Source organism: Leucopleurus acutus, assembly GCF_964270905.1.
Source record: "Leucopleurus acutus genome assembly, chromosome: 1".
Lineage (NCBI taxonomy): Eukaryota > Metazoa > Chordata > Mammalia > Artiodactyla > Delphinidae > Leucopleurus > Leucopleurus acutus.
This window is the reverse complement of record NC_139142.1, coordinates 170,686,870-170,822,916: the sequence shown is the minus strand read 5'-3', so window position 1 is coordinate 170,822,916 and position 136,047 is coordinate 170,686,870. Positions and strand designations below refer to the sequence as shown.

The 136,047-nt window shown below is 40.1% G+C and overlaps 1 protein-coding gene across 2 annotated transcripts; it reads left to right on the top strand.

The window, feature by feature from the left end:
* The first annotated feature begins 53,211 nt into the window (after nt 1-53,211).
* On the top strand, nt 53,212-129,112 carry ZFAND6 (zinc finger AN1-type containing 6). 2 transcript variants are annotated; one of them, XM_082851896.1, is made up of 7 exons: nt 53,212-53,342; nt 104,361-104,484; nt 112,084-112,254; nt 113,502-113,610; nt 114,493-114,593; nt 124,886-124,999; nt 127,846-129,111. In XM_082851896.1, the coding sequence occupies exons 3-7, from the start codon at nt 112,101-112,103 to the stop codon at nt 127,992-127,994; spliced, it is 627 nt and encodes a 208-aa protein (XP_082708022.1). In that variant the 5' UTR covers nt 53,212-53,342; nt 104,361-104,484; nt 112,084-112,100; the 3' UTR covers nt 127,995-129,111. The 2 variants fall into 2 exon arrangements, with proteins under 2 accessions (XP_082708022.1, XP_082708021.1); XM_082851895.1 differs by lacking the exon at nt 104,361-104,484 and having other exon boundaries at nt 53,232-53,342; nt 127,846-129,112.
* Nucleotides 129,113-136,047: the final 6,935 nt, after the last annotated feature.

Genomic DNA, 136,047 nt, shown 5'->3' with positions numbered 1-136,047 from the left:
TGTGTTCCCACAGGACCCTGCGCCCGAGCAGTAACACATCCGGCGTGTCTTATACGGCAGCTGTGGTGCTGTCTGGTGCCCTTGGCTGGCAGCTCTCCTAGGAAGAGAGCTGCCTATTCATCTTTGATTTCTTCAGCAGGCCCAGCACAGGGACTGACACGTGCAAGACACATGTTGACTGGATCCTATTATTATCATGGCCAGTAATGTCGAATATTTGACAAATGGCCTACTTCACAATTAGACTGATACTGTGGCTGAAGCTATATTAGTATTTCGGTTAAGTTTTACTTGGCAAAGCGAAAGTAAAATTATCTCTTCTTTCCCCAAATGTCATCTTGGGGGAAGTACAAGAGAAAACCCTATTTGAATAGGACCTTCAAGTGACTTGGGCAGAGGGCCTCGGACTTTCCACTGCCCTAAATGGAATGGCAATAAGACACAAGGCAAATGAAGGAAGCAGAAGTGTGCTCGGTAAGAGCAAGTGAAACTGGGCCCCTTAAGGGCAATTCTCTGTTGGAGACGCAAGAATTCAGATTTCCCCAAAGAGCAAAGTGCAGACGGCCAACAGCTGCTCACTCGGCCAACTGCTCAACAAACTTTACTGAGTGCCCACCACATGCCTGGCCCCGCGCTGGGTCCAGGGATGCGTATGCAGGGGTTTTGTTGCATTAACACAGGTGTAAGGGGATATGACACAAACCACCAGAAAATGCAAATGCAGAATAAGTGCCACAAGACTAAATGACATCAAAGTTCAGTCTGGAGAAGAAAGGACGGACTTCCCAGAGGAGGCTGGGAAGTGGCCATGCTTCTCTCTTTGGAAAGGCAGTTGGTAAAAGTGAATGAAGTCCCTGTGCAGAAAGGAGGGGAGCTGACAAGTGGGGAGAGGGTCCTAGTGCCTTCCAGTCCCTGGTTGCAATCGTTTCATCCCACGTTTAGGTATCTGAGCCTCTCAGAATGCTTCCAGTAAATTCTTCTTTTTGTCAAAGTTAGAGTTGTTTCGTGGAAGGGCTTCAAAACAAATGTATTTCCCCAACACAGTGCCATCAGGAGAAGAACAGGCTTTGGCTCGACTGAGAACATTCTTGAAAAACGGTCAGGATTAAAGTTTCCTGAGAAACTCTGTTCATAGTAGAGTGGGGTGAACAGTGGCTGCCACGAGGTGGATGCATAGTGAGTGTCAGGGGTTTCTCCCTTCCCAGCATGGGACGGCGGTCTCGTGACCTCCATTCTTGAAGTTCATGGGACTGCACTTTGCTGGAGGTACGATTCCATGTGGTCTGGGTAGGACTGTCCTTGGCCTCCTCCTCCTGTTTCCTCTGCCCCCTGACAGAAAGGCACTAGATCCTGCCCCTTCTTGCCTAGGATTTGCTCCCTCAGTTACCTCCACAGTCTCCTGAACCGGCAAATCTGTTCCTCCCTACTGGATCATTCTCATCAGCAAGATCAACATTTAGGAATTCCTCTCATCTTAAAGGAAAAAGAAAAAAGCCCCCCTTGACTCCCGTCTACCTACAATTACTACCATATTTTTCTCCTCCTCAAAAGAACTTTCTATACTTTCTGTCTCCATTTCCTCCCATCCTATTCTCCCTTGAACCCACTCCAACTAGCCCTTTATCCTCACAGTTCCATCCCAACTGTCCTTGTTGAGGCATGACCATCTTCCCTTAGCCCTTTATCCTCACAGTTCCATCCCAACTGTCCTTGTTGAGGCATGACCGTCTTCCCTCCGGCCAGTGCGGAAGTGGAGGGCACCAAAGAGCCTTCCAGACGCTCTCTTTCACACCTCTCAGTGCAGGTGTGGCAGGGGTGGAGTGGTGTGGTCTGACCCAGAAAGTAGAATTCTGGGACTTCTTCTTCCCACCCAGTCTATCTCTCCAGCATGCCTTTCCTCTGAACTGCAGACTCATACACCCAACTGCCTACCTAACATCTGCCCTTGAATATCTAACAGGCATTTCACATCATCATGTTGGAATCAAGTTTTGAGTTTCCCACATGCCCCCTAACCTACCCCTCCTGCTGTAGTCCTCATCTCAGCAAACGGCCTCACCATCCACTCAGTCCAGAACACTTGGGACCAAGCTTGTCTTCTCTTTCGACCACACACTCCACGTCCAATGTATCAGCACAGCCTCAGAACTCTACCTTCAAAATATCTCCCCAATCTGACCATGTCTTACCACGTCCACTGCCACCAAACCTAGTGCAAACCTCCATCATTTCTTGCCTAAAAAACACAGCAGTCCCCCAACTGATGTCTCTGCTTCCACTCTTGCCCTGCAGTCTATACTTCTCAGCACCACCAGTTCCCTTCACTCACTTTGCACTTACCCCCGCCCCACCATCTCTCGAGTCATCACTCTCTCTGTCCACACCAGGCTTGCCACTATCACCTAACCACCAGCTATAGCAGGTCACCTTTCTCCCTTGAAGAGGCTCAGCCTGGCAGATAAGAAGTGAGAACAAGACGAAGATCTTCCAGGAGTTTTTTGAGTTCACTGAAACAAAAGTACCTGCCACCTGTGTGGAAGATGAACTTCTTCTGAGAGAGAATCACAGCTGTGCACCATCTTTCCCATCGAATAGCACGGTACCTGGCAGGGGTACCAGAAGGCCGAGGCATCCTCTTAGACACCTCCTTGAGGAGGTAGCTCTCTACAAGGACATTTAGCACCAGAAACCTTGAAGCCTGTGGAGAGAGATTTTTGTATCAGAGTTTCCAGCTTTCATTGCAGCAAGTGATGGAGCTGGATATAAAAATGTGGTGTGCTGATTTAGACCAAAAGTATGAATTACAGAAGTGTGGTGTTTCTATGGCTTTTAAAGTGACATGGACAGCTTGCATTCTGACACGTAGATTTTCCTAATTGACACTTGCATTAAAGATTGGAAAGAGGAGGCCTTGCTCTTCAAGGCTACTGAAATGATGCCCTGTGTAAAAAGGCCGTCTGGGCCTGGCTGGGGACAGAGAAGCTGCCATGGAGAATGGGTTGTACCTTTGTGACTGTGGAGGAGCTTCTGCACTAACATTGCGCCTCAAGAAATGAGGATCCATGCCTGCGATCACATCTTCCAGTGAATTTCCTAGCAGCAATGAGGTTTACACAAGTGACTTTGCTTACCTAATATTTAAACACTTGTTTATACAAAGAAATAATTGTCAGCGCTATTAAGATGGAATGAGAGGGGCATCCCTGGTGGCGCAGTGGTTGAGAGTCCACCTGCCGATGCAGGGGACGCGGGTTCGTGCCCCGGTCCGGGAAGATCCCACATGCCACGGAGCGGCTGGGCCCGCGAGCCATGGCCACTGAGCCTGCGCGTCCGGAGCCTGTGCTCCGCAGTGGGAGAGGCCACAACAGTGAGAGGCCCGTGTACCGCAAAAAAAAAAAAAAAAAAAAAAAAAGATGGAATGAGAGCTCCTGAGGCCTTGTCTTGAGGTTTATTGGAATGAACTGCACTTTAATGAGGCAGTAGCTGGCGTCTGTAGCAGACAGACTTATGCTAGACCTGGGTTTTAGAAAGATTTTGGAGCAGAAGATCCGTTTGACTTTCGTGTGTATGTGGTAAAACATGCATAACATAAAATTTATCATCTTAACTATATTTAAGAATACAGTTCAGTGGTATTAACAACATTCACATTATTGTGCAATTGTTACCAGAATGTTTCCATCATCCCAAACTAAAACTCCACACCCGTCTTCCCTCCCCGCCCAGACCCTGGCAACCACAACTCTACTTCCTGTTTCTATGAATTTGAATTGCCTCATCTAAGTGAAATCATGCAATATTTGTCCTTTTGTGACTGGCTTATTTCACTTACTGTAATGTCCTCAAGTTTCATCCATGTTGTTGTATGTGTCAGAATGTCTTTTCTTTTTAGGGCTCAATATGCCACTGCGTGTACATACCACATTTTGTTTATTCACTTGTCAATGGAGAGTTAGGTTGCTTCCACTTTCTGGCTATTGTCAATAATGCTACTATGAATATTGGTGTATAAATATCTGTTTGAATCCTTGCTTTCAAATCTTTTGGATATAGTATATCCATAAGTGGAATTACTGGATCATATTCATTTGACTTTACGAAGAATATGTTCATTGGAAAAGAAGACTAACTTTTTGGAGTGTAGGAAAGTAAGAGCAGATGAAAATGATGTCAAGTTCAACAGATAATTCTTTTACCTTATAAAATAACAGAAGACATGCTTTTATTTCACTGATTCTCTTTTTCCTTCCCCACTCCCTCTCACATGCATGCACACACACACGTACACAGAGCTACTTTAAATGTATTAAGAAGCTAGACCATGAATTGGCCATAATGGGGAAAATGTGCATTATTGGCATCTCTGAAACCACCTCGAAACCAGCCTGTGGTGTTACTAGTGGTGTCACTTAGGACATGAAGTGTCTAAGGCAAAAGCTAGATTGTTAGGAAACTTTGGGAAAGTGTTGGCAGTGTTTGGCTTTTGCAAGCAGGCTGGCTTTTGATGACTTTTCTGTAACTGTACCATCAGCAATCCTGGCTATGAGAGGGGAGACCCATAACCTAGTTTGATTAACCCTCAAACTAAAGATTAAATACTTGATTACCATTAGGCAAATGAAACCATATTGAATTTTAAGATATCAACCTCATTACTTCAAAGCAGACTTTAAAGTCTATTTACTAAACAGTTTGTATTGAAAAAAAAAAAAACAACTGGCACTTTAACAGGTTTTATGTAGGGTCAAGCTTTAAAATACACATGTATTATAATTTATGACACTCTCCTGTTTGAAACCCTGTTATGGCTTCCTTTAACACCGGAACAAGATTCCGAACTCTGTACCATACCTCCAATAGTCCAGGCCATCTGGCCACTCCCCTTCCTGCCTAGTTCCTGTCTCCCTTCCGACTGCTCAGCTCACTCCGACCACACCTGGTACACACTGTGCACATCCTGCCCCTCAGGGCCCTTGCACTCATGGTCCCGTGCTACTTGGAATCCTCCCCTCCAGGTATTTGCATGGTTTTCTTCCTCACCTTATTTACTTTATAGCTCTTATCACTACCTGGCACTAGATTACTTATTTGTTTGCTTCCGTTTTTATTGTCTGTCTCTCCCACTAAAACATAAGCATCCCAAGGGCAGAGGCCTCTCTTTTCACCACTGTAACCTCAGCATCTGGAACATAGTGGGCACTCCATCAGTATTTGTTGACTGAATCCACGAATGAGTGGAGAAAGCCTGTTTGAGATCTGGAGAGTGACAGAGCCTCAATGACACCATTTCAGCCCCTGCATCCAGCCAGACCTGTGCCAGATACCCTGCTGGACTTTTCAGTTACGTCAACCAACAGAATTCTCTTTTTTGGCCATTAAGATGTGGGAATTGTTTGTTACACAGCATTATTACAGCAATGGCTGACTAAACACTGACTTAAACAAAACAGAGAATTTTATTGATATATCTAGTGCAGGTATAGCTGGATTCGGGGGCTCAAATGGTGTCATCAAGGTGTTGAGGGGTGGAGTCCACATGCCCGTTAGCTCCACATGCCCCTTATTCTGGGACCAGCAGCTACATACTATCGTAAATAGTGCTGTAGCGAGTAGAGGTTTTAAACGTGCTTCGGAGTTTGGTGTGGCCTCTTGGGCTTCTGCTATCTGTCATGAGAAAAGTGTGTCCTATATAGCTGTGGCCAGGACATGGAAGCAACCTAAATGTCCACTGACAGATGAATGGATGAAGATGTGGTACATATATACAATGGAATATTACTCAGGCATAAAAAGGAATGAAACGGTCTCATTTGCAGAGACATGGACGGACCTAGAGATTGTCACACAGAGTGAAGTAAGTCAGAAAGAGAAAAACAAATATTGTATATTAACACATATATGTGGAATCTAGAAAAATGGTACAGATGAACTTATTAGCAAAGCAGAAATAGAGTCACAGATATAGAGAAGAAATGTATGGATACCAAGGGGGTAAGGGGGAGTGCAATGAATTGGGAGAATGGGATTGACATATATACACTACTATGTATAAAATAACTAATGAGAACCTGCTGTATAGCACAGGAAACTCTACTAAGTGCTCTGTGGTGACCTAAATGGGAAGGAAATCTTAAAAAAAAGGGGATATATATATATGTATGACATTCACTTTTGCTGTACAGCAGAAACCAACACAACATTGTAAAGCAACTAAACTCCAATAAAAATTTAAAAATAAAATAAAATAAAACCTCTACTCACGTCACATCTGCTAACATTCTATTAGCTTAGCCAAATCCCAACGAGGCAGGGAAATATACTCTGCCTACTCTAGTGGGAAGTTTTGTAAAGCCTTCTGGAAAAAAGGTGTGGATTTATGACTTCATTACAGGGAAGGAGTGAACAATTGGCAACGATAATCCAATTTATCACGTTCAGTGAGCATCTGTCGCTTGGTAATTTAAAAGTCTTGGCAAATATACGTGAAACTTTGGGCTAAAGTAACAGAGAAGAGGCGAGGGGCTTCTCTCTGAGAATCACAGAATGGCAGAGAGGGAAGGGAACTGGAAAAGGTGTTCTTAGGTCCAAACATCTCATTTTACAGATGATAGAGGGACCTGAGGCCTAAAGAATCTCAGTGGTTTAATCAGAGTCACGTGGTTCATAAAGAAAGCTTTTGCAAAAAAAAATAAATAACTAACTAAATAAACAGAGAAGAAGCTGTCCTAAGAGAAGTGGTGATGGAGGTCAGAGGTAGAGACAGGTGGGCCAAGAGGGCCGTGTGAGTGCTGGCGGGGCCCCGGGAGACAGCATCAGGAGGAGACAGACAAGGACGGCAGCCCTGGGCACATGTTCAAGCAGCAGTGGTGGCACAGCCTTGTTCCCCGGGAGCTGAGGCAGACAGGGAGGGGGATCTACGTTCTGCCTTTGGGGGCCAGGTGGCAAGGGTGGGAAGAGCCAGAGAGAACAGAGCTCTGATCCCAGCTCGGCCACTCTCCAACTCCGTGATCTCGGAGACATCTCCTAACTGAATACTAGCAATAACAGGTGTGTTCTGAGGATGATTCGCCTTCCCCGTCTGCAAAGAGCAGCATGAAGGGACTTTGCGCAGGACTTGGCCCTCAGGAAGCCCTCAGTCAGCACAGGGCTCCTCCACCCCCTAAGGGTCCTCCTCTGCTGGCTCTGCTTGTGCCCCAAGACTTTGAAAGGTAGGCATTTGGGGCTTAGAGCACATGTGAATGTATTATAGTATTTGCTTGGCCTAAAAGTTTGTTCGGGTTTTCCTTAAGAGGTTACGGAAACACCTGAACGAATTTTTGGCCAGCCCGATATTTTTGCAGGACAGTATAGACAGGGCTGGCTTGACTTTTTCAGCCCCCAGCAAGGGTCCTCCCTTTACCTGAAGGGCTATGGTGCTACCCCTCCCCTGCCCCTCAAGATGCTGCCCAACTGGCAGTGAGGGAGAAGACTCACTCCAGATCAAACCTGTAGTCTCGCATGCCCAAAGCCTTCTGGAATGCTCTTCCCCTTGCTCTGCTTATATCACCTTGAGCCAAACCAGGAAGCAGGAAGATGCTCCTGCTTGACGGGGAACTCCCTGCACCCTGGTCTGAGTCAGAAGCCACAGTGGCACCAGCCATGAGCGGATCTTATAAAGGAGAACAGATCCCTCCCTTCAAAAGCCACCATCTCTGTGGTTTTTCTTCTTCAGGGTGAGGCTGTAATTAGCGCTTGGAGGCCCAAGGCCATCGGGGTCCAGAGAGCAGGGGGCCCAGCAGTAAAGCACACCCCCTTCCAGCGGGGACAGAGCCCAGCTGAGAGAAAGGCCCTGGGCAGGAAAAGACGTTCTGAAACCTGGGTGCTAGTCCTGGCTCTGCCACTAACTTAAATCCCTTTACCTTCCAGAATTTCCTATGGGTTTACAATGATAATACCTACCGTCATAGATGTTGGGGGGATCAAAGGCACTAATCAGAATGAAGGTGTTTCACAAACTCAGAAGCGCCGTATCAGTGTGAGCCGCTTCACTGCGCTTCTAAGGAGCGTGGGGTCTTTCGGAGTTCTCCTGACATTTTCCCTCCTACACAAGAGATTTTGCTGCAATGTTCTGTGGCCTTTCATTGCTTGGAGCTGGAAGAGTCTATGATGCTGGGAGTTCTGAGGCCTGGTTTCTTGTCCCATTTTCTTCATTCGGCTTCAGTTTTTCCACCTGTAACCTAAGAAAGTTGGACCAAAACTTTTTTTTTTTTTTTGGCCATGCCATGCGGCATGCGGGTTGCGGGCTCTTAGTTCTGTGACCAGGGATAGAACCCGTGCCCCCTGCACTGGAAGCACGGAGTCTTAACCACTGGACCACCAGGGAAGTCCCCAAAACATTTCCAGATTCCCTCCCAGCTCCATAAGTCCTTCGATCCTTATCTTAGATCCTTATAAGGGCTTATTAGCCTTCTAAAATAGGTTGAGTAGCTTCTACTCTAACAAAAAGGAAAAAAAAGTTGGGAAAGGATGAAACAAGCTGGGCAAAATGTTGGAAATTTGTGAAGCTGGGTGAGGGGCACGTCGGGGCTCTCTATTCTCTTTATCTTGTGTATGTTAAAGTTTTTCCATGCTGGAACTTCCTTGGCGATCCAGTGGTTAAGACTGTGCTTCCAATGCAGGGGATACGGGTTCAATCCCTGGATGAGGAACTAAGATCCCGCATCCCACATGGTGTGGCCTAAAAAACAAAAAAAAACCATTTTTTTTCCATGCTGAAAAAAGGGGTTTTTTGTTTTTTAATAGAAGCTCCATTGCATTTGAGGGTCTTTCTGACCTTTACTTTCTGGCACCCTCAAGAAGTAACCATTCCTAACAAAAGGTACCTTCCAAAGGAAACTCCCTCCCATTGTCATCTTTGTTGTCCCCATCTCCATCCCTGCAACAGAGAGCTTCAACAGCCATACTGCTCCAGCATTAGAAAAGCTTGGGGAATTTCCAGAATCTTCTATTCCCACTTCCCATTTCTTAAGAGATGAACTATCACATACATAAAGAAAAAAGTCACAAACAGGGGAAAATTCAAATCCTTGGCCAAGTTAGGGATTTTAAGGAAGGCTCCCAGTGGAGCTCCTCCCTGCTGAACTGTTTGTAGTTTAGGGTCACCTGCTCAGTTCTTCCCTCAGCCAGAAGGAACTTGGGGTCTCTCTCCTTTGCCAACCTGGCTGGGCTGGCAAGCCCCAAGGAATGTACTGCTCCTCCCAGGCCTAGGAAACGACTCCCAGGGAGATGCCTGACCTATTCCCCCAGGAATAGAAGGGCTGGCAGGATTACTGGGACTCAAACAGAACCCCAAACAGAAGGAGAGGAACCCCAGCCCACCCACCGTCTCTGGCTCTGTGTCCTCTCTGCCTGCCAAGCCAGGGTGGCAAGTGCCGCCTGCTGGCTCTGCCCACAACAGGTGATCCTGTGTCTACCTTGAGGAGCTGCACGCCTCTTCAACAGCCCAGAAGGGCTGCTTTTCTAACAGGATTGCAGGCAGGCTTTCCAGACTCTCCAGATGGCGCGTGCAGGCAGACAAGCCTCTGGGATCACTGGCAGCAAAAGTACCAGCTCAGATTTTACCAGATTTTCTCAATTGTGTGTTTTATGCAAAAACAGCCACCACCCTAGACCTAAATAACTTAGGTTTTTATCTGGCCCAGGAAGAGGACCCTGGGGTGGGGGCATGAGGAGAGGACTGCTGTATTTAGTCATCGTCCTTTCATGGAATATTTACTGAATACCCGCTAGGTACCTAGCTCTGAGCTGGGTGCTGAAGTTAAAGAAAAATCAGACAAGCCCTGCCCTCAGGGAGTTCCCAGACCAGAATAAGTAGCAACAAGACAGGTATAGAAGCTATAAAAAAAAAAAAAAATAGAAAGCAATCAGTGTCAAGGAGGCATAGAAGGTGATACAAAAACGTTTAAAAGGGAAAATGAATATTCCTCAACCATCTAGCATGTGCCAGGAATGATGCCAGGAACCTTGCAAACGTCATTTCGTTTAAGCTCACAGAGTATTATCTCTATTCCACAGGGGAGGAATCTGACACCCAGAACTTGACAGTTCACCCAGCTAGAAGCAGCAGAGCCAGGAGTAAAACCCAGCACTGATTCCAACATACGTAGATAAAATGCTACTTATAAGTTTTTCTTAAATTCATATATGCACACAGATGAATATATGCAAACATCTGTTAGCTCTATTCATCATAACAGGTGAAGTGTCAGTCTTGCCACTGATTCTGGATAATCGGGGCTCCCCTGTTGCTGGGCTGGGCAGGCTGATCACCCAGAACCTACCTCCGTAGGCCTCCGCAGAGCGCCACCTCGTGTTTCCAGGTAGAACTGCAGCAGAGGAACAGAAGCCTTTGCCTCTCTGTTTAATATCGGAGTGGAAAGCGCTGCTGTCCCCGTTACCAAAGGTTTGGCCTAGACTGAGAAAACTCAGAGGCCCCTGGCAAGCGGCAATAGCAACTCCTCATGGCGAAGCACCTGCAAGTCAGTGTGGCTACGTCTGTTTTGTTTGCAATACACGTCCCTTGTATTTTAAGAAATCCCTTGTCTGTGACAGCCCTTTGGTAGGCACCAGAGATTTGGCAGGGAAGATGTTGGCCCTTGAGCTGTTCCCAGTCTAGTGAAGGAGACAGCCAAGTGCACGATGATCGTAATCCCCTGGGCCAAGTGCTCTGATACAGGGGAACACAGGGTGAGAAGGAAAGCCTCCCGACGAGATGACAACGGAGCTGACGCTTTAGCATGTGTAGGAGTTTGCCAGGCTGAGAAGGAGGCATGGAGAGATGGGGCGGGAAAGGGAACAGAAGTTCGGGGTAACTGCAACTTCAATATAAACCAGAGCCCAACAACCAGGGGAAGAAAGGTGAGCCGTGGTCAGGGGCTAACAGGAGTAGTACTTATCCTGTGGATAGTGGGGCTTAAAGCAAGGCACTGACTCAGTCAGATTTGCATTTGAGAAAGAACATTTCAGGAACAGAGGAGAGTTTGGCTGGGAGAGGATTGGAAATGATAGAGGCTGGGGAGGATGCTTTTGTAATTCTGCAATGCTTGTGTAACTAGGAGAGACATGCTTGGGACCCAAATTAAGGTAGAGATCATGAGGATGGAGAGGAAAAGATGAATGAGAGGCATTCAAGAAGCAGAGCCACAGTGACTAGCAACAAGGCAGTGAGGAAGCTGGAGGCGTTAAGGAGGTCAAGGACACACTTGCTGAGGTAAGAAACCCAAGAAGGAGGGCATGTTCGGTGGAGAGGATGAGACCCGCCCAGGACATGCTGGAGGCACCGACGGAATATTCAAGGGAGGTGGTCCAGCACGTCTACAGCTCAGGAGAGATGTGCCTGGAGGACTCCTGGCGGGGAGAGGGGGAGTTACAGGATCCGGGCTCTGGGACTACCCTGGCTGTCCAGTAGTTAAGACTCCATGCTTCCAATGCGAGGAGGGGGGGTGGGGGCGGGTTCAATCCCCCTGGTCGGGGAACTAAGAGCCCGTATGCTGCACAGCCAAAATATAAAATTTTAAAAATAAATAAATAAAAGGATCCGAGCTCTATGCTTTCCCCCAACGCCCCCCACCTCCATCAGAGCACCTCCATTTGTATGTCTTAGTGGTGGGCTCTGCATAGGAGTTCAATTGGAAAAAGGGTTCTGTTGCTTTAAAAAAAAAAGCTCACTGCAAGACCTAGTGACCTCTAGGGCTTTTTCTGTTCTGCTTTATGTTTCTCTTGAAAGATTTATTCACCCATTCCCTAGACATGCATGGAACACATACTATATAATGACAGGAACTAGAAACCTGAAGATAACCACGATGTGCCCCTCCCTTCAAAGGGCTTAGAATCTGGTAAAGGAGACAGTAGGGGAAGGGGCGATCACACAGAACATGAAATAGGGAAGGATTTTAAAGAGGAGATGGTGTTACCCAGTCCAAGCTCGCTCTGATCGCCGCATGACAGCCCAATTAATCGGAGACGAGCTGTTGAGGCAAAGGAGTACGACTTTATTCGGGGTTTGGATGCCAGTTTCTTTCACAGCAAAGAGAGTGGGAGGAGATGAGGAAGTAAAGTAAAAAGGCCATGAGTTTTTGAAATATACCCTGGAATGGCCAGCCTCCCGGAGAGGATGTGTTAATTTCTTCTTTCTTGCAGCCATCCACAGGTGGACAGGGTCAGGATGCTTCCCTGAACAAAGGCACTTTGGTTTAACATTCAGGCAGAGGGGCAGGGTTCCCCGAGGCAGGCCATTATGTATCCTTTTAGTGAACAAAAGCAGCAGAAAGCAAAGGTTAAAGTAGAAGAAACAGATCCAACATGTAGTCGGATTTGGCTCTTCCCTGTTACCATGGCATTTGCATAGACTTCGAAGAATATATAGGAATAGGATCTCCACGTCCAGTGATGGTGCACTAAGTGATTTAGACCAGCTCTCCTGAGGCCGACCTGAACACCTGCTCACCAGGAGCGAGGCAGGAGTGAGATAGGAAGACAGCATTTGGGGCCATTTCTCCCAGAGGGCCAGTTACTGGTTCTCAGTGGTACTGCTTAGATGCTACAAGCTCTTCTGACGTATGTACATCATGACAAAGTTGGGCTGACTCCAGAATTCAAAAGTTGTTTAGTATTTTTAAAGTTATTCAGTATAATTTTCCAAATTGACATAAAAAGGGAAATGGTAGGATCAAGTCAGGAAGTGTAGAAAAACTTTTGATAAAACACAATATGTCTTTTGAATTTTAAAAAGGTAACACACTAGTAATAGAATTTCCTTGATCTAATAAAGAATATCTACAAAAAAATACCTGCAGCTGACACAGAATTATTACACGACCAAGCGATTCCACTTCTAGGTACATACTTGAAAGAACTGAAAACAGATGTGCAAACAAAAATGTGGACATAGCAGCACTATTCACAATAGCCAAAGGGTGGAAACAATCCAAACATCCATCAGCTGATGAATGGATAAACAACGTGTGGTATATCCATATAATGGAATATTATTCAGTCACACAAAGGAACGAAGCATTGATACGGGCTACAACATGATGAACCTTGAAGACATTATGCTGAGTGAAAGAAGTCAGGCACAGAAGGGCCACGTATTGTATGTCCATTTTAGCGACTGCCAGGGACTGGAGGGAGGGGAGAACGGAAAGTGACTGCTTCGTGGGTACAGGATTTCCTTTTGGGGTAACGAAAATGTTCTCGAACTTAATAGTAGTGATGGTTGCACAGCACTGTGAATATATTAAATATAACTAATAATAAATTTTATGTTATGTATATTTTACCACACACACACAACATAGCATTTACCAAATGTTGGTGAGGAGGTGAAGCAACCGGAATTCTCATGACTTGCTGGTAGAAATGTAAAATGGTACAACCACTTCGGAGAACAGTTTGGCATTTTCTTTTAGGGTTAAAAGTACACTTGCCATATGACATCCAATTCTACTCAGGAATTTACTCAAGAAAAATGAAAATACATGCTCTATACAAAGTTTTATAAAGAATATTCTTAGCAGATTTTTACATAATAGCCCCAATCTGCAAACAGATCAGTTGCCCATCAACAGAATGCTGAAAAAACGAACTGTAGTACATACATAAATGGAATACTACTCAGTAATAATAATAAAAAAAAAGAATGAACTACTGATACGGGCAACAAGAGGGATGGATCTCAGAAACGTTATGCTAAGTGAAAAAAAACCTTACAAAAAAGTAAATACTGTATCATCCCATTTATATGAAATTCTAGAACAGTCAAAACTAAGCTACAGTGGAAAAAAAAGTGGTTGTCTCTAAGGGACAAAAGTGGGGACTGAATGCAAAGGTTGTAAGAGAACATTCTGGGGTGATGGCAATATTCTATATCTCGATAGGGGTTCGGGTGACATATGCATTATCAAAATTGAGCAGGTGCACATGCATCATGAAGAATCTCGTGTGCCCTTAACTGACTGTAAACTTTACATCCAAATGAAAGACTATAAGCAAATACTAAATTCCAGTTAATAATGTGGATGCTGAACTATCCGGAAGGACTGCACTGATGTCTGCAGTTAACTTGAAAACTGACTAAAATAAAATGGGTTAATCAATGGATAGAGTGATGAAAAGATGGATTGTTATGTGATAAAGCCGGTAGAGTACAAAGTTAATGGTAGAATAGGTATATAAGTTTCGATGGGTACACAAGTTTTCACTGACTATAAAAGACTTCTGATTTTTGCATATGCTTGAAACTTTTCATAATAAAATGTTAGGAGGGGAAACGCTTTGACCCAGGAATTCCACCTCCAGGTACTGACACAAGAAAAATGAAAGCATATGTCCACGTAACAGGCTGGTGCAAGAATGTTCATAGCAGCTTTATCCATTCTAACCAAACAAGGGAAACAAGCCAAATGTCCATCAAGAGAAGAATGTATAAACAGAGTGTTTATCCATACATACAATGTAAAACTAATCAGCAATAAGAAGTAATGAACTACTGGTACATGCAACAAAGTGGAGGAATTTAACAGATCTTTGCTGAGAGAAGGAACCTGGACACAAAAGAGTTTGTAGTGTATAATTTCATTTATATGGGATTCTAACATGGGCAGATCTACTCTAAAGTGAAAAAGATATCACAAGAGTGGTTGCTCTGGAGTCTGGGGAAGATTGACTGGGAGAGGGTATGAGGGAATTTTCTGAGGTAGAAATGTTCTACATTTAGACGTGGCTCTGTTTTACACAAGAATATCCATTTGTAAAATTTGTCCTGCTGAGACATGTGCATTTCAATGTATATACATTTTACATCAGGAATAAAAAACTATAATAAAATGATAATTGAGTGGAGGTGGGTGGTGAGCAGAGGTATACTTGAAACAAGAAAGGCAGGATGTTGAGTCGCATTAAAGCTGTATGATGGGAGTTCATTAAACTGTGCTGTTTATTTTGCATATGTTGAAATTATTTCCATAATAAGAGACTTTTAAAAAGACATGATCTGCATTAGCATTCAAAAATATCAATATAGCAATAATTTAAGGAAAGATGTACAAAACCTCTGCAGAAAACTATTAAACATTATTAGGAGAAACTGAAGAAAACTTAAATAAATGGAGAGATGCAATGTGTTTATGGATTGGAAGACTATCTGTTAAAGAAGTCTATTCAATGTAATCTTGAAAAAAAAATTTCAGCTGCTTATTGTAGTAATTGACAAGTTGATTCCAAAATGTTTGTATGGAAATGTAAAGGACCTAAATAGCCAAGACAATGTTGAAAAAGAAAAGCTGGAAAACTTGAATTACCACATTTCAACCCTTACTATAAAGCTACATTAGTTTAGGACAGTGTGATTTTAGGACAAGGATAGGGAAATAGACCAACAGAACAGAATAGAGTCTAGAAGCAGATCCATATGCTTCTATGAGTTTGACTTTTTTAGATTCTGCATATAAGTGAGTTCATGCAGTATTTGTCTCTCTGTGCTTGGCTTATTTCATTTAGCATAATGTCCTCCAGGTTCATCCATGTTGTCACAAATGACAGGATTTCCTACTTTTATAAGGCTGAATAATATTCCACTGTATGCATATGCCATATTTTCCTTATCCATTCATCACTGATGGACACTTAGGTTGTTTCCATGTCTTGGCTATTGTAAATAATGCTACAATAAACATGGGAGTGCAGATATCTCTTCAAGATATTGAGTTAATTTCCTTTGGATATAAATTCCCCCCAGAAGTGGGATTGCTGGATCATAAGGTAGTTTTATTTTTAATTTTTTGAGGAACCTCCATACTGTTTTCCATAATGGCTGTACCAATTTACATTCCCACCAACAGTGTACAAGAGTTCCCTTTTCTCCACGTCCTTACCAACACTTGCTATCTTCTGTCTTTTAGATAAGAAACAAAGAGTAGAATGATTGTTGCCAGGGGCTGGGGTAGGTGGGGGAAATGGGGAGACGCTCATCAAAGTGTACAAAGTTTCAGTGTGCAGGATTAAGTTCTGAAGTTCTAATGTAGGCATAATGACTATAGTTAATAATAATATTGTATTGTATACTTGAAATTTACTGAGAGTAGATCTTAAATGTTCTTACCACAAAAAAGATTAAATATGGAAGGTAATGGATATGTTAATAAGCTTGATTGTGGTAATCACTTCACAATGTACACATATATCAAGATATCACATTGTACACTGTAAATACATGCAATTTTTATTTGTCAATTATGCCTCAGTAAAGTTGGAAAAAATTAACCCATACATATAATCCCTTAACTTACAATTCAATGAGGGAAGAGATGATCTTTTCATTAAATGGTAGTGGGTAAAGTGGATACTGTACATGGTGGGGAAAAAGAGAATTTTAACTCTTACCTCATATCACACACAAAAGTAATTTGAGCTGAATCATGAACCTAAGTGTGAAAGGTAAAATAATAAAGCTTCTAGAAGAAAACACAGGAGAATATTTTCAAGACCTCAGGGTAGGCAAATAGTTCTTAAACAGGACACAAAAAGCTCTATTCATAATAAATAATTGATAAATTATACTTCATTAAAATTTAAAACTTCTCTGAATTAAAAGGCACTATTAAGAGAGTGAAAGACGAACCATGGACTAGAAAAAAAAATTTACAAAGCATATACCCAACAAAGGACTTATAACTACAGTATATAAAGAACTTCCACAAAGCAATAAGAAAAAAAATCAACCTGATTTTTTTTAAATAGACAAAGGATTTGATAAGGAACTTCATAAAAGAGGAATACAAATGACCAATAAATATATAAAAAGGCATTCCACATCGTTACTTGTTAAGGAAATGTGAATTCAACTATAATATGATACTACTAGCCACGAAGAAGAATGGCTAAAATTAAAATGAATGACAATACCAAGTGTTGGTGAGGATGTGGAGCAACTGGTACTCTCTTACATTGCTTTTGTGGGTGTAAGCTGGTGTATCACTTTGGAAAAGGTCTGGTGATATCTACACATACGTCAACACCATGACCTGACTATTCTTTTCCTAAGTGTGTGTGTGTGTGTGTGTGTGTGTGTGTGTGTGTGTGTGTGTATCTATCTATCTATATATAAGAGAAATCTGTGCTATGTCCACAAAAAATGTGTATAAGAATGTTCATAGCAACTTATTTATAATAGTCAAAAACTGAAACAACTCAGATATCCAACAACAGGAGAAAAGATAAACAGATTTAGAACAGTGGCTCTCTTAGGGAGGAGGTTATAAGTGATTGGAAAAGGCGCTGGAAAGTCTTTTGGTTTGCTGTAAATTTCTATCCTGATCTGAGTGGTGGTTACATGGGTATATACATCTGTAAAAATTCATTGAGCTGTACACTTAAGCTCCAGTGCTTTATATACTTTATGCATGTTATATCTCAATTTAAAATGGTTTAAAGTTCCTACTAGATACTAGAAAAAACATATTCATGACAAGTATTTCCTAAGCAGAAAATTAAAGCACTAACAGTAAGGAAAAGACTGATAAATTTGACCACATAAAATTTAAAAACTTCTCTTTATCAAAGGATTCTGTTAAGAGAATGACAAGCCTCTGAGTGGTAGAGAGATTTGCAATACATGTAACAGACAAAAAGCATCACATTCACGTTACATAAAGAACTGATTATATATACATATATGTATATGTGTACATATTATATAGAGATAATTTAACATACATTTATATATGTACTATATACACTTATATATGTACGTATATACATACGTATGTGAATAAAATACACATGTATTCTATTATGTGTTTATTTTATATATATGTGTGTGTATATGAAGGCACATATATACATACATGTATATTTTAAATATATATGTATACATATATACATATACATATATATATATATATATATCCAGAATAAGGAAAGAAAGAGTACACAGTAAAAAAATTAGTGAAAGACTTGAATAAGAACTTTGCAATAGAGAATACTAAATGGCCAATAAATAGATATAAAGGTGTTCAATCTCACTAATCTTCAGAGAAATGCAAATTAAAACCATTTACCCCCACCAGAATGGCTAAAATTTAAAAGACCAACAATACCAAGTGTTGGTACAGATATAAAGCAGCCATTGCTCTCAAAAACTGCTGATGGGAACATAAATTGATACAATCACCAGTTTGCTGGATTCGTTAAAGTTGACAATATGCATACCCTAAGATCCTAAAATTCCACTCCAAGGTTTGTATCCAGCAGAAATGAAGGCCTATATAGAACAGGAGAGATGCAAAAGAATGTTCCCAGCAGCATTATTCAGAATCACCAAAAATTAGAAATAATCCAAATGTCTATCACAGCAGAGTGGATAAATGATTTGTGGTGTATTTATACAAAGGAAATCTATACAACATTGTAAGTGAACTACCTACAGCTACGCACAGCAACCTGGATGAATTTCACAAGGACAAAATTGAGGCAAAGAAACAAAACACCAAGAGTGCATTCTGTATGATTCCATTTATACAGCGTTCAAAGAAGGCAAAACTAAACGGTAGAATTTAGGGTTGCATTCCTATGTGGTGAAAAGAAAAAAGAAAACGCAGGGACGTTTGCATAAACATCAGAATGATGGAGAGAGAGGATTGTAATTAGAAGAGCCTTTGGGGGAGGGGAGTAGAAGTGGGCGGAGGCGACGCTGGCGGATTGAGAATGTTCTCTTTCTTGATCTGGGTGTTGTTACTTGTATATTTGCTTTATAATAATTCACAGAGCTGTGAATTTATGTTTTTTATACTTTTCTGTGTGTGTCACATTTCACAACATTTTTTAAGATGAGACAAAAATTACTGCGGGGAAAAAAGAGTATAGAGGACTTCACCAGGCAGAGAAGGGAGAAGAGCATCGGAAAGATACGGGCCCGCAGAGCCCACGCCATAGTGGGGCAGTAGGGTTGTCTGGTGGTCCCACAACAAAGAAGGGAGCAATGGCAGATGAAGCCAGAAGGACAATTCGAGACCAGACGATGAAGGACCCTGAATACTGCCGCCACGTAAGCCTGTGAGGCTGTGTTCCACTCACCCAAGAGGGCAAGGGGTCCAGCCTGGCGTGTGCTGCGGGAAGGAGGGGACTCTATTCTGCACAAAGCTCCACCTCCTGGAGGACGCAGTATCTCCTTCCGTTATCTTCTCCTGTAAGTGTGAAGCTTTTTTTTTTAATATGGTGAGGACATGGAACTTTACTCAGGAGGCACAGCGCATGATAACGTGCTCCACGCACCCACATCAGACTCCTCAAGTCTGTGCAACGCTTGCCTTGTGGTCCAAGGAGGGGGTTCCCGAAGAGGAGACTTTGGCTTCTTTGCCACCCCGGCCCCTGCCGTTCCCAACAACCTAGAGAGCACTCTGCGTCTGGTAAGGGTTCCTCAAACCCGGCAGACTTCGCCAACTGATGGGCTCCACGCCTCCACTTCCCATCATTACGGAGGCTGGGCCAAGGATGGCAGAAGAATTAAGCCACTATAACCATTAGTGGAATGAGGCGATCTCACGGGGTGGGGGTGGGGGGGCAGGTCCCAGCTGCTACAAAATACAAAATACGCTGAAGGCCAGACTGTTTGCAGAGATTTTACTCTGTGGGTGGTGGTGTCAAAAGGACCAGTGAAGAGTCTTACAGAGGTGCCCACGGCCTGGGGCCATGCAGGTGAATTTCCTCAATCCCTCCTCCCTCAGCACTCCCTTGCACTTCCAGCTCCTCGCTACAAAGTTCTTGTATTGGCTGAAATCTTGGAAAGCCTCCTCTCCCCATCATTAGAGGGGTAAGGAAACTAAGTATAAACAAACATTCTTCACGCCAGCTGAAGGTGAGCTAAGGAAGATGGGTAGGAAGCCATGTCATGTTGACTGTCCCTCGTGAGCACATCAGCACCTGTCATGCTCCCTGCTCTCCTCCTTTCCTCTCTGTGGCTCTCTGACTCCCATCTGCCCCAGGCTCCTAGACAAGACTTAGGGGGCCCCAGGGGCATTGAGGGCCTTCAGCAACAAGGCAGCCTGGCTGCTGATCGTATAACCCAGAGTCCCCGTGTCACAGGGACCTGAATCTCTTTGCCTGGGCCTGAGCTCTCCGAGAAGCTGTGGATTCTGCCTGGGTCTCCAGCTCGTGCCGTCTCCTACTTTCCCATTCCTGTCCCATTCCCTGTGCTGAGGTGAGGAGTCCTGCCATTTCTTTTGTTTATTTATTTAGGCTGCGCCAGGTCTTAGTTGCAGCACACGGGGTATTTAGTTGCAGCATGAGGGCTCTTAGTTGCAGCATGCATGTGGGATCTAGTTCCCTGACTAGGGATGGAACCCAGGCCCCCTGCATTGGGAGTGTGTAGTCTTAACCACTGGACCACCAGGGAAGTCCCCTCCCGCCACTTCTTGCAGGACCTCCTGGGCAAAAGCTAATACTCAGAGTGCATCTTTGCTTTTAGTCTTTATACTGATTGAATGGCAAAAATGGGACGTTCACCTTATAGCAGAAGAAGAAAACATGGGAATCCAGCTTCATAGCCGATAACATACTCTATCTTGTTTTATGTCCAATTATATTATTTTGCCAATACATTCCTTCTGTGCTCTGGAAAGTCGGGATATTGGGGTGACATGAGTAAATGATATTGAAATGTTGGGAGAGAGGCATGTTATTATGTACACAGGGATATGAATCCCTCCATCCATGCTATACCCTTGTTCCTAGAGGCCAACCATTCATCTGGACCCATCCACACCTCTTGACAACGTGCTCTCTGGTTTCCACACCAAGAGCCCAATGGGCACATCTAGTTGCAGGTTCTTGGCCCTTTTGACCTACTTCATCTAGCTGGAGTTAATTGCTCCATATTCAACCACATCACACAAAAAAAACCCGGAGGTGAGGTAACTATAGTTCAAAAGCTGGCCATCCTAATGTGATGCACTAATACATTTTGCATGACAGTTAGGAAGATGAGGCGTTAAGTGGCTCAAAATGAAACTCGGTCATGTATAATTACCATGTAATGAAAAGAATATAATTTAAAACTATTAAATTTTAAAAAAAAGTGTCTGCATTGAGAGTTAGAGTTCTTCCATTAAGAATAAATCTTCATGAAACATATGGCGTATAGTGGCCTAGGGGTCTCGCTTAAACCTCACCAAAGGTGAGTTCAATTAAAAGTTCATCTTAGCTTCAAACTTTATCAAAGCCTTGAATTCATTAATATTTTCAATAGCTCATCTCTCTCATTTTAAGCCCTTCAGGCTCCATTACATCTAACTGTTTACTAGATTTGGACCTCTTAAAGTCTTTTTTTTTTTAAAACCCAGGTCTTTGGACAGAGCCATATTTTAATTATACAGTATAATTTTTCAGTTCCCATTTTCTAGTCTCTCTTATTGTCAACTATTTATCGGCAAATGCTTAGACACAGCTATTCTTTCTAGGTTGAAGAAGCCAGAAACTATCCTCATACTATAAGAATCTCAAACTATACAGGTTTTTCCCACGGCTTAAAAAAGTGTGGGAGGGCTTCCCTGGTGGCGCAGTGGTTGAGAGTCCGCCTGCCGATGCAGGGGACACGGGTTCGTGCCCCGGTCCGGGAAGATCCCGCATGCCGCGAAGCGGCTGGTCCCATGAACCATGGCCGCTGAGCCTGCGTGTCTGGAGCCTGTGCTCCCCAACGGGAGAGGCTACAACAGTGAGAGGCCCGCGTACAGCAAAAAAAAAAAAAAAAGTGTGGGGAAAAAGTTGTGTCTCTTCAAGTAATCTTTTTTTTTTGGCTGTCTTGGGTCTTCGTTACTGCACACAGGCTTTCTCTAGTTGCGGCGAGCGGGGGCTACTCTGCATTGCAGTGCGCAGGCTTCTCATTGCAGTGGCTTCTATTGTTGCAGTGCACAAGCCCTAGAGTATGTGGGCTTCAGTAGTTAAGGCACGTGGGCTCAGTAGTTGTGGCTCGTGGGCTCTAGAACGCAGGCTCAGTAGATGTGGTGCACAGGCTTAGTTGCTCCGTGGCATGTGGGATCTTCCCAGACCACGGATTGAACCCGTGTCCCCTGCGTTGGCAGGCGGATTCTTAGCCACTGTGCCACCAGGGAAGTTCTTCAGGTAATCTTTTAAAATATGTTTACACTGTATGTTCTCACATATTTATAAAGAGTGGCCAGCAACTCCACCTGCAGAAGTGGAAGCACAGAATATATCCCGCATTCCCCCACTCCTCCCAGCCCCCAGTCAGTGGGGGGTGAGCAGGGGGTAGTGGGATTCTGGAGGAGGTCCCTCAGAACTGGAGAACAAATGGGGCCAATGGACCAAATGGTATAAAAAGGCTGGAGGTAAAGGTAGAGATGGGAGATGCAAACAGAGGGGGGATATCTGGGACTGAGGGAGATCCCCAGCAAGGATGGGAATGGACTTCGGAATGTGGGGGGTGAGAGGTAAAATCCGACAAGAACACTCCTGGGGGGCAGGTCAACAAGCAGGATCAGAGGGCTTTGGTCTCCCCACCCTCTATTTTTGTGTGGCACCAAATGTTGCCTTGAATCTGGGGGAACCAGAAATTTAGGTCAGCTCCCTCCCTTATGTGATGACTGAGCAGCTCATTGATACAGAACCCTGGATGGTACTCTGGTGAGGATACCAACGGACACTCAAACAGCACCACTGTGGCAGAATTTTTCAGCCTACTTGCCTTATACCAGCCCTGCTTGAGCAGTCATGGGAAAGCATGGTGGTTAAGAGCCACGGGCCAGTCTGGATGGGTTCAAGTCCTGGCTCTGCTACTTATTAGCTGCACGATCCTGGGCAAGTTACTTAATTACCTTGTGACTCAATTTCCCTATCTATCTGTAAAATAGGGATAGTAATAGTACGTATTCTACAGGGTTGTTGTAAAGATTTCATGATTAATACACATGAAGATCTTACAGCAACACTCAATAACACAGCAAGCACTCAATAAATACTAGGTACTATTATGTGAAGTAAGTCAGAAAGAGAAAAACAAATATCATATAATATTGCTTATATGTGGAATCTAGAAAAATTGTACAGGTGAACTTATTTGCAAAACAGAAATAGAGACACAGATGTAGAGAACAAACTTAAGGATACCAAGGCGGGAGAGGGGGTGGGATGAATTGGGAGATTGGGATTGACATACATACACTAATATGTATATGTTAGTATATACACTAATATACATATATACACTAATATATACACTAATATGTATACACTAATATGTATAAAATAGATAATATTATCTATAAATAGATAATGTTCTCTAATGAGAACCTGCTGTATAGCACAGGGAACTCTACTCAGTGCTCTGTGGTGACCTAAATGGGCAGGAAATCTAAAAAAGAGGGGATAAATGTATACATATAACTGATTCACTTTACTGTACAGCAAGAAAGTAACACAACATTGTAAGGCAACTATACCCCAATCAAAATTAATTTTAAAACAAGACCCTACAACAGGGTCTGGAACATAATAAACACTCAATAAATACTAGCTACTATTATTATTGTTTCCTCTATCTTGGTTCAATCCTGGCGTCTGAAACCTCCCTCATAATTCTTCCTTCCTCCCCCAGAATCCTCCAAATTCCCACCCACATTTCTTTATCCCTGTAGACCAAAAGTCCTTTTTCTCTCATTTTTTTTCTTACAAGAGGCCTAGAGTTCCTATCAGGCAGATCCTGATTGCTTCACAAGGAAGCCGTCCAGTCACATAAACAAAGAAAAAAAATGAGAAACTGGGCTTCACCAAAATTAAAATTTTCAAAGGACATTATTAAGAAAATGAGATGACAAATAGCAGACTGGGAGAAAAAGTAAACAGAATACATGTATCTGACAAAGGACTTGTATCCAGAATATACAAAGAACTCATAAAATGACAGCACAACTTTTAAAAATGAGCGCAAGATTTAAAAAGGCATTTCACAATGGATAAATGGCCAATTAGCACATGAACAGAAGCTCAACATCATTAATTGATATGGAAATGCAAATTAAAACCACATTGAGAGAGTTGGCAAGGATGCAGAGAAAAGGGAACCCTCATACACTGTTGCTGGGAATGTAAACTAGTGCAGCCACTATGGAAAACAGTATGGAGGTTCCTCAAAAAGTTTAAAAATAGAACTACCATATGATCCAGCAATCCCACTTCTGGGTATATATCCAAAGGGAATGATATCACTATGTGGAAGAGACATCTGCACTCCCATGTTCATTGTACTATTTATTCACAAACGCTAAGACACGGAAACAATCGAAATGTCCATTGAGGGATAAAGAAAATGTGGTACATACATACAATGGAATGTTATTCAGCCATAAAAAAGGAAGGAAATCCTGCCTTTTGCAACCACATGGACAGGTCTTGAGGGCACTATTCTAGGTAAAATAAGTCAGAGAAAAACAAATAATGTATGATCTCACTTATATGTGGAATCTAAAAAAAAAAATCAAATTCATAGAAACAGAGAGTAGATTGGTGGTTGCCAGGAGCTGGGGAAAACAGGGAGATAAACTTGTTTGTCAAAGGTTACAAACTTCCAGTTATAAGAAGAATAAGTTCTGGGGATCTAACGTATAACATGGTGACTATAGTTAATACTACAATATTTTATACTTGCAAGTTGCTGAAAGTAGATTTTAAGCATTCTCACCAAAAAAAGAAAAAAAAAAAAAAAGACAACTCTGTGAGGTGATGGAGGTGCTAATCAACTTGATTGTGGGACTCATTTATTTCACAAGATATATGTATATCAAATCATCACATTGTACACTTTAAATATATTACTAATTTGTCCACTGTACCTCAATAAAACTAGAAGAAAAATGAAAATAAAACACGTTGAGAGATTACCTCTCAATATCCTCTAGAATGGCTGAAATAAAAGAAACAAAAAAGAAAAACATGGTCCAAAAGGTTACATGCACCCCTATGTTCATTGCAGCACTATTTACAATAGCCAAGACATGGAAGCAACCTAAATGCCCATCAACAGAGGAATGGATAAAGAAGATGTGGTACATACATACAATGGAATATTACTCAGCCATTAAAAAGAATGAAATAATGCCATTTGCAGCAACATGGACGGACCTAGAGATTGTCATACTGAGTGAAGTAAGTCAGAGAAAGAGAAATATCGTATGATATCACTTATAAGTGGAATCTAAAAAGAAATGATACAAAAAAACTTACAAAACAGAAACAGACTTAGAGAATGAACTTATGGTTACCAGGGGGGAAGGGTGGGGGGAAGGGATAGTTAGGGAGTTTGGGAGTGACATGCACACTCTGCTGTATTTAAAATGGATAACCAACAAGGACCTACTGTATAGCACAGGGAACTCTGCTCAATGTTACGTAACAACCTAAATGGGAAAAGATTTTGAAAAAAGCATAGATACATGTATATGTATAACTGAATCACTTTGCTGTACACCTGAAACTAACACAACTTTGTTAATCAACTATACTCCAATATAAAAGAAAAAGTTAAAAAAAAAGAAACAAACAAAAAAGATTGACAACACCAAATGTGGCAAGGATACAGAAAAGTTGTGGCCTCATACACTCCTGGTGGGACTGTAAAACAGAACGGTCATTTTGGAAAAGAGTTTGGTAGTTTCTTATAAAGTTAAACACAAATTGACCATACAACCTCACAATTCCACTGTCTGGTATTTTACTCAAGAGAAATCAAACTATATCCACACGAAGACGTGTACTCAAATGTTCACAGCAGCTTTATTCATAACAGCCCCAAATCAGAAACAACCCAAATATCCATCAACAGGGGAACAGATAAAAGAAATGGAACATCCATGCAATGGAACACTGATGAGCAATAAAAACGGATTGCCAATACATGCAACACCAGGGAAACGTTTTCAAAACGTTACGCTAAGTAAAAGAAGACAGACACACAAAAATTCTTTTTTGTGTGCGATTTTCTGTGCCATCTGATTCTTTCACAGGAAATTCCTGAACTGGCAAAACTAATCTTATAACGGCAGAGAAGGCAAATCAGTGGTTTCCTGGGGCTGGGGTCCAGGAATTGACTGCACAGGGGCATAAGGGAACTGTTTGAGGTGACGGAAATATTCTGTATCTTGATTGTGCTGGCTGGTGGTTACATGGGTTTCAAAACTTGTAAAAACCCACTGAACGGAAAAACAAAAAAAACCCACATGAAATTGTATACTTAAGATGGGTGCATTTTATTGTATGTAAATTTTACCTCAGATCATTTGATTTTTTAAAAAAGCAGCCAACCTCGTTTCTTTAGCAACAGAAAAACCAGTTCTCCAAGTCAGGGGTGGCAGGGGGTAGGAAAGTTGGTAGGCGGGGGTGGGGTGGGGTGGGGTGTCAGTTTTTAAAAAACACAATTACTTGAATGGTGCTCCCTGGGAGGAAAGCTGTTTCATTAGTCCCGGAAAAGTTGTTCTACCCTGCCCCGCACCCCTCCAAAAGGGCAGACGACTCCTTTAAGTCATCTGGCGGGTGGGGGGTCGGGGGGAGAAAATGTGTGTCCTATCACGCTGCGGCTCCCTCTTCCCTCTGGTACTTCAGTTCTGCTGGGGTCAGGGCAGCAGAGGTAAAGTCCCTGGTCCGAGTCCTCTTGTGGCACAGGTTCCAGAGACAGGCAGGGAAGCGGAGCAATAGATGCTTTCACACCTCTGCCAGGTGTGTGAGCCCCAGAAAGAGAAGCTGGACTCAGGAGCTGGGCCTGGGGCTCTCCAGGGTCTGTTCTCCCGTAAGGGTAGAGCTGGTTACACGGGAGAGACAGGCTGTTTAGGCCGAGAGTCAGAGGCCCCACCTCCCTTCCGCTCAGGATCTGACGGCCCCAGAAGGCCAAGGTCTAGACTGAGCTGCAGCCTCACTCCCCGCTCTCCATCACTCCCACCTTCAACCCATCACCAAGTCCTGTCAATCCTCATCCAAGCACATTTCAAATGCCTCCCTTTTCTTGATCTCTCGTGTCCTCACCCCAGTTCAGGGCACTCTGCATCTTTGTACGTATCTCCCTACTCTTCTTCCTGCTCCCATTTTTTCCTCCCTACACTCCACCCAAAGCAGTCAAGTGATCTGTTAAAAAAGTAAATGCTGGGCTTCCCTGGTGGCACAGTGGTTGAGAGTCCGCCTGCCGATGCAGGGGACACGGGTTCGTGCCCCGGTCCGGGAAGATCCCACATGCCGCGGAGCGGCTGGGCCCGTGAGCCATGGCCGCTGAGCCTGCGCGTCCAGGGCCTGTGCTCCACAACGGGAGAGGCCACAGCGGTGAGAGGCCCGCGTACCGCAAAAAAAAAAAAAAAATAGTATACTAGATAACTCTTTGCCCCAAACCCTGCAAAGGTAAGTCATTACTTTTAGGAAGAACTCCGAAATCCTTAAGCTGTCCTTTGAAGCTTTGCAGAATCTAGTCCTGCCAGCCTCTCTGGAACCATCTGATGCCTTCTTCTTCTCACTCATGATGCTTTGGCCACCCTAACCCTCTCTCCTCTCCTCAAACACGCCCTCTTTCCTGCCTCTGGGTCTCTGCACATGCTATTCCCTCTCCTTTTGTGGTCTTCTCCTCCACTCTTCGCCTGGCCCGTGCTTCAGGTTTCAGTTTAGAAGCCACATCCTGCTCCTTTATGCTCACGTAATACTCTGTAATTATTTTCTTCATACATTTTGTGATATTCTGTAATAATACATTGATTTATGTGACTCTTTGTTTCATGTCTGTTGCCCTAATTATACTTAACAAAGGCAACAACAGCATCTGATTTGCTCCTCACTGGATTCTTGAGCCCAAGCATCGTGATCGGCACTTAAGAGGCCTAAGAAGATATTCTTTAAATGGATGGATGAATGAATAGAGGAGTGTTTTTATTTATTTATTTATTTTCGTGTAGTTCTTTTTATTATACCAATTTATGTGCAAAGAGTTACTTTCCACTTAATATAAATACAGTTTCATACTAGAAATTCCATGGAGTTCAAGCCAATCCTTACTTGCGTTCCTTGAAATGGAGTATACGAACTGGACAACCTTCCTTGCGTAGGAAATGTGATATCACATGTTGACCATGCGCTGACCCTCTCAGCTTAATCCCCCAATACTGTTCCAAAGTCCTAATTTGCTTGGTTTAGCCTTTCCAAAGTCTTTTTTTTTTTTTAATGAATTTTATTATTTTATTTTTTGGCTGAGTTGGGTCTTCGTTGCTGCACGCGGGCTCTCTCTAGTTGTGGCGAGCGGGGGCTACTCTTCGTTGTGATGCGCAGGCTTCTCATTGCTGTGGCTTCTCTTGTTGCAGAGCACGGGCTCTAGGCGCATGGGCTTCAGCAGTTGTGGCACGAGGGCCCAGTAGTTGTGGCTCACAGGCTCTAGAGCGCAGGCTCAGTAGTTGCAGCGCACGGGCTTAGTGGCTCCGCGGCATGTGGGATCTTCCTGGACCAGGGCTCGAACCCGTGTCCCCTGCATTGGCAGGCGGGTTCTTAACCACTGCGCCACCAGGGAAGTCCCCCAAAGTCTTTCTTTATCTTAGCTTTTTTTTTTAAAGATGTACTTAAATGAGTTATTTTGCTGGTTGCTTCCATATTGCTTCATTCAAAATCCAAAATGGAGTTCAGAAAGAACAAATAAAATTACAGCTAAAGTGCAAACTACATTTCTGAGTATCTGCCAGGTAGACATACCCAATCCAGCGTGCTCCTTCCAGTTCAATGGATTCCCCATTGGACCACCCGTGAAAATGTCAGTAGTCTTCATGAACCCCACAGAACTTACTGTCTCTTAGTTTCCCTTCTACTCTTAACATTACCAACCGCCTATCAGGTACTGCAGAGAAGTGTTTTTAAAATCTAGGCTTTATTATTTTTTTAGGTATGGCAAGGCCAACAGATCAGGAGATGACTACCATTGAAAAAATAGTTTGTTAAACCCACAGATCCCAAGAGAAGGGGGCACGGCAAACCCTGGGGGCACAAAGGGAAGCCCCAGTGTCGGCCAGGTGTCAGAGGCAGTGAGGGGGAAGTGTGGACAAGAGCCTTCACTGAGGTTTCCTCAGTAAGTAACAGGTGAGGCAAGGTAAGAAGGCTGAGGATTGGTTAGTTTGAATAATCTCATTGGATTCTGGGCATATTTGGGGCTGTCCTTAGTTGCCTTAGTGGGGCCTTGGTCCTCGGGTGATTAGGGCAGGTAGACCATGGCTGGAGCAGAAAAGCCCAGTAGAGGAGGTAGTTGGGGGTGTGGGATCTGGATTGGTTGGTTTGCAGTTGAAAGGTATACTCCCAGGTGAGTTGCTTACATCTCTAGGAACTGGCTAATCCCAGGAAGGGCAGTCTCTCCAGAGTCAGCTGGGCCCCAAGAGGTCAGAGCATCAGAGTACAGCAAATAGGAGATGTGACAAATTCAAGGGGCAAGCTGAGTATTTAATTTGAAGGAATTCCCCCAGAGGACTGGTCCTTCAGTTATTCACACACACACACACACACACACACACACACACACACACACACATGCATACTCTATACCCAACCATGGGACAGTAGGAACGAGCACAGCTCTCTGCTTTCTTTCTAGAAGCCGGACAGACACTTCTTCCTTCTTGTTTCCTTTCTACCAGGGATATTAGGACCAGTAACCACCTTCCCAACTAGAAGCTTGTATAACTCCCAGGGCACCTGGGCTTCTGCTTCAGAAAAGGACACACCCATTCAGCTGGAACCAGAGCAGTGACACGCTCTGGGGAGGGCAGCACGCCTGCTCCACGCGCAGAAGGTGCCTATGGGAAGGCCTGTGAGTTACCAGGAAGAACCCAGCCACCCGCAGATGCACTCCTCCCGGGGGTGGCGGGGTGTTGGTCAGAGTTCTAGGTTGTGGGCCACAGAGTCCACCCCAGCTAGTTTGAACAGAAAGCTTTACGCAGGGTTAAAGACAGATCACAGAATCAGTGGAGGGTCTCAAGGAACAGACACCAGCAGGAGGCTCCAGGAAGCACTCCCCAGACCACAACACAGAACCGTGCAGCCATGGGACCTTCCGCTCGTGCACGACTAAGCAGCTTCAGAAGCAGGCATCTCCGAGAAGCTGCTTCCTAAATCAGGAAGCCACCACCAGCAGCCACCAGATCCATACCGCCTCTCCCACAATCCCTGTCCCGTCTTCCTCCTGACATAATCCAACGTCACATGCGCGGCCATCTGGTTGGTAGAAAGTAATTCACGTCCTGTGCTCTAGGGGCAGGGGAGTCTGGGAAATGCCATTTTTAGCTCTGGCCTCTCATTTAGAATGGGTGTGTGTGTGTCTATTAATCCATGTGTCCACCGCACATGGTCTGGTACCTTTCACTGGGCCTAGTATATGTTTTTAAAGCACCGAGCATGCTTACTGTTTTAAAACTGTGAATTATTGGACAAAATTCTCTGTCCCTAAATCTCAGTGGCTATGGCTGTACTCCCCATGATCCTATTTTCCAGATGCTCAAGGCCCACCTTCCTGGACATTTAAAGATTACTGTCCTCTGCCCTCTGTTGGCATATACATGGCTTTTTAGAACGTAGAACCTAACATTTGCACAAAATCCAACTTAAGATTATAGCTGCTTATCTAGAAGAAGATCACATTTCCCAGATAGATGAGCCATTATTTTCTGCTGGGCCAGCTCAAGAGGCTTAGCAACTGGTCTTGACTTTTTCTGTCCCCTGAAATGCATTAAAAGAAAAATCCCTATAACCCATAAGACACACAGGTGAGGAATACCTTATCGGCATCCTCAGGATTTACATCAAGATCTCTGAGTTCAAATCCTGTCTCTCCCATGACTTCTATGTGTAATTTTGGACAAGTCATTTAACTTCATGAGACAGCAATTTTCTCACCTATAAAACAGGCCTGGTAGCAACTACTTCATAAAGCTGTTGAGAAAAGGAAACAAGATAATAATATATAAAAACACTGTGTACACTGAAAAACTATTGACCTGAGCTAGCAAGTAGGCTTCATCTCATGAGCCAACTCCCATGAATTTATTAGCACTGCCTGGAGAAGTGGGTTGAGAAGGATTCTGAGGCTGTGTCTGGGCTCACCGGGAAACAGTGCTGTTGACTGGCAGAAATGCCTGTTGTGATTACCAGAGATTGTTGGCATTTGAAGGGCATCACAGATGCCATCTATTTGACGTTACCACTCTGGATGTGTGGGTGTTGTAATTATCATTATAATGGCAGAAGTCTTCTGGGGTGGCCTTAAGAAGACCGTCATTAAAGAAGCAGCAGAGGGACTTCCCTGGTGGCACAGTGGTTAAGAATCTGCCCGCCAATGCACAGGAGGACAGGGGTTCGATCTCTGCAACAAGAGAAGCCACCACAATGAGAAGCCCGTGCAATGCAACAAAGAGTAGCTCCCGCTCGCCGCAACTAGAGAAAGCCTGTGCACAGCAACGAAGACCCAACGCAGCCAAAAATAAATAAATTTATTTTTAAAAAATCAGCAGAAAATCACCTGAAAAAGAACAAGGCTTGAAAAAGCAAGTGATTCATTTTGTCAGACTAGGAATCGATTTCCCAAAACAGCAAACTCCAGCAGGGCCACAGTGCGCTAGGAACAGAGCGGAACACTTGGTTCCTTCGCATTTCCCTTGGGAGCCCCTTCTCCTCTGCTCCTTTGTCAAGTCTCCAGGCCAGGCCCTCTTCCATTGCCATGACACGGATTCCCAGAGCGATCTTATCCCCTCCTATGTCTTCACACCCTTCCACGGATATCTCTGGCCCAGATCTCCCAAGAGCTCTCCACCTGTGTATCCAAACTGCTATCTGCACATTTACACTCAGTCTGTATGAGACCCAGTGTCTAGCTGCAAGCAACAGAAAACACCTCTGGCATATGTATGCAGAAAAAAACCTTCATTTAAAAAGATACCAGAGAGAGACTTCCCTGGTCCAGTGGTTGAGACTTCGCGCTTCTAATGCAGGGGGCATGGGTTCGATCCCTGGTTGGGGAACTAAGATCCCACATGCCGCATGGCAAAAAAAAAAAGATATTAAAGAGCTCATGGAATCTCTGAAAGGACAACCAGGCAACACAGCAGAGAACAGTGTCAAAGGTCAAGCCACAGAACAGCCACCAGAGGACACAGGCACAGCGTCTTGAGCCACTGATCTCACGGACGCTGAATAGTGGATACTGCAGCTATGACAGCTGCCACCACAGCCTCTCAACACCGGCCACCGCCTCGCTCCCCTGAATGGACTCTGCTCAGCTGCTGCTTCTTTGAGTTAACTTACAAATCAAAGTCCGGGGGGTGAGAAATGTCTGAGTGCCAGAGCCTAGGTTGTGTGCCCATGCTTTTGACTCAAGTAAGTCTGAGAAGGCAAGTCTTGATTTTTCGCTTTATGGTGGGAGGCAGGCTCTGCTTCATAAAGTTTGGAAGAGGGTTTGGGTGCTAGGTGGCACTTTCAAGCCAAGGTGGTTAAGAGGTAGGTATGTGTTCTTCACTTTCTCCCCCCTTCAGGTCTAAGGCCCTGGGAGATGGTGGAGCCACAAGATGGAAGGATGCTGAGTCCCTAAACCACCATGTCACCATGCTGACCCTGAATACCTGCACTGGAACATCATGTGGACCAAGAAAAAGTTTTTTTAATAAAAACTTTTATTATTTTAGGCCACTGATATCGTGGAGTTTATTTCTTAGAGCAGCTAGTACAGTAAGTCCCCTACATACAAACAAGTTCCGTTCCGAGAGCACATTCATCAGTCCAGTTTGTTCGTTAAGTCCAACAGAGTTAGCCTAGGTACCCAACTAACACAATCAGCTGTATAGTACTGTACTGTCATAGGTTTATAATACTTTTCACACAAATAATACATAAAAAAACAAACACACAAAAAATAAAGAAAACATTTTGACTCTTACAGCACAGTACCTTGAAAAGTGCAGTAGCACAGTACAACAGCTGGCATGCAGGGGCTGACATCTAGTGAACAGGCAAGAAGAGTTGACTGGAGGAGGGGGAGGAGGTGGGAGGTGGTAGAGCTGAAGGATCGTCAGCAACAGGAGACGGAGGGCGAGCTGCAATGTCACTCATACCTGACGTGGATGGCACAGGTTCTGGTTCCTCGCTGGATTCAATTCTATCTACCCTCTTGAAAAAACGATCCAGTGATGTCTGGGTAGCAGCTCTTTTTTTCTCGTCATAGATGACACGGTAGCACTGGATTGCATTCTGAATGGCTGCGTTGTACAACCTTCGTGTACCGTTCTACGTCCAGGTCCTGTGCCTCAAAAACTGACAGTGCCTCCTCAAATACAGAAAATCCCCTTCCCATTTCCTGTGTCGCGAATCTCTTTGGTTCTTCAGTTACTTCTTCTTCCTCTTGTCTCTCTTTGTCCTTTCTCTGGGCATGTTCACACCTTTGAAAATTTGCAAGTTGAAGGTTCATATGTAGGGGACCTACTGTATTATCCTAACTTTCACAGTGGCCAAAATTAAAAACTTCCACTTCATTGACTCAAGAGATACCTCAAATTCAGGAGGTCATCGTCTTTATCCAATACCTCCAAGCTTGCTCTCTTTTGTTGTCCGTCTCCCCAGTCCTCAGTCAGAACCCTGGTTGTCACCTTGCATTCCTCTCTCTGTTTCCCTCCTGAAATTCAACCAGAGACCAAATCCTGCAGATTTTCTCCTATCAGTCCTCTCCTCACTGTTCCCCCTTGGGCTGCCTTGGCCTACTCACCGATTCTCATCTTTTTCCTGCCCTGACTATTGGGTCAGTCTCCTAGTTGGTCCCTGCCTTCATTCCACCTCAACTCTCATCCATCCATCCATCTATCCGACCATCCATCCAAAGATCCACCCATCCATCCATCCATCCAATCATCCACCCATCTATCCGTTTAATTTCCATTTGTTAAATGCATCATCCTGTGCTAAACAGTGTAAATACTACAATAAATGAGTCTCTGACAGAGATGACTGGGAGGACCAACATTAATGAAATAGTCTCACTAATAAATAATGAATAGGTGCTATGAAAGAAAATGACACGTTGTTCTGAGAGTATCATAATGGGGCCTAAAGCTGGTCAAGGGGCCAAGGAAGCCTTCCCCGTGGAGATGACCTCGGAGCTGAGGTCTAAAGGATGAAGAAGGCAAACTGGCAGGGGTGGGGGTTGAGTGGAATAGGACTACGATCTTGCAAGCAGAGGTAACAGTGAGTGTGAAGGTTCTGAGGCAGGGGGGATCAAGACACGTTTGGGAACCTGTAAGTCCAAGGCAGCACAGGAACCAGTCTTTTTTATCATCATGCTCCCCGGACCTATCAGAGTATCTGGCACATAATAGGGTTTCAACAGTTTGCAAATGAACCAGTGAAAGAGTGGGTAAGAGAAGGGATGGGTAACAGGGGACAGATGGACAAGATATTAAGCTGAAATGCGTGGCACGAGGTACAACCAAGAAACAGAGCTTCAGCCTCCTCCTCTCCCTGCTCCAGGTTTGCCCAACTCCAACCCCTACTCCAGCCTAGGTCCACAGGTGCTTACACCCATCATAGCACTTAGTACACAGTGTGTTACTGACTGGTGACTGTCTTCCTCCTCCCCGCTAATAATGAGCTCCACAGGCACTTGTCTTGTTTACCAGCACTGCCCAACACCCAGTCCACTGCCTGCACAGAGGAAGCACTGCATAAACATTTAATGAGTTCATAGGCATAGGAGGCAAACACCAAGCATCAAAGTCAGTGGGGGCAGGAGAGGGTGGAGTCCGTTGTGAGTAAAACATGAGTCAGCTGCAGGCGTCAGGTGGCACAAAAGAGGCTGCAAGCACACATATGCCAGTGGCGTTTAAGAGCCACATCTGGAGACAAGCCCAGAAGCAGCACAGGTGAACAAGGACACAGGTGTGGGAGACACAGGGCAGGCCCAAGTCACTGGTGATGGCCTCCTTCTGGCTGCTCGAAACGTTCTGACTTACACCTGCCAGGTCATGCCATGGCCTTCAAAAAGGAAACACCCACACCTGACACTTCACAGCTTCTCTACTGCATTACGGCTGTGTGTGTGTGTGTGTGTGTGTGTCTGTCTGTCTGTCTGTCTGTCTGGGCTGAATTCCTGTGGGACACTTGCACCCCACCAAGGGAGCTCCCTTTTCTATTAGCCTCAGCACGCTGCTAGTGCCCTGCCCACTGCCCTCTTAGTAGGATCCAGCAAATGTGTGTTGGCGGAATGAACAGCTGGCAGAAGACCTGGCAGTTAGACCAGCTGGTGGGGAGGACCCTAAACAAACAGAACCTTTGGCGGGAAATCTCGCAACACCAGGCCCCATGGATGACTGTGAGGTTGTTGTCTGAATGCTTCCTGTTTGCTTACTTGAACCCAAACTTCCTACAGTGTCTATTCCGGTCCTCTCGTTTTGACTTGCCATCTTTCAAAATGATCAGCTTCATCACGTCATCCTGTCCTTTGGGCTCCTAGGTTCTGCAACAACTAAATTGCATCTTCATGTAATTACTCATTAAGCATTTACTGAGTCTCTATTAAATGTGCTAGATATTAAATCTTCAGACTCAAGATTCTGAAGAATCTGGTAGGGAACACAGCCAAAGAATAAACATGCACAATACAGGGTGATAAGAGAACAAAGCACCCAGGGGTCACTGGGAAAAGACACCCAAATCAACATAATGTACGATTTTATCTTCAATGTTTTTTTCTGACTTCATTTCCTCACGTATAAGAATGACTAATGAACCAGAATTGGAGGAATTTGGGTCAGAAATGCCACTAACTGTTTCCCACACACCCAGCTGTGCAGTCCTTCAGAGCATCTGGGAACAAACACCAACCCTGCATTGTTCAGGTTTCCAGGGCTCAAGCCTAGGGATTTCACCTCGGGGCCAGCAATTACTCACTTTGTGTGCGGCCACCCCTCATTCTCAGCTGCCCAAGGACCTCAATCCTTGGGCCTCATCACTCTATACTAGAGTGACCAACTGTCCCAGTTTCCCCAGGACCGGCTCAGTTTTTTTGTTTGTTTGTTTTTTAAATTTTTTGGCCGTGCCGCATGGCATGTGGAATCTTAGTTCCCTGACCAGGGATCAAACCCATGCCCCCTGCATTGGAAGCATGGAGTCTTAATCACTGGACCACCAGGGAGGTCCCCTAGTTCAGTGTTAGCACTGTCCCGGGAAGCCCTTCAGTCCTGGGTAAACCAGGACAGTTGATCATCACCCTACACTCTGTACCCTTTGCTGCACATGCTGGTCTGCACACGTCCCAGGGCAGCTGGTCTGGGGCTCACAGAGGGAGAGGCGGGAACTGCTGCACAGAGGATCTTGGGGTTAGCACCTGCCTCTCTGATCTGGCGCCCTGCCAGCCCCAGCTCCCAGGCTCCAGGCCATTCAAACCTGCTGCCTGCTGACTCAGCCACACCTCGTCTGCTGAGTCAGTCCCGGTGGGGAGGCAGGAAGGGCGGCTTTGAGATCGTTCGCGAGGAAGGGTGGAGATCCTGCTGCTTCTTGTTCGTTCCTCTCTCCTCTATCTTAGCAGCTAGCTCCACGGAGCAGGGGCCAATGGTGAAAGAGTTCACAGTAGCCTGGGTTTCTCCACTCAGTGGGGCTTAGAGGAAGCCCTTGGCCCAGGCCACAGGCCCCCCTTCTCAGGTCTCCTCTGTGGCCATTTGGACACAGGACCTCCAGACCCCAGGGACCAGCCTAGAGCACCCATGTTGCCTGGAACCCAGCCCCCTCTCATTTTCCCACTCCACAGGGACTCTTCAGGGCTGCCCGGGCCCCTTGGCCGATATCTGACAAGCACTCTGTCCCCTCCCACCCTGAAGGGGCCTCGCCTTGTTGCTGCCAGCGTCCCATGGCTCAGGGCCAGGGCTTCCACCTCCTGGGCTGATCTCAGGGCGTGGGTTGCCCAGTTGCCCACAGTCTGAAGTCTGGCAGCTGCCTGGACTAGGATCCCGTGTTTTACCCCATGCCTCCCCGTACAGGGAAATCTGTACGCTGACTTTTCTGAACCTCTGAGCTGGCAACTCCCGTGGGTTCTGTCCCACCCCACCCAGCGGCACTCTCAGGGTCAGTTACAGTCAGGCAGCTGATGCGGTGAAAACGAGGCACCATGGGAAGTGTCAGTCCTTCCTCCTCTCCTTCCCAATCAACGCTTTCCCCACCAGCTAGCGGCTGGGTCCCTGGAGAGCTGTGAGGAGGGTGTGGGAGGAGTACGGGACTATTTCTAGACTCACTACCTCCGAGCTGGAAGGAACCCAGCCTCCCACCTGTGCGGGAAAGGAATCTTGCTGCTCTCTGCAGAGAAACGGCCTTTAGCCTTTGCTTAAATCTGCCATGTTCACTCCCTTTCCGGTGTCTAGTGACTGGTTGGGTCGTGCCCACTGACAGCGAGTTTTCCCTCCATACTCATCTCTTACATGGAAACCAGCCCCTTATACATGCCATACTCCAGTGTTGAGCTCCTAGGTGAGCTTAGTGGGCACCGTTGTGTTTGGAGTAACAGCTCTCCCAAAGGACATGCCCAGCCCCGACTGTATTAATCAGGGTCCCAACAGGCGGCTCGCTCATTAGAATAATGCGAGGAAGATTTATTGACAAAGGGACTCTTTTCCAAGTTGCAGGTGAGATATAGAACCACAGGGATAGTGCAGTGACCCGCCTCAAGTAGCAGTGGAGATCTTACTCCTTCGGCCTGCAGGACGAAAGGAGGAACCCTGGGCAGATGGCGTCCAGTACAAGAGGCTGTCTACCGGGACTACCTGGGGCTTCCCAAATACACTCTCCACCCCAGACTCCCAATGCTTGGGTGGGACCCAGGGGCCAGGGGCCCAGGGGCCCAGGGGCAGGAGTGGGGTCTTCAAGTTTCTTGGAGCAACTACCAGAGAGTGCAAGCTGGATTACCAGCACCTGCAGAACAGAGACTCTGGGTTTTACCATCGAATATGCCAGCTGAGTCTGGGGCTGAGAAAGAGCAACGTTTGAGGGCTCAGGATTCAGGCAGCTGCTGGCCTGAGCAGGAAAGCTGGGCAAAGTGCACAGAGAGCCAGCGAGAGGCCCCGCAAATGGGGTGAGTGCACAGGGTCTATTGCTTTTGTTTGTTTTGACTGTGCTGTGCAGCATGCAGGCTCTCAGTTCCCAGACCAGGGATCAAACCCGTGGCCCCTGTATTAGGAGCGAGGAGTCAACCACTGACCACCAGGGAAGTCCCCATGGGGTCTACTGTAATTGGCCTCTGGCCGTGGTCCAGCCTGTGTTGCTCCCTGAGATTTCTTTGCTGCTCCAGACCCAGGATCCATTTCCTTGAGTAAAAGATCACTCCTTCCTCTCCCCACCAGGGAGCTCCTTGTCCATCCCTGTCAATTCAGATGGGTGACCCTTTCCTGTCCTGTTGGCTGGTCCAGCTCAGCTATGGTCTCTCCTTTGGGCCTGGAGCCTTGTTCTGGGGGCCCATGTACTGCCCAGTCAGTCTGCGATCCAAACCAGTGCTTCTTAAAGTGTAAGATGCGTAAAAATCCTCTGGAGATCTTATTAAAATGGCAACACTGATCTCCACCAGGTCCTAGAGGACTCAGAGGTGATGCATTTCCGACAGGCTCTCAGATGATGCTGATGTGGCCTGTCCACAGACCACACTTGACTAGCAAGGCATTAACCCAGCGGTTTTCAAACTTTGGATCAGAACCACCCAGAGAACATGATAAAAACACAAAGGCCCAGGGCCTTTTCTCCTTCCAGGAGCCTGGGTCTCAGTGGGCTGTGTTAGCTCTCCAGGGGATTCTGACACACACTAGAGTTTGAGAACCACTGCTCTAATCCACCACTGAGCCTTCATGTGGCAGCTGGCCGGCCTGATTGGGTGGCACTGGTTACCACCTACACTTGAGACCCTTGCACGACCCCCTGGCAAGGGCTCCTGTAAGACTCGGTTTCATAGGGATGGCCTTAGGTTGTAAATCCTACAGGCAGGGTCTGCGACCCCTCCCTTTAAACCACAGCTTGACGAGGAACATCGTCTCTGTCAGGATATAAATTAACATGGAGCTCCTAATAACTGGAGCTTTGAGGGAGTAAAACGTGCTCAGTGTGGAGAGGCCGGCGGCCAGGCCACAGCTAATGGACACTTCCATGGAGGCCTCTGTGTTTACTTTCAACAACCAGTTATCATACTGTATCGTTTTTTCTTTTTTTTAACCTTTTGGTTTTTTAAAAAATTATTTTCAGATTATAAAATACAAGGTCATTGGTGAAAATATGAAAAATACACGAAAAAAGAAGGTCAACAGGGGGACTTCCCTGGTGGCGCAGTAGTTAAGAATTTGCCTGCCAAATGCAGGGGACACGGGTTCGAGCCCTGGTCCGGGAATATCCCACATGCCACAGAGCAACTAAGCCCATGTGCCACAACTACCGAGCCTGTGCTCTAGAGTCTGCAAGCCACAACTACTGAGCCTGAGAGCTACAACTACTGAGCCCGTGCACCTAGAGCCTATCTTCCACAACAAGACAAGCCACTGCAATGAGAAGCCTGTGCACCGCAACGAAGAGTAGCCCCCACTCGCTGCAGCTAGAGAAAGCCCATGTGCAGCAACGAAGACCTAACACAGCTAATAATTAATTAAAAAAACAAAAAAAAAACAAAGCCAATAGGAGACTGCCCTGGTGGTCCAATAGCTAAGACTCCACGCTCCCAATGCAGGGGACCCAGGTTTGATCCCTGGTCAGGGAACTAGATCCGCATGCCACAACTAAGAGCCCACATGCTGCAATGAAGATCCCGCACATGGAGGCTTCCCTGGCGGCACAGTGGTTGAGAATCCACCTGCCAATGCAGGGGACACGGGTTTGAGCCCTGGTCCAGGAAGATCCCACATGCTGCAGAGCAACTCAGCCCATGTGCCACAAGTACTGAGCCTGCGCTCTAGAGCTCACGTTCCACAACTACTGAGCCCGTGTGCCACACTACTGAAGCCCACGCGCCTAGAGCCTGTGCTCCACAACAAGAGAAGCCCCCTCAAAGAGAAGCCCGCGCACCGCAACAAAGAGGAGCCCCTGCTCACCGCAACCAGAGAAAGCCCACGCACAGCAACAAAGACCCAATGCAGCCTAAATAAATAAATTTATATATATATATAAAAAGGGTCCCGCACGTGGCAACTAAGACCGGTGGAGCCAAATAAATAAATAAATAAATATTTAAGGGGGAAAAAAAGCCAAAAGTAAAAGTCATCCACAATCCCATTACTCATTACTCAGAGAAAACTATGAACATTTCCCATCCATCTTCCTAGGCATGCATATGTGTATGTATATATAGATAGATACATACATATATAAGTTACACATTGTTTAATTTAGTTTTTAAAATGAAATATATATTCATTATAAGAAATTTAAATACTTCAGAAGTAAGTTTCCTCTTACCACTCAAATCCATCCCTCAGAAATAAGACACTATTTTCAATGTGATATGTCTTTTCAGGTACTTATTTTATTTGTATGTATACATGTGTCTATATTTTAACATAAATATGACCTTAACATAGTACTGCTCTGTGACTTGCCTTTTCCACTTATATATTATTGAAATATTTTCATACTCAACTTTCTCTCTTGCTTTATTCACTTAACTTCCACAGGTAGTTTACGGACTCTCTGTAAACTGAAATATTCAACTGAACAGATATAGTTATTGAAGCTCACTTAGCATTTCTTTGTTGTTGTTGTTATTCTTTCTTTTTAATTAATTAATTTATTTAGTTTTGGCTGTGTTGGGTCTTCGTTGCTGTGTGGGCTTTCTCTAGTTGCGGCGAGCGAGGGCTATTCTTCGTTGTGGTGTGCGGGCTTCTCATTGTGGTAGCTTCTCTTGTTGTGGAGCATGGACTCTAGGCGCATGGGCTTCAGTAGTCGTGGCACGCGGGCTCAGTAGTTGTAGCTCGCAGGCTCAGTAGTTGTGGCTCGCAGGCTCTAGGGCGCAGGCTCAGTAACTGCGGCAGATGGGCTTAGTTGCTCCACGGCATGTGGGATCTTCCCAGACCAGGGCTCGAACCCGTGTACCCTGCATTGGCAGGCGGATTCTTAACCACTGCTCCACCAGGGAAGTCCCGTTGTTGTTATTCTTGATTTTAACTTAGTTTTTAAATTACAGAAGCAATATGTGAGTACATTCAATCTATAAAAAATTCAAAGTACAAAGAAAAAAGAGCAAAATCTCAGTCTCCTTCCTTCCCTCCCCACCCATATTTCTGTCCAGCAGCAGCCCCTAGTGACAGTCTTTTCTGTGCATTGACATGTATGTACATATTTACTTAATTGGAATCACACTGTACCTATTGCTCTGCAACTTGTTTTTGCCATACACACAGAAGTCAACAGGGCCTTCACTAGCTTTGAACTGCCTTTACCCTTTACCAGATTTAGAAAAAGCACTCCTTCCTCAAATAAAATATTTTTGTTAGGGTATTACTGCACAATCTGATCCACTCTGCCCAGGGTACGCAGCAGCCTGGCTGTGTACCCACAGCACCCACACTGTCACCCACACATACCCTGAACTCCCCGGACACCAGGGTCCTTGGGCCTCCAAATGGTGCACACTCTATCTCCAGATGAGGAATGTGTGTGAATCTCTAGATTCAGAGTTGGGAAGGAGGCAGGAATTGGTGTAGTAGGTGAACAAGAAGAGACTTCAGTGGGCTCTCTCGTGCAGTGGACAACCTGGTGATGAACTTGACTGTATTCAACAGCTACATAGCCATCCATAGGACGGCTGAACAAAACTTAGTCAGATGTTCCCTTATGGATGGATACTTAGGTAGTTTTATATCTACCTACCTACCTACCTATCTACCTACCTGCCTACCTACCTACCTACCTATCTGCCTAACAGCTGTCTCTGTTGTTATTATCAATACAAACAATGGTGTTAGAAACTTCTTTATTCACACTTTTTTGTGTGAGTTTCTGTGGTCTAGACTACAAAAAGTACAATTACTGGGACAGAGACAGGTGCATTTTAAATTTTGAAAACTATTGTGTTCTGGTATTTTGGAACCCTAAACTGCATGATTGAGAGTCCTTGTTTCATTGTGTCCTTTCCAGCTTTACATATTATTAAAGCAATTCCCTAATTCTGGAGGCAAGACATGGTCTCTTCCTATTGTTTTACTTTGCATTTCTTTGCTTCCTAAGTTAGGTTGAACATGTTTACAACTTTGCTGGGCAATTCCTTTTAGTTGCTTGCTAACTGTCTGTGTGTGTCCTTACTCATTTATCTATTGCAAGAGGCCATCTAATTTTAGCCACGGCTGGGTTAGATAACTAATTAGATAACATTTATAATTACTGTTTACTGAGTATTTTTGTGCCAGACACTGTGCTAAGCCCTTTGCATAAAATGTTTTTCATTTAATCAACCTAATGAAGAAAATATAATTAACTCCACTTTAAAGATAAGGAATTGAAGCTCACGGAACTTAAACAACTCGCTCCACATCAGTCACCCGGTGAGTGAAGGAGCCATAATTTGAGCCCAGCACTGTGCCCAGCGTTCTAACCACTGAGCTGTTTTGTCGCCAGGGTCTCTTGCAACTTTAATACTTTGTGATTCATTGACTGACTCATTGATTTGACAGACAGACAAGGGAGCAAACGCACATCTACATGGTATCCAGGCACCGGTGAGGTTGCCAGGCGCTACCTCTAAGGGCAACACCCGTAGTGCTGAGTGAAGGCTGTGCTGTAGGCTGATAAGAGAAACGGGAAAGGGCTGTTATGGGAACCTGGATGAGTAGCTGAATGGAACAGGTCACATGACAGGAGCTGTGGACTTTGGTAGAAGAATATCATTAATCTTCTGTGACCCAGCAGGAGTAGAACCAAGAATCAATAACCCGACCTCACGATCCTTCCTCCCTCCCATCTCCTGCCAGTGTTTCCAGTTGGAAGCCAAAGGACAAGGATGCTCTCTGAGGCAGTCTATGTGGGTCAGCCTCTCAGGGCACAAAGTTGGGGGGAAATATGAAAAAAGTATATCCAAAGAGGCAAACAGAAAATATATTAAAAATTAAAATTAAAAAAAAGGAAAATATCCAGCATCCTGTCTTCTGCATATCAGTGGTGGGTTCCCAGCAATGGCTGGGAATCCATTTGTCTTGCTCACTGAAAAGGATACACCTTAGAAGTGGCCAGGGGTGGGGTCTGTTGGCCCAGGGCCCAGCCAAGGCAGGTCACTGATGCATGAGAGGAAACAGGTTCTGATGAGTGTTTGAGGGGTTACTGAGAGTTGTTGGGTTGTTTTTTTTTTTTAAATTATTTTAGAATAGTTTTTAGATTTACAGAAAAGTTACGAAGATAGTACAGAGCACCCAGTTTCCCCTACTATCAACTATTACTTATGGTACATTTGTCACAATTAATGAACCAATACTGATACATTATTATTAACTGAAGTCATACTTTATTGAGATTTCCTTAGTTTTCACTTAATGTCCTTTATTTGTTCCAAGATCCCACCCAGGATAGCACCTTGCATTTAGCTGTCATGTGTCCTTCTGCTCTTCTAGACAGTTATGCAGACTAAGATAGGCTAAAAGAAGTAAAATTCTGAAAATACAAATGAGAGGAGCCTAGTGTAGAAGAAACAAAGCCAACATGGAAATCAAACAGTGCGGGACCTCCATACAGAAGAGACACAGCTCAGAGGTAAATTCACCATCATAAAGGCTTCTGTACAAGAGAGATAATAAGAAAACAGACACTTTATGATTTTAGGGGAAGGGGAAGTATCCTATAAAACTATTAGGAAGAAAGTAATTAAGTATTTAAATTAATTAGAAGCTATAAAAAAAGAATTGATAAATAAATATAAGATGGTACATTTTTAAAGTGATGATGAAAAAATGATAATCCTCTGAACTTTAGTCAAGAAGTGGGAGTCATTACAATTAGAGTGAAGAAAAGGGATCTACAGATAGGTTTAAGAGAGTTCTATGTCTAGAGAATGAATGCTTAGCTTGGCCATCCTAATGTTGTTAGGATGCCCTGCCTGGGTGAGGCCTGTAGCACATCCCCTGAGCGGCTTCATGGGGTGGCATTCCCTATCCTCGTGTGGTTACCTCAGGCCCTCAGTCTTGCATCTCAGAACACTGATTTTGTCATCAGATTCATTTCTCATAGAGGGACTCGCATTAGCCAAGTTTGTAAGACTGATACATAAATCCAAGCATCAATTTGCAAATTGAAAAATGAGAAATATAACTGAGGCTGGAAAACAGCCCAATCATATTAACTCCTAACAAAGGAAGTCAGATATGGAGCACTTAATAATCAAAATAGCCTTGTAGAGAATGGAAACCGGATAAACGCATCCCCTTACAAGGATGGTCTTGCCAGCTAGACCAGCATATATGAAATCCCGCCGCTGAAACTATGCCCCGGACAGTGCTGAGATGGGTACTGCCCACGACTGCATCTCTGCCTCTCCTTTGTCTCTGTTTCTATGGTGACGGACTCTCCCCCCCCCCCACTTATAATTGACACATGCTTGTTTCAGATAGGTTAGTGCATTGGAAAAGGCTACATTAACAATGGAAGGCCTGGGGCCACTCTCTCTTTAGCTACGAAGTCCATGGACATAGGTCCATGGTCCATAGATAGGTACAGAAACTCCCTAAAATAATTTTCCTTATACCTAGTTTGCACAGTTTTCTAAGGAGAGAATCCATAGCCTTTATCAGACCCTCAAAGAGGTCCACAAACTAAAATCTTTTAACATTTCTACTATAGTCCTCATGAGTTGGGTTTGCAGTTCAATTCTCAGCAGACAATTTTACATCCTAGTGCTTGGAGGCAACCCACATGAGCCCTGGAGTACTCACAGTACAAGCATATACTGGCAAACTTGAAAATCTCAATGAAGTAAACCGTTTTCTATAAAAACATATATTGTCAAAATTGATAAAACATGGAGTGAAAAACCTGACTCCATCAGTAAGTCAAGCAGAGACTGAGAAGGTTATCAAGAATAATACTGGAGGGCTTCCCTGGCGGCACAGTGGTTGGGAGTCCGCCTGCCAATGCAGGGGACATCGGTTCGAGTGCTGCTCCGAGAAGATCCCACATGCTGCAGAGCACCTAGGCCCATGCGCCACAACTACTGAGCCCGCGTGCCACAACTACTGAAGCCCACGCACCTAGAGCCCATGCTCCGCAACAAGAGAAGCCACCACAATGAGAAGCCCGCGCACCACAACGAAGAGTAGCCCCTGCTCGCCGCAACTAGAGAAAGCCCGCATGTGGCAACGAAGACCCAATGCAGCCAATAAATAAATAAATAAATTTATATGTTAAAAAAACCCCTAACTTTTGGAATTGTCTCTGGGCCCAAGGGGCAAGGCAATGGGTATTCCTGCATCTGATCAACTTCACGCAGGTGGAACTTGGGACCTGGAGAGGAGAGGGGAAGGATTCGGTTCAGGGGTAGACTTTAGTCCTCCCAGCTTCCTTGCTGCTGGTAGTAGGGGAGTGTCTAAATACCAGCCCTACCACTGGGCAGAGGAACTACTGCTGGAGCAGAAAGCAAACATGGATAGGACTGCCAGGACGCTGACAGCTGGAGCAACGCAACCAACAGCAGAATGAATAGCAGAGACTCTTCTGCCGATTTGGCTGATGTACTGGTTTTCTCTCTTTGAAGATATGTATCCTTTGGCCTGAGTAAGTAAGTCCCCCAGAATTATCATGGGAGGGAGGGTAAGGGAGAAGAACCTTTGCCATAGGTAAATTGGGAGTTTAGAATCATTTAATGTAAGTTCATTTGATACTACTGATGAATTGGGCTATATCAAGTAGATATAGATAAAGAAACCTAAAATAGAATAGTAGCAGATGTAATTAAATCACGTAATGAAATAAAAACTCACCATAGCTACATGAAGTAATGCAAGAAAAATGCAATATAAGTAAATCTACTGATATACTACTTTACAACTGTGGATCAAATCTGAAAATGATCTCAGAAATGATCTTCAAAGATGGGGAAAAGTCAGGCATATAACTCATAGCCATTTCTAATAAAAACTAAATGTAAAAATAGAAGTTACTTCCTTAACATCATTTTTTTAAAGGTGTTTATTCCAAATAAATCAGCATGTGTCAGAAACTAGCCCAGAGTATCATATATTGTCAATATTATTTAATTTCCTTGGAAAATTCTGGCTACAGCAATGAGACATGCAATGTAATAAGTATAAAAACTGGAAAAGAGAGAAAATACTATTTCATTAATGGCAAAAACAACGAAAAAATTAAAAACTATTTTAAAAGATCAATTAAATGGTCAGGTATAAAAGAAATATACAGAATTAAATAGCATTATAATATTATAAATGACCAGTTTGAAAATATAATAAAAAAATTTCATCCACAGTATCGACAAAGCATAATACAAGTGAGTTATTAATGACAAATACTATGATCATTTCTCCAGACAATGCCAAATGTCCCCAGGGGGACAAAATCATCCCTAGTTTAGAACAATTGTTCTAGATCAAACTATTCTGAGAATAAGAATCACCTGGAGGCTTACTAAAAATAGATTCCCAGGCTCCTTCCCTAGAGATTCTGATTTATTGTGCCCAGATTATGGACTTGCAATCTGAATTTTTAAAATGTTCCAGAACTTCTTATTGGTGGAGTTGAGAACTGCTCCATAAGGAATGTTGGCCCAACAGAGGTTTCGTTAAGGGAAACACTGACTGAAACCGCCCACCCTGGACAGGCACCACAGTAACCATTTGCACGAGTTCTCTTAAACAGAAGCTCCTGGTAAGGAACACAGAACTAGCAAGCCACCACCAACTGGAAGAATTCAGGAAAGGTCAAAAGGAGACACCAGTCTGTATGTCCTCCCAACCTCAGAGAATCTTCCTCGCTGGAATCCACCTTGGCTGAGCGATGTGGGCACCACCAGTAAGGACCCTGAGTCAGAACGATTGGCCAGAGACGACCCGGAAACTAACCCCATCACCATAAAACCCGAGACTGCGAGACACGTGGCAGAGCAGTACTCCAGGGCTCCCTTACCCCACGGCTCTCCCCGGGCGCCCCTTCCCCATAAAGTCTCCTGCTTTGACAGCACGTGTGTCTCCTCGGACAATTCATTTCTGAGTGTTCAACAAGAGCCCGCTCTCGGGACCTTAAAGGGGTCCCCCTTCCGGCAACAGTTTGACCTGCTCACTTTGTGTTTCAGGAAGATCCTGGAGGCAGCTGGAGGATCAACTGGGTGGGCTGTGGAGGATGTAGAGAAGAGAATAGGAGTTGGAGGCTACTGCTTCCATTCAGGTGAGAAATAATACGGGGGGGGGGGGGGTGTATGCGGCAGTGGGGGTGGGGTACATTTCAGAGATATCTCTAAGGCAGAATCAGCGAAATTTGTGACTAATTATATGTAGGGGAGGGGAGAACTTAAGAAAAGGGTGAGTCAACATTTAAAACTTTAAAATTTTGATACCCTTAAGCAAGCGAAAGGACAACACACAAATGGGAAACTATATTTCCAAATTATGTATCTGATAAGAGGCTTGTATTCAGAATATGTAAAGAACACTTACAACCAACAATGAAAAGATAAATAACTCAATTTAAAAATGGGCAGGGCTTCCCTGGTGGCGCAGTGGTTGAGAGTCTGCCTGCCGATGCAGGGGACACGGGTTCGTGCCCTGGTCCGGGAGGATCCCACATGCTGCGGAGCGGCTGGGCCCGTGAGCCGTGGCCGCTGAGCCTGCGCGTCCGGAGCCTGTGCTCCGCAGCGGGAGAGGCCACAACGGTGAGAGGCCCGCGTACCGCAAAAAAAAAAAAAAAAAAAAAAGGGCAAAGGATCTGAGTAGACATTTTTTCAAAGACAATATACAAATGGCCAGCAAGCACATAAAAAGATTCTCAACATCATTAGCCACTAAGAAATGCAAATCAAAACCACAAGATACCACTTCATACTCATAGGGTGGTTATAATCAAGAAGACAGATCAATAGTGTGTTGTCAAGGATGTAGAGAACGTGAAACTCACTCATTGCTGATGGGAGTATACAATGGTATAGCCCCTCTGAAAAACAGTCTAGTACTTCTTCAAATGGTTAAACATACAGTTTCCATAATTCCACTCTTAGGTACCTACTCAAGAGAAATGAAAACATGTCTCCAGAAAAGCTTGTATGCAAACACTCAGAGTAGCACTATTCATAGGAGGCAAAAAGTGTAGACTCAAATATCCATGAAGTGACGGATAAATAAATGTGGTATATCCATGTAATGAAATATTACTCAGCAACAAAAAGAAAGAAAGTATTGATACAACATAGATGAACCACGAAAACATTATGCTAAGTGAAAGATGCCAGTCACAAAAGACCGTGTATTGTATGACTCCATATTTATGAAGTGTCTAAAACAGGCCAATCTATAGAGACACAAGATAAGATTAGTGGTTGCCTAGGGTTGGGTGGGGGGATTGGGGGAAAAAGGGAGTGACTACTAATGGGTAGAGGGTTTCTTTTGGGGTTATAAAATGTTCTAAAAGTGATTATGGGGATATTGGCACAACTCTGTGAATATGCTAAAAACTACTGAATTGTACCCTTTTTAAAAACTGAATTATAGTTGATTTACAATATTGTGTTAGGTTCAGGTGTACAGCAAAGTGATTCAGTTATATATATATTTAAAACTTTTCCATTATAGGTTATTACGAGATATTGAATAAACTTTCCTGTGCTATACAGTAAATCTTTGTTGCTTATCTATTTTATATATAGTCATGTTATCTGTTGATCCCATACTCCTAATTTATCCCTCCCACCGCTTCCCTTTTGGTAACCATAAATTTGTTTTCTATATCTGAGAGTCTGTTTCTGTTTTGTAAATAAGTTCATTTGTATTATTTTTTAGATTCTGCATATAAGTGATATCATGTAATACTTGTCTTTCTCTGAACTGTATCCATTGAATGGGTGAATTCTATGGTATATGTATTAAATCTCAACAAAGTAGTTTTAAGAAAATTTTTTTAAAGAAAGGAAAAGGATGAGGTTCTAGCTCTAATAACTTTAAATGAGGTGTCACCATTGGCCAAAATTGGGACCACAGGAGGCAAGAATGTGTTTGGGGGAAGAAAATGAACCTTGGATATATTGAATGCCTCTGAGAAGAGACACTGGATACCGTGGTCTGGAGCACAGAAGAGAGGAAGGACTGGAGATAATAATGCAAATTATCATTTACTGAGCATCTATTAGGTAGGTACCTGTGCGGTAAATGTATTGTTTATGTATACACTGCCAATGAGAAGTGTTATATTAATTTAAACACGTCAATGAGAGGGGGCCCTTTAGCTCTCTTACTTCCTGCTGTATCCTGGTTGTTACCAACACAGGCTGGCAGAAAGTCAGCATGCGATGTTCGCTTGATGAGTACAAATGTAGTATCTTTTAACCCACATAACAACCGTTTGAGGTAGGTTTTTGTCCCATTTTACACGATTTGCTTAAGACCACAAAGCTAATTAGTAGCAGCGGTCTGTCTGAATTCCAAATCACTGTGCAATACTGTCACCTCTCAGTACAGACTTGGAACTAAAGGGAGCAAAAGAGGCCATGTAAACCTATGCCATGTAAACCATGCAAATTCATAACAAATATACGTGAATACTCAACTGTTAGGTGCCAAGGTTAATATAATGATAAACTGGGCAAGAATCTGAATGAAAAGAAATTTAAGATAAAATCCCTAGGAACTTGCTCATATCCTTGCCAGTTCACAAAGCTCTTTCACACATACTATTGCATTAACCGCCCCCCACCAAATCCCTAATAAATACTATTGCCACTCCCATCAGGCTTTTCCCCTCCACCTAAACTATATTCTCCAAGGTGATTTCTGTGTTGCTAAATGCAACAGTCAATTCTCAGTCCTCTTCACACTTGAACTATCAGCAGCTTTTGATACTTGCTCCTTAACCCACTCTTTCACTTGGCTTCTAGGACACCAAACTCTTTCTGTTTTCCTCCAACCTCCTGTTTCCTCTTTCTTGGTCTCCCCTGTGAATTCCTACACTTCTCCGTGAACTCTCAATGTCAGAACCCCCAGGGCTCAGTCCTTGGTCTGCTTTGTACTCACTTCCTGCTCCGTCTCAAGGCTTTAAGTACTATTTATATGATGATGACTCCCAAACCGATATCTTCCCCTCACCTGAGCCCCAGCTCCAGCGATACACATCCAACTGCCCACCTGACATCTCCACTCGGACGTGTAAACATAATCTCGAATGCAGCGTGTGCCAGAGAATCTCCTGATCTCCATCCTGTTCCCTCTTTCAGTTGCACAAGCCAAAAACCTGAATGTTACCTTTGACTCTTCACTGTCCCCCACTACGTCCCATCTATCAGGAAATTCTGTTGGCTCTACTGGTCCAAGTCACCGCTCTCTCTCACGTGGATGCAGACAGTATCCTCCTGAAAGTTCCTGCTTCTACCCTGTTTGCGCTGTTAGTCCACTCTCAACATGACAGGAAGGATGATCCTTTAAAATCTAAGTCAGATCATGTTACTTTTCTGCTCAAAAACATGCACTGGCTCTACAGTAAAAGCCAATGGCCCCCCCAGGCCCTACGTGAGCAGGTCCTCCCTACCTCCCTAACTTCCTCTCCTATTCTCCCCAGCTCACCTGGCTCTAGGAACACCAATTTCCTGGCCGTTCCTGCCTTGGGGCCCACTGTTCTAACAGTTCTCTCAGTCTGGAATGCTCTTCTCCCAGGTATTCAGGACTACACCCTCATCTCTTACAATTCTATTCAAACCTCACTTTCTCAATGAAGCCTACCTTGACTGCTCTGTTTAACACTGCAACCCACCCTCCCACATCCTCTACCCTGCTCTACTTTTTCTTCAGTCTATACCACTTACCATCTTCTAACTTACAACATACATACTTATGTTTTTCGTGTCTCCCCCATTAGAATGAAAAATCTATAAAGGTAGTGATCTTTGTTTTGTTTGCTGATGTTTCCCAGACTCAAAAAATTGAGACCCAGAGAGGTTGAGTATTGCTCAATGTCTCTGAGTAACACGTTTGATTAGGGATCTGAACCCTGGCCAAAAACCTAAGTTCCTTTCATATAGTTCTTCTACCCAGTGACAAGAGGGCAGTGAACAGCTGAAAGTACCCCAGGTGGCCCAGGCTGCAAAATTATTCCTAGTACCAGAAGAATCCACCAAACTTTTATAATTCACCATTTCCTCTCCTTATAGTTCTTGTTCTATAATGGCTTCCCATTTCCCACTAAGTAAAGTCAACTACTCAATTTGGCTTCGAAGATCTGTAAAATAATTGGCCGTAACACCATCTCTAGTCTCCATTATAACCTGATCTCCAGTCCCCATTATCAGGGATGATGTCCTTGGGCAAAATCCTCTTTTGCTGCATTAGTCCATTGTTTGTATGTATGTTTTTAAAATTAAACTTGAATGCATTTTAAAACCACATTTTGAATACCTTTAGGTCCTGGGCAAGACCCTCCAGTTTACTACTGTCCCCCTTCTTTGGCTTACACTCGGTGTAACTTCACAGAACACTCCTTACCTTGCTCCTGAAGCATCTGTTTGACACCGCATAACATTTCACATTCTGTTCTTCAAACCCCCACACTGCATCTTCCAGCCTCTTTAGGAGAGCAGGAAAATGCTTCTTTTGGTTCCCAGCAGGCTGGGCCGTATGCACTCTTCAGTGCCAAAAACCAATGCCACCTTCTCCTTGAAAACTTCTTTCTGTCCCCTATCTCTCCTCTATAATTAACTGCTTCTTATCCCAAAGCCGTATTTCAAAACACCTTACCTTTACAGTCAGTCACCTCAAAATCTCTCTCCCCCCAGCGCCACCCGACTAGGGTGAGGATAGTGAGATACTTCAAGCTTAAAATTTAAAGGGGCACCAAAAAGCTCAGTAATCAAGATAAATAATATTTCAATTACTATATATTTTTAAAATTAAATTCATTCACTTTTTTTGGCGGGGCATGTGGGATCTTAGTTCCCCAACCAGGGATCGAACTCTCGCCCCCTGCATTGGAAGCGTGGAATCTTAACCACTGGACCGCCAGGGAAGTCCCTAATACTATATTTTCTTAAACATCAAAATTAGTTCCAAAAAAAAGATTCATGAACAAAACATCAAATATAAAATTAAAGAGGATCCTCAGGACTCGGTCCGCCTCCTACCTGCCGGCCCCATCCGAACCCCTCTTTCACGGTAGGACTGAATATCCTCGAACTCCGATCTTGTACTTCTTGAACTGCACGTGAGCCCGAAGGCCGAGAAACTGCGGGGGAACCATTCTCATCACCCCACGCCCCAGCGTAGTAGCGCGGCCTGCTCCACTCAGCCGGGAAGCGGACACGCGCTTTTGGAAACGCTGGGAGCTGGGTGCCTGTGGGGGCGTGTGTGTCGGTGCGTATATATGTGTGTGTGTGTGTGGCACACGTGTGCACGCGCGCTTCTCTTCTTCCTTCTCTTTCCAAGCCATGGCTCAGGGCGGGGCAGAGTACTGCCTTCGAGTACGCACCCGGACCCTGGACTTTGCGCTTGCAAAGATGGAGTGGGGGCACGAGGTTGCACGTGGGGAGAGCTCGGAATTCCTCTTGCACAACTGGCAGGTGGAGCGCAACTCTTTCTGGCACCTCAACCCGGGACAGGAACATGGGGCACCCTTCGAGGTAGCAGAGGGACCTGAACCTACTGCCCCCGACCCAACACATCCCCGCAAAACCCCTCGAAACGTCCTCCCGCCGCCAGGAAGAGGAACCCAGGGAGAGCGGAGGAAAGGACAGTGGAGGCGGAGAGGGCGGAGGAGCGTCTCCCCTCGCTCCGCCCCGCCTCTTCTCTGGGCCCTAGCCAATCGCTGCGCGCTCCGAGCCCTGGCCCCGCCCCTCACCACGGGCTCCGGCCTGCGGCTCCGCCCCGGCCGGTGATAATTAGGCTGCGGGCGGGGTGTGCCGCGTCAGCGCTAGGAGCCGGCCAATCTCGGAGCTCTCCACGGCGGCCGCGTCACAGGCCGAACAACCAAACAGAAAAGTTTAATAAACAGCAGGCGGAGGGGCTGGTGGCGGCGGCCGGGCCGGGGCGAGCGGGGTTTTGGTGGCCTCACCTGTCCCCATTCACCGGCGGCGACCGGCGGCGGCGGCGGCGGGCAGCGCGTCAGGCGGAGAGAGCCGCCGCCAGGTGAGGACCGCGGCCCACAGGGCCCTGGCGGCCCGGCGCCACCCCTCCCCCTCTCACTCCCTTCCCCCACTCGGTTGAGGCTGAGACGCGGCCCTCCCCCGGCTCTTCCCGGCCCCGGGGGAGCCGGAAGCTGAGGGCGGCCGGCGGGCGCAGCAGGTGGTGGGCTGGCCGCTCGCTCGCGGGCCCGGGCCGGGCGTTTGCTGAGGGGCGAGGGGATTCCCGGCCCCGGGGGCAGGGGCCGGGGCGCAGCGGGCCCCCTCGGGCGCTCGCGGTCCGGGGCTTACCGCCGGGGGCGGGGGCTGGCGCGCCGAGGTCGGATTCCTACTCCCTGCGGGCCGCGGGGACTGCTGCGCTCGCCGCTCGCACCCGGTGCCAAGCAGTTGGCGGGTGAGGGGTCGGAGGGGCCTCGGGCACCCTCGGGCGCGTCCCTGTCACCAGCCCCGGTCAAGTTCCCCGCCCCGCGGCTCCGAGCCTGAGTCCTTTTTGAAATGTTTTTCACCTGCCGTGTTTTCAGAAGCCGGCGAGGGGGAAAGTCTAGCAAGTCGGACTAGAAAAGGGGATTGGGGTCGGTCTCTTTTTCCTCTGCTTCTGTTTGGTGGACTCAGGATTTCTGAATTTTCCTCTCAAATAGTATTTTCAAGTTGCCGTCTAGCTACGTAAACAAGTACAGCAGAATATTGTGTTTGAAATAATTTTAACTTTACGTTGAAAGCTTGTGCTAAACCACACGATTAAGGTGCTCTGATGATGTATGTTCACAGCTAGAAGGTCGTTCAACATTGTGAAGAAGTTAAGGGCTTAGGGTTACACACAGACCACTTATGTTTAAAGTTGTTTGGCGGTAAAAACTGGTTAGTTTATAATGGTTTAATGCTCCGAGAAAGAGATTTAAAGTCCTCTTGCAGATCAAATTCGGAATGTGACTTTTTAATGTAAAATCCCGTACACTTTTAAGGTTAGTTATGTAATATTTATATTGCCAATTTTAGGACACTTGCCAAGTTTCCCGTAGTCTAGGGCTTCAGGGGAAAATGTTCTCTTTCTGCAAAATTCCCAAACAGGTTGTCTTTTAACTTTTTTTCTTTAACGTTTTAAAACACATTTAATGAGACAGGGATCGCAGAGGTGTACAGGAGGAGTATTTAGGGGTTGTTGGATTATTATCTCGATTGTAGTGATCATTTCCTGTGAAATTATCACGACAGATCACATTTTACACTTTAAAGTGTGTGCACTTTATTGTATGTCACTTATACCTCCATAAAGCCCTTTTTTAAGAAGCCAAGTATTCAAAGTATATTTGATACCACAAGAGTATGAATACACACAGTGCGGTATAAAGAGATAAAATATAATAAAACTCCTGATTTGCACCCCCAAACCAATAACTGGAACATTACCAAAACTTGCATATGTTTATGAGTTTCTTACCTGTCTTATACCTCTGCCTCTTCTTACTGAGGTAATCATTTCAGTGTAGTGGATTTTGTTTACCATTCTGTTTCATTTTTTAGAAAGTTTCATCACATAACGTTTGTGTGCTCAGTGTGTTTAGTTTGCTTTTCTTTTGAGCTTTATAAAAGTAGCATGCGGCTGTAGTTCAGTCCTTTCATTGCTGTACAAAATTGTGTTAATCTTCCGTAACTCATGGGACTTCAGATTATGTTTTTGATTTTGTTTTGCTGTCAACAGCTGTGCTTTATGAACATTTGTTTCCTGGCTCCTGGTGCACAAGTGCCAGAGTTTCTTTAGAGTGAATGTAGATTTCATTGGGAAATTTTAGGTAGCCAGGAGTAAAAGAGATTGAAATACTAGAAATAAAATAAATGAAAAACTTTAGGATTCTCTTTTATGTTTTAATGGAAGAGTCATATCCGTAGTGGTTGGTTCACAGTTTTTGAACATTTGCATGAGAACCCAGGATTCCTGTTGATCTGTATACAATGACTCTTTTCCTTGGAAATCCCGTGGTAAGAAGTCTGGCACTATTTGATACCTCCTTTTTCAGTGCAAAATGTAAACATAGTAGAAAAAAACACTTGATTGGGTATAAAATAAATCACTCTGTTCCTCCTTCCCCCTTTGTAGTCTCTGGCAAATCACTTAAAACTTCTCTTGTGCCTTAGTATACTCATGTAAAAGAAACCTGTCCTAAGTTTATCCTTTCAGTTATGCAGACTTTAGTTAGGGGGAGCACATATCGAATGGCAGAGCCTTTAAGGAAAAGGATTAGGACCAAAGTGTATTCTCTGGAATTACATTGAGTGTGTCCTTGGGAACATTTTTGGAGAAAGGTGTGTGGTGAGTATTTACCAGGATATGTTAATCACACATTTAAGTACTTTTTATTTCCTTTGCCTCAGATTTGGGAGTGCTTTTATTTATCATGCAAACAAGCAATGCAAAGACAAATTAGGGAGCAGTATTAACTTCCTGAAAACGGTGTGTAAGTAATATGAGGTTATGTATATCTTTGAATAAGCTGTTTTTTATTTAAAGGCATGAGAGATGGGGTGTGTGTGTGTTTTGAACAGGGTATGCAGCCTGCAGACAAATGTCAGGATGCTTTGTTTTGATAGGGCTATTTTATCGTGTTAAAAAAAACAACTCACTTTTGTATTTGATTATAAGGGCATTTTTTTTTCAAACTTTCAGAAAAGTTACAAAGAATAAATAATCATTAACATTTTGGCAGGTATACCCCCAGTCTTTCTGTTTTTGTGTATTCTTCATATCCTAAACAACTAAATGTTGAATTGTAAACAATACTAGACTGCTTCTATCTTCAAAACTTACCCCAAGTATGATCCCTCTCAACATCTTTGTTGTACAAAAGATGGTGGTAGTAGTCACCTAACTGGTACCTTTTCTTCAATGTCCCCTACCGTCTACTTGCTTTTCCTGTGCAGAACAATCATTTAAATGTATAAATTAGATTATGTTATTCCCAGACTCAAAACCCTCCACAACTTTTCAGTACACAAAATAAATTCAAACTTTTTTATACCCTAGACCAGTGATGTCCAATGGAAATATAGTAGGAGTTACAAATGCGAGCCACATAAGAAATTTAAAATTTTCTGATAGCTGCATTTACAAAAAAAAGGGAGAGAAACAGGTGAAATATTTTTTAACCGAAAAATATTATGATTCAACAAGTAATCAATATAAGAAATTATTAATGGGGTATTTTACTTACCTTTTTTCAGACTGTCTTCGCAATTCGTTGTGTATTTTCCACTTCAGGTACTTTTTAGGCTGGCCTTGCTTGTGGCTACAGATTGGATGGTGCTGCTCGAGACTATCAGGCCTGCCAGCTTCATACACTTATATCCTGCCACTCTCCCCTGACTCATGTACCCCCAGTAATACTGGTCTTTTTGGGGGTTCGTGAGCATGCCAAGCTTAGTTCTTAAAATTGTTGTTCCTTCTGCCTGGAACACTCAGTCGTGTTTTGTTCAAAAGTCACTCCTTTTGAGATGCCTTCTCAGACCACTTTCCCTGACAACTCTGTTACCCTTCTTCATTTCCTTTTACAACCTAACATCTGAAATGATTTATTTGGTTATTGTCTGTATCCCCTGCTTGAATGTAAACTGTTGGGGGGCCACAGGATTTCCTCATGTTTATCATTAGGTCCCCATATATTAAAAATATAATTTTTAAAAGGTGCATACCATTTCATCTTATGAAATACTGTAATTTAACTAGTCACCTGTTGTGTATAACGTGTTACTTTATCCCATTTTCACTATTATAATGAGGTAAAGAACATCTTAAGAGCTAAATCTTACTATGTATTTCTCATTCCTTTATGATTCAGCCTGTCTTAAAATTGCTTAAAGGATATGAACATTTTTTGTCTTTTCATAAATACTGACAAATCTTGTCTTAAAAGTTTGACTAACATTATAGTATGAAGTTGACCAAACCTGTGTAAAGTTTGACTGAAAATAAGAGAGAATACACATTTCCTCCATATCTTTACCAAGAAATAGTATTTTCTTTCCTTCTTTTCCTTTCCATAAGATTTATTATTTATTTCTTAGATTAATTAATTATGATAATGAGTAGAGATATAGGTGTTGGACATCTAGTTTGTCTTTGGCTCATTTGGGGTGGTGTTTTATGTTTGCGATACCCTTTTTAGCCTTTTATATATTTAGGATAGCCACTGTTTGACACATACTGCAAACATTTTCCCTGGCTCTTCATTAGCCTTTCATTTGTTTATGATATATATTTTTTAATAATGTAGAAGAGTTTTAACCTTTTAAGAAGTTTAGGTTAATACTTTCCTTTTATATTTAGCTTCTACTTTCATATTTAATGGATTCTCCTACCCAGATAACTGTTTTCTTCTAGTTGTTTTGTGGTTTCATTTTTCATATCTATCTCTCTTCTGTTCATCCAGGATTTATTTTGACATAACATGTGAAGTGAAATAGTTGTCCTTATTTTTCCTTAATAGTCAATCAGTTATTTCAGCCCCATTAAAGAAAACTTTTTCTTTTGTCTTCAAATAAATCTACTTTTGTCATATACTAAATACATATATGTTTGGTTCTTTTTACCTTTTATTCTTTTTAGCTTTTATTCAATATAAATCAGTGCACATGGTTTTAGTAAGTGGGAGTAATAATGTGTTTTTATTTTGTTATTGTTAAGTCTTACCATCCCCCTTTTCCCCCCAAATTTTTGGTTGTTGCTTTGTTAGTCCTCGAGTTTTTTAGTTGATTCTTTAGGGTCGTTTTAGTTGATTCTTTAGGTTTTTGGTTTTGAATTTTTAAATTAAAAAAATATTGTGTTATTTCTACACTCAATGTTTTATGTTGTATAATGAAAAGAATTTTAATGCCATTAAGTTTTCCTTTGAGCCTAGTTTTAGCTCTGTTCCTTAAAATTTGACAAGAAATATTTTTATTAAAATCCCTGAAGTTGCAGTTTTCATTCTTTAAACCATTGCTCCATGCTAGTTGGACATTGTGCTAAGTGCTGAGGATACAAGGATGAAAATGACACAGGATCTTTGCTCTCATGGAGTTTACAGTCTGTTGGAAAAGCTAGGCTATTAACCAATGAGTAAACAGTTTTCAGATTTTGACAAGTGCTGGGAAGGAAAGAAATAGGGTGTGCTGATAGAGATTAGAAGGTGCTAGTTGGCTGTCCTGAGATTATAATGTTTAAAGTTAGTGGTGATACTAAAGTGTGTTTGAGGAGTTTTCTTAGCTTCCCCAGTCTGTCAGAACATTAAAAAAATGACACACTGAACTTTTTCTGTAAAAGTTTTTTGTAAAAATTGCCTTGCAGACAGCTTGAAACTCCACCCTACCCCCTCCACCCCGTATCTTCCAGTTGGATTACTGCCTTAACGCTTGTCCTGTATAGAAAATTTGGAACTGTGATTCTGAGTTCTAAGATCAGGAAAGTGCTGGGGGAAGTTTCCCAAGTAAAGGGAACTGCTAGCACAAAGGGGACGAAAAGTACCTGGCTTGATTTAGGATTTGACCGAGATTGGAATGACTGGAGTTTACTGAGTGAAGAGAGTGGGACAGACTTTATTGCAAGACTTATTTCCAAGTGGTAAGGCTGCTTCCACTTCGCCGCCACCTTCCTATCCTATTTATATTCCATGATCCAAATCAGTCGCCTGCAAATAACTTTGTTTTGCTCCTTGATACTTTCTTTCATTATTTCTACTGTATTTTCACTTTTTCCCCATTCAGGATCTTTGCATATGCTGTCCCCGTTTGCTTAATTGTGATTTTCTTGATGAATTAATCCTTAATGCTGGCAAAAGAGGTTAAGTTCTTCTGTTGGCTATGTTTAATCTTTTCACATTGGACACATTTGCTTTGTTTTAGCATCTTTTTCTTCTAAAGCTGTGCTTTCCAATCTGGTACTTACTAGCCATTTGTGGCTGTTTATTATTAACTAAAGTTAAATAATATAAAAAATTCATATCCTCAGGCTTACTAGTCACGTTTCAGGTGCTCAGTAACCACATGTGACTAGTGGCTATTATAATGGACAGCAGAGATAAAGAGTCTTTTACAACGATGAAAATTTATCTTAATTTATAAATAATCATGTGGCTGATAGCTACGGTATTTTATTTAAGTTTAAGTAGCCACATCTGGCTATTGAAATATGGCAAGTCTGAATTGAGATGTGCTGTAAGTATGAAATAAGAACTTGATTTCTAGCACAAAAAAGGGACAAGAGCTCAATTTTTAAATTATTGATTACATATTGAAATAATTCATTACTTTTAAAAATGCTTTTACATGTTTTACATTAAATAAAATATTACATTCAATTTAACTTTATTGAAATGTTTTAGCGTGGCCACTAGAAAATGGAAAATAGTATGTGGCTCGCATTGTTTTTTTGCTGGACAGCACTGGTCTAACTCTAGACTGTAAGTTTCTACAATGGAGAGACAGTTCACCATGGCATCCACAGCAGCTAGTGGTGCCCAGCATATAGTAGGTGTTCAAAAAGTTTGATGGATGAATAAACTTTTCAATAGGTAGAGAATGCTCCCTATTCAACTTGTGCTTTTTAAAATTTTTGGTTTTCTTCATGACTAAAATTAAATATGTTTTCCTGTGACTTGAGAAGCTTTTCTTTTGATAGCTATATAAAAATTATCTTTATGAAATAATTGCTACGCATCATTCGTCTTTTGGGTTTTTTGGGTTTTTCTGGGTTTTTTTCCCTGGCTTAGGCTGCTAAAGAAAGGGGAATTTAAAGTCTGCCAATCTGTTTTCTTTCATTTTTCTATATCTATTGTGTGTTATTTGGCACATGAAAATTTATGACTATTAAATCTAAATAATTGAGGATTATGAATGCTTTTTCCTTTACTTATACTTCGGTCTCAATACTATGATCTCTGTTCCTTTTTAATTTACTTTATTGGTAACCTGTTTATTCCTTTAGATTTAAAGCAATTTACTGTCTTATAAAAGACATCAGCTTGGTTTATGCTTTCTAATCTGTTTATTTTCTTAGTGTTTCCTTTGTGTTTAGTATTTTGCTGAATGGGCCATCACCACCCTCCCTCTCTCCCCGATTCTCACCTTGTATTCTTTTCCCTTAACGAGTTAGAAGGTAGTCATCAGGAGTTGCAAACTCAAATACATACCTCACTTCTGTAGACACCATGTATTTGTCAGGGAAATATTTCTTAATTTTTTTCTTCCTCCGTTAGTTGGTGTTTTTCAGACTTTATCCTTAGTGACCCTAGTCATGTTTTTGCTAATGTCAGGGTGGTCCTTTCACCTACTACTGCCTTAACTACCTGTATTTATATTTTATATTATATATAAAATATATTTTATACTATACCTGTAATTATATTTATATAGCACCCAGGGATACTACTGCCAAGGATTAATTTCTGTTGTAGGAAGAATAGTTTGAGCTATTCTCAGTGCTTAAAAATTCTGTGGAAGTTTTCACCCTGCTCTGTTTGTACCAAAAGTTGTTCCTAATAGTCTAGGTATTGATTCTTTATATAGGGTCTTTTTAATCAAAAGTGAAATGAGACCAAGTTGTTCAGTGGCTTGTGCTCTTCTAAATTGTTTTCAGTTGATAGGTTTGGGAAAACCTCTGAACTCCCACAAAGAATATACAATACGTCCTTTGAATACTTGATGTTCAAAAAGTGATATTGTCACATGCAATCTGGGAGCCTTGAAGCTTTTGCAGCCTCCCTGTTCCTATGAAGCAATATTGTTTTCAAATAATCTCAGTTGTGGTAATGCTTTCTTTTCGTTTATTTTTGCTGTTGTTTTCTTCTACTATGGATTTAGGAGAGGAATAAAATACCCTTAATTTTAACCTGTAAGCCACCTAAAATGATATTTATCAACTTGAAGTTCTTTCAAGTAGGTCCTGGAGATCTTTGAACAATCTGGAATAGCTAAGTCTATATTTCTCTTTTCTGTTGGTTATAGATTGAGAGTGGTTTTGGTGTTAAATTAGTGTATGTTCTATGCGTTTGTTTTACACAGATAATTAACTTCAATGTGAAAATCTGGCGTTAGAACAAAGGTTCATTTGGTTCCCATAACTGTCTACTAATTTTATGCTTGGCACATTTTAAGATTAAAATATTTGCCATCTTTTTTTCTATAACCCTGTAAAATTTTGGCCATCTAAAACTTGTTTTATGATTAACTCAAGTTCTATGCTGTAACTCAAATTATGTATTTTTTCTATTGTTTGTTCCTGTACCTCTTCTGCTTCCAGTGTCCTTTTGCAAGTGTTCACACAGTGGGAAGAAAACCTGAACTTGACTCGTGAAGTACTGGGCATTCACAGCCATGAATCCTTGCAAAGGATTTTGGGACTAGACCTCTGTGAATTGGCTCTTTCAATTTGTCCACTTAAAAGGCATAATAGATTATGCAGCTGTTTGGGCTTCTGCAGGGTATTACTCCATATTCATGTCTAGTTGCAATTATGTGAATTTTCAGTTTCTTACAAAGGCTTCTCTTTGTATTCAAAACAAGTTTGTTGGCTTTATGTTGTTCTAATATATGAATTTTCTTTGAGGAAAAATGCTTGAAAGGTTTTTAACTTAGAAAACTAAATTCAAATTTAAAATTATATAAACTTACTGAATATGTTTTAAGAAGGAGCTACGCTAATTTGCTTTAATTTTGAATGTGTTTTTGTAAATCAGTCAATTTTTGGTAGAGCTTAATATTATTTAAATGTCATTCAATCAGATAATGATTAATGTCAGAGTAGTAGTTAATGGGTCAAGCTCCTAAAAACACACAGTTCTAATTAAAATAAACATAATAAAATACAGCAAATTTAGTAATGTACAAAGTGACTGTAGGTCTTTTTTGTTGAAAAATCAGAATCTCTGTAGTAAAAATAACATTTAACGTAACTTACCGGTTTAAGAGGTGTATGTATACCCTTCAGCTGTACCTTAGGGTTTCCATGCCACGTTAAAGTAATACTTAAGTAGGGTACAAAATAGTGTCCAACCATCTCTTAAAAAAATAATAATGATTTTTTAAAAAACCAGCTTAAACCATTCCAAACTTTATACCTGAACATGTTCATTAGAACAAGTTGCCTTCTCCTTTTATAGATATCCATTTGCAGTGGATAAGCATTATCCTTGCAAAAACGCGCAATGTCAGACCTGTAAATGTGGTAATATAGAAATAATGTTTCTGCCTCATTTTTCTTCAGTTTCAAATAGAATTATCAGTCTGATGTCACTGAAAATTTCATTCTATTCTTGTGATACTGAGAACATAAGTATCAGTGAATTTGATAGCTTAGAAATGAAAATTTTGCATTCAGTGTTTTAGTGCTATGTATTTTCACTTAAGATGTGGTTTTATGTTTAAGTCTTAGAGAAAAGACTGTTTTGTTCTTATTAGCAGAATTTTGCAATGGATTTTCTGTTGCCGTTTTAAAATTTTCATACAAAATGTGAACTGTATTGAAAAAGGAGTCTTTATAAAGCGTAACTTCACCTTCAGGCTCTGTAAAAAATATCAAATGATTTAGCTTAAAAGCATTGTATTTTAAACAGTTGGTTGCTGAACTGCAAATTAATGCTGCATCTGTGAGATTTTCATTTCTGTTACTTGGTTTATTTATTTTTTACCTAGACAAAAGAGTAAGCAAATAGTATGTGATGGGAAAACTGAAACATTACCTACTGTTCCTTTAAGAAACCAGCTTATCCAGGGGGTTTTAGAGTGTTTACCTAACCTGCTAGCAAGGAAAAGTTCTTTAAAATAATGGATATTAGCCGTATCCAATCACAATTATCAGTTTCACTAACAGGGAGGAGATTTTACTCTTCAGCCACTAAAATTGGAGAAGGTGGAGCTTGGTATTCAGGTTTGGTTGCTTTGGAGTACAGCTTCAAGTGAAGTTAATCTGAGGTGAAGCAAACAGAAAATTGTGGAGGTTTTGTTGGTAGGATTTTTGTTCTAATCTTTTAATGATCCTTTATTTTACACTTTTGCTCCTTTATGCTTCTGTGTATGTTAGGTTTTGTCATTGTTGCTATTTTCTGATGCAAACTGAACATTAAAATTAAGCAGGGAAGCAGAACAAAAGGGCTGTTTGGACAGGAAATAGGTGTTCAGAGAATCAAACTTGACTTTCTTTATCATTACTTTGAGTTCAGAATTTAAGTGTCATTAAAAAATACTTGAATAAAAATCATCTCCAGTAACAGGCTTTTCTCTTGGATTGGATGTTTGAGGAGTCATTTGTCAGTTTTTGTAAATGACATCTTGAGGAGGTCTATTTGATATGTCATTTTCCTTGAACTTAAAATGTTATTAAGTTGCTAAAAGATATATGTGGTAGGGTTAAGTTGGTCCTTTTTAAAGAATTGAAATGCCAGCTGTTTAATTTTTTTTTTATCCCCCAGCATACCTCCCCTTTTTTAAAACTTCAGTATACTTTAAATCTAGCAATATTGTTGGCACTTTTAATATGCTTATAATTTTAGTTTTGTTTTTTAAAAGATCATGGATTCATTTTATATAGAACAAGGTAACAACTTTCTCCTTCCTTCAAACTTCATTTCTTTCAAAGGTGGACGTAAAGTAATTGACACCCTTTTGAAACAGGAAATGGATGGATTTCTATTTTTCAGAGGTATAGGTAGACTACCAAAACTTAAAAAAAAGTATCTATGAATCTAGTGACATTTCTTACTTATGAAATAATTGTAGTATGTTTCAGTACCAGAAGTTTCCTTTAGAGGCTCATGTCTTTATATTGTTGCTCTTTGATCGCATAGAAATTAAGGTATAGAATAATTTGAATAATCAGTATACTTGTATTTGCTATGCTGCTTCTTCCAGATCATGTAAAAGTTTTTAAATTAATGCTTTTCTGCTCTATCTATTGCATAAGCAATACTATAGTAATAATAAAATCAAGAAAAGTCACCCAGATATCCACAAGATCATCGTGAGGTGGTCTTATTTTTTTCCCCCTCTTCTATTCTGCACCTTACCATATTCTTATATTTTCCCCCTCATTGTAAATAAAGGCAGTTTTATGTTTTTTTGTTAAACTATATCATGTATTGTTAAAATTGTTTTCATTTCATTTGCTATATAATTCTCTTAGGTTAATGGGACCTTAATTTACCTAGTCTTTTACCTGTTTTACGTTTAGATTGTTCCTAATTTTTCACCATTTTAAACGGTATTGCGTTGAACAAACCTCTTTGTGTACATTTTAGAATACTTTCCTCTTTATTTCTTTTGGAAAAATCCCCTGGAGTGGGCTTACCTAGATCAAAGGATATAAACACTTCAGTAGCCAGATTGCCTTTCGAAAAGGTTATTCCAATTTATATTGCCACCAGAAGAATGTGCTTCAAAAATTTCTCTAATGGGTAGCCCCTGAAGTGTTCTCATTAAAGTGTGCCTCTGAAGCTCTCCGACTTGTTGATTAGTTTTTGCCTAAACTAATAGCCTATTTTAAATTCCATTTTCCAAGATGTAGATGGATCTAAATCCATTCTCTGGACATTAAGATCAGCTGAAGGAAATTGGGAGCATTTTTACCCACTTAAGTGAGTAATTATATCTTTGTTGGTTAATATTGTATGTATTGCTTCATTTAAGTAGAGGGCTTAATGTTTTACATTGGCATTGTTGTTCCCGCCAGCTTTCCTCAGTACATGTTTCTTTGGTAAGCACATACCAGAAGAAGTATTTTCTTTTAAGAAAGTACATCAGAAACATTTTTTTGAGAGGGGGCGGTAGTATTTGACTTAACTCTGAACAGGTATGAATAGCACATTTCTGATTTTTTAAGTACAATATAGAAACAATTAGTGTGTATAGATCAAGGTTTTAAAATGATATATTACACCTTTCCAGTATTTCACAGGCTTTCAATTGAAGGTAAAATGACTACACACACGTAGTGTGTTACTAGTCCTGTGTTGTTTCCGTTTGTCTGTAAGAGCATTCTCCATTTGACAATAACTTCTGCATTATGTATGTACTCTTGCCAGCTAGTCTGTTAAATAGAATAGGCTATAATTGTTCAGGATAGGAACTTGTTAACTAATGCACCAGAATAAACTTAAAAAGTTGTTTTAAAGCAAACTTCTGTAAGATGTTTAAAAATTCTAATTTTAATTTATAAATGGGAGCCAGTGTTAAGTCATGAGTTAAGCTCTAACTCACTGATGGAACCAGTAGTTGAGCATGTATGTATAATCTTGAATTAAATAGTCTAGCTCATTTTGCAATTTAAGTAATTTATTTTCTGTAAATTTTTGCTGATAAATTTAGTATCTCTAATTTTCAGAGCTAACGTTGGTATGTTGGTCACTTTGTTTGTTACAGGCGGAAGTGTTGTTTGTTTGTTTTTTTTTCTTTTAATGCCTATTTTGTTTTTCATGGCTTAAGAGTTTGATTTTTCCAGATACTTTGGTTTTCTTAACATTTGGAATGGAAGAGAAAAAACTTAAAACTCATCACTTTTAATTAATGAAATAATTGTTGCAAAATACATTTTCTCTGCATTTAAATTTGCTAGATGTGTCAGAATTTTATACAGATAATCTAAATACTGTATTCATGAGTAGAACAATTGTTTAAGTTTCACCTGAATATTTAAAATTTATGTTGGTGCTTAAATATTTATATCATATTTCTTTTGTTCTGAATTTGAGAGGATGCATTTAATTTTCTTCTTAAGAGATTCATCTTATTGCTGCCAGATAGAGATGAAGGTACTTGTAAATATAACAATTTTAGTGAAAGTCATTCAAATTTGGCTGTAGATTACATTTTGATGGGTACCCAACATAAAGGTTTACCTACTCCTCTAGTACTCTGGTAACATTAGAACCTTGAGAACAGATAATCTTTAATTGTTTCTCTACTGTACTGGTTTCTGGTTGCAGAACTAGGGAGTATCCTTTTTAGTACACTAGTTTCATTCGGAGTGTAGAAGCCAGTTCTCTAGAGGGAGAAGAATCTCTAAATGACCTAATATTGAGGCAAGATAACAATAGTGATAGCCCTATTTTATTCTTTTAGAATGGAGAAAAAAAGTGATCTAGAGGGGAGATATTAAATGCATTCAAAGTCTCTATTGTTCATCTCCATTCAAGGGGAATACAGTGATTTTTCATTTTCTTAATGACATAAGGAAAAAGGTTAAGGGGCAGCAAGTTGGTAAAACTTGAAAGAGCCTAGAAACCGTGGCTTAGTAATTACAAGGTCTCTTTGTTCTGTGTAATAGGGGGACTTTACAGTTTTGCAATGTTTTTCCTGTATGGCTTCTTTATAAGTAGGTAAATGTTTTAGGAGGGTTTTTTTGTTTTTGTTTTTAAATAACTTAGGAATGCTTATTTATTAACTGATGTGTATATTAACCTGTTTGGCTGAATCTGATTTTCTGCATTTGTATGTCATTAGGAAAAAAAAAGAACTCAAAACATTATTGTGGCTAGTAATGTTATGGTAGAAGGGAACAGATCCATCTATCTCTCTATACCTTTTTTTTCCCCTCCCCAAATAAGCATCTTGGGTACTTCCCCTACTCCCATGTTTTTTTGTTTGTTTGTTTGTTTTTTTGGTCAGTACTTGATTTCTTAGCAAAATTTAGCACTACTGACTACTCTTTATTTCCTGAAACTCCTCCCATAAGTTTAATGATATGCCTGGGCTTCCTTCTGTTTGTGATCTCTGTCCTTGCAAATGTTTCCTCTTTACAACCATTAAGTATTGGAATTTTGTAGGATTCTGACCTTAACACTTTTCTCTATATACTTTTTGGGTAATCTCCAGTCCCATATCTTCAGTTAACATCCTGTATATATTAACAATTCTGAGATTGGCATCATGAATAGTTTTTTTGTTTGCACTTGAGACCTCTGTTCACCCAGCTCATGAATATTTCTTCCATACCTGTGTTAAACTCAACAAAGCTAAACTTACCTGCTTATTTTGTCCTCCCCAGCAGTATCCCTCAAGCCCTTTTTTCCCTCCTCTCACAATAAGTGGGTATTACTATCCATGCCAGAACCCAGGTGTCATTCTGATTCTTCCTTTTCTTCATGCCCAGTTAGCCACAACTTCCTATTGATTTTAAACCCATAGTACCTCTAGGATCCATCCTTCTTTTTCTTCACCATCTTAGCACACGTCATGCTGTGGTTTCTCAGATTACTAAAACAGCATCCTGACTGATCTTCACTTCCAGTTTTGGCTCTCTATAATACATTCTTCACTATGCATTCACATATGTCTCTCTGCTTAAAATTCTTTAGTGATTTCTTATTGCCCTTTGAACTTTCTTAACTACCAGCTAATTCTGTGCTAAGTATTCTCTGAGGTTGTCACCAAACAATCTTAAGAGGGGAAGTATTGTTACCTTCATTTAACAAGTGAGATGATTTAATGAGAGCCTACTGTATAGCACAGGGAACTCAGTGCTCTGTGGTGACCTAAATGTGAAGGAACTCTAAAAAAGAAGGGGGTATATGTATACGTATAGCTGATTCACTTTGCTGTTATATAGAAACTAACACAACATTGTAAAGTAACTGTACTCCAATAAAAATTAATTAAAAACACAAGTGAGATGATTTAGAAATGCTTGCTGATTTGTCCAGGGTTGCCTTAGCTGGTGAGTGGCTAGCATACTTTGAACTGAAGTTTGCCACATCAGAGTCCTTCCTCTTAACCACCCAGCCATGTGCCTTCCTAAGCTAACCCTTACTTACTTCTCCATCTTTTTCCCCACACCATTCCGAACTATTTGCAGTCCCTCCTTCTAAGACATACTCAAAACTTGTTGCCTGAGGGACTTCCCTGGCCATCCAGTGGTCAGGGCTCTGCGCTTCCACTGCAGGGGGATACAGGTTCGATCGCTGATCGGGAAGCTACGATCCCACACGCTGCTCGGTGCGACCTAAAAAACAAAAACTTGTTGCCTGAGCCTAAAGTTGCTTTAAGGAAAACAAACATTCTCAAAGAAGAATCCCTGACAATTTTTTGGAACACTCCAAAAAGATATGACATTTTAGCATCCCTAGAATGTAAGAAGATAAAAGAATGAGACATAGGAAAAATAAAAGTAGTTTTCCATATGGGGTTAGTTTTGAATTTCAAAGCTGTTGAATTCCTCACATTTAATAAAAGCTTGAGACCTAGTTGTGTAAGAGGAAGATTAGCGAAAGTGTGAAAGCACTTTATCTGAGCTATTTGAAATGCTAATGACCTCCTTAAATAGCTGTTAGCCAGGACGTTGTGTTCATTTTTTCATCCAGGTGTATAAAGAATCTACCTGTGAACACAAGTCATATGAGGTACTGAGTAACTTATAGGTAGGGAAGTAGGCTCCATATATTTGTTTATATATCAAGTGTATCATCAAAAAAGTTAAATATTGCAGTGAATCTTGCCTAGAAAGAAAATTGAGATAAACTGAGAAATAGTTGACTTGGAATCATTTTCATTTCAGTTATTTTATTTCTTTACTCTCTCTCTCTCCACCGCCTCCCTCCAACATATTTTAAGGCAAAAGGACCTCCCCTGGACCAAAAAACCCCAAGAACCTTTTAAATCTATAGCTTTTAAAGAAACTTGGTGTTAAAAGAAAAAGAGCAAGTAGATAGAGGTTTTGTAAATATAGGTAAATAATAGTCTCTCTGAAGGGTTTGATTTCTTAACTATAGTTGGGAATTAATGTAATTATAAATTTTTAATAAAAATCCATGGTTGCCCATTATAAAAACAGTTTTTGTTTTTACCATTAAAGTATTTTAGAAGTGGAAAATGCCATACTACTCTCAAGTTTTAATTTGGTATATTTTACTATCCAGAGTAATCTTTTGCTTTCTTTTAAACAATAAAATCAACTAACAGCTCATATAATAGATGTTAAATGTTATAATACATTCATATAATAATAATAAAACAGAAGAAATTTGAAAATAATGTATTACTTAGCTTTGATAAATAAGAATACACAGTTATTTCTCTTAAATGTTTAGTTACTTAAAATATATAATGTACCCCTTCTGAATGAGAACCAAATCTTGATAGCTATAGAACTTTATAAAATACATTCACTTTTAATAGGAAAAATAAGTCTTGGCAGATTAAAGTGGAAACCTACACTGAAAAGGTCTCATTAATTGCCTAAAATAATTGTTACAGTAAGCCAGTTCTTAGCTGTATGCATAGAGGCTAGTTGGTTGTCAAACCCAGTTGACTAGTCAGGTGAGTTTACAAAGTGCTGAAAGACTGGTCCTTCTCTGAAGGATTCCTATCTTATAAGTCAGTATTGTATATTACTGAGTGCCAAATTGTGGTTTGTTAAAAATGATTGCTGTAGGAGACAGAGTCAAGATGGCATACTAGGAGGATGCAGAATTTGTGTCTCCTCACAACTAGGACACCTACCAGGCACTGGTGGGGGACCATGGGCACCTAAGGGGACAGGAGGAACCCCCAGTGACTGGCTTGCAGGATCTTGGTTCCCAGGCCAGTGGTCGGGCCCGAGCTCCTGTGGTGGGAGCTCCAAGTCCAAACAGCTGGACTAACAGAGAACCTCAGACCCCAGGGAATATCAATCGGAGTGAGGCCTCCCAGAGGTCCTCATCTCAGCACCAAGACCCAGCTCTATCCAACTGTCTGCAAACTCCAGTGTTGGACATCTCAGGCCAAACAACCAGTGAGACAGGAATACAGCACCACCTATTTAAAACAAAAACAAGAACAAAAGAAACAACAAAAAAAATTGTTACATACAGTGGAACAAGGTAGAAACCTACAAGACCAAATAAATGAATAAATAGGCAACCTACCTGAAAAAGAATTCAGAGTAATGATAGTAAAGATGATCCAAAATCTCAGAAACAGAATGGAGAAAATACAAGAAACATTTAACAAGGATCTAGGAGAACTAAAGAGCAAACAAACAGTGATGAACAACACAGTTACTGAAATTAAAAATATTCTAGGGCTTCCCTGGTGGCGCAGTGGTTGAGAGTCCGCCTGCTGATGCAGGGGACACGGGTTCATGCCCTGGTTGGGGAAGATCCCACATGCCGCGGAGCGGCTAGGCCCGTGAGCCATGGCCGCTGAGCCTGCGCATTCCGGAGCCTGTGCTCTGCAATGAGAGAGGCCACAACAGTGACAGGCCGGCGTACCGCAAAAAAAAAAAAAAAAAAAAAAAAACCAACTCTAGAAGGAATCAATAACAATAACTGAGGCAAAAGACCAGATAAGTGAGCTGGAAGATAAAATGATGGAAATAACTGCCAGGGAGCAGAGTAAAGAAAAATGAGTGAAAATAATTGAGGACAGTCTGAGAGACCCCTGGGACTACATTAAATGCACCAACATTCAAATTATAGGGGTCCCAGAAGAAGAAGAGAAAAAGAGAGGGTCTGAGACAATATTTGAAGAGATTATAGTTGAAAACTTCCCTAATATGGGAAAGGAAATAGTCAAGTCCAGGAAGCACAGAGAGTCCCATACAGGATAAACCCAAAGAGAAACACGCCGAGACACATATTAAAGTATCAAAGATTAAATACAAAGAAAAAATACTGAAAGCAGCAAGGGAAAAGGAACAAATAACATACAAGGGAATCCCCATAAGGTTAACAGCTGATTTTTCAGCAGAAACTCTGCAAGCCAGAAGGGAATGGCAGGACATATTTAAAGTGATGAAAGGGGAGAACCTACAACCAGGATTACTCTACCCAGCAAGGATCTCACTCCGATTTGACAGAGAAATCAAAGGCCTTACAGACAAGCAAAAGCTAAGAGAATTCAGCAACACCAAACCAGCTTTACAACAAATCCTAAAGGAACTTCTTTAAGTGGAAACACAGGAGAAGAAAAAGACCGACAAAAACAAACCCAAATCAGTTAACAAAATGGTAATAGGAGCATACGTATCAATAATCACCTTGAATGTAAATGTATTAAATGCTCCAACCAAAAGACACAGACTGGCTGAATGGATACAAAAACAAGACCCTTATATGCTGTCTACAAGAAACCCACTTCAGACCTAGGGACACATACAGACTGAAAGTGAGGGGATAGAAATTTCCATGCAAATGGAAATCACAAGAAAGCTGGAGTAGCAATACTCATATCACATATAATAGACTTTAAAATAAAGACTATTAAAACATATAAGGTAGGACAGTACATAATGATTAAGGGATCAATCCAAGAAGAAAACATAACAATTATAAATATTTCTGCCCCCAACACAGGAGCACCTCAATACATAAGGCAAATGCTAACAGCCATAAAAGGAGAAATTGACAGTAACACAATAATAGTAGGGGACTTTAACACCCCACTTAAACCAATAAACAGATCATCCAGACAGAATATAAATAAGGAAACACAAGCTTTAAATGACACAATACACCAGATAGACTTAATTGATGTTTTTAGGACATTCCACCCAAAAGCAGAAGAATACACTTTCTTCTCAAGTGTTCATGGAACATTGTCCAGGATAGAGACCCATATCTTGGGTCACAAATCAAGCCTTGGTAAATTTAAGAAAACTGAAATCGTATCAAGTATCTTTTCCGACCACAATGCAATGAGACTAGATAATCAGTTACAAGAAAAGAACTATAAAAAATACAGACACATGGAGGCCAAACAATATACTACTAAATAACCAAGAGCTCACTGAAGAAATCAGAGGAAATCAAAAAATACCTAGAAACAAATACAATGGAAACACGACGACCCAAAACCTATGGGATGCAGCAAAAGCAGTTCTAAGAGGGACGTTCATAGCTATACAATTCTACCTCAAGAAACAAGAAACATCTCAAACAACCTAACTTTACACCTAAAGCAATTAGAGAAAGAAGAACAGAAAAATAACCCCAAACTTAGTGGAAGGAAAGAAATTATAAAGATCAGATCAGAAATGAATGAAAAAGAAATGACGGAAACAGTAGCAAAGAACGATAAAACTAAAAGCTGATTCTTTGAGAAGATAAACAAAATTGGTAAATCATTAGCCAGACTCATCAAGAAAAAAAGAAGACTCAAATCAACAGAATTAGAAATGAGAAAGAACTAACAACCGACACTGCAGAAATACAAAGGATCATGAGAGATTACTACCAGCAACTCTGTGCCAATAAAATGGACAACCTGGAAGAAATGGACAAATTCTTAGAAAAGCACAACCTTCTGAGATGGAACCAGGAAGAAATAGAAACTATAAACAGAGCAATAACAAGCACTGAAATTGAAACTGTGATTAAAAATCTTCCAACACATAAAAGCCCAGGACCAGACGGCTTCACAGGCGAATTCTATCAAACATTTAGAGAAGAGCTAACACCTATTCTTCTCAAACTCTTGCAAAATATAGCAGAGGGAGGAACACTCCCAAACTAATTCGACGAGGTCACCATCACCCTGATGCGAAAACCAGACAAAGATGTCACAAAACAAGAAAACTACAGGCCAGTATCTCTGATGAACATAGGTGAAAAAATCCTCAACAAAATACTAGCAGACAGAATCCAACAGCACATTAAAAGGATCACACACCATGATCAGGTGGGGTTTATCCCAGGAATGCAAGGATTCTTCAATATATACAAATCAGTCAATGTGATAAAGCAGATTAACAAATTGAAGGATAAAAACCATATAATAATCTCAATAGATGCAGAAAAAGCTTTTGACAAAATTCAACACCCATTTATGATAAAAATCTCCAGAAGTAGGCATACTGGGAACCTACCTGAACATAATAAAGGCCATATATGACAAGCCCACAGACAACATCATTCTCAGTGGTGAAAAACTGAAACCATTTCCTCTAAGATCAGGAACAAGACAAGGTTGCCCACTCTCACCACTGTTATTCAACATAGTTTTGGAAGTTTTAGCCACAGCAATCAGAGAAGAAAAAGAAATAAAAGGAATCCAAATTGGAAAAGAAGTAAAACTGTCACTGTTTGCAGATGACACAATACTATACATAGAGTATCCTAAAGATGCTACCAGAAAACTACTAGAGCTAATCAATGAATTTGGTAGAGTAGCAGGATACAAAATTAATGCACAGAAATTTCTTGCATTCCTATACACTAATGATGAAAAATCTGAAAGGGAAATTAAGGAAACACTCCCATTTACCATTGCAACAAAAAGAATAAAATACCTAGGAATAAACCTACCTAAGGAGAAAAAAGACCTGTATGCAGAAAAGTGTAAGACACTGATGAAAGAAATTAAAGATGATACAGACAGATGGAGAGATAGACTATGTTCTTGGATTGGAAGAATCAACATTGTGAAGATGACTATACTACCCAGATTCAATGCAATCCCTATCAAACTACCAATGGCATTTTTCACAGAACTAGAACAAAAAATTGCACAACTTGTATGGAAACACAAAAGACCCTGAATAGCCGACACAGTCTTGAGAAAGAAAAACTGAGTTGGAGGAATCAGGCTCCCGGACTTCAGACTATACTACAAAGCTATAGTAATTAAGACAGTATGGTATAGGCACAAAAGCAGAAATACAGATCAATGGAACAGGATAGAAGGCCCAGAGATAAAGCCACACACAAATGGTCACCTTATCTTTGATAAAGGAGGCAAGAGTATACAATGGAGAAAAGATAGCCTCTTCAATAAGTGGTGCTGGGAAAATTGGACAGCTACATGTAAAAGAATGAAGCTAGAACACTTCCTAACACCATACATAAAAATAAACTTAAAATGGATTAAAGGCCTAAATGTAAGACCAGACACTATAAAATTCTTAGAGGAAAGCATAGGCAGAGCATGCTGACATAAATCACAGCAAGATCCTTTTTGACCCACCTCCTAGAGAAATGGAAATGAAAACAAAAATAAACAAATGAGACCTAATGAAACTTAAAAGCTTTTGAACAGCCAAGGAAACCATAAAAAAGACGAAAAGACAACCTTCAGAATGGGAGATAATATTTGCATACAAAGCTACTGACAAAAGATTATCCAAAATATACAAGCAGCTCATGCAGCTCAATATCAAAAAGACAGACAGCTCATTCCAAAAATGGGCTGAAGACCTAAACAGATATTTCTCCAAAGAAGATATACAGATTGCCAACAAACACATGAAAGGATACTCAACATCACTAATCATTAGAGAAATGCAAATTAAAACTGCAATGAGGTATCACCTCACACCAGTCAGAATGCCCATCATCAAAAACTCTACAAACAATAAATGCTGGAGAGGGTGTGGAGAAAAGGGAACCCTCTTGCACTGTTGTAAAGTGGTACAGCCACTATGGAGAATAGTATGGAGGTTCCTTAGAAAACTAAAAATAGAACAACCATATGACCCAGCAATTCCGCTACTGGGCATATACCCTGAGAAAATCATAATTCAAAAAGAGTCATGTACCACAGTGTTCAGGCAACACTATTTACAATAGCCAGGACAAGGAAGCAACCTAAGTGTCCATCAACAGTTGAATGGATAAGGGAGATGTGGCACATATATACAATGGAATATTACTCAGCCACAAAAAGAAGTGAAATTGAGTTATTGTAGCGAGGTGGATGGACCTAGAGTCTGTCATACAGAGTGAGGTAAGTCAGAAAGAGAAAAACGAATACCATATGCGAGCACAAATATGTGGAATATAAAAAAAGAAAAATGGCTTTGATGAACCTAGGGGCAGGACAGGAATAAAGACACAGACATAGAGAATGGACTTGAGGACACAGGTAGGGGGAAGGGTAAGCTGGGACGAAGTGAGAGAGTAGCACTGACCTGTATACACTACCAAATGTAAAATAGATACCTAGTGGGAAGCAGCTGCATGGCACAGGAAGATCAGCTCGGTGCTTTGCGACCACCTAGAGGGGTGGGATAGGGAGGGTGGGAGGGAGACGCAAGAGGGAGGGATATGGAGATATGCATATAGCTGATTCACTTTGTTATACTGCAGAAACTCACAACACCGTAAAGCAATTATACTCCAATAAATATGTTTAAAAAAAATGATTGTTGAAGGTTGTATATGTTTGAGTCTGCCCAGGTGATGCAGTGCTGCTACCAACTTTTAAAAAATTTAATATAATTTTATTTTGGATATAGAGCAAAAGCTTTAATTCTGTTCACCTGGAAAGGGACCACCCCAAAATGGTAAAGCAGGAAGAGTAGTAGAGGGACATGCTCCCTTCCACATTTTCCTGGTTCAGCAGGTTCTATGTAATTTTCCACTTGCCCAGGAAGCTCCAACTTCATGGGATTCTTCAGGTGATGAAGAGGCATGGCAAATACACTATGTATGTGAGAATGACGCGACTGTGAGCAGTGGTGAACTATCGAAAGCTTCTATGCAGAGAAGTGGTGACAACAATGTTAAAGAGGATTAATTTAATAATTACAACACATATACTGAACATTGCATCAGACAGTTTACCTTTTTTTTAGTTTTAATATTTAAGAGCAGTTTTAGGTTCACAGCAAAATTAAGAGGAAGGTACAGAGATTTCCTGTGTATCACCTGTGTCCCCACACATGCATAGCCTACCCCATTATCAACATTCCTCACTGGAATGGTACATTTGTTAAAAATGATGAACCTGCATTGACACATCATTATCACCCAAAGCTCATAGTTTACTTTAGAGTTCACTCGTTGTTATATATTCTGTAGATTTGGGCAAACATACAAGGAGATGTATGCATCATTATAGTATCATAAGAGTTTTTTCACTGCCCTAAAAATCCTTTATATTCCTCTTGTTTAACCCTTCCCTCTCCTCCTCTGCCCCTGACAACACTGATCTTTTTACTGTCTCCAAAGTTTTACCTTTTTCAGGATGTCATATAGTTGGAAGCACACCATATGTAGCATTTTCAGTTTGGCTTTTTCTCTTAGTAATACGCATTAAGCTTCCTTCATGTCTTTTCATGGCTTGCTATCTTATTTCTTTTTGGCACTGAATAATATTCCATTGTGTGGTTGTACCACAGTGTATTAATCCATTTCCCTGCTGAAAGACATCTCAGTTGCTTCAGATACTTAACTCTTCACAGAATATTCCTTTGTCACCTGCCCTAACTGAAGCTTTCCCAAAGACCGCCACTTTCCTGTGGTCTTCTCAAGCGGTGGCTGTTGATTCTTGTTAAAAGGGGAGTGAGGTCTGTGTTTTCTAACTCCCTTTGTCAAACCATTGCTCTTCCAAGCAGAAATCCTGTGATCCTTCTAATATGACTGTTTCTCCTGTCCATTGTCTCATCTATATCATCTTCATGTTTATTGAGGATTTTGGCACCTGATTTAAGTTCTTTTTTCTCCTGTTTAGCCATCCAAGTGACTTTCCACTTCTATGAATTCAGGGATTTTGGTTTTTTTAATGTATTCTTTTTTTTTTTAATGTATTCTTTTATCCTCAGTGCCTAGAACAGTGGTTGGCACATAAATGTGCTCACTTAATATTTATTGAATCCATAAACTTTTAATAAGTTTTTATAAACTTCCTGACTTCTGTCTCCACAGAGCTTTAGCAATCTATTCCAAAGACCAAGCCTGAGACCGTATCGCTGCTTGAAACAATTCCACCCCAGAAATTTTTTTCTGAGTATAGAAGTATAATACATGATAATTACTAAAAATTTAGTAAATAGACAAAAAAAATCGTTCATAATCTAGCTATCTAGAGATGAAAATGGATATTTTGCCTATATCTTTTTTTCCTCTACACATATGTTTTATAGTTTTTGGAATGAGGAGTCATAATGCAAATACTGTTGAAAACACCCAGATGTTTTATGTGTGTGTAATTTTAGGGTTTATTGTGAAATCTTACCATGTAATTATTCTTTATTCACTCAAAGCATATTAATGCCTGCTCTGTGCTAGGCAGTGTGCCAGTTGCTAAAGATACAACATTAAAGGAAACAGCCCCTGCACTAAAGATGCTTTACATAAATCTCTTAAGTGATGACATCATTGTCAATGGCTCCATAGTGTTCTGTTGTATGAAGTACCATAGTTTGTTTAACCAACCCGCTATCCTTTTTGCTTAGGGAGTAATTTTTTTTACTCTGAGAAACAGTGGTGCCATCAGTATGTCCTTAGGATAAATTCATAGAAGTGGAATCTTGGGTCAAAGTGTACATGCATTTTTAAGTTGTTCTGGGGAAAAGTTGTACTACTTTATATTCTCACCAAGAAAGTATGTATTGGGTTGGCCAAAGAGTGCTTTCGGTTTTTTAAGTAAAAATAAAAGACACATTTTTCATTTTCACCAAGAACCTCATTGAACAACATATTTACCCTTTTGTTCCACTGCCTTCTGCCGTTTTTCAGGCAACTTCATAATTCCATCTTCCCAAAACTTTTTATCTTTTTGAGCAAACAACTGTTCCAGGTGCCCTTTACAGTATTCCAAGAAATCGAAATTTTTCCATTAAGAGAATTTTGTAAAGACCTAAATAAATGGAAATCTGAAGGTGCAATGTCTGGTGAATACGGCAGATGAATCAGAACTTACCAGCCAAGCTGTAACAGTTTTTGCCTGGTCATCAGAGAAACATGCAGTCTTGGGTTATCTTGATGGAAGATTATGCGTTTTTTGTTGACTAATTCTGGACACTTTTTGTCGAGTGCTGCTTTCAGTTGGTCTAATTGGGAGCAGTACTTGTTGGAATTAATCGTTTGGTTTTCCAGAAGGAGCTCATTATAGAGGACTCCTTTCCAATCCCACCGTATACACAACATCACCTTCTTTGGATGAAGACCAGCCTTTGGTGTGGTTGGTGGTGGTTCATTTCACTTGTCCCACGATCTCTTCCATTCCACCTTATTGTACAGTATCCACTTTTCTTCGCCTGTCACAATTTAAAAACAGAACTTTTTCATTACGTTTAAGTAGAGAATTGCATGCAGAAATATGGTCAAGAAGGTTTTTTTTGCTTAACTTATGTGGAACTCAAACATCAAAGCAATCAACATAACCAAGCTGGTGCAAATGATTTTCAACGCTTGACTTGGATACTTTGAGTATGTTGGCTATGGTCCTGCGTGGTATAACGTTTATTGTTCTCAATTATGTCTTGATTTGATCACTATCAACTTCAACTGGTCTCCCCGACCGTGGAGCATTGTCCAGCGAGAAGTCTCCAGCACAAAACTTCACAAACCACTTTTGACACATTAGATCAGTTAAAGCACCTTCTCCACACACTGCACAAATCTTTTTTGGCAATTCAGTTGCATTTTTACCTTTCTTGATATAATAAAGCATATGCCAAAAATGTTTACACAAAAATTCACCAATTTTGGTAAGTTTTTCTAATGCATGCTGATATGACAGCTGTCACATACAATCTAACAAAATTGTTTCGAATAAGTTAAAGGCAACTAAGTGCTACTAGAGCCATCTTACAGAAAACCCGAATGAACATTTTGGCCAACCCAATAAAAGCTAGTTTAACTGCATAATAAACCAGTAGGTATGTTCATTTTTGAGTGATTGCCAATTTGGTGAGTAAAATTTTTTTCTTTATTGAGGTGTAATTTCCATACCATAAAATTCACCCATTTAATAAGTGTTCAGTAATTTTTAATAAATTTACAGAGTTGTGTAATTACTACCACGCTGCAGTTTTAGAACATTTCCATCACTCCAGAAAGATCCCTTGAGTCTGTTTTTAAACAGGACTCATTTCCATCCCCAGTCCTGGGTATCCAACCAATAGTCTGCTTCTCTATCTCTGTAGATTTGCTCTTTCTCAGCATTTCATATAAATGGGAATCATAAAGTACATGGTCTTTTGAGTTTGGCTTCTTTCACCTAGGATGTTTTTGAGGTATATCCGTCTATCATTAGCTTCATCCTTTTCTTTTTTTTTCCCTTCCATATCTATAATTAGCTTGGTCCATTTTTTTCTTTTCTTTTTTCTTCTTTTTTTCCCCCTTTTTTTCCTTTTTTCTTAAGTGGAATTAAACAGCATTTATCCTTTTGTGTCTGGCTCATTTCACTTAGCATGATGTCTTCAGGGTTCATTCATCTTGTAGCATATATGAGAATTTCACTCCTTTGCAAGGCTAAATAATATTCCATTGTATGTATATATGTCACATTTTGTTTATCCATTCATCCATCCATGGACATGGCGTTGTTTCTGCCTTTTGGCTATTGTGAGTAATGGTGGTATAAACATTAGTATATAAATATCTGTTCTAGTTCTTGCTTTCAAATCTTTTGGGTATATGCCCAGAAGTGGAATTGCTGGATCATAGCAGTCCTATATTTAGCTTTTTGAGGAACTGCCAAGCTCTTTTCCATAGAGGCTGCACCATTTTACATTCCCACCACCAACGCACGAAGCTTCCAGTTACTCCACATCCTTGCCAAAACGTACTGACTTTTTGAGAATAGCCATCTTAATGATATGAAGTGGTATCTCATTCTGGTTTTGATTTGCATTTCTTAATGATTAGTGATATTGAGCCTCTTTTCATGTGCTTATGGTCCATGCTTGGGTGTACCTTCTTCGGAGATATGTCTATTCAAGTCCTTTGCCCATTTTTGGATTAGGTTGTTTGTTGAGTTGTAGGAGTTCTTTATATATTCTAGATATTAATTGCCTGTCAGGTAAATCATTTGCAAATATTTTCTCCCATGCTGTGGGTTGTCTTTTTACTCTGTTGATAGTGCCCTTTGATGGACAAAATTTTACAGTTTTGATAATGTCCAAATTATGTTTTTCCTTTTTTTGCTTGTGCTTTCGGTATCATATCCAAGAAATCATTGCCAAATTCAGTGTTTATATCTTTTGCCATATGTTTTCTCCTAGGAGTTTTGTAGTTTTAGCTCTTATGTTTAGGTTTTTGATCCATTTTCAGTTAATTTTTGCATGTGGTATAAGGTAAAGGGTTCAGCTTCATTCTTTTGCGTGGATATCCTATTTTCCTGGCACTGTTTGTTGAAAAGGCTGTCCTTTCTCCATTGAATTGTCTTGGCTTAATCATTTTTTATTGCCAAATAGTATTCATTGTGTAGATATATACCATATTGTATTTATCCATTTACCAACTGATGGACATTTGGATTGTTTCCAGTTTTTGGCTAGTCTGAATAATGCTGCTATGAACATTTATGTGTAAGTTTTTGTGTGGCATACATTTTTGTTTCTCTTAGGTAGAAACCTAAAACTGGAATTAGTGGGTCGTGTGATAACTGCATGTTTATAGGAAATGGCTAAACTGTTTTCTTAAGTTTCTGTGTCTTTCACATTCCTACCAAGTAATGCATGAGTGTTTCACTTTACCCTCACCAACATTTAGTATATATAGTAAGTCTTTTTGAATTTAACCATTCTAGTAGATGTGGAATGGCATCTCATTGTGGGGTTAATTTGCATTTCTTAAATGACGAATAACTCTAATGTTGAATGCTAATCTCCTATTTTTCTGGCTGTAGCCTCCTGTCATTCCAATTCTCGCTCCCTTTTTCCCACCACACTTAGTCTTAAGCTTGATTAAGACATCCACTTTCAACACCTGTTGTTTCGTCTTTTCCTTAGCTTCAGTTCCTTCTTCAGTTACTTTTCTTCCCAGTATTCTTAGCTTCTAGTCTTGGAGCAATTCTGCTGTTTATATACTCTGCTTTTTTTTTTTTTTTTTGCGGTACAAGGGCCTCTCAGTGGTTGTGGCCTCTCCCGTTGCGGAGCACAGGCTCTGGACACACAGGCTCCGCGGCCATGGCTCACGGGCCCAGCCGCTCCGCGGCATGTGGAATCTTCCCGGACCTGGGCACGAACCCTTGTCCCCTGCATCGGCGGGTGGACTCTCAACCACTGCACCACCAGGGAAGCCCTATATACTCTGCTTTTAAACCTAAGCTGCTGAATGCTACCAGAGAAAGTCACAGAATTTTATGTTTTGATACCATTGTGAATTTTTCTGTAACTTTCTAAAAATTTTTATTTTATTTTATTTTTGGCTGCGTTGCGTCTTCGTTGCTGCGTGCAGGCTTTTCTCCACTTGCACCGAGCGGGAGCTACCCCTTGCTGCAGTTTATGGGCTTCTCGTTGTGGTGGCCTCTCATTGCAGAGCACAGGCTCTAGGCACGCAGGCCTCAGGAGCCGCGGCACATGGGCTCAGTTGTTGTGGCACGCGGGCTCCGGAGTGCAGACTCAGTAGTTGTGGCTCGTGGGCTCCAGAGTGCAGGTTCAGTAGTTGTGGCACACCGGCCCAGTTGCTCCGTGGCATGTGGGATCCTCCCAGACCAGGGCGCGAACCCGTGTCCCCTGCATTGGCAGGCAGATTCCTAACCACTGCGCCACCAGGGAAGCTCTTTCTATAACTTTTTATTTTGATTTAGTTTCATATAGAAGTTGCATAAACATTACAAAGAGCTCCCATTCCCTTTTCCTAGGTTATCAATTGTTACGCTTTGTCCCATCTGCTTTATCATATTCTGTCTTCTGTGTGTGTGTGTGTGTGTACAAATATAGGCATATTTTTTCTGAATCATTTGAGAGTTAAGCTGGAGACTTGGGTTATATAGCTATTAAGTGGTAAAGCAGGGATTTAAATTCAGATCTTTCTTTGGTCTCCCTTGTATCTGGCACGTACTTGGTGCTCTGGGAATGCTTCTTGAATTGACCAGTGACTACAACTCACCTGTTAGAATCTATATCGTGTCTCTTCTTGGGGTTTTAGCATGTATAGGTGCGTGGGCTTTGAAGTCAGACTCCCTGGATTCAAATCCTTGCTTTACCACTTACTAGCTGTTTGACCTGAGCAAGTTCCATAATCTCACGAGGCCTCAGTTCCCTCATTTCTAAAATGGAGGTGATAATATTCCTACTTAAAATTGTGAATATTAGAGGAGACAATGCAGGTAAAGAATTTATCATGGACCCTCTCATTTCTATTCTTATCTTGTCCTGCTACTCTGATTTAGCTACTAGCTTCTCTTAGTTTGTCCTGCCCCATGATTTTTTAACTGACAGAGTTGATGAGACATCTAAGTGAATTTCTAGGCAGTTAGCAAAAAGAGAACTCTGGAGAAAGTTCTAGGCTAGAGTCATACTTGGAAGACATTTACTCAGACCTGCTAGTTAGAGCTTTGAAACTTGAACTTTGTAGATAAAAAGACAAATAGCAGGTGATGAGATATTGAGATACAGGTCCCAGGAGCCATACATCTTTGGACATTCCAGTTTTCAAGTATTTTTTATTGGCTTCTAAACTTTTGAAATATTTCAGAAATATCAACTTTTTGGCATCCATAAAATACAGTCACATACTTGGAAGCAGTACAGAAATTTGAGGTACCCTGATGTTTCTGCCCCTTTTCTACACCCTCTCCAAAGGTACATGTTTTTTTCAATAAAATATTCTATCCTGTTAGATCACACATCCTAGGTTTTGATTCAGAAGATAATGATCATCATAGGTGTGACCCCATTTGACAAGTAGGAGGAAAAGAAATCATCAAAGGAATTAATTCCAGAGTAAGATTTCATTAAATGTTATATTGTCTTTTTTTTTTTAACTGAGCATTCTTTATTTTTTTTAACATCTTTATTGGAGTATAATTGCTTTACAATGTTTTGTTAGTTTCTGCTATATAACAAAGTGAATCAGCTGTACATATACATATATCCCCATATCCCCTCCCTCTTGCATCTCCCTCCCACCCTCCCAATCCCACCCCTCTAGGTGGCCACAAAGCACCAAGCTGATCTCCCTGTGCTATGCAGCTGCTTTGCACTAGCTATCTGTTTCACATTTGGTAGTGTATATATGTCCATGCCACTCTCACTTCGTCCCAGCCTACCCTCCTCCCTCCATGTCCTCAAGTCCATTTTCTACATCTACGTCTTTATTTCTGTCCTGTCCCTAGGTTCTTCAGAACCTTTTGTGTGTTTCTTTTTTAGATTCCATATATATGTGTTAGCATACGGTATTTGTTTTTCTCTTTCTGACTTACTTCAGACTTTAGGTCCATCCACCTCACTACAGATAACTCAGTTTCATTTCTTTTTATGGCTGAGTAATATTCCATTGTACACATATGCCACATCTTCTTTATCCATTCATTTGTCGATGGACACTTAGGTTGCTTCCATGTCCTGGCTATTGTAAACAGAGCTGCAATGAACATTGTGGTACATGACTCTTTTTGAATTTATATTGTCTTTTTAGTCAGTAAGATGTCAGTAACTATTCATTAGTTGCTTTATCTATCAGAGGAAATGGGGCAAGGGGGACATATACATGAAATCAGAGAAAGTGTAAATGATAATCAGAGAAAATGTAAATGATCACAAGAATCCCTGATGAATTTAGATGTTTAATTGCCAGCTGGTATATGATTAAACTCCAACCATATTTTATTCTTCTAATTTGATAGTTTTCTCAGAATAATTATCCCTTTGAAGGAAATGGGTTACCAGGACCTCTTGTCAGATTCCTTTTACAGAATGAGTTCCATGTAGATAAAATTTTTATAGTGCTGTCTTCCCATGAAAATCAGGAGTAAAATATTTTAGAAAAATAGCACAGAGCCTTGCCAATTTGTCATCAATATCCTTGGTTTGGTTGTCTGTAATAAACAGATTCCGGACTTCCTTGGCGGTCCAGTGGTTAAGACACTTCCACTGCAGGGGGCATGGGTGTGATCCCTGGTCGGGGAGCTAAGATCCCACGTGCTGCACATCGTGGCCAAAAAAATAGAAGAAAAAAAAAAACAGATCCCATTTTTCAATACATGCATACCTTTAATACCTCACTCTGACCGTGAGTGTTAACAGGTGATAAAATTCTAGAATTTAAATTTTTACTGTTTGATAATGAGAAAGCTTATTTCTCAAGTTAAGACCAAATCAGTTGCAGTGATTATTCATTTGACATTTTGGGGTAGAAACTGTTCTATATTTTCAGTACCTTAACTCTTAAAATGAGAATGCTACATAAATTGAGGATGTTTATTAGTAAAGAGAGAACAATATGCTGGTTTGCTGGTTGTGGCCACTTGATTTCACATTTATGGTATATCTTAAGACAAAACAAAAATGTATGAATAACTATAGAAACACAAATATATTTCATACTAACTAGAAATCTTGCGTGTCAGATGAGTCTAAGTGACTGTCAGTTTTTTTAGCAGAGGAAAATGAAACTGAGTGTTTATTAATAGGAAAAGGTAGAATTATTTTGTACTGCAGGTGAAATATTTTTTTATTACCTATTTGTTAGACCTAGCTTCTTAAATAATTAGGAGAGATAAAAAGGTTTTAAGTAACATTCACAGTACATAGGTAGCAAGATAATTATACCCCAGAGTGTCTATAAGGTGTTAGCCACAGCTGAGCTTTTTTTTTTTTCTTTTTCTTTTTCTTTACGCGGGCCTCTCACTGTTGTGGCCTCTTCCGTTGCAGAGCACAGGCTCCAGACGCGCAGGCTCAGTGGCCATGGCTCACGGGCCCAGCCGCTCCGCGGCATGTGGGATCTTCTTGGACCGGGGCACGAACCCGTGTCCCCTGCATCGGCAGGCGTACTCTCAACCACTGTGCCACCAGGGAAGCGCCAGCTGAGCATTTTTAAATGATCATAATCCCAGGAGGTCTAATTATTTCATAGTTTACATTTGCTTAATCAGAATATATATTGAATGGTTACTCCATCTTTTTGATGGAAACTTTTATTTCATAGTTGGTTTTAGAAGTTTAGAAAAAGCAAGAAAAGAAACCACGTTAACCACATTAACCACACAAGTTATTCTCTGCAAAATTCACCTTGGAATAATACAGGCATAATGGATATATTGTAACTTTGTTCTATGAAATCAAACTTTTGTACACCTGTCTCATGTGTTACCTTTTTTATTAAAAAAAAAAACAGGGAAAAGTTCATACAGTTCTCAGTTCTTTATGAGAAATAGCCATCTTGGTGAAGAAGGGCTTGTTTTGTCTTTTCTGTTAGTATAGGAGGATAGCACTGACAGTGTTCCCATGTGGTTAGGTCCTCACCCTCTGGAAATGATTGAGGCAGAGAGCGTGATGCCAGGGTTTTTTTTTCCTATTAAATACTTATTCATTTTCTCATTGGGGTGCATGTATCTTTTTGAATTAGTGTTTTGGGATGTTTTACATATATATCTATATATATACACACACACCCAGGAGTGGAATTGCTGGGCCATATGTTAGTTCTGTTTTTAGTTTTTGGAGAAACCGCATGTTTTCCACAGTGGCTGCACCAGTTTACACCCCCACCAACAGTGTACGAGGGTTCACGTTTCTCCACATCCTCGCCAACATTTGTTATATGTGTTCTTTTTGAAGATAGCCATTCTGACAGGTGTAAGGTGATATTGTGGTTTTGATTTGCGTTTCCCTGGTGATTAGCGATGTTGAGCATCTTTCCATGTGCCTGTTGGCCGTCTGCATTTCCTCTTTGGCAAAATGTCTATTCAGTTCTTCTGCCCATTTTTTAATCAGGTTGTTTGGTTTTTGATGTTGAGTTGTATGAGCTGTTTATATCGTTTACAAATATTTTCTCCCATTCAGTAGATTGGTCTTTTCATTTTGTCATTAGTTTCCTTTGCTGTGCAAAAGCTTTTAAGTTTAATTAGGTCCCATTTGTATATTTTTGCTTTTATTTCCTTTGTTTTAGGAGATGCATCCAAAAAAATATTGCTCAGATTTATGTCAGACTGTTCTGCCTTTGAGGAAAACTCAGACTTCTTAAACTTGCATATCTCTTGAAATTTTGAATCATACTCTCCTTGGTCTTTGGTTCTGTATGACTTAAAGTCAGGTCCTTGGGACTTTAACTTCCTGGCAGTATATTGAGGCTAATGTTAGAGCTAGTTGGACTTCATCCAGCAGATTTAAGACAAATAAATGAGGAGCTATTATAGGGCCTATTGTTGATGAAGTAGAAACAATTTTCAGCTGAATGCTAAATGGCTTCAAAGAGTATGGTGCCTAGTAATTTATTTTGTGTTTTTTAACTACACATGGAAACAGAAGAGAAAAGCCTGATCTTGGAATGACTGATTTAGGCCTGCCAAACAATTACAGGTATCACTAACATGGGAACTTAAAATTATCGAGGTGATCTCTATGTAATATTGAAACAAGATCAGTGGAGATTCACGTGTTGACTTTTAAGTAGTTTTAAAGCTAATATGCTGCTTTTTTTCTTAATTAAGGGAGACTTGAAAATTACTTAAATTACTGGTGGTTTTTTCAGCATTAGAAGTAGTGAAAATATACAGATAGGATTTTTTTTTTTGGCTGAATTGGGTCTTCGTTGCTGAGTGCAGGCTTTCTCTAGTTGCGGCAAGTGGGCTTCTCACCGCGGTGGCTTCTCTTGTTGCGGAGCATGGGCTCTAGGCTCACGGGCTCAGTAGTTGTGGCACACAGGCTTAGTTGCTCTGTGGCATGTGGGATCTTCCCGGACCAGGGCTCGAACCCGTGTCCCCTGCATTGGCAGGCAGATTCTTAACCACTGCGCCATCAGGGAAGCCTGCACATAGGATGTTGTAATGCTGTGAAAAAGAGACTACTTTGATTGTATTTGTATATAGTTTTTATGTTTTAAATGACCTATGGGTTACATTAAATTCCTGAAGAGAATATAGTACAAATTAGAAAGTTTTAAACACAGACTTGTCATCTGCCACACTAATTTTAGATTGTCATAGATTAATCCGCTTCACTATTTAATGGCCTGAAGGAGGAAAGGAGCTAATTTAAACTGGATTAGTGTATTCTACACTGTTAAAGCATTCCCAGATAGATCCTAAAAATTAAAGATGGAAAAGACTGGTAATTTGATTTTTACACAGGTGATTGGATTTCCTATAATTGATATATATAGGGGTTCAGGGTTTGTTTTCGTGATGTGGGTAAATGCAAGTGTTAATCCATTGTATAAACATTTGAGTGCCTAGAACACCTGTTCTATGCAGGTGTGCCAGATACTAGAAATACAGTGGTGAGCAAGACAGATGGCTCCTAAAATTTCGTGTTATTAAAATGTAGTGGGCTGAATTACATGGTCTAAATTTGACCAGGAAAGTGGCTTGTGTATTAACATGTGCTTTGTTTCTAAGTAGTGATGTTTTTATATTTACTTTTCTCCATATATACATATCTCACTTGCAACAGATAATATTTATCTGCAAGATAACTATTAACTGGGATAAATGCAAGAGGATTTATAGACAAAAAATGGTTTGACGTTTATTGGAAACTTAAAAAATCAACTATATATTCTCAGTGAACAGAACATGGTATTTAAAACACCAATTATTCAAATTAACATTTTTATTAGATGGGTAGTAGCAGTTTAATTTATTCAAACTTTTAAATGGTAAGAGTTATGAGAACAAAGGACCACACCTAACTCATTGAGGCTGGATTTGTGTCTTATTTTTTTTGTATCCCTCACAACTCTGCATATAGTCAGTGATGAGTGAATGGGTTCATTGAAGGTGTTTACCCGGGAGTGTTTTATCTTGGCAATTTTGATATAACCATTATACTAATAGAATTGAGAAAAATTGTTTAAATAAAAGGCTACTCTTTGTTTAAAAAAATAGCTGTTGTTTTGAGCATTTCAACTTTGTAGTAAATGAGTAAAAATGTTTCAAATTACAGGGGTTTTTTTTAATACTTTAAGATTCTTTTAAGTTCTCTGAAGAAATCTCTTGGCCTCAAATTACCCAGCTTATTATAAGGTAATCTTTAGGTTTTATATTTGATTACTGGTTACTAAACTCTTCAGGAGAAGGACTTTTGTTTTTAATGAAAGTTCTTATCTGATAAACTCTTCAGGAACACAAATTAGTTTGTAGCATAACTAGTAATTGGACAAAGAAGTGTGGGGAAATTGCTTTTTCTGTTATTTTATGAAGAATTAGGAAACATTCAGAGGTGATTCTTGATGAAAGGAATAAGCTATGCTGCCTTTTATTTTTTTAAATAAATTTATTTGTTTCTTTGTTTATTTTTGGCTGCATTGGATCTTTGTTGCTGTGTGCAGACTTTCTCTAGTTGCGGCGAGCCGGGGCTGCTCTTCATTGCGGTGCGTGTGCTTCTCATTGCGGTGGCTTCTCTTGTTGCGGAGCACGGGCTCTAGGCGCGCGGGCTTCAGTAGTTGTAGCTCGCTGGGCCTAGAGCGAAGGCTTAGTAGCTGTGGCGCATGGGCTTGGTTGCTCTGGGGCATGTGTGATCTTCCTGGACCAGGGCTCGAACCCTGGTCCCCTGCACTGGCAGGCAGATTTTTAACCACTGCGCCACCAGGGAAGCCCCAGTAACATGTTATTTTAAAAAGCAGTCCAAGTTGATCTTGTTTAAGGTACCAAATCATTTTCAGGTTTTGGAAATTATATAAGAAGTTGATATGGAGAGAAGGTAAGAAAGGGAAAAGTTTGTTTTTCTGCTTATGTCTAAATGAGGATAATTTTTTAGAAAATTATTTTAAAATGTAAAAAATGAAATAATTACTTAGTGGAAAACTGATACTTGCAGAAACTTGAACTCATTAGTTATGTGGCTCATCTTGGTGTAACTCATACTTGTAATATTTATCCTTTGCCTAGCATAGGTATAAATCTGAGTAATATTTTGAACCAAAATGACTTTCTCTACTCCATTGTCCTTTCTTCTTCTTCTTCTTCTTTTTTTTTTTTTTTTTTGCGGTACGCGGGCCTCTCACTGTTGTGGCCTCTCCCGTTGCGGAGCACAGGCTCCAGACTCGCAGGCTCAGCGGCCATGGCTCACGGTCCCAGCCGCGCTGCGGCATGTGGGATCTTCCCGGACCGGGGCACGAACCCGTGTCCCCTGTATCGGCAGGCAGACTCTCAACCACTGCACCAGCAGGGAAGCCCTCTTATTATTTTTAAAAAGCAATTTTATTGAGATAAATCTGCATACAATAAAATTTACTCATTTAAAATGTGCAGTTTTAGTTACGAGAGTTGAAAATAGTTGTGTAACCATCACTTTGATCATGATGTGGAGCATTTCTGTCACACTTTGGAGTTAATCTTGTCTCCTACCCCTGGTCCCTGGATCTGCTTTCTGTCATAGTTGCTTTTTGTAGCAATTCATATAAATTGACTCATACATTATATAGTCGTATCTGTCTTTTTTCACTTAGCATAATAATTTGGAGATTCACCCATGTTGTTATGTTCATAAGTAGTTCATTTCTTGTTATTACTGAATAGTATTCCATTGTGTGGATATACTGCAATTTGTTTATCCATTCACATTTGAAGGATATTTGGATTGTTTCCAGTTCTTGGCTACTATAAATAAGGCCACTATGAACAATTGAGTACACGTCTTTTCAGGGACATGTGTGTAAATACCTGTAAATGGGAGCTCTGCTGTAGTTTAAATGTAAGGCCTTGTTTCTTAGTTTTGATGGGGGAGATAGAAAAATTTATGTTAAACCAGAAGGTCAAAATTTATCTCAGGGAAAGAGTCAAATTGCCAGCTATTACTCCTATTCTTATACTTCTGTTTTATTCTTTATCTTCCTTCCCCCCAAAAAAGGCTTATTACCTTTTCCCTTAACTAAAACGTCTTATAAAATGGCATTCCTTATTTAAAACTCAAATTTATAAGAATATGCTAATTTCTTTTCAGCACAGTTGTTCTCAAAGGGCTTTTTTTTTTTTTTTAAGTATAGTTGATTTACAATGTTGTGTCAAGAATATGCTAAATTTTGAATGGGCTAGTTGAACCATGGCTATTTTATACACTTCCTGTCCCCTACCCCCTAGTATTTCCACCTCCTACTAAACTTTATTGTTTTGGAGCCTTTTTTCATTTCTTTCTATAGCACCCCCTTTCTCTTCAGAATAGGGACCTGTATAGTACACATGGTTTAAGGGAAATACAGAAGAAGCTACAGATAAAGGTTCATGATTTGTCATGTCATATATTAGGGGTTTACTGGAGATTGAGATGCAGACCATGTTGATCTGACTTAATGAAACCTGTGAAGTAAGCTGTATTTGCTGACTCATCTATATATGTTATAATCTCTTCTGCAGTGTAGTTAAGAATTGATTTAGAAGCAGGTGATACCTGAAAACTTGCTCCCTGCCCTCCCAAATATATTCATATGTATACATACAAATGCCCATATACACATCCCATATTTCTTAAGTTATTTTGAGTTGGTCAGATTTCACTCACGGTGTGGGTTATTCTAATCCTTTTATTATAACAGCATTTACTGCAGCATTTAGGGAAATGGAGTTTGAATTGAGGTCAGAGGAAAAACTTGGAGAGTTAGCAGGTAGATTGGGTAGGGTAGAGTATTTGACACATGCTACCTGAGAAAAAGGGAGAGAAGGCAGGGAGTGGAATAAAATAATTTTGCCTGTTTTGCAGTTGGGCATTCTACAAGTACTTATTAAAATTAAAATGCCTTTTTTTTTTAACAAGGTAATGTTTGGTGCTGTTGAGTTACAAAGATTAATCTGATATAGAGCCTGCCTGAAAGAAGGCCACACGGCTCAGTAACACTGTTCCAGACCTGGAATTAACTAAAGTACCAGTAAATATTGTACCAGTTAACGTTGCTCATACCTGATAAGAGGTTATATCCAGATTAGTATAGGAGACTAAAATTCAGCCCTTTGTCCCAGGTCAGCTTTGTCCTGACCCTTCAGTTTTGCTGGCTATCTACCCCTCCAATTCCTGCCTCTGTCTCTGTTAGACTGTGAGCTAAGTGACGTGTTGTTCTATTCTGCTCCTTTACAAGGTGGATTGTTTGTGAGATTTCCTACTAGAGAGACTGCTGTTCTGAGCGTCCTGACAAGTAAAACAAAAATGGAGTACGGGCATAGGCTGCAAATAATTACAGTATAGTCAAAGCGGTGCTCTTGTTCAACTGTTGCAGTCTTACAAAGACTGACTCTTATAGTAGGTAAAAGACAATCCAAAATAAGTTAAAATGAGGGAAAATAGGTTAAGCCATTGGAGAGGAAGGAGAACATGAAATTAGTGAGGTGATAGTGAGGATTTTCTCCTTTATGCACATTTTATTTTATTCATTTTCTCTCTTTTTTTTCCACCTCTTTCCTCCCTCTCCTTTAATTTATTTTGTGGTTTTATGCCACTGAAATGTTTGTGTTTTATCCATTTGTGTTTTGGCCTCTCAGTGATAAACATTTTGTTATCTTGTCTTTTCCAGGTGCTCTGTAGGTCAGTGTGTGCTTTGCTGGCTTCTTATTGGCATTACAGAGTTTGGGTGGGACGTTTGTTTTAGTATTTCCCTTGTATATTATTGATCACTCAACTCTTGCTTTGGTATTGCTTTGCTACCTGGCATAACTAGAAATTAACTTAATTTGGAGTTTTTAACAAGGACACACCTGCTACTGCATATCCAACTGAGGAATAGCCCTGCTTTATTGGAGAAGTTTGTCTCTTTAACTGCAATAGAATAAGAAGGTTGAGAGGAGGCATTCACTTGACTCATAAGCATTCACATCTGATGTTTTCAGTGAGAGCACTATTTCTTACAGTTGATTAAAATGGATAATCACAAATCAGTTTAGATTGCCATTGAATTAGAGTTTGAGTGTATGGAGATGAGATAGGAAATAATAGTTCACTTGTTATTGTTAGGTATTTGGTTGAAATCCTTAGAACATCAGGTCCAAATATTTATTTTTCTTAGGTCTTATTTTGAAATAATCTCAAATTTATAGGAAGTTGCATTAATAATACAAATAATTCCCATATACCCCCGGCAAGATTCACTCATTGTTAACATTTTGCTACATTTGTGCTATCATTCTGTTATATTATTTTTTTTCCTAACTGAGAATAAGTTGCATGCATCTTGTCCCTTTACCATATAGTACTTAGACATATACTTTCTAAAAACAGCATTCTTATATTTTCAAGGACATTCCAGTTATCATATCAAGGAAATTTAACACTGATATAATACAATTCTCTAATATACAGCCACATTCAGATTTCTCTAGTTTCCTCAATAATGTTCTTTAATAATTTTTTTTCCAGTCTAGGATCCAACCCACAGTATTCATTGTGTTTAGTTGTCATGTCTCTATTTTCCTTTAATCAGAACCATTTCCTTAACCTTTCTTTGTCTTTTATGACACTGACACTTTTGAAGAGTGACAGACCATTTATTTATAGAATATCCCTCAATCTGGGTTTCTCTCATGTGTCCTTGTGATGAAATTTAGGAAATATAGTAGTTTGGGCAGGAATGCTACATTACTGCTATGTGCTTCTCAGGGCATCACATCAGGAGGCATATGTCCATTTGTCCTGTTTTCAGTGATACCAACTTCGATCTTTTGGGGGGGTTTTTTGGGGTTTTTTTGTTGTTTTTTTTGTGGTACGCGGGCCTCTCACTGTTGTGGCCTCTCCCGTTGTGGAGCACAGGCTCCGGACGCGCAGGCTCAGCGGCCATGGCTCACGGGCCCAGCCGCTCCGTGGCATGTGGGATCTTCCCGGACCGGGGCACGAACCCGTGTCCCCTGCATCGGCAGGCGGACTCTCAACCACTGCGCCACCAGGGAAGCCCAGAAAGTTTTAATAAGTTATACTGAAGCACAGTTAGACTGTTGAACAAAGATTTTAACAAGTGAAAATTATTCTATCAGTTACAACTTTTATAAAGCTTTGAGTTATTTTTTAAATTATTTATATGTACAGTATAAGTAGATTATAAAGAAACTTTTTTTTTTTTTTTTTTGCGGTACGCGGGCCTCTCACTGTTGTGGCCTCTCCTGTTGCGGAGCACAGGCTCCTGACGCGCAGGCTCAGTGGCCACAGCTCACGGGCCCAGCCGCTCTGCGGCATGTGGGATCTTCCTGGACCGGGGCACGAACCCGTGTCCCCTGCATCGGCAGGCGGGCTCTCAACCACTGCGCCACCAGGGAAGCCCTATAAAGAAACATTTGAGTTATTTTGAATGAATCCTAAAACCTTTATCCATCTTTTATGGCATAGCAAATACACAGTCAATTTTCAGCATTAAGTAAAACTTTAAAAATTAGCCAGTGAATTTTGAGTGTTTGGATTCTGTCTATTTCTTATGATGTTTTAAAGCCATGTTGTTAATATAAATAGTAAATTTACTCTGTAAAATCCTAAAACTTTTCCTAAAATTTACTATAGAAATTGGGGTTAATAATATACCTTTATGGGGGAAAAATAGTTATCTAGCTATTTTAGGACATATTGATTGAACACAGTTTTATTTTCCAGACAACCTTTCTATAACACTTGAGTCACCTGTCGCAATAATTATACTATAGAAATTTTAATCTGTGGGGAAATGTGGTGTAACCCTTCATTGTAAATGTTAGAAATATGGCTCCTCTTTCTGTCACAACGGGACCAAGAGTCTCTTTCTCCCCAGTCAGGAGGGTCCCAAAGGATATTCTTGGGACACGGAGGGCACCCCGCTATCTCCTTGTAAAAGTTGTTCTTTAATTGGTGGCTCTTTATGCTAAAGAAATTAGCTAAACTTTAGAAAAAAAGAAAAATACCTAGTTTTGCTTACTTTGGGTACAAATGATTATAAAAAGTAATTCTTCCTTACCTAGCCTGTGGCCAGGTGAAGAAAAATCTATATGTTAAAGTTACATATTGTCAAATTATACATTGGTGTCAGATAGCAAATGAAATGTTTTTCTTAATTTTACATAGCAGGCCTTTTTATATAGCTATAATAGTGAAAGCACTCCTTAAAAGTTTAGACAATTAAAATGTACATAGTCAGTTTGAACTGTCTCAACTCTGTTTCATGTTAAATGTGTTACAAGAATGAATCTGAAGTCTGCTGCAGTAAAACACTGAAGGCTTTAAAATGTTTTCTTGCATAAAACTCAAAGTTTAGCTGCTTATGAGGGTAGGGAAGGCAGGAAGCTAATGTCTGTCTCAAGATACAGGACAGCTGTTTGCTCATCAACCTCAACTGTGTGAGTAGACTTAAGCCTGTAACCCTATGTAATTAGGCATAATAATTTAAAATTTTTTAAATCTAAAGTGCTTAAAGATAACACATCAGTGTGATGAGATTTTTTTAGGGTCTATTTTTTTTCTGGTGGGTGCGATGTTGAGGGTAGAGTGGGTGGTAGATTTTTATTTATAAAATATTTTTGAGAATATCACTTAATAACCATGCATCTTTTTTCATCATTATTCCATTCCTGTGAAGCAAAAGAATATAAATCTTTAGATCCCTTTATTTTGCAGTTGATTTCAGCCTTTTAAAATTAATACTTTAACCAAACAGTCATGAAAATGTATTTTGGGAATATGATGTTAGATATTAATATAGAAAATTGCTCTTGGAAATAATTAAATAACTTAAATTATAATTAATAATTTTTTTAAATTTATTTATTTGGCTGTGTTGGGTCTTTGTTGTAGTTCACGGGCTTCTCACCGCAGTGGCTTCTCTTGTTGTGGAGCACGGACTGTAGGCACACAGGCTCAGTAGTGGTGGCATGCGGGCTCAGTAGTTGTGGTGCACAGACTTAGTTGCTCCACGGCATGTGGGATCTTCCCGGACCAGGGATCGAACCAGTGTCCCCTGCATTGGCAGGCGGATTCTAACTGCTGCGCCACCAGCGAAGTCCCTAAACATGACATTTCTTGATGACACACAGCTGTATTTGTCTGGAACATGAAAGATTGGTCTTGCATCAGATGTAACTCCACAAAAGAGGAGGAAAGGAAGCAAAAATATGTCTTAAAGAATGTTGGTGAAAGTTAGGTATATTTTCTTTGGGTTTTAGGTAAAGTGATTTTTAGCAAATTCAGCAAAGTCATTGTAATGTTATTTTAAAATAAAGGCATGGATGGGTGAATTAAGTGGTGTTGCAGGTTTTGAGTTCTGTCAGTAGTGACTGCTTCTTGGATTAAAGTGAGCCATTTTTTTACATTTAGATGCTGGTAGAGTGCTTTCTAATCTAGAAGCACTGGTAGTGTTATGGATGGTGCATTAAGTCTTTCAGGAAGGGTTAGGTGTCAGTGGTTTTATTGTAAGAGAATCTCCTGTGTTCGGGATGATCCTACTAAAGCCTAAAAGTAGTCTGGGTTTCAGCACTGACCATCACTCTCACTGTGTGTTTAGAAACATGGTGGGTGTTGTGGGGGGAGGTTGTAGCAAGAAGTAGAAACACAGCTGTATGTTCTGTAAGAACTTGCTGTTTACTGGACTCTAATCAGGGGCCTGAACACATCTGAACAGATACCCATTCTAACTGAAAATGGGAAAGGGGGAGATTATTTTAAAAGATATGTGAAAATCTTGTGGAATTGGCAAGAAGTTTACAGCTTTGGTACCTTTCTATGTGTTTGGTGTTCTTCCTCTTCTCCACCCCAACCTTTTCAGATTGGTTCATTGGGTCAGTTTTTCACCCGTGTCTACATAACTTTTCTGGAGATATTATCCCATGGTACCAATGGAGCAACAAGAGTTAAGACCTGTAGGTAGTACAGGTTGTATTAAAAGGGAATGTTAACAAGGAGTCAATAGTTGGCAAGTCTAACTGCAATTTCTTTAACTGATTAGGAAGCAGGGAGGGGGCTGATAATATTACCTTCCTCATATAGATATGGTGAAACTAAATGAGACAGTTCATCTAAAGTGCTTAGCACAGGGTCTGGTACATAACAGCTAATGTTTTCAGTGAGTACTTACTAATGCATATCGAAGTATATACTTTTCTAATCTGATTTTTTAATTTAGGGAGAAGGTTTGGAGAACTTAAGATTAAATGATGACCTATGGATACCTCACTCAGAGCATTTAATTCAGAGGTGGAGTGGCTTTCTGACTGGGCTGGTAGTTATGCCCTAAACTGTTCATGATATTCTATTAACCTTAGATTGGCTTACTGTTGAGCATTGTATGTTTTTAATCAGGAGCTTAGAATGGTTTTTCCGTATTTGTTTTAGCCATTTGAACCCTTTGTTCAAATGAAGTCTTTTACAGAAACCTGGTATTTAAAAATAGTAAAAAGGAACTGTTCTTGAAGCAGAAATGTTCAACCCAATCTACCATCTCAGTTTTCTCCTCACCTGTGCCCTCTGCCTTGGCAATCATTGATAGAATGCATAGTTATAAGAAGTAAAAGCACACTTATGAGAAATTAATTTAGTGAATGATTGCCTGAATGGATAAGCATGCATAATCCCATACACACCCTTAGATGTTTTAAGATTTTATTTTTGACTCTGGCTGCTTGTAGACTGGCTGTTAACTGAAGTTGACCATGATACTGGTTTATCTTGAAAGGTGGTACTAATAAACAACCCCAGAAACTTGTATTTTACTTTACAGATATTGTTGACCATACCACATATCACATTGTGTTCTCCTTATAAACTATATGTGAAATACTCACTCTTATGTTATCTGAGTCAAGGTTAATTGTATTTCTGAGTGATTGATTTCATTTTTCTTTTGAATATTGTACCTCTTAACTAGTCATATCCTTTGCATTGGCTGTTAGGAAGAGTAGAGTCAGCTGAATGGCTTCTAATTAGTAAAAAAACCCTATGGGCATGCGTTTTGTTTTGACAATATACCTGACCCCTCATTTTTTCTACCACTTTGTCTTGGATTGACCATTTTTGCTTCTGTCTAATGTCATATAGCATGCATTTTAAAAGTCACCTTAAATCCTTTTCAACACACCATGAAGTATATAAAAAATCATAGTGATACGTTTAGTGAACAGCACTTGTTAAACCCTCCGTCCCATTATAGGGTGATGCTTATAGGTTTAAATTCAGACACCTTAGCGTGGATACAAAGCCTTCACTATATGGCCTTACTGTTTCTAGGATTAGTCCATCCTGTATTCCAGACACACAGGATTCTCTCCCCTGATAAGATACCGTACTTACTTTATCCTGCCCCATAAGTATAAGTAGTAGGTATAAGCACTTACTAATCAATGTATCCTTTTATAAACTTTGGTAGGAGGATGTTAGAAACCTTTCCCTCACACTTGTAATCAAGAAATCAGCTCGGTAGGAAGTAAGATTAAGAGATCTCCTAACAGGCGATCACTGTCTGTGAGACAAAGGACACCTTTTATGTACCTGCCCTTTGTGAGCTGTGGGTAAAGAAGGAGTCTTGGATTTATGACTGTAAGATGTTATGGAAAAACCCGAACGAACTTTTTGGCTAACACAATATTTGTGGCTTCTTTCTCACAACTAAAGTGGAGTTGAGTAGTTACCACAGACTATATGGCACACAAAGCCTAAATTATTTACTTATCAGGCCCTTTAGAGGAAAAGTTTACCAACTCGTAATATACAGTGTTGGGGATACAACCCTGAAAAAACTAAATAATCATTTTGTGTATTTTATTTGGTTTTTCTCTTTTTGTATTAGTCTTTATAGACTATATTATTTGTTCATCGTTCATATTTCAATTCATATTGAAATTCGATGTTGGTTACTATAAATAGCTCTCATAACTCTGAATTTGTGGGGTATGTGTCCTTAGTAGGCCTTTCCCTGAAACGAGAAACTAAGAGCCGTATGCCCAGATTCTGTCCAAGGGTAGACTTCAATTTGGGGTATGTGGGTAGGAAACTAGAATGAGGGAAGACTTTGCTGTGCAGTACCAGTATCCCAGAATAGGTCAAAGAGGAAGAATACAATGAAGTATAATTAGTTTCAAGATTTAATAAAATTAGTACTTTTATTGTTTAATCAAGAATATTCATAAGTGGTACTTTTTTGGGGGGAAGAAGGTAAGAGTATGGTGATGAAGAATACAGTGGCTGCTGACTGCTAGTACAGTTTGGTGCATGAAGCCAAGGCTCCAGCTTGTTTTACCTTCCCTTGCTTTTACGTTGCCAGTCGACACAGGGAAAAGGCAAATAACAAGTTCTTATTTTTATGAAAATAGTTTTGACCCCCTGGGCCTCTGAGAGAATCTCAGGGATCGGATCCCCAGGGGGTCCACAGATAAGCTTTGAGAATTACTGACCTAGGGCATGGACTCTAGCCTGACTGCTAAGGTTGACTATTAGTTCCATCACTTACTACTAGCTGTATGACTTAAGCAATTTACTTTAACCTCCCCATGCTTGTCTGTGATATGGTGATAATACCTATTGCCTAGGTTTGTTATGAGGATAAAGGAGTTGAGGTTTATAAACGTGCTTAGAACAGTGCTTGGCACATAAAGCACTATATAAATATTATTAAATAAAACCAAATGGTAAATCCGGTTATTTGTATAAAAAGTGTTATACAAAGTTTCAGAAGAACAGGAGAGATTTAAATTCAGAGATTGACCATACAATGGAAGAAATCAGGGAGAAACATTCATTTACAAGTATTGGAAACTACGTTGGAGATTTGCCTTAGGAGAAGAGATTTCTTAAAGGGGCTGGGGACAGAGAGGTGAAGCACAAAGTCATGCGTGTTGAGTTATGAGGTTTAAGGTCAGAGAAGAAGAAATAAAAAGAAGGTTCATACAAGTGGATCTTGCATACATAGAGCTTATTTTGTTAGTCTTTTGGAGAATAAAAGTGAATGAAAGCCCATGAATGTGGAAACCAATGGGAAAATTTGAGTGGGTTCCCCATTTTGCAAAAAAAGGTATTGGGTTGCCTTGTGCAGATAGTAACTAATTCTTTAAGATATGCAATATGGAACCTAGGTCGGTTTGAGAACATAAAATTGACTGCAACTTTAATTATAAAACTACTAGGTTTGGTATGCCAACTTAAGCAAATTGCTAAATGAACCTCTCTCTGAGTGAAATGAATTAGAAAAGATACCCCAAAACTTAGAGTGTGAGGCTAAGCATCTTTGTTCAGTGTACAAACTGTATAACATATGTATTGGGCCCTGCTGGCAAATCTAGATCTTTTCTCAAACAGCAAATTCAGTTTCTTTAAAAAGAGCCTATTGCAGCCTGTTTGCCTTGTGGTAAATACTTGGTTACCACAGGTTGTAGTACAAGGCTGCGCTACCTTGCCAGCACAGTTTCATTCATGCATTCAACAAATATTGAATGTCTACTATGTGCCAGGCATTATTTTAAGCATCAGTGAATAAAATGGACAGAATCTGCTGTTACAGAGGTGACATTTTAGTAAAGGGACGAGAGATAAGTGTAATTTAATAGTAAATTAAGATCAAAGGCATTGAAGAAAAATAAAACTGGAAAGGGTAATAAAGGATGCTGGTTGCAATTTTAAATGGGGTAAAGGAAGCCCTCTCTCAGAAGATGACATTTGAGCAAAGGTCCTGAAGGAGATGAGGGGACCTAGTTGTAGTGACTTCTGGAGGGTAGAAGTTACAGCAGTTACAAAGGCCTTATGACAGGAGCATAGCTGGCATATCTGTATATGATCGGGGAGGAGTGGGAGAGGAGGTCAGGTAATGGGGGAACAGATTATAAAAGAGCCTTTAAGTCATGGTAAGGAGTTTGGCTTTTACTTGGTGAATTGAAGGATTTTGAGTAAGCAGGCATTGTGATCTGCTTTAGATTTTAACATAATCACTGGCTGCTGTATTGAAAATACACCATAGGAAGATAAGAACAGAAGCAAGGAGACCTATATACCAGTAACTATATTAGTTATCAATTGCTATATAGCAAATTATTCCAAAAACTTCATGGTTTAAAACAACAAACACTTATTGTCTCACACAGTTTCTGTCAGGAATATAGACGTAGCTTAGCTGTATAATTTTGGCTCAGAGTCTCTCATGAGGTTGCAGCTCAGAGATTAGCCAAGGTTGCAGTCATCCAAACACTTAACCAGGGCTGAAGGATTTGCTTCCAAGTTCACTCATGCACCTTTTGGCCAGAGACCTCAGTTCTCAGCAAGTGGGGCTGTCCTTATGACAGTGGTAGCCGCCTTCCCTGGAGTGAGTGATCTACAAGAGAGAGAGAGAGCAAGGCAGTAGCCATAATGTACAGTGTCTTTTATGACTAGACTCAGAAATGACAAACCAACACTTCCACAGTATTCTGTTGGTTATCCAGACCAACACTGATAAAATGTGGGAGGGGACTACAAAGGGCCAGAATATCAGGAGGCATGGGGATCATTGGGGGCCACCTTGGAGGCTGGCAACAAATAGAAAATGAAATTTTAAAAAGATACCATGTATTGCCTTTTAACAAATACCTAGGAATATCTACAAGAAATATGCAAGACCTGCATGAACACTGTCAAAACATTACAGGGAACTTAAAGAAGACCTAAATTTAAGAGTCTGCTGTGTTTGTACATCTGTAGATTCAGCACAACGCTAACAGGTCCCCCTCCCCTAGAAATTGACAAACTGAATCTAAAATTTGTATGGAAATGGAAACTGCCAAGAATAAGCAACACAGTCTTGAGGAAGAATAAAACTGATACCAGCTATCCAAAATCTATAATAACTTGAAACAGGATAGACAAAGTAGACCAGTGGGATAGAATTGAGAGTCTAGGAAAAGACCCGCATTACATGTATGATAACCCATGTATGGACAAGAGTGAGACTGCAGTGCAGTAGGGAGAGGACAGTCTTTTCAATAAATGGATTTGGGTTAATTAGATAACCATATGGAGAAAAACATGAATCTTAATCCCTACCTTATTCCATACAAAAAATCAACTCCAGATGGATTACAGATCTAAATGTGAAAGGTAAAATAATAAAATTAATAGGAAAATAGAGAGCATCTTCGTGACCTTGGAGTAGGCAAAGATTTTTAAAATAGCTAACTATAAAAGATAATTGTTAACAAAATCATATTAAGGTGAATTTTGGTTTCAAGACACCATTAAAAATGGAAGGACAAACCATCGTGGAAGGTAAAGTAAGCAAAAGGCAATCCAACAGAAAAAAGTGCACAGAAAACTTAGACACTTAACAAAAGAGGATTTTAAGAATATTTAAAATAGAAAGGCAGATGTATTAATTTCTTAGGGCTGCAATTACAAATTAATACAAACTAGGGAGCTTAAAAACAACAAAAATTTATTCTCTCACAGTTCTGGAGGCCAGAAGTTCAAAATCAAGGGGTTGGCAGTGCCATGCTCTGTACAAGCTCTAGGAGAGAATACATTTCTTGCTGCCAGATTCTAGTGGCTGCATGCATTCTTTGGCTTGTGGCCACATCACTCCAGTCTCTGCCTTTGTCTTCACATCACCTTCTCCTCTGTGTCTCTCAAAACTCTCTCTGCCTTTCTCTTATAAGTATACATGTGATTGCATCTTAAGCCCAACCGAACAATCCAGACTAGCTCCTCTTCTTAAGATCCTTAACTTAATCATCTTTTGCCATATAAGATAGTATTCAGAGGTTGCAGAGATTAGCACATAGACATGTCTTTGGGGCTACCGTTTTGCCCAGTATAGCAGGCAGTACTAAGTATTGGTGAGGTATGGAGTAACCGGAATGCTCATACTTTGCCAGGGGCTCTAACGTTGCCAGGAGTGTGTAAATTTGTATAACCCGCTTTGGGAACTGGTAGTATCTGCTTAAAGGTGAACATACATATACCCTATGACCCAACGTGTCCCCTCCTAGGTATATACTGAGCAGAAATGTGTATATGTATGTTAGTCAAAAAACACATAAAATAATGTTCATAACAGCAATATTTGTCATAGTCATAAGCTGGAAAGTTCCCAAATCCCTGTCATCGCTAGAATAGATAGTGGTTTATTCATACAGTGTAATATACTAGATAGCAAAGAGAAGGAATGGACTGTGGTTGGACACATTAGCGTGGTTGAATCTCAAAAACAATTTGAGAGAAGCCAGACACAATGTGTGTACACTGTATAATTCCATTTATTAAAAGTTGAAGAATAGGAAAAGCTAATCTAGAGTATTAGAAGTCAGCATAATGGTTATCCTTGGGGAAAGGATAATATTTGGAAAAGAGCATGAGGAAGCTTTTGAGGGGTACTGATGATAATCTGTTTCTTTTTCTTTTTTTTTTTTTTTTTAATTGCGGTACGCGGGCCTCTCACTGTTGTGGCCTCTCCCGTTGCGGAGCACAGGCTCCGGACGCGCAGGCTCAGCGGCCATGGCTCACGGGCCTAGCTGCTCCGCAGCATGTGGGATCTTCCCAGACCTGGGGCACGAACCCGTGTCGCCTGCATCGGCAGGCGGACTCTCAACCACTGTGCCACCAGGGAAGCCCGATAATCTGTTTCTTGATTGGGGTGCTTAGTTACCCAGTTGTGTTCAATTTGTGAAAATTTAAGCTTTACACTTGGGACTTGTATATGTTTAAAGAAAAAAAGAATGGAAGTTGTTGGTTACTTTTGTAGGTTTCTTTACTATAGGACATCTCAGTTGAACTAGTGGAGTATCTTTCATTTTGATATGCATTGATTATTCTGTTCTGTTTGAAAGTTTTAGTAGAGCAACTTGATTATAACATTTGTAAGGACTTTGAATTGCAAGTGACAGAAGCCCAAAGCAAACTAAAGCAAAATGAGAATTTGTTCACATAATTGGGAAGTCTGAGGGGTGGAGCTGTCCTCAGTAAGCCTTTGTCTTGGCTGTCTCCTTCCTACCCATTTTGGCTTTGCTTACCTTATTTTAATTAATTATGCGGCCTCTTTCTCCATTGTGGCAGAGACGGCCACCAGCAGCACCAGGTTTACATTGTATTGTCTTCAATGTAATCTCAGAGCAAAGTCTGCCTCTTTCCCAGTAGCACCAGTAAAATCCAGGAGGAATGAATGATTGGCTCAGATTGAGTCATAATGCCCAGGCTTGGATCACGTGCCCATCACTGAGACAGGTCTGGCCCTGAGGAGGAGGGCTTAAGCCTACCCAAAGCAAATGAAATGGTCTTCCCACAGGAACAAGAGGTTCTGTTAATCTGAAAGAGGAAGGAAACATACCAGGCAGACAGAAACTATCAGTTTCAGGAATATGGATGTCTTCCCAGTCCAGTTATTGAATGATTTTATAATTATTAAGATACCACGGATTTTATTTAGCCTTGGTGAATAGAAAACTGTGTGCTAAAATAGAGGACAGTTTGTACCAATTACATTACTGTCATTTTTCACATCATAGCTACAGCTTTCTGTATAAACTATACCTGGTGATACAGATTTGGATGAAATATTGCCTTTCATAGTTCTTTCCCCTTATTGGGTGATGAATATATACTTAAATAAGAGATGAGGCTTAGCAAGAGCAAATAATACTTTAAATTTACATTACTTGGATTAGAGACTCCCACAGTTAATAATATTACCTGTGCTTGAGTCCCATGTCTACCTAGCCTCCCCACATCATCTTCAGTGATGACCTCATTAAAGTCATTTGCTTATTTAATCCAGAGGTTGGCGGATTTTTGGTTCATCACCTGTTTTTGTTCAGCACATGAGCCAAGAATGGTTTTTGCATTTTTAAGTGGTGGGAGGAAAAATCAAAAGAGGGACATTTTATGATGTGAAAATTCTGTGAAATTCAAATTTTGGTGGCCATAAGTATAGCTCATTTGTTTACATATTGTCAGTGGCTGCTTTTACACGACAACAGCCGAATTGAGTAGTTGTAACAGAGACTGTATGGTCCTGAAGCCTAAAATATTTACTGTCTGGTCATTTACCAAAAGGTTTGCCAACAACTGATATACACATTTTTGGGCAGAATGTGACAAATTAGAGTCAGATGATGGGAATGCCAATCAGAGTTTTTCTGAAACCTGTCTTCTTCAACTGGAGACACTTACAGTGGCTTCTTTTTGTGAGATTTATCGTGCCAGTCAATGAAAACTTTCCTTATATCAATAACTGGGCGGTTTGTATATATTAGAATTAGCTTTGGAGTCTCTTATCCTTACATAACCTAGTATGTTGAAATTGATGAATTATTTGCTGGGAAGGAATATATAGTATCCTCAAAGATGTTATTCTCATGTTAGCTGGACTCATGCCTTTTTGTCTTTCAGCCCAAGAAACAGCAGGAAAGACAACCTGACATAGGGAACTGGGGACTGCTATACAGAGAGAGAACTACAAAGCATCCTCAGTGCAGTAGGAACCCTAATCCAAAGTCCCTATACTTTTATCAGAGTGAGTAGCATTCGTCTCAACTGTTCTATATTGAGTCATACTTTCTGATCTATTTGCTTTATGAACTTTCCTAGATATTTTGTAATCTCTGCAAAGGTTCTTGACCTCCAGAACATATGTATGTTGCCCATATGATAGGTATCATCATAGGTTAAGATTAGGTAACTGAAAGTGAAGGTAGCCTTGAATTGGAGAGTATAAGCTCTATCTAAGAGCTCTATCTAAGGGTCCTAGCTGATTGGTTTTAATTTTGGGAACATCAGTCCACTGTTGTCAGGTCTTGCTGTTTTTCAAGAGAAGCTGGAAACCTGGGATTTTTATTTGACATTCCCCAATTTCTGAATGCTAACAATAATTTTTAAAAGTTAATATGTGCTGGCTTACCAGACATGCCTGTGGGTCAGATTTAACTTGTTTGCCAGTTAACAACTTCTGTATTTAAGTCATCATTATAAATTATATATCCTCCCTATTTATTTCAGGAGCAGGGAGAAGAACAATGAAATGAAAAATTATATATGCCTTTTGTAACTGGCTTGGGTTACTGATCATTCTTGCTGAATGACTGTTTCAGTATATAAATTATGAGTACTGTGATTGAAACATTTTTCATCAATCTGTTGTCTCCCCTTTTCAATGGAAAATGACCATTTTTCGCCTGATGTGAATACTTCTAACAATAATGAAATGTGTTTATTCAACAAAATATTTTGTAATATTCATATTAGGCATAAAGGGGATTTGAAGAAGAAACTGTTTAACTGGGAAATGATTTGTATACCTGTAAAGCACTTGAGTAATGGTAAGCTTAAGTGCCCCAAAAGGGTGGTGTACAGACAGCTTCTGTAGGAATACAGAGCAGAGGAGGATCGAGGTGGACAGAAATGAACCCAGAAGAAGTAGAATTTAAGCTGATTCCTTAATAAGATTGTTATAGGCAGAGTGAAGAAGCGGACAACATTTACGAAGGAAAGAGCAGTATGAGCTGGAAGCTTGTTTCCAGCAACGAGGATGATTTGTTTCAAACAGATAGGCGCAAAAGGACCCTCTGCTTTTAGGCAGAGCAGAGTTAGAGCAGTTACTGAGTTTCTGCTAGGTGCCAGGCACTATATGGAAGCTTTCTATATACACTGTCTTAAATAAATATGAGCACACTTTTAAAAATAATTAATTCATTTAGTTTTGGCTGTATTGGGCCTTTGTTGCTGTGTACAGCTTTCTCTAGTTGCAGCTAGTGGGGGCTACTCTTCGTTGTGGTGCACCGGCTTCTCATTGCAGTGGCTTCTCTTGTTGCAGAGCACGGGCTCTAGGCGCCCAGGCTTCAGTAGTTGTGGCTCGTGGGCTGTAGAGCACAGGCTCAGTAGTTGTGGCACATGTGTTTAGTTGCTCCAGGGCATGTGGGATCCTCCAGGACCAGGGTTCGAACCCGTGTCCCGTGCACTGGCAGGCGGATTCTTAACCACTGTGCCACCAGGGAAGTTCTGAGCACACCTTTTTTTTTTTTTTACATCTTTATTGGAGTATAATTGCTTTACAATGGTGTGTTAGTTTCTGCTGTATAACAAAGTGAATTAACTATACGTATACATATATCCCCATATCCTCTCCCTCTTGCATCTCCCTCCCACCCTCCCTATCCCATCCCTCTAGGTGGTCACAAAGCACCGAGCTGGTTTCCCTCCCTCTGCTATGCTGTTGCTTCCCACTAGCTATCTGTTTTACAATTGGTAGTGTATATATGTCAATGCCACTCTCTCACTTCATCCCAGCTTACCCTTCCCCCTCCCCGTGTGCTCAAGTCCATTTTCTACGTCTGCATCTTTATTCCTGTCCTGCCCCTGGGTTCTTCAGAACCTTTTTTTTTTCTTTTTTGGATTCCATACATATGTGTTAGCGTATGGTATTTGTTTTTCTCTTTCTGACTTCACTCTGTATGACAGTCTCTAGGTCCATCCACGTCACTACAAATAACTCAATTTCGTTTCTTTTTATGGCTGAAAAAACATGGAACGCTTCACGAATTTGTGTATCATCCTTGTGTAGGGGCCATGCTAATCTTCTCTGTATCGTTCCAATTTTAGTATATGTGCTGCTGAAGCAAGCACCTGAGCACACTTTTAAGGAGTTGAACTTAAGGAAGTTTAGTAACACGTCCAAGCTCTTATAGGTAATTAAAACGGCAAAACTGGGATCTGACCCCCAAGCCTATTCACTTTTCACTCAGCTTACTTTCCAGGGAGATTGGGCTGGTTAAGGTAAATTATGTAGAGCATGAATGCCAGGTCTAGTACTCCTTTCTGGGGAAATTATTTAGTAACTAGAACAGAAGTAATATGATGAGAACTGAGTGTTTTAGGAGAATTTAAATAAGTGGATTGTGAGGAGAGGCAGTAAAACAGAAGAAAAAAACTGTTAAAATAACCCAGATGTGAAGTGATAAAGTCAGAATTGGGATGCAAAGAAGAAAAGAGCATGAGATATTTCAGAATGAAAATTATTGGAACTTGGTGACTTAAAATTCTATGGGATGAAGCAGAGGGAAATAAGTTTAATTGACATGTATTTGCAGTTATAATTGAGTCTGTGTTGCATTCATTCATTGCTGTCCTTTTGTCAGAATTTGAATAATTGGTAATGAATTTTCTTTGCAATCTTAATATTTGATCTTGAATTTTTATGCTAATGAGAATTTTTAGGTTAAAAGACTTAAAGGAAAAACAAATTTTCTCAAGAACTTGGTTAAGCTAATTAAAGCTGCATAATATCTTAAGGTTGAATAAATGAATGAAAGTTTAAATTATCTTTAAATGAAAAGAATAAGAATTCATAAATGCTCATGAATTTATGTTTGGCAGGGACAGGATGGACTTTGAAAGTCATTCTCTTTGTTTTTTTAGATCCAAAAAAAAAAAAAGGACATTGACCTAATTGCTTACTAGATATGTGACCTTGGGCAAGTTATTCAGTCTCTTTGAATATCAGTTTCCTCATTTAAGAATGGGGATATCAGTAATACCAACATCATAGGGTTCTGGAGAGAATTAAATGAGATAATATAAATAAAACAATAAAGACAGTTTTTGGCCCATAGTAAGCTCTGAATAACTAAGTACTATCCGAGTGGGGTAGGGAGGACAGTCAGTTGTAGGTTTAATTATGAATGTTAAGAGTCAGAAATCACATTTTCTGAATTCTCTTTAATTTGTAAATTTTTTTTTTTAATTACACCATGCTAATCCATTTTTCTCTGTATGTCTGGTAATCTCATTCTTTACCTCCTTGGATTTGTGGTTTTCTAATCCCACAATACATAGAGCAATTAAGGAATTGTTCTGCCTTCTCATGCTCTTTCCTCTTTTTCTTTCCTGAATGCCAAGCTAATGGGTCCTCCAAATTGTTTACCTACCAGAAAGGTACAGTAGCAAGGGGATGCGAGATTTCCAGTTTCTCCATAGCTACCTCATCTTTGCCACTACACATAAAGATAAACTAAGATACCCTTTTATGGCTTTTGGTCTTTTCCTGAATCTTCATGGAAAGGTACATTTTGTGGCCTAAAAATGAATAACTAACACTGATTCTTTTCCTTTTTCTCTTTCTCTCTCTTTTTTTCTTTTCTTTTTAAGTAAGCTGTGAAATCTTTTGTGCTTTTTATCTGCCAGGATAATAGCTTTTTATAAGAAAGCTCTTGACTTACGAAAATAATTGCTAGTTTGCAACTGTGCAGGGCAGTTTGGCTTGGGGAAATTGCTAGTGTTACATGTTTTAAATTTTAGTCTTACTATTCAGAAGCAGGGATTGTGATATAAAAAACTTGGTGGTCATATTGTACTTTTAATCTGTGAATATTTACTTGAGTTTTTATAGAAATAAGATATTTATCTTCTCCGGATGCTTGTACATTGCCAGTATATACTGAAAGATTTATCAGTACCGGTGGGGAAGGTTCTTTAATTCTTATAACATATCATTTTAATGTCATTAATAGGTAGCATAGAATAGTTGGTGATTTGGAACAGTGTTTCTCGAGAATTCCCTGGCAGTCCAGTGGTTAGGACTCGGTGCTTTTACTGCTCGGGTTCCATCCCCGGTAAGGGAACCAAGATCCCACAAGCTACACGGCGCAGCCAAAAAAAAGTGTTTCTCAATCTTTTGTCCTTTATTGCCCCCCCCCATCCCCAGGAGCCTTTTAAAACAGCTTTTTCCTAATTGGCTTCCTACCTCCATAAAATTTTAATTCCACATATATATAATAGTTATCTATTTATGTATTATATGTATAGCTGTGTTTTATACATAAATAGTAAGGGGTGTTTTTTTTTTGTACTCCCATTCCCCAGAGAATCAGTGCTTGCCTTCTTGAGGTGATGCTGCCTGCATTGATGGTTTACAGAGTGGATTCTCAAAATTTTTGGTTTCAGAACCTTTGTATTCTCTAAAATTATTGAGCACGTTGAAGAGCTTTTGTTTATGTTTGTCATATCTAGCGAAAATTTTATCATGCTACAAATTAAAGTGAGAAAAATCACAAAATATTTATTAATTTATTAAAAAATATTTTATGAAAAATAACCATTTCTCCCTCCCCCCTGCCCAAATGGTTTGGTGAGAAATGTGGCATTGTTCCACATTTTTGCAAATCTCTTTAAGGTCTGGCTTAATAGCAAACAGCAGGATTCTCATAGTTGCCTCTGCATTCATTCTGTTACAATGTTAAAAAGAAAAGCTGGTGTCATTACAGATATGTAGTTGGAAAAGGAAGGAGTATTTTAATAACCTTTTCAGATAATAGAGGTTTCTCTTCTTCGATATTACACCAAAATGTAACAATTTGTAGTTTCTTAAAGGGATAGTTGCAATGTAGGATCTCATACTATATAAAAACCTTTTGTCTGTTACTCTAAAATCCAGTGTTCTTTCACTTTGAATAAATCTTTTGTTCATGAATAATTTTGTACTGTCATACATTGGTCACTTAGGAAATATTGGTTTACTGACTTAAGCAGACCTTCCAAATGTCAATAGTAGTACCAACTACTCACATGTCATTAATATAACCACTGACCTTATCAAAGACTCTCTAAAAATTGGAGAAACTTGTCAAGCTTTTTTTCATTTGAATGTTGTCCTCGGCAATAAATAGTATTAGTTATTTTTCTTGAAGTGACAGGCTTATTACTTCATTCATTTTTGAGAAAATATCTGCCACATACTCAAGTCTGAATAACCAGAGTTTGTCATTCGTTCTTTGAAATAAAAAACTTGTTCTGTGAAAAAGGTGACTCGGTTAGGTTGTAACTCAGACAATTGCACAAGTGCTTTTTCTTCAGTCATCATACTTCCTATATGCAGCAGGAATGCTTTATGTGTACTTCCCAGTTTGTCACAAAAAATATTAGCAAGACGTGTGTTCAGGCTCAAGATTTAATAAAATTAATAATTTTATTGTCACAGTGTGGTGATGAAGAATAGAAGGTAGTATATACTTCACTGCCACTGTTAAGGTTTGGCTCCTTGATGAAGCTCCAGGTTTTTAGCCACCATTGCTTTTGTACCGCAAATGCACATGTCAACATGGTGGAAAAGGCAAACTAGTTAGCATTAGTATGAAAACAGTTTTGACCTCCCCGGGGGTCCAAGGAGCAAACATTGAGAACCACTGATTTAGAGCTTGGACTTCTACTGAATCTCAGCTCCATCACTTATTAGCTACATCCATGACTTTGAGCAATTACCCTGATTCCAAACCAGACAACCACGCTATTCCTCATGAATATAGGCCCCAAAAATCAACAAAATGTTTGACATTTGCTTTTCTATCCTAACATTGTTAATGGATTTTTTTAGTTTGATACACTGTATATGTATTTACAGAACTACAGGAAAGGGAGGGTTTTTAAAAGTAGCATAATGTATAAAGCAGAGCAGCCAAGATTAGATTCTGAAATGACTTGCCATCATGAAGTAAAAAAGATGTTTGTCAGAATCCCAAATTACATTCCTAGGCCTAAAGATCTTTTATTTATATTCCTAGGCCTAAAGGTCTAAAGATTCTAAACAGTTTTAGGTTTTTCTTTTTAAAGGCAAATGCTAAACCTGCTTTGTTTTGTAGAGTCAAATGCATTATTGCTCTTGGTTCTGAAATTTGCATTAAATACCCTCCCCCCATTCTACAACTGTCTTTTCAAATAATTTAGGTGAAGAAAAAAAATCTGTTAATGGTAAACAGTGAATGTTTTATCAATTCAGGGAAACTTCAGTGGCAGAACAGTGTCCTTTGCTTAGTCTTGTCCTGTATGATCTTTGAACATACACTCATCTGTAAATACACATACGCGCATTTTGGAGGAACCTTCATTTCATTTGTGAGGCTTTTGTTTTGTTTTGTTTTTTAATAAAGTGAGATAGAACCTCTTATTACCTTCTCATGTTATTTATGCCAAAGAACCACTTGCTGTATGGGAGAAATGGCACATGGGGTTCTTCCATCTGCTGTAATTGATTATTGCCTGGGTGGTTCCCAAACAGTTCCTCTGCCTGTTAGTTTTTAAATTTTAAATAACTCTAAAAATAAATATTTTGTTCCCAATTACATAAGTAGTATCTTCATTTAAGAGGATTTTAAAAGTACAGAGAAGGTACAAATCAGAAAAAAAAAAAAATCACAGTTAGCTTTGCCATCCTTGGATATATTCTTTCTTATCCTTATTGATGGTTAATAGATGCATTTTTTGGTCCTAATTGGCAACATATTGTATATACATTTCATATTGTGCTTTTTCATTCATTATCAGCAATTTCCTCCTTCAAAAAGAATTCTAAAATATTTTTAATGACTGCTTAACTTTTGAAAAAAATCCATTCTCCTAATATTAGATATTTAAGTTATTTTAAGTTTCTCAGCATTATAAATATACTGTAAAACACATCCCTTGTGTGTGTGTGTATGTATATATATATACATATGTATATATAATTTTCTACTGATTATACCCTAGTTATTCTATTGAACGAGAATTGGTTCAAAAGGGCAATCTTTTTACAAGGCTCTTAAGGTGAGTTGCCACATAGCTTTCCAAAAAGATTGACACAACTTCTCATTTTTCCAGTGTTCTGCCAATTTCTCCACATCTTCACCAGCATTGATATTCTGTTCAATGCTTTTTAAACAGAAAACATTATGCAAGTTAAAACATGAACTTTCAGCAAAAGTTTAAATGCTTAAAAGTTAATAATATAACACATAGCGAACTGTATTTCTCATTACTAGGAGTCCAAGCTGAACCTAGACTTAAAGGATTTTCCTTAACATTCTGATGGTGCGGAGTCTTTAGTACAGATTCCCTTCTCTAGTTCATAACATTTTTTGAACCAGTACAGACCGACTTGTATACAGTGGGTCGGAGATAAAAGTTCAGTTTGTATCCTTTTGATCTTTATTTTTTTCTGTCTCTACCTCAGCCTATGTGTTGAGGCAGCTGCACAGAGTGCTTTAGGGCAGAGTATAAGTGCATTTTCCTTTATTATATAAAGCAAATTTGGATAATGTATGATTGTAGTGTGTGTCTGAGTTCTTTGCTAATTCTGTGTAAATTTCAGGTGTGCAACAGAGGAACATGGCTCAAGAAACTAATCACAGCCAAGTGCCTATGCTTTGTTCCACTGGCTGCGGATTTTATGGAAACCCTCGTACAAATGGCATGTGTTCAGTATGTTATAAAGAACATCTTCAAAGACAGAATAGTAGTAATGGTAGAATAAGCCCACCTGGTAAGTAATTCTTACCTGGTAAGTAAAACACAGCACTATTCATAATTGAGATATACCTGAATAGCACAGGGTACCCAGTACCTTTTTCTACTTTCACATTTTACTTCTTTTACTACACTTACATCAGGAAAATGTCTCATTACATAATGTGATTATCAGTGGTAGGGAAACAGGAATAGGAGTATCTTTACCCATTGAAAAGAACTACTTCTTACTTGCTGTGTTAGAGAATTCTATTATCTTATTAAAATAGAGGCACACTTCATTCAAGTATATATAGCTGTCTTGGAAAATAAGGTGTAAGGGAGTGAGGGCTGCACGAGGACCTTGCTTCTTTTATCTAGGATGACTTTTGAAGCCAAGACAGTTGTAGAAGGAAAGAGTGAGTTATATATAGCCACAGCTGACTGTAGAAAAAGCCTTTCTCCATTAGGAAGGAGAGATGTAACAGTTTGACTCAGAGAAAGGGATGTTCATCCCCAGTTCATTTGAGTTCTTTATGCATTTTTATGTCAAAGGATTTTCCTGGAAATGAAGTGGCTTTTGTTTCAGTAGTTGTGTAAGAAGGATCATGAGGATTTTGAGTATAAGCTTTGCAAAAGTAAAGTGTTAATGGTACTCATCTAGGATAGTTCTCATGTAGCTTAATGCCTAAATGTATAGGTTTTCGTGGTGAATGAAAGTGCAGGCTGTTACTTAGTTCATTTAAAATTGTGTGTAGAGTCTTTCTCATCATTGCTTCGTGTTGAAGCCAGAAGCTAGAATCATTTAATCAAAACTTCTTTACTTAAGGCTAAGATCAAATGAATATAAATTATTGTTTTTTAAGTCATCATCTACATTTCTGCCTTATAAAGAACAGGTAGAATAATATAACCTGAGCACAGATTTTAATTTTGAACTTATGTTTGCCTTACTGCAAAATTCTTTTTTATTTGAAATATTTGTGCACTAGTACTTGGAAGACATTTGTGAATTAAAGGGTTTGGGTAATAATCAGTCCTAAGAAATCATAGTTTAATTTTGGATATATACATTTTGTATATGGTTTCCTTGGTTAAAATCAGCATTCTTTTCATAGGCAAACTATTGAAAAAATTTTAACTAAAGTAATGAACCGGCTTATTATATAGTAAAACAAAATCCATATACTATATTTCGTGGAAAACTGATCTTGATTTTTGTAGATGAGATGTTGGCCTGCCCAGGGTACAGAGTCACTAACCTGAGATGTGGTCCTGTTACAGCACCTTCTGTCAGTAGTCTGTCTGAGTCTTTACCAGTTCAGTGCACAGATGGCAGTGTCCCAGAAACTCAGTCGGCGTTAGACTCTACATCTTCATCTATGCAGCCAAGGTAAGATGTAGCCTCTGAAGTGTGATTGGAAAGCTATTGAAAAGTAAAGCATATATTCCATATGATCAGTTCTGTTAAGAAGGAAAACTATGTAGTCAGCTTAGGATTAACTGGCATAAAATTATTATTATTAGTGACTAGTCAGAAAAATCTTTTTATTGGTTTTAAATTGGGGTGGGAGTAGGGAGTTGTCTTTTTAAGTCTCAGATTTCCTTTCAGACAGGTTTTTCTTTGTTTCTCTTCATAATATATCCTGACCAACCCTTGAAGTCCTTCTGAAGCATGTTCAGTTCTTCTAGTCATAGGCTTATTATGCAAGTACTAGTGCTTTGTATTAAAAAGTACAGTCTTGTCACAGGTTCCCTTCGTTTAATATCATGATGTGGTACTGATACCTATTTGTACTGTAGTGTATTTTTTTCTTTTTAACTTTGAAGTCACATCATTTAGAAGCCTGAAAACACAGAAATGTTTGTTTTATTCTTACTTTACTGTTAGGAAACAGATATTAAGTTTCTACTCTGAAGTTCCTTTTTCCAGTTTATGATGGGAGATGTTCAGTTCTGCTATGCAAGTGTATCATATAGAACTTTGTATTAGGGTTCCTGAATTATGTCTTTATCATACTAGTTTTCATTTAGTGAATTCATACACAGTGGACATATACTGTTGCTTTATTTTCAAAGCAATAAACTTCTGGTCCAAATTGGTCTCAAGTTTCAAAGCTCTGTAGTTATGTTTAAGTTATAAAAAAAAGTATCTCTGATTAATTCTTGTCTTAATGATCTACTTACATATGTGAACTCTTACTTATTAATCACTTTAGTTACTCTTCATGCATAGAGATCATCTTTTAAAATCTAAATATTTTTGCTTTTCTAGCCCTGTATCAAATCAGTCACTTTTATCAGAATCTGTAGCATCTTCCCAAGTGGACAGTACATCTGTGGATAAAGCAATACCTGAAACAGAAGACCTGCAAGGTTTGCACATGAACTAGCATATATTTTGTCATTTATTTAACATTTGAATATTACAAGCCAGGCACTATCTTAGATGCGTATGTTTTTTAAATTACCTGCCTAAGATAACGTATTTTTACATTTGTTTTCTTTATGAGCAGAATATTTTATATCCTCAAGTATTTAATTGACTGCAATGTTGGGAGCCATTTCCCACTTATATATAATTAGGTCATCAGCATAAACATAGAAAATTAAAAATCTGTTTTGTTTAAGAAATATAATTAAATGAATAAGTGGTGGTATTATACTGTTCTCTTTTACTGTTTTGCCCAATTTAACCTAAATACTATTTCCTCTCCCAGCAAACTGGGGCTGCTGGTTTGAGAGGAATCTCTTGCTTTTGACTCAGGTTATCTAAGTGACTGATTATTTTGACTGGCAGTGACCCCCTCTTTCCCCGTGTGTGACTTCCAGCACAACAGTCACATTCAGTTACTCTTATTTATAGCATGGTGTCTCTTGTTCTTGCCCATGCTCTTTATATCCACATTATGTGGATTAAAGTGAAGTGGATCTAGGAAGACTTGAAAATGTGTTTGAAGGCTTTCTTAGTGGGCAGAGATGGTGGAAGAGGCATTTAGGATGCTGTTAAAAATCTGTGCTTAGTTATATTCTATTACTGTGTGGAAACAATGTGTAAATTGAGAAGGATACTCTGGAAAGACAAGTCCAAAGATGAGCTGTGTGTCATTTTACCTATGGCATGATTTAAAGGGAGAAGATGCCATGCCCAGTGAAACCTTTCCATTGTACGTGGTGTTCACAGGGTGGTGACAGATATATCTGGCAATCCTAGCTGAAGTTTGCTGAAGTTTAAATTCAGTTAAGCTAGCTAATTCCCCTTCCTCTGATTTCATGCCCAACAAATGATTGGCATAATTTGCCTCTTTGTAGATTTTGCCATAGAAAAATATACTGTCTGACCAACATAAGTGTTCCAGTATAACATAAGTATTAGGTGAATATTTTTATTTTTTAGTTAAATAGGAAAGTTTAAGGTTGGGCAGAGATAAGGAATATTTTAAAAACAGAAATAGAAAAATTACCCAAATCTAGTTATCCATTAGACGTGGGAAATAAGACAGGAGTGGTATTAAAGCTTTCGGTTGTATGACAGTTGAAATGGCAATGGTGTGGTTGTTTGCAACAGGGAGGTTGAAAGAAGTAATGGTTAGACAAGATTTTAGATAGAGTAAATTGGAAGTGGTCAAATTTCAAAACTTAAAATCTCAATTGGAGGTTGTAGATAGTTAATAGGTATTTAAATGTATGATCAGTATTACGTCTGAGATTTGGACGTCCTTGGCGTAGGTTGAAAATGAGAGGCAAAAATCAAGAAGAGCAAGTAGGATAATGAGTCAGCAAAGGGGAGAGGAAGAAGTCATCTAGCTCCTGGTTAGTTTTAGGCCACGGATGTCAACAGAGAGTTTTCAAGAAGCAAAGGTTGCTTAGCAATTGTGAGCGAGAGCTAAGTAAGGAAGAATGAGAATAGGCTGCCAACCATGAAGGTGTTATTTATGTCTTACAATCGAACAAATTTTAGAATGTTGGTAGTGGGAAAATATATGCTGCTTAAGAATAAAATAGCAGGGATTTCCCTGGTGGTGCAGTGGTTAAGAATCTGGCTGCCAAGACAGGGGACACAGGTTCAGTCCCTGGTCCAGGAAGATCCCACATGCGGCAGAGCAGCTAAGCCCGTGCACCACAACTACCGAGCCTGCACTCTAGAGCCCGTGAGCCACAACTACTGAGCCCATGTACTGCAACTACAGAAGCCTGCACACCCTAGAGCCCGTGCTCCTCAAGAGAAGCCACTGCAATGAGAAGCCCACGCACCCCAACAAAGAGGTAGCCCCTGCTCACCACAACTAGAGAAAGCCCACACACAGCAACGAAGACCCAACGCAGCCAAAAACAAAATAAATAAATAAATTTATTTTTTTTTAAGAAAAAGAATAAAATAGCAGTTGTTTTGCAAGTTTGACAAAAAATGAAGATTGTGTGAACTAATGTAATATGAAGTGACATTTATGGTGTATGGAGAACAATATAGTTTTCTCCACATAGCCATAGATACATTAATGCAAACAGTGGTCTTGATGCCATATTAGGAGAAATTGTAGAGGGGTTTTAAATTGTATAGCCTCTTTTTTTCACTGTAATTTCAGTGACTTTTAAGTTAAACCAGTATTAACTTTTAAGTACCTTTTAAAAACTTAGCATTCATAATTTCAGCATAGCAGAATCTTTGAACAATCAGATGTGAGTTTCATCTGAGTTTGAGAGGATTCGTTTTCAATGGGTAAAATCTCTTAACAGCCTAGTTTTTAAAAAATATCTTATACTGTTGAATTAAAAATGTCTTTTATTATAAACATGCACACGAATATGTGTATATATATACACATACACTCATAACACATAATGTACTTGTGACTTCCCTATTTGATAGGAACAAATGCAGAGAATATTTTTTCCATCTACTTAATAGATGGACGAAAAGAGAAGTCTTTGACTCAAGTCCTGTGGTCATTTGAGCTGTAACTGGAACCTAGGCACCTGACTCTAGGCCATTATTCTTTCCACTAGACAGTTGTGGTGCTTCCTGGACTAGGATGTTCTTGTGTGTGTTTCTGTTGCCATATCCAGCCCTCCCTCAGTTCCCAGGGTAGGATCAACTGGTTTGGTGACCTACCCAGGTATCTCTTCTCTTCCTTATTATTCCACTTGTATTCCTCAAGGGAAATTTTTTTAGATAGGAAGATCATCCCAGGTCGAAGAGCGTACAAGAGTAGCATCTGTGTGCCTAAGCCAGAATTTCCTAACATTGTCGTTGGAGTTTTCAGAATAGAGTCCTTGAAACAGCTTTTTTTCTCTGTAGGTATTCTGCTTATAATTAGGTAAGTTGCCACCAGGTGGTTGGTACTGCTTCCATTTTGTCCTCACGGCTCTGAATAATATTTCTCCTGTTTAACGGAGAAGCTCTGAAGAATTTTTTTCATGTTTACCTGAGAATTTACCATATTACTGCATCTTTCTCATTTAATTATGCCTTTTAACTTAATAAACAACAGTACCTCACTTACACAGTATCAGTTAGGAATGACAGATTTCCAGTTTATGAAAGCTTAGCTTTGTATTAAAAAATTTTTTTTTCAAGTTTTTTTTTTTTTGGACGCATTAGGTCTTTGTTGTTGCACATGGGCTTTCTCTCTAGTTGCCGTAAGTGGGGGCCACTCTTGGTTGTAGTGCACGGGCTTCTCATTGCGGTGGCTTCTCTTGTTGCGGAGCACGGGCTCTAGGTGCGCAGGCTTTAGTAGTTGCGGCATGCAGGCCCTAGAGCACACAGGCTTCGGTAGTTGTGGTGTGTGGGCTCAGTAGTTGTGGCTTGCGGGCTGTAAAGCGTGGGCTTAGTAGTTGTGGAGCATGGGCTTAGTAGCTCCTCGGCATGTGGGATCTTCCCAGACCAGGGCTCGAACCCGTGTCCCCTACATTGGCAGGCGGATTCTTAACCACTGGACCACAAGGGAAGTCCCAGCTTAGCTTTTTAAAAATGAAAACTTTTAAGTGTCTTTGTGCACTCTAAACTATCATACTTCATTTCTATTAGAACAATATGCTTAACTTCAGTTAACCTCTCAGTCCCTCAGGTACTGGAGCAGAGTAAAAAGAATATGGAATTTGGATTCAGAAGTTCTGTTTTCATATCTTGACACCTCCTCTTCTCTGAACCTTATTTTAATTACTTTTGAAGGAGAATAATAACCATGTCCACCTTAGAAGTTATTAGAAGTCAGTGAAATAAGATGAAATGTGTTTTGTTAATAACTACAAAGGATATTCTTATTCTGTATAATACCAGTGTTTGGGGAGGCTTAGCATAAGAGAATATTGAAGCTTTCCAGCAGTAGAATGTAATCATGACTAAGGTGGTGAGCTCTCTGTCACAGAAGTGTTTTCAGAGAGCTGACTTACTGTCAGGAACAAAGTAGAGGGAATCTCTGCACTGAGTGGCAGAGTAAATTAGAATTCTCATAGTCTTTTCAGCTCTGAGGGTTCCTTTCTTCATACCAAGTTGAATTGTCAGATCAGTGGTTCAGAGCAATCAGAGAGGAATAGTCCCTTTCAACTAAAAATCAGGAATTTGTATGGATTAAAAATCAGAGATTGATTTTTAAAGAGTGGGTGATAATAGCCAATACAATCTGGACAAAGTTGGAGGACTAACAATTCCCAATTTAAAAACTTAATACAGGCTACAGTAATCAAGACTACATGGTACTAGTATGAGGATAGTCATATAGATCAATGTAATAGAATTGAGAGTCCAGAAATAGCATTCTCACATTTACAGGCAATTGATTTTCCAACAAGGTGGTGCCAAGATCATTCCATAGGGAAAAAACATATGATGCTGGGCCATTTAAACAAATAAAGTTGGATCCCTACCTCACTCGGTACACAAACATTTACACAAAATACATCAAAGACCAATATGTAAGAGCTAAAACTATAAAACATGTAAGAGAAAACAGGCATAAATCTTCATGACCTTGGATTAGGTTTCTTTTGACATGACACCTACAGCTCAGCAAAGAAAAAATAGACACATTGAACTACATCAAAATTAAAAACCTTTTTGCTTCAAAGGACTATCAAGAGTGAAAAGACAACACAGAAAGGGGAAAAATTTGCAAATTGTATATCTGATTAGAACATATAAAGAAATATAATTCTACAATAAAGAGAACCCAATTTTTCAAAGGGCACAGGGTTTGAATAGGCATTTCTCCAAAGAAGATCTAAAAATGGCCAAAGTGTTAAGGATGTGGAGAGATTGGAACCCTCATTCATTATTGTTGGGAATGTAAAATGGTGCAGCCACTTTGGGAAACAGTTTGACAGTTAAAAAAGTTAACTCAAAGTTAAATAGAATTAACTAAATGACCAAGAAATTCCATTCCTAATTCCCAAGAGATTGAAAAAATGTGTTCACACAAAAACTTATATAAGAATATTCATAGCAGCATTATTCATAATTAACAAAATATGGAAAGAACCCATATGGCTGTCAACAGATGATTGGATAAACAAGGAGTGGTATATTCATACACTGGAATAGTATTCGGCCGTAAAAAGGAATAACGTTCTGATACGTGCTGCAACGTGGATGAACTTTGAAAATATACTAAATAAAAGAAGCCAGGTACAAAAGGCCAGCGTATTGTGTGACTCCATTTATGTGAAAGATAGGCACCATGAAGAGGGCTTTTTTGCTGGAGAAGAGTTTGTAAAAGCAAAAGCATACTGGTAGGAAAACACGAAATTTGGGAGATAGAACAACAGTTGCTAGAGTGGCCAGTTCAGACAAGTATGTGTTGGAACTAAAGTTGGAAAGATTGTCTAGAATCAGGTCATGGAAAATCTCTACGGTATTGGGTTCTAATCCATGATAAGGGAAGAGAGCCATTGTGAAGGTTGGTTGCTTCTTTTTGTTTGTTATAAGATGACACAAAGTTGTATTTTAAGGATTCATTTAACAGTGTTTTGCCTCCAGATAGCTGCTATTAGAAACTGATCTCATTTACAGAGCTGCTCTCTTCAGGATGGTGGCCACTAGCCTCATGTGATCACTTGAAATGTGGCTAGTCCGAAGTTAGATATTTAGTGCATATTTATTTGCCAGTTACACTCTAGTTGTAACATATACAGTGCTTTTGAAGACTTAGTAGCAAAAAAGACAAAGTGAAATATTCTGTTAATACTTTTCATATTGATTTTTTATTTAAATGATAACATAAATTAGTTTTATCTGTTTCTACTGTTTAACATACCTGCTAGAAAATATAAAATTAAATATATGATTCTCATTATTTTTTTTTTGGACCCTATTTTTTTTGGACCGTTAGCCCGCTATGCAGGCTAATTTTTCTCTTGAATATTAAAAAAATTTTTCATTTTGTAATGGATTTTTTTTTTGCTGTGTTGGTCTTCGTTGCTGCGCGAGGGCTTCCTCTAGTTGCTGTGAGCAGGGGCTACTCTTCGTTGCAGTGCGCAGGCTTCTCATAGTGGTGGCTTCTCTTGTCGCGGAGCATGGGCTCTAGGCGCATGGGCTTCAGTAGTTGTGGCACATGGGCTCAGTAGTTGTGGCTCATGGGCTCTAGAGCGCAGGCTCAGTAGTTGTGGCGCAGGGGCTTAGTTGCTCCTCGGCATACGGGATCTTGCCGGACCACGGCTCGAACCCACGTCCCCTGCATTGGCAGGCGGATTCTTAACCACTGTGCCGCCAGGGAAGGCTTGTAATGGATTTTTGAGCTCAGAATAACATAAAGATCATCTTGTTCTCCCCCTTATTTTGCAGGTAAGAAAGTGAAGTCCAGAGAAGGGAAATGAATTTTTTCCCAATGGGTCATTGTAAAAGTGTACATTTATTCACTCAGTATCTGTTGAGCAACCACTCTGTGTAAGCACTGGGTATACAGTGGTGAACAGAAATAGTCCCCACCCTCAGAATGCTTAGTCTAATCCTTGAATGAGACTTGTCATGACAAGTTATATATATGGATATATGTTATATATATAACATATATCCATATATGTAAGGTATATATGCTATATTACATAGATACTGTATCTACTGTAAGATAATGTTCGGGGATTACGTAATAATGTCATCTTATGTTCAGTTTTATTTTTCACCATGTGTCTTGACTATGCCCCCAAACAGGTAGTGCTAAATAGTTTTATGTACTCATTGTTATATTTGTGTACTTTTTTCTTTCTTTTCTTTCTTTTCTTCCCTCCCTCCCTTCCTTCCTTCCTTCCACAGGATGCAGAGCATAGGGCCTTGTTCCTCTTGAATGTGGTCCTCCATGTGGGTAGTTAAACCAGTTAAAACCACCTGCCTGGTGCTTTTTGAAGTATCTTTAAAGTAGTGGTCAGAAGGCTTTGTCTAGTTGAGATTACCATTAAAAATTATTAGCAAGTGCTGTACAGTTTATCTCTCAGCCTTTATGCCATTGCATAGGCCTCCCAAATAGCCCTTTAGGACCACTGGATGCAACACAGGCAGCCACCTGTTCTTAATCATTAACAAGTGGGTATTCTCTGTTTACAATTCTCAATTCAGAATATGAAAAACTGCCTAGTTCTGAGGAAACTGTCCTTATTTTGGCTTCAGGTTCAATAAGAGTATGGCCCTTTGGCCCTTAGTCTACTGTATGGCTTGCTTGCTTATTTATTTATTTTAGTATGGCCGTTTTAAAAGATTGTTTCCTTTTACGTAACTTAGAGTTTGATAATTATGGTTTGCTTTGATCTTAAATCTCACATGAAAATTGGGGAAACAGGAGTAATTTCTAAGAATCTTAGACTTTTACAAAATACTGTTATCATCTTGCCCATGAATTCATTTGGTAAATGTTTAAATTCAGGTACCAGCCATTAATTGCAGGTAAGCTAAGGTTACCTTAGTCTGATGAGGATATAGTGGACATTGGTCAGCCTCAAATTTGAACCCTAGTTTATAAGCTTTTAGTGTGCCACCTGATCCTTCACTTCAAAGGTTATGCAGTTACCTCAGTTAAAGAGAAACCGTTTGCTTTGACAGATCTTTAGAGTTAATACTGTGAAATGTCTCTGTTGAGGTATGCAGTAGCATTTGTATCCATAGTAGGTAAATGTATTTTCACTATTCTCCATTTCCAGATACCAAAGTTTGTGTCTCAGTAGTTAAATTGGTTCTGTTAAATATGTAATCTTGTGGGATAGTGGTGTTGTTACTGCCAGTAAAGCATTATTTATATTAGTATATTTGAGTATCAGACTTGCTTGGGAGAATAGGTATGCCTTATAGATTTCAAAGGTAATAAATAGAATAGATTCTTTTCTGATTGCAAGTTAACTATTTTTGAGCTCTTTACACACAGCCCAACCTTATCTGATACTGTTCTAGGAGCTGGGGATAAAACAGTAAGCGAGACATTCAGCCCCTGCCCTCATGGAGCTTACATTCTAGGGGTATTTACTTATTAAAAGTAAAAGGCTTTATGTATCCACATTTTGTTTCAAAAAAAAAAATGTAGATATTGGTAGCACTGTCTCCCATCTAGCTTTAGAATGTCCAGGTGGAATAATCATGTTATAGAGTTCTTCATTCATGCATATTTATTTGTTAGTTTGTGGTGTTTTGCCTTTTGTCATATTTTGTTAATAATGTGTTGACATAAGCAGGTTAGAGAATCCATTGCATCAAATGTTTGAGCATCTACTGTGTGTAGTTCACTGTGATAGGTGCTGGAAATTCAAACAGGGAATAGGATGCTATCCCTCTTCTCAGCAGGCTTACAGTATAGTTGGGGAAATGGAGCACATAAATACAATAGGTAAATAACTCAATACTAATTCAGTTCAACAGATATTTATTGAATGCCTGCTGTGTAGTAGGAGGCACTGGTAACAAGGATGAAAATGACAGGTTCCTGCCCTGAAAGGTTAAGGGCAGGTTAAAGTCAAATAGGCATTTACAGGGCTTCCCTGGTGGCGCAGTGGTTGAGAGTCCGCCTGCCAATGCAGGGGACACAGGTTCGTGCCCCGGTCCGGGAAGATCCCACATGCCGCGGAGCGGCTGGGCCCATGAACCATGGCCGCTGAGCCTGCGCGTCCGGAGCCCGTGCTCCGCAACGGGAGAGGCCACAACAGTGAGAGGCCCGCGTACCGGGGGGGAAAAAAAGGCATTTATAATATAATAGTGCAGAAAGTGCTACCGGGCATAGTAGGGTTTCCTAGTCTAAGTTGTGGGGGAGGGAATGGAGTAAGAGCTGATAATATAAGCTTAAACAAAAAAGACACATTGGAGTTAGCCAGGTAAGGAGGAGAGGGACAAGGGGGCATAGGAAAAGTGTTCCACATAGAAAGGACAACTTTTACAAAAAACCCAGAGGTAAGAGAGAATTTAGTATGTTCAGGGAAACTGCAAATACTTCACTATGCCTGAAGCATGGATTATTGTTGAGGAATGGTGAGAGACAAGGCTAGAAAAAAGAAGGATGAGAAAAATCCTGAAGGACCTCTGGGCTTTATTTATCCTGGGGGTTAGTGGGGAGTCGTCAAAGAATTTTAAACATTGGAGGGCACATCATTAGATTCTCATGTAAGGCAGATGACTTGGATGCAATGTGTGAAGCATGGATGGAAGAGGGGGCTCATGTGAAGTGCCCAGAATTTGGTAGAGAGTACTTAAGGGAATTAAGGGTAATCAGAATGAAACGTTGCAAGAGAACTGAGACAGGGTTTCCTGGAGGCTTTAAAGGGCAATTGAATGGTGAAATGAGAGAAAGGAAGCCCTTTTGAATTGGTTGTACACAGCAGAGGTACCTGGCATAGTCCCATAGATTGGTTAAGCAGTAGATTACTGAAGAAGAAGGACTGGTTGGTGATAAAATTGGAGAGGTTAAATCCTTGATCCCTGGCAAGTCACTGACTGTTTTAGCACAAGATACCATGTCTGCTAGGTCACCTGATAGATTCTAACTCTAGTAACAGCATTTGGGAGGGCCAGGGTAGTTAGTGAGAGGGAGTGGCAGGGGTCACATTAGTTAGGATTTAGGGGCAATAATTAGACCTGAATTTTGATGCAGCTGGCCTTGGCTTCAACACTTAAATCAATTTATTATCTTCATTGTAACATTTTAATCAATTTATCTTATTCTCAATATTTTAAAGGTTTTATATGAAACATTCTGAGAATTTTGAACATACTTAGTATTCCACTAAATCTTGGTTTCAGGCTTTTTCCCCTTATTCTCTTTGAAGTCTACATAGTTCTGAGCTCAACAGTATTTAGAAGTTTGCATGTGACCATTTTCTTACACACTCCCTTAGAATACCCAAGTAGTATTTGTGTTTTGTATGTCTTTTATTGGTCAAATACATAATTATTAGAAATTTTAGAAAATATAGTGCTTTTAGAGTCACTTGTTAACAAGTCAGTGTATAGTCTAGATTTTCTCCATGTGTGTATACATACATGCATACTTAACATACATATATGCATTTCACCAAAAGGGGGTCATATTATATGAACTACTTTGTAACTTAATGTGAGCATCTTTCCATGCTAGTAAATAAATAAATTACTCAGTTATCCTCTGAATAAACAGATCAGTGGGGGTGGGGTGAGGGGTAACAACCACCCAAATTTCAAAATCTCATTGAATAATTAAATTTTACCACCTTCCTATTTTTATCAGCTTCAGTATCAGAAACGGCACAGCAGCCATCTGAAGAGGAAAGCAAGTCTCTTGAAAAACCAAAACAAAAAAAGAATCGCTGTTTCATGTGCAGGAAGAAAGTGGGACTTACTGGTAAGGGCCTAAATCACATGATTTAAAATTAAGATTTTATTTATGATGATGCATGACTTACTATTAATGGCTTCAATTAAGATTGTTTTTGTTCCCATATGAGTTAATAATAGATATGCTTCACCTTCTGAATTTTCTTAAATAAAAGTAGCTTTAATTACATACCTAATAGTAAAATGAATAGCTTTTCTTTTAAAAATTCATTTCAGCTGAGTTTGAGAATATTAGACAGGTAAGGTCAGTGCGCCAGGTGCTGTGAAGGGGCAAAGGTGTGGCTCCTGCCTTCAGAGAGCCGAAATTGTTGTGTGTGAGAGAATATTTAAGTCCTTGGTGAGCTGTGAAGTACTTTCTCTATGTAAAGTGGCTAGTCACAGGTTGTCATGAGGGTTCAGAGAGCTCATATGTAAGGTGATAGCCGCGTGCTGCCACACAATAAGTAATCAATACATGTTGACTACTGTAACAGAGCTGTTAGCTGGGATTGTTATTAAGAGAGGGAGGGGCTTCCCTAGTGGCACAGTGGTTGAGAGTCCGCCTGCCGATGCAGGGGACACGGGTTCGTGCCCCGGTCCGGGAAGATCCCACATGCCGCACAGCGGCTGGGCCCGTGAGACGTGGCCGCTGAGCCTGCGCATCCGGAGCCTGTGCTCCGCAACGGGAGAGGCCACAACAGTGAGAGGCCCGTGTACCGCAAAAAAAAAAAAAAAAAGAGCGGGAGAAGAAAATGTTTGAAATATTACTTGGATATTTGGCAAAGAGAGTACATTTAAGTGCAGTCAAATAGATTTCTTTGGGAATTCAGGGATGGATGTGATTAATTTATATGAAAGAAGAGGAGTAGAGGCCCATCAAAGTCATGAAGGTAGAATGTTTCAGCTGGGTCTTGAAAGATGAGTAGGACTTAATAAGTGATGGAAATGGGAGCATTTCAGGCAAAAAAAAAAAAAAAATACCTTGAACAAAAGCTCACAGAAAGGATAGGGCATGTTTAGGGGACCGTAAAAGGGGATTGTAGCACAAAATATATGAAGAAGGGGGTTAGATACCACCATAGAGATAAGGCTAATGATGTGTACTGTGGTTAATTGATGGGGAACAGTTGCAGCTATAAATAGTTACCATTTATTGTTTACTATGTGCCAGACATTGTGCTGAATACTCTAAGAAATTGGCTTAAGAGGAGATAAGTTTGTTTGTTTTTTTTAAATTTATTTTTGGCTGCGTTGGGTCTTTGTTGCTGTGCCTGGGCTTTCTCTAGTAACAGCGAGCCGGGGCTACTCTTCATTGCAGTACATGAGCTTCTCATTGTGGTGGTTTCTCTTTTGCAGAGCACAGGCTCTAGGTGCGCGGGTTTCAGTAGTTGTGCCACATGGGCTCAGTAGTTGTGGTGCATGGGCTTAGTTGCTCCGCAGCATGTGCGATCTTCCCGGACCAGGGCTCAAACCCGTGTCCCCTGGATTGACAGGCGGATTCTTAACCACTGTGCCACCAGGGAAGCCCAAGATAAGATTTTGAGTAAATTGTGTTTTAGGAAGGTTTATCTGGCTAAGGTGTAGATAAAGAGGAAAGGAGATTTACAGTCTGATATCAGAGATGTTTAAGACTGGCCCATGCCTTGGCAAATGTATTTATTTAAAGAGTACAGACGTGAACAAGTAAGGCATTTTAAAGTGTACATATTTAGCATCAAATACTGTCTTTCTAAACCTCAGAAACTTGGACTTCACGATTAGAAAGAAGGCTGCGACTTAGTAATTTCTGTCTTGTCAGTCTAGTATTATTCTTGGCTCCATTTTTCATTCATTATTATGAAGTTATAGGGGAATTAATTCCTTGGCGGTCCAGTCGTTAAGACTCCACACTTTCACTGTCGAGGGCCCAGGTTCCGTCCCTTGTCGGGGAACTAAGATCCCACAAGCTGTGTGGTGCAGCCAAAAAAATAATAATAAAATTTTAAAAATAAAAGAAAATTATGAAGTTACAGAGTATCTTTTTGAAGTTTAAAAAAATTTGGTAAAGGAAGTTTACATCAAATGCCAATGTTTAAAATTTTGATTCCTATCTTCCATTTCCAGTAATTCCATCATACCATAAAATCCTAATTTGGGGGTGCAGGACTGGCTTTATTTAAAGACTATCCACACTGCTTATTTCTCTGTTTTGGCTTCAGTTCTTGGGGCATTTCCCTAAAATCAGTAGCATTTATTGCATGTTTACTATATGTTAGGCACTTAATACTTCCTCATTTAATTCTTACTGTAACCGATTCCAAAGTTAGAGATGCGGAAGCTAAGGGTCAAGTAATTTGCCTGTGTTAGTAAATAGATTCAGGCTTAGGCAACCGTAACATCTCATGCTGTAAATCACTCAGCCAGATTACAGTTCACCTCTCCATTGGAGGTTAGCCAAGGAAAGCTAATATACTATGCTATTTGTTAACAGTTCTGTCAAAAGTTTCATTTCCTCTTCCTTAATTAAATCTTAAGATTGCCTTCTGACAGTATGCTTGTTTTTTCACATTGTAGTATTTGAGGAGTGTTTCAATTTAGCAACCCTGTTTTTGATAGGAGGCAATTTGTGTCACGGGTGAAAACTTGAGCTCAGAGAAGTGGTTATGACTTGGTCTGCTGATACAAACTTGTATTTGTATTTGTAGGTAGGAAAAAGAAATGAAGCTATCAGCTATGGATTTTGAGAATGTTACTAGGTTGTGAAACTGCTTGTTTGGAATGATTCTTTAGATTGCTGCCCTAAATATATGATCTTTTTAACATTAATTATGCTAGAGAGTTTAATATTTTTAGACCTTCCATTCAACTCACGTATGTGTATTAATCCATTTTCAGGGTTTGAATGTCGGTGTGGAAATGTTTACTGTGGTGTACACCGTTACTCAGATGTACACAATTGCTCTTACAATTACAAAGCTGATGCTGCTGAGAAAATCAGAAAAGAAAATCCAGTAGTTGTTGGTGAAAAGATCCAGAAGATTTGAACTCCTGGAATACAAAATCCTTTGACCATCTGCAAACTAAAAATTGACTTGAGGTTTTTTTTCCTAGTCATTGGGAATGTAGAGCAATGTATCTTGCATAGACCTTTTAATCATGCATGTCATCAGAAGAATAGATTTTTGTTTTTGTTTTGAAAATGACTCTGAACATTTATTTACATTGCAGTTTCTGTGGCTGAAAAGACTTAAGTAAACTTTACAAGTATTATCCTTTTAAGATCATTTTAATTTTAGTTGAGTGCCGAGGGCTTTTATAACAAACGTGGAGAAATGTTGGAGGGCTGTGATTTTTCCAGTATTAAACATGCATGCGTTAATCTTGCAGTTTATTTTCTCATTGTGTATGTATATATAGCTTTTCTCTGCAGCACGATTTCTCTTTTGATAAATGCCCTTTAGGGCACAACTAGTTATCAGTAACTGAATGTATCTTAATCATTATGGCTGCTTCTGTTTTTCATTAACAAAGGTTATACATATGTTAGCATATAGTTTCTTTGCACCCACTATTTATGTCTGAATCATTTGTCACAGGAGAGTGTGTGCTGAAGAGATTCTAAGTTTGTGTGTTTTTAAATTTTTTTGAGCAAGGGAAGGAAAAGCTGTATGCATTTCATTGCTGACTGCAGGTTTCTTTCAGATTGTGTTCATTGGTCTGTGTGTATACAATATGAAGAATGATCTGAAGTAATTGTGCTGTATTTATGTTTATCTACCAGTCTTTGATTAAATAAAAAGGAAAACCATAATGTTCCCTTGTATTACTTTTTCTCTTATTCTTTCTGGTAGTTCATTTTGACTTTGGTCCTTCAGTTTTCTACTTTACTTATTAATTTTGTGAGATGAACTCACATCTGTTTGTGAGTAATCTTAGGATGACAAACTGTGATCTTACATTCCTGTGAGTCGAACATGTCATATTTTCTAGTTCTTGTCTGATTCTCTGTTCTGAACTCTGTCACACTGAATTAGCATCTAGCAGAAGCTTCGTTTTGGTAGGATTAGAGAAACAAACAGCATAGCTCAAACACGGCAGTTGGAGAATTGTGAAGTAGAAAGACCTCCAAAAGACCATTTGTCCTGTGGTTTCAAACTTACCTGGCCGCCAACCTTTTTAAAACTTGAAATATGTAAACAGATTAAAATAGTATTTTACAATACAAATGTCTATGTTTACATTTGTTTGCTTACTACTTGTGTACTCTATCTTAGTATGTATATTCTACCTTCATATGTCATATGTAATGATGGCTTAGCATTGAAATCTGTAAATAAGAGAAAACCATTATGACTATCTCAATAGATCCAGTTAAAGTATTTATTAGAATTTAATACCCATTCATGATAAAAACCCTTGATAAATTAGGACTAAAAAGGAATTTCCTTAAGGTGATAGTTTCTATGTAAAGCCAAATAAACAAAAGACAAGCATCTTCCAAAAAGAGGAAAATTCATTTCCCTTTAAAGTCAGAAACAAAGGGCTGGTTTTCCACTATCAGTGCTTATATTAAAAATCGTGTCAGAGATCCTAGCCAATTTTATAAGAAATAGAAGGTAGTAAACTCATTATTTGTACATTACATGTTTGTTTTTTAGAAAGCCCAAATAAATCTAAAGAGAAAGTATCAGAAATACAGGGTTTTGTTAGGTGGTAGGTGTAACATTAATTTTCAGAAGGCAGTTGCATTTCTTTATAGCAGAAACAACTAGAAAACTGGAGGACATCTTTTACAATACCAAGTACCTAGGAAATTAACAATGTATGTTGAAGACCTCTTTAAGAAAAAATTCTTAAACATTAAGAGATAACTAAGACCTCAAAAAATAGACATGTTCGTGGCTAGGCAGACAATATCATGAAGATGTCATTTGTACCCAAATAGACCTATAGATTCAAAGCAATTCCTATCAAAAATCCCACCAAGTTTTCTCCTGGAACTTATTAAAGTGATTCTAAAGTAAAAGATAAAGGAGAGCAAAAGGCTAGGACATTTCAGAAAGGAAGAAGCAGGGAGGTGGGCATTTTTCCTGCTGATGGTAAGACTCACTGTGAAGCCATGTTAATTAAAATAGTGTGGTATTAGCTAAGGGCTGTACAGAATCCCAGTAGATTAGACCAAAATGCCCAGAAAAAGCCATGCATGAGCTGAACTTGGTATAAGAATGGTGGGACACCACACTGGGGAAAGGAGACTGTTAGATACTGAGAGCACAACTCAGTGTGGAAAAAGGTGAAAATTGATCCCTATGTCATACCATAGGGGAAAAAAATTAATGTCTTAAATGTAAAACAAAATTTTTAAACTCTTAAAAAAAAAAGATGATTACTGCTTGGACCTTGGGATACAGAAGGACTGTTTAAGACACAAAGCATTAACTGAAAGTATTATTGATGAATTTGTCTATTAAAATGAGGCATTTTAAACCAAAAATACCTTAAGGTATCTTCAAAGAAAGGGAAAAGCCAAGTTTCAAACCAGGAGAAATCAAGACCATAGTAAAATACTATTTTACACTCATTCCATTGGCAAAATGTAAAAGTCTCGCAGTATCTAGTGTTGGAGGGATTCCACATAATCTCTTAAAGTTTCCTGATACTAACCGAAAGTGGTTCAGTCCTTCAAATGCTTTGGTAATTAATACCTTTTAAAGTTGGACTTTCAAACATCCTATAATCCAGAAATTTTACTCTTAAGTGTACACCCAAGACAAACTTGCACAATAGGTGTAACAGGAGACATAGGAATTTTCATAGCATTGTTTACAGAAAGCAAAAATCCAGAAACCACTCAAGTCCCCACTGAAGAATGATGGGTAAATAAAATGTGATATATTACAATGGAATAGAAATATAGTGATCAGAACTAGAGATCCCTACAGACAACAAAATAGAAGTACCAGATAGTAAGCGAACACCTTTTTGCAAGTCACATAGATGGAGTTTATATGAAGAGAAGGCAGGGTAGTGATGACAAAATTCAATATGATATCCTTAGATGGGAAGAGGCCAGGCATGTGGTACCATATGATCAAGGCCTTGACTTTTTTAGACATAACTAAAAGCAGGCTATGTGTGAGCCAATGCTGAGAGTCTTATGAACCAAGAATTATGATTAATCCAATTTCCTGTACCTGAAGTCCAAAGTCATAATTATGAACCTTTTTTATGACCACATGTTAAAATCGGGAGTTTTGGCAATGATTTGTTATTTCTTTTTCTCCATGCACATGGTTTATTCTTAAAAACTTTTATTGAATATTTAGGAAAAAGTCCAAAATACAGGTAAATGAGTCAAAAGAGATAATTTTTACAAATTGCTTTTTTTTAGATAATTATACAAATTGCTTTTTTTTTAGATAGTTATACAAATTTTTAAAGATAATTATACAAATTGCTTTTAAAGATAATTAAAGATAATTATACAAAGATAATTTTTTTAATAATATTTAAAGATAATTATACAAATTGCTTTTTAAAGATAATTATACAAATTTATACAGATAAATTTTTTTAAGATAATTTTTTAAAGATAATTATACAAATTGCTTAATTGCGACTTTAGTTCTAAGTAACTCAGCTTACTAGTATGGCTGACCATTTCTAATGTAGATGGTTAGTTGTTCCATGGTGTTTCTAGATAAAACACCAAAACCATGATTCATGAAAAAGATTTTTAAAGATAATTATACAAATTGCTTAATTGCGACTTTAGTTCTAAGTAACTCAGCTTTTTAAAGATAATTATACAAATTGCTTAATTGCGACTTTAGTTCTAAGTAACTCAGCTTACTAGTATGGCTGACCATTTCTAATGTAGATGGTTAGTTGTTCCATGGTGTTTCTAGATAAAACACCAAAACCATGATTCATGAAAAAGATTTTTAAGTTGGACTTTTTTACAATTAAAAATTGTTCTGCAAAAGACATTGTTAAGAGAACAAAAAGACAAGCCACAGACTGGGAGAAAATAGTAGCAAAACACATAAAAGACTTCTAAATATAAAAATAACTCTTAACTGTATGAAAACAACCCAATTAAAAAGTGGTCAAAACATCAAGACACCTCATCGAAGATATACAGATGGCAAATAAGCAAATGAAAAGATGGTCAACATAATATGTCACTGGAGAATTGCAAATTAAAATGAGATAGCACTACGTACCTATTAGAATAGCTAAAATCCAAAACAACACCAAATGCTGTTGAGGATGTGGAGCAACAGGAACTCTCATTCATTGGTGATGGGAATGCAACAATGGGACAGAAGAAAGTTTGGCAGTTCCTTAAAGCTGATCAGAGTCTTACAACCTAGCAGTTGCACTCCTAGGTATTTGTCAAATGAATTAAAAACTATGTCCACTCAGAAATCTGTACCCAAATGTTTTTAGAAGTTTTATCCATAATTGCCCCAAATTGGAAGCAACGAAGATGTCCTTCAGATGTACCAGTAAACTGTGGTGTATCTATATAATGGAACAGTATTCAGCAATAAAAAGAAATGGGCCGTCAAGGCACAAAATAACATGGAGGAACTTTAAATATATTGCTCAGTGAAATAAGCTGTCTGAAAAGGCTTGCTACTATATGACATTCTGGAAAACGCAAAACTATAGAGACATTAAAGAGTGGTGGCCATGGGTTCAGGTAGAGGAAGGAAGGAATAAATAGGTGAAGCACAGGGAATTTTAAGGCAGTGAAACAGTCTACGTGACACTAATGGTGTATACATAACAGTATGCATTTGTCCAAACTCAACTGTACAACACAAAAAGCAGAACCCTGGGAATTCCCTGGTGGTCCAGTGGTTAGGACTGGGCGCTTTCACAGCCAGGGGCCCAGGATCGACCCTGATTGGGGAAGTCAGATCCCACAAGCCACGAGGCACAGCCAAAAAAAACCCTAAGGTAGACCTTGGACTTCAGTTAATAATATTGTATCAATACTTGTTTATCAATGATGACAAATGTACCATACAAATCCAAGATGTTAATAATAGAGGAAACTGTGTCAGGGCAGGGGTGTATATGAGAACTCTTTGTACTTTCTGCTTAATTTTTCTGTGAACCCAACACTGCTGTAAAAAATAAAGTCTATTAGTTAAAAAGACAAGGAAAGTGGCTGTCCTCTGTTGGTAGGTTCAGACAACTCTGTAGAGACCCCTGCAGAGGATGCCTGGGACTGCTGCTTCTGGCTCTCTGGTTTGGTCTACTTTTAGGTAGCATAGCAAACCTTTCACCTTAAAAAAAAAAAAAAAGTCACGTTAAATTTCAGGGCCATGGGACACCACTACATACAGCAGAGTCTATAGGTGTACTGTCTAGTAGAGTAACCACTAGTTTATACGTGGCTTTTCAAATTTAAGGGACTTCCCTGGTGGCGCATTGGTTAAGAATCTGTCTGCCAATACAGGGGACACGGGTTCGAGCCCTGGTCCGGGAAGATCCTACATGCTGCGGAGCAACTAAGCCCGGGCGCCACAGCTACTGAGCCTGCGCTGTAGAGCCCATGAGCCACGACTACAGAAGCCCGCGCGCCTAGAGCCCATGCTCCACAAGAGAAGTCACCGCAATGTGAAGACTGCACACCGCAACGAAGAGTAGCCCCCGCTCACGGCAACTAGAGAAAGCCTGCGCGCAGTAAGACCCAAGGCATCCGAAAATAATTAAATAAATTTATTAAATTTTTTTAATTTATTCTTTTTGCGGTATGCGGGCCTCTCAGTGCTGTGGCCTCTCCTGTTGTGGAGCACAGGCTCCGGACGCGCAGGCTCAGCGGCCATGGCTCACGGGCCCAGCCACTCCACGGCATGTGGGATCTTCCCGGACGGGGGCACGAACCCGTGTCCCGTGCATCGGCAGGCAGACTCTCAACCACTGCACCACCAGGGAAGCCCAGGAATAGAGCTTTTGATCTGAAAACCTTAGGTAAGAGAGAATCCGGTCTAAACTTAGTGCTATATTTCTGGGCTTTCTTAGAAAGGAAGGAGCAGAGATGTTTATGAGAGACATATTTCAGTGGGCAGTTGTTGTTGACAGGAAAGCAATGTTTGGGGAGAGAGGCACTGAGAATTGTCTCTGCAACTATGCCAAACAGGTTGGGTACAGAGTACATGTTAAATGTTGAAATTGCTCTGCATTTCTGGGTACAGGATGTGACCCACAGCTAAAGCTCAAAAAGACCCTGAAAATTCAGATGAGAAAAGGAAAAATTTGGACGGGAAAACTCTTCAATAAGTATTCATACAAAAAAGCAAAACAAAGTTATAAGTATCTTGTTGAAATCACAGAGAAGGAGGATCTGAAAAGTTGCATGTGCTTTGATAACAATAAACGAAAGCTCCTTGTATGGTACACATTATTATCAAGTCAGTTGTCACTGATATTCTCTCTACTTAACATGCTGCTTATTTATGGGTCTTTCAGATCCTGCTTAAATCCAATATGGCTTTGAGGTAGTATTCCATCAAAACATGGAAACAATAGTACCTGAAACAATTAAAGCAGACTAAAGACAGAATAAAAGAGGGCAGGAAGAAGAAAATTTGTCTTGCAAAAAACCCAGCCCTGATTGAGCTGGTTCATTTGGGTCTGCTTCAGAATTATCAAGAAAAAGAGGAAAAAACAAAACAAACAAAAAGGGAGCTATGATAGAGACCGAGCTCTTCAATGAAGCAAATATCTTCTCTCCTTAAGGCTCAGGCTCAGAAATGCTTATTGTGAACGTTTTAGAGGGGACACCATGTGTTTGGCATGTATACCATACACTTTAGCATCAGAGGGCTGTGTATCATGTGCAAACATGAGTGACGTTCTCTTCTCTCCAAGGAGTTCAACCTTTAGAGGACCTTGCAGCTGGACTCAAGTAATTCAAGTGCAAGTGAAATTTGTAGGGTGGGGAGAAGGGAATGGATGGATTCCTTAGGGTTGCCCAAGAAGGCCACCCTCCTTCTCCCAGTGCAGGCAGAGTCCACTTCCTGCTTATCTGAATGGCAGTTACCAGCCTCTCGGAGCCCTTGCAAGACATCTGCACACTGGATTCAGAAAGCCCTTTCCAGTTCTCTTGTAAGGGAGTCAGGGGCATGCTTGTGTGAACGAGGCCAGCAGTGCAGCTGTTGGAGCCTCTTGGGTGCTACATTTTAGCATCCGAGGGAGGTACTGAATTTGGTGCTACAGAGGCTCAAACCAGCCCTTCATGATGGAGGTGCCAAAACTCACTTCCGGTCCTGAAAGCACCCATACCCTTCGACCCAGGAATTTACCCTCCAGCAAAAGTGTAGGAAAAGGAAAACATTTTGTGCATGCAGATCTCATGGCTCCATTATTATTACAATCCCAAACATTGCAATTTCTTCAGGTGATGAAAATGATAATAATGAAACCTATTCGACCACAAGGAAAAATGTTCAGGAGAAAAATGTAAGGAAAGACTGAAAAATTGCCTCTCTGTAAAGTTCACAAAGATGGAAAAATCATGTGCATAACAAATGGAACGAGCAAATAACATGAAAATGTGAAAACTGTAGGATGGTGGGATTACAGGCAATATTTTTTCCTTAAAACTCTTTTTTATAATTGTTGTAATGTACATGCTCAACACACTCCCTCCCAAAAGAGGAGAAAGAAAAAATACAGTGTATTTGCAAGTTACTTCAAATGTTTTTTTCCAAATAGAGAACAGCTTTGGTGTCTTCAGACACTATATATAATTAGTGGGTTGGCAAGTCTATTTTAAAACTAGGAAATCTTCCTCCCCCTTCAACTATCTCATGCCCACACCCCTTCCCATACACACATCAGCCCCACACCCTTCCCCCCAAAAGTTTTCTCTTTACATGGTTTTTATCATCTAGGCTTTCATTAGCTTGTGAGTATTCAGGGGAAGCTCCTGGCCCATTGCTCACGCAGCCCATGCTCAGAAAATAAGGAAGCTGCTGTGCAGTACGCCCAGGGCCTGGATGGGGTGGGGGGCAGGGGAGGAGGCTCACTGGTTATTGATTAATTGCCTTTAGTCAGTAGTTTCTTATTATTTACTTA

Coding starts and splice junctions, on each gene's coding strand:
- ZFAND6 (XM_082851895.1), top strand. CDS start 112,101: ATGGCTCAAGAAACTAATCACAGCCAAGTGCCTATGCTTTGTTCCACT. Junction 112,255..113,501: donor TGGTAGAATAAGCCCACCTG/GTAAGTAATTCT, acceptor GTCCTGTTACAG/CACCTTCTGTCAGTAGTCTG. Junction 114,594..124,885: donor TGAAACAGAAGACCTGCAAG/GTTTGCACATGA, acceptor TATTTTTATCAG/CTTCAGTATCAGAAACGGCA.